Source organism: Aplidium turbinatum, chromosome 1 (genome assembly GCF_918807975.1).
Source record: "Aplidium turbinatum chromosome 1, kaAplTurb1.1, whole genome shotgun sequence".
Taxonomy (NCBI): Eukaryota; Metazoa; Chordata; class Ascidiacea; order Aplousobranchia; family Polyclinidae; genus Aplidium; species Aplidium turbinatum.
In genome coordinates this window covers 20,484,548-20,628,726 of record NC_137472.1, presented here as the reverse complement: position 1 = coordinate 20,628,726, position 144,179 = coordinate 20,484,548, and the positions used below count along the sequence as shown (strand labels likewise).

At 38.6% G+C, this 144,179-nt stretch overlaps 5 protein-coding genes across 6 annotated transcripts; 4 read left to right on the top strand and 1 right to left on the bottom strand.

Moving 5' to 3' along the window:
* Positions 1 to 692: 692 nt before the first annotated feature.
* Positions 693 to 38,127, bottom strand: LOC145778472 (uncharacterized). Of its 2 annotated transcripts, XM_082589956.1 has the most exons (9): positions 37,460 to 38,127; positions 36,106 to 36,158; positions 25,624 to 25,669; positions 23,947 to 24,112; positions 17,383 to 17,450; positions 10,442 to 10,552; positions 8,734 to 8,935; positions 5,128 to 5,273; positions 693 to 3,696 (listed from the first exon to the last, which is right to left on the bottom strand). In XM_082589956.1, the coding sequence occupies exons 1-9, from the start codon at positions 37,961 to 37,963 to the stop codon at positions 3,640 to 3,642; spliced, it is 1,353 nt and encodes a 450-aa protein (XP_082446082.1). In that variant the 5' UTR covers positions 37,964 to 38,127; the 3' UTR covers positions 693 to 3,639. The 2 variants fall into 2 exon arrangements, with proteins under 2 accessions (XP_082446082.1, XP_082446090.1); XM_082589964.1 differs by lacking the exon at positions 693 to 3,696 and having other exon boundaries at positions 5,137 to 5,273; positions 8,679 to 8,935.
* Positions 38,128 to 38,162: 35 nt separating this feature from the next.
* Positions 38,163 to 41,462, top strand: LOC145788203 (uncharacterized). The gene is made up of 2 exons (XM_082599901.1): positions 38,163 to 38,170; positions 39,215 to 41,462. Exons 1-2 carry the CDS (start codon positions 38,163 to 38,165, stop codon positions 41,460 to 41,462), a joined length of 2,256 nt encoding a protein of 751 aa, XP_082456027.1.
* A 10,875-nt stretch (positions 41,463 to 52,337) lies between these two features.
* LOC145788196 (uncharacterized) lies at positions 52,338 to 93,231 on the top strand. Its single transcript, XM_082599890.1, has 5 exons — positions 52,338 to 52,459; positions 55,956 to 56,116; positions 79,307 to 79,434; positions 81,235 to 81,420; positions 93,160 to 93,231. Exons 1-5 carry the CDS (start codon positions 52,374 to 52,376, stop codon positions 93,229 to 93,231), a joined length of 633 nt encoding a protein of 210 aa, XP_082456016.1. The 5' UTR covers positions 52,338 to 52,373.
* A 1,035-nt stretch (positions 93,232 to 94,266) lies between these two features.
* Positions 94,267 to 132,254, top strand: LOC145788187 (uncharacterized). The gene is made up of 15 exons (XM_082599878.1): positions 94,267 to 94,284; positions 94,720 to 94,900; positions 108,409 to 108,607; positions 108,884 to 111,629; positions 112,082 to 112,222; positions 113,191 to 113,379; positions 114,164 to 114,390; positions 114,938 to 115,017; positions 125,401 to 125,560; positions 126,936 to 127,113; positions 127,559 to 127,627; positions 129,196 to 129,331; positions 129,642 to 130,088; positions 130,213 to 130,358; positions 130,824 to 132,254. Exons 1-15 carry the CDS (start codon positions 94,267 to 94,269, stop codon positions 130,920 to 130,922), a joined length of 5,016 nt encoding a protein of 1,671 aa, XP_082456004.1. The 3' UTR covers positions 130,923 to 132,254.
* LOC145769479 (uncharacterized) lies at positions 121,401 to 123,870 on the top strand. Its single transcript, XM_082581128.1, has 2 exons — positions 121,401 to 121,643; positions 121,815 to 123,870. Exons 1-2 carry the CDS (start codon positions 121,438 to 121,440, stop codon positions 122,848 to 122,850), a joined length of 1,242 nt encoding a protein of 413 aa, XP_082437254.1. The 5' UTR covers positions 121,401 to 121,437; the 3' UTR covers positions 122,851 to 123,870.
* Positions 132,255 to 144,179: the final 11,925 nt, after the last annotated feature.

Genomic DNA, 144,179 nt, shown 5'->3' with positions numbered 1-144,179 from the left:
ACTGTTGAAAGTGCAACAACTTTCATGTTTTTATTTTCTTTCTGGCAGTCACCGTTTTCAAAATACAGCAGTTCAAAATCAAAGCGTTGCTCAAGCTAAATTCTGAAAAATGCATCAAAAAAAGCGTGGCAGTTAAAGGGTTTTAAGTACTGTAGGTACAGGAAAGCAGCCCTTCTGCGTATTTTGACATCAATTTCGTCTCTGTACCATGTTCCGTTACCGAGTTAAGGGAAATCCCATATTTTTAGCCTTACACGAGTTTCGACCACGCGGTGCCACATCTAAATGACGTCATAATGGAATAAAAATTACATTTTTCAAACCAGTGTCCAAAATCCCATCATATGCAAACTCAAACGTTTTTAATTTCGAAAGTGTGGAAAAAATGAAACACCCTACCACTCAAGTTGTGGCCGAGTGGTCACTGTTGCAATGCACGTGCACAAGATCAAAAGTTTTCGCAGCAATCTGTTCATTTAAATCAAGGGTCGGCAACCTACGGCCGCGGGCCGGATCCGGCCATGCGAAATCGTCCGGCCCGAGGCATATTAATTAGTTATCACAAGAATACGTACCGCCTTTCTTATTGAGTTTCAAACTCCAGCGTTAGCGCTGTTTGAAAAAATTGTGGTATTGTTACGCCATAAGTACCTCGTACTAGTCTATTGTTATGCCATAAAACAAAGAATCAATATGGTGATGTCCTGTATTTCTGCGATGTTCGCTGGCTAAGTCGAGGAGCTATGCTTGCACGAGTGTATGAGCTGAAAAATGAAATAGCAACTTTCCTTGAAAATAAAACATTAACGCCACAGAATTTCGTAATCCAGAATGGGTATCTAATCTTGCTTTCCTAGTAGATTTAACTTTTTAATTTTAAATTGTCGAATTGTAAATTTATGGACTCAACAGAATAAGTACTTGACATTAAATCAATAAGACACTGTTTGCATAGACTAACTTGCTAAAACATACGATATTCTTGAGAATTTAACAAAATCGAATATTTTCAAAACACTTGCTGTGGTCTAAAGAGATGTAAAATGTAGCCTAGGACCGGCGGTTCTTCATTGTAACTGAACTATGAAGTCTACAGCAGTGTAGGCTAGTGGCCATTCGGGGCTGAGAGTAGATTTGCTCAGAGGTTACGTGGATTTGCAAACATGTAACATGAGTTTAATCATGGCTACCTAGAGATGCGGTCTGATTCGTCACATTTTGATTACTGTACTTATTTACTGATAGAAAATTTCAGTCAGACAGTATCTAAGATTCTTTACATTTTGCTGATTCGCAATGATAGGCTATAAAGGCTAAAATATAACTTTTAGAAAATTTTATTCAAACAGTTACCAAAAATTGGCAAATTCTGGAAAATTCTGCAAAATGTGACAAATCAGGCCTTATCTCCAGGTAGCCATGGTACAATACATTACAACGCCCATGAAAAGCAACGCAGTCACAGCTGTAGTATCAATTGAAATGAAACATCAAACCTGAAAACAATTAGAATTGTTATGTGAGGAATAGGCTACTATCAGAGATGGGCGTGATCTTGATCTTGAAGATCACAAGTGATCTTGAAGATCAAGATCGTGATCTTGATCTTCAAGATCACTTTTTTTTTGGTGATCTTGATCTTGATCTAAGATCACTTTTTTTTGAGTGATCTTGATCTTGAAGAACAATAAGATCAAGATCACTTTAAAATTGAAGTTTACTTACTAGATAGAGTCATTTTTTTAGAACTCGTACTGTACAAAGTAGTTAGTGGCAACTACTAACATTAAGTCACTGTTAATATGATATGTGTCCAACAAAAGACGATTTAAAGTCTCCATCTAATCTGGTCAGTGTTGCCATTTCAAAATTGAAAAAGTTTTCTGTGTTGGTCATAATAAAGAAGTCAACTTCCGTGTACTTTATGTTGACGTATAATAAAAAATGATTTAACTTTGTTCACAATTTCCATGTGTGAATTTTAAAGAAATGTTTTCTTTCTTTGACCCAATTTTAGATATTTCAAAAGTGTAGAATGGCGGTGTTAAAAAATCTGGACTCTAGCCGACTTTGGTCATGTAAAGTGGTTTATTGCAGCAAATCAACCAGACCAAGACTTGTTTACGGTCTGAGTATGGAGCGGTTTGTCTGACCGCAAACCTCTGAACTTTTTTGATAGCAGACAACAGTATCAAGGTTGCCAGATGGGTAAATGGTGCAATAAACATTGACATAATACAGTGAAAGTTAAAACTACTTAGTAACACGAATAAAAACTCCCACATGAACCAAACTAAAATTTGGTAAAAAATGATGCAGTTCAAAGTTTATTTTTATTTGTTTATTATAAATAAAAAGTATAAAACTAATTGCAAATTTTGCGACTTTTTCAGAACTATACTATAATTAACCTCGGCCTTGGGTGTGAAATTGTGATTCTAGGCAAACTACGTCAACAATTGATAGGTCTAATAGCAACAGTCACTAACTTATTACAATTTTTTGGCCAGCGATCGAGTAGTTAAAAGTAAAAGTTAGCAATACCAACTATATACCTTTACCCAGGTTGCTTATAGTAATTATTTTTTGCAACATCATTGATCAAAAACTTCATTATTTTTCAAGTACACAAAAAGTGATCTTGAAAGTGATCTTGATCTTCAAGATCACGATCTTGATCTTCAAGATCACGATCTTGATCTTCAAGATCACATAGTTTGGTGATCTTGATCTTCAAGATCACCTATTCTTGGTGATCTTGATCTTGATCTTCAAGATCCCCAATACTGGTGATCTTGCCCATCTCTGGCTACTATTAGCAAATGCAACATCCCTACAGCTGTAGCAAAACGACGAAGTTTTAAACAAGCAAAGACATGTTCGCGACCTGTAGTCGCTGATATAGAAGTTACGCCTATTTAACAACCTTGCAATGGGACCTGGGATGAGTAGTTTACACGCATCTGGTTCAATGCTTGATAATATTTGCAATATCAAATCCGACCTAACACGATAAGTCGTCATCATCATACGTAGGGTGACCAGATCTACCACAATGCGATGTATCACATCTCTTCTCTACGCTGACCTGGTTTGAGAGTGACTTGGCCAAGTTGTGGTAGATCCTGCTACTTTCGGTAACGGGGACAACACCGAATTAAAACTGGACACACAAACATTCACCTGTGCTTTTCACAAAAGATATGAAGTCTGCAAACAAACTAAAAACCATAACATAAAAATCATGATCGTAGGAGCGGTTTTACGAAATATGGTCTTTACTTTGAACAAACAGTAAAGCAATGAGGACTGACACCTCAAACTCAAACAACTGCGCACATTGTTGTAGAGCTCACGCATTTAAACTAAATCTTATGATAAGTCATGTAGTTAACAAAGTTTTTCGCAAAACATAAGTGCTAATTCGAAATTTGGTCAATGAAGAACAGTAAGTTGACAAGTGCGCGAAATTCAAAATTTTACACAAAGCCTCAATTTAAAAGCGATAAAAATATTTATTAAGTGATTAGAAGATCGACACAACAAGCTGTAAACAGAAACTTTCTCATGATTTGTGGTAAACCAGTTGGTTTCGGTTATCAGCTGTTGCAGTAACATCCCTTGCTGGCTGTTCAATGTTCATGCATCCGCCATGTCGATCACGTGCACATCCTCTTCTAATTTTCTTTTTCTTTCCTACACAAATTGAGTTTTTAATTAGAAACACGATTAAACTTTTAAGATATAGCTATGTGCATTTTGTCTGTACAACCAGAGCAACATGGTTAGCAGAAACATGCTACATTGGTTGCTCAACTCTATATGATAACCACTTGCGAAGGAAAGAAAGGGAGGTATAAAGAGCTAAATTATGAAGGAGCTAAAGGAGGAAGGTATGAAGGCTAAGTGGTGGAAAGTGTTTGAGAGTACGAAGGAAAATCAGTGAAAGTTAGAACAAGAAGGGGACAAGAATAACGTGAAGCTGCCAGAAGTATCAAAGCAAATGTCCATGTATTTAAGTTCCATTGCACAAACGGGTGAAGTATCTGAAGACGAACCAGACACGATCGGTTGCTTGAAAAAAGGCCATTGGAGTTTATATGACACGAAGTTGACTAAAAACAAAATACGAGTCGTACAAAGTGGTGATGAGGCTGGCAATTACAATGGATGAATTAGGCTCCTGATGATGGAAAATTGAAAAGAGAAACGAAGACGGAGAGATTGCATGTGCCAAAAAATCAAACAAAAGATAATGATATTGCGGAAGAGGTTTTAGAAAGAGTACAGAGAAAGATTCTGCACCGGCCATTTTACTATAAGTGGGAGCGCAGCTGGACTAATTATGTGAAAGTACTGAGCATACTACTTCGGAGAAGCAATTATTGTCAAAGCACATTGAAACTCAGCAATGCTTGATATAGTTCGTGAGTAGTAACTCTGTTGTGTGATTCGTTTTTGTGGATACAATGCGTTCAGTTAAAAACGTTATACTTCAGCTTTTAATTTAACGGTCTATGATAATTTCAAAATGTCGATTCGAAGATGATCGCCTACGTGCGGACGTTCTCGAAAAGCCGACAACTCGATGTTGATTATTTCGAAAATTTGTAGGGGGATCATTTAGGTAGGCGGATTCAATACATTTTCAAAATATTACAAATTTTGATAATTAAATAACACTCTTTTAGAAAATAACCGACATTCAATAGTTTTCTATTTGATCATACCCAAGAAACAAGCTCAAGTGTTTCATTAATTAAACTACGTTTTCTGTTATTTTGTTTGTTTTATTTCAGTTCTTTCTACATGATTGAAACAGTTTGTCGGTCCCGCAAAGGGTCTCAACAAATCTTTCAGTAAAAGTGGGCTATGAGCTGCAAAAGGTTGGGAAGCGCTAATCTACGGTATGAAACCGACATTTACCGAATGGCATAAATGCTCTTTAATTACCTGATCAATAATCGAGCTGCTAGAATTACTCACAATACAACCGACGGATAATGTACATTCACTATCCCCACCGAAACGATATATTAAAGAACGAAATGAGGTTTCTAACAACGTCCGCACGGAAACGATCTTGTCCGAAATGGGGTCTCCGCAACGGGATAATCTGTAATTTACCATTGATTGCTTTACAAGCAACATTTCTTTCTTGCGTGATTGCTCTAAAGTTGATCTTTGGACTCTTGACTTTCGAAATTTCGACTTGACAAACCATAATTTGTTTTGAAGGTCGGGTCCTGGGGAAGCCACATCAAGGTCGGGTCCTGGAAGAAAGCAACAAAGCGATTACTCGAGAACTGTTGCTCAGTTCAAATTATGTTAAAACGTTCATTTTATAGTTTTACGGATATCGAAAGAACTTGCTTCGACAAAAAACTTGTCTCCATTTGTTTTTAAATTTTGTGATTTTTCTAACAATTGCTTCGTTTTGACGACTAAGCTTTGCTGAAATATGTGATTGGCTCAATACAGTTCAAAGTCACGTGACTTGGCAATTACCTGAAATAATGTGAAAAAAACAAAAATAAGGTACACGGCATCCTGTCGCAGCCGACCTTTTGCAAGAACATCTCGCCGCAAGGTACATCTCACAGTTGGACTACTTGATGCAAATTCTACTTCATTCTTGCCTTGTGCAGATATTTCATGCAATGTCAAGACTTTTAGTTGACCTTACAAATCCGATTAGCGCTTCCTCATCACAGCTTGTTATACTCAAATCTTGGACATCTGTTGATCTATTTTAGGAAACAGCAACATAGTTATCTTAAAACTTCTCACTCTAATACAGGTAGATTGCTGATGTTCTTAATACAGTATTGTACTATTAATGAAAAGCATTTACTATTGATCAAAAATATATGCCGCCTACGAATCTAAATCGCACAAATGATGAAAAATCATATAGAGTTCGCGCAGGGATGAGTTCGCGTCAAGTCGTCTAGCAGTGAAATGTACCCTGCGATGAGATGTCTTCGCGACAGGTCGGCTGCGTCAGTTGTCTAGAGCAGAGGTCACCAAACTACGGCCCGCGAACTGATTTCATCCGGCCCGCTACGTGCTACCGAAATAACAGCTGCACTACAACTGTTAAAAAAAAGTCACCAAGTTTTTGTAAAGGACTGATGTTGCTGTTGAGCTACACGCAACCTGCTAATAATTCTGTTTTTATCATTAGGTCACCACAAATGGGGACAGCCTAGGCCAAATTTGGAAAGATGTAATGTTTTTTCATGAGCACGATGCCCTGTAGTGTATCACAGCAGGAGATAAATTTTCCAGCAACCTTTCGATTTTCAACACAACTTTGCTATTCCACCGCCGACTTTGTTATTTATTGTGCTCAATTCAAGTCGATGGAGATTCTAAATAGTTGTATATCTTTTCGCAATTTGCATCCGGCCCGCAGCTGTTAATCTCACAGCAATCCGGTCCTCAGAGAAAAAAGTTTGGTGACTCCTGGTCTAGAGCAAGAGTCCCCAAACATCGGGTTGCGAAAAGGTTACCACGGGATGGCGAGAACACACGTCAAAAATGACTGTCATAAGTGCAAGTTTGTGGAAAGAATGTTTTCAGCCTTAAAATAATTGATTACACTGGAAACAATTGCAGTTATGAACTAAATACGTACAAATCAGTATTACCTTTTATTTGCAGTAAAGTAACATATTTAAGGAGGGGCACGGTCACGTAGGTCGCCTCCCTCCAAAATTGGAAAAAAAACTTAAATTTTCTACGTTTTTTCAAAAATTTTTCGCTTCTTTTGCTTGCTCACTTCCATTTATTAACCTATCGGGTGGCATTGAAAACGCATGGTTTCGGTAGTGAACTTAAATAATAGTACTGTACCGGTGAGGTTGTAAGAGCCCCTCAAAAACCAAGATACTAATTGTAGTAACTACCATAACAACTCAATTGACCTATTTTAGGTATGAGGTGAAATTGCCTTGTATGTATAAAAAACATATGAGCTATACAACTGTCTGCAGTTATGGACGCTCTTGGCTTACGACGATTGAGCACTTTACTGCAGGCACCTTGCTATGCATTGCGCAAAGCTCACTGCTCGCAGTTTGGGCACTTTGGCAAGGTTGGCGGTTTTTTGGAGCTTAGGTTCCACAAATGGGAAAACGTCACATGGAGCCTCCAATCCTCCATCCATGTCACATGGAGCCTCCATTCATGGCGGAGATATACATCTCTGCTGACTCCGCTCCGTGGCCATACCCAGTGTACCTACTGCACTGAGGAGGCCGGAAGGCCGAAACGGTGTGCACTGTCTGCAGTTATGAGCTACACAGGTATGCGTATTTGTAATCTGCATATCGCTAAAACAGATGAGGCTTATTAACCAATCAGAAGGCAAGATTTAAATCAGCTGATTGCAGTCATGCAACTTATGCACGTTAGAAAGTAAATTTAATAAACGTTTCTCCGTCGCCAGCCTGGCCTAGAGGGATAGGGCTAGGGATTACTCATTTCGATGGTGTGGGTTTGATTATTACCTTGCCATTATTCTTTTTTCTTCTGTAATTAACCAAGTTTAAAGCAAGAATCAACTCTTTGGCTGAGTGCTAGAAGGCTCACAATGCTGCAGTCAGGTGGTTCATACAGAAAAGTGTCCTATGTTAAAGCGTCTACCGGTCAAAATACCCCATCTGCTGAACGACCTACAGATTATAAATGAGCTACCGGTATACGAAAGGTGAGGGCACCTCAGAGGGATTTTCGATATTTTACTTTAAGCCCACACAATGCTATACAAACCTTCAACAAATAAATTTATTGAAATCCTTCAGTAGTCGTGAAAGAAAATATATTTAATCCGTAGGTTCAATTTTAAATCAAAACTTGTCACTCAAACTTCTAAAGAAATTCAGTTTTAATTTGATGGTATAGTCAAACAAACTTAAAAGGTGTGCAACTATACGTCACAATTTTCTGGGGAGCAATCCTTTCAGACCCCCTGCTAAACCACAGTTATTTCTTTCCTAGACCTCGAATTTTACATTGCCTACTTTAAATTGAAAATCTTGCTTAAAAATTGTGTTTAAACCATGGTTTAAACCGATATAAGAAAATACTTCGATACGTGACCTAGATGTCAAACTTCGTTTTTGCTATTGCCGGTCTGCGAGACAACCTAAACAAACGGTCTAAAAATCTAAAAAAAGACAATGAAAAGAAAAAAAAGGTTGGGGACCGCTGGTCTACAGACAGGTCGGCCGCGACAGAATGTCCTGTCCCCAACAAAAACCTAGATGAATCATTCAAAATGACTATTTTGCACCTTGGAAAGTAAAGCTGTGATCTGAATAAACGGATATTAACATTTACGAAAGAAAAAGAAAATTACCTTGTGCAAGATGATTTTAGCATTCCAGTTGACCATTTTATACCTTTACAATTTCTGACATTCACACTGGATCACTAACTATTCTCATTGGTAGGCTTTACCCCATAAAGTAATTTAAAACAAATCACTTTTTCGATTTCAACTTACGATAAGTAATTTCTTATGACAGAGCGGAAGACCAATCATGACAATTCGACTAATTCTTCACATTTCAAACGTTTTCAAAAAAATGTTAAGAGTTTAAACATTTTAACCAAACACCTTTGGTGGCCAAAGTATGAGGAAATACACAGTCAGTTTAAAAATACAATACCTAAATTTTATAATCAATTTTTCGAAGCAAGCCTGGTTAATCGAATTCCACGTACGTTTCGGAGTTGTCAGCGATGCAACGATGGTAGATTTCTTGGAAGAACCATCAGGATTTTGAAAATATTTTACATCTGTAACCAGAGAGCCGTCTTCTACAACCTCTTGCAAAAGTTTCTTAGCTTCATCAAGATCGAAACCTTCTGGAACTCCGTAGATTTTCGCTTCATAGACCTCCATTTTCCGTTTATCCATCATAAACTGGGAACAGATATAACATCACCTCTTAAATCATATGAAGGAAGTATATTGGAACAACTTTAAATGATTTTTCCAGATTAGCAGTTAACCAAGCATATTTTGCACCGATTACTTTAGCTTAACCACCAGTCTTAGTTACTTCGATGTTGAGGCTTCAAATGTTTCCAATCGTTATATAGTCGAAGTCTTGCAAAAGTAATACAGCAGCGTGGTGGACTGGTGGTGTTAAGGGTATAGGTATATACAGGTTTTTTTTTAAGGTTTGGTTTGGGTGACCGCTAAGTAGTTTTAAGAGACCGCAAATGTTTCATTTAAGTACCAAAAAATAGCCATAACTACATACAATCAACGCAACATAAAATTAATTATTTGACAAGGCACAGCTTAAATGATTGTGACAGCGACCAAACAGCCTGCCCAACACGGCCGCCAAACAAGTTTGCTGCACAATCAAACAAAGTGTGCTTGTTGGCTTCTGCTTGTTATGTTTCCACACGTAAAAACTGATCAGCCGCCGTGGCCGAGTGGTTAGTGGGCAGTGGTGGTTAGTGGTGAGTGGTTAGTGGTGAGTGGTGGTTAGTGGTGAGTGGTGGTTAGTGGTGAGTGGTGGTTAGTGGTGAGTGGTGGTTAGTGGTGAGTGGTGGTGAGAGGTTGAGTGGTGATTAGTGGTGAGAGGTGAGTGGTGAGAGGTTAGTGGTGAGTGGTGGTTAGTGGGTAGTGGTGAGTGGTTTGTGGTGAGTGGGCAGCCGTGGCCGAGTGGTTAGCGCGTTGGGCTCGTAGTCGAGAGCCTGCGTGTTCGACTCCAGCCACCCGCACTTGCTGTTGTTTCTCTGGGCAAGAAACTTAACGATAATTGCCTCTACCTAGTGATCGATTTCGAGTAATGGGTAGTACCAAATTTAAATCATACGTAGAGTAGACAACCGGAAACAGACATTGCCGTCGGCTGCAGCGTGGGTCAGGTGTAGGTCGGAAGGCGTACACCGATGCATAGCGCTCAAGTCCGCTTTCTCGCAATGCAGGATAAAGATAAACAAACAAACAATTATGCGCCATAAATCAGAAATAAACATTGACGAGTATCGAAGGTGCACTTCTTTTGTGAATAACTCTTTGGTTCGGCTGTTAGCTGTACCATCCACTTATTCTTTTTTCCGGACGTGAACTATTGATCGTAGGCTATAGGTATTGGGTATTCGTATTATCGACAAGACATAGCGAGAAACAACCATTACTTTTCTACTGTAGTTGCAAGTCCAAATTTTGGGAAACCGCTGGAGAAATTTGGGGGACCGTTTCGGTCCCCCAAAACACCTTAAAAAAAACACTGGGTATATACTTATAGTTAAAGGCATAGGTAAACCAGTTATCCGAATCCCATCATTCTGAGGTTCACCTTTGAAGCTTTTATTGAGTGCGTCATTCGTTCTTCCCTCAAATTTTCGACAAACTATAGCAAATTTAATCTAAACGTTTTAAATTAATGCCTCAAAATTGAACCCATACCGGGGACTGAGCGAATTTTTCTTCAAGCCTCGTCACCTCACTGGAACGGGCAGCCAACCCTTGTTCTCGCTGTTGACTTATAGGTATGGTTTGACCAGGTGATTCCTTTTTCTGCAGAACAAATACATCAAAGATATTTTGAATTGTTAGACCTTTTTGTCAATCACATGTTGCGAACGACATGCATTAACATAAACATGTCATAATTTTAACTAGCAGTTAGCAATTAGTATCATAGGTCAAGACCATGTTGCACTTAAAAGTTTTTATGTCATTACCTTATGCAAAGGACACTAAATCTAAAAACAGGCTTCAGGGAAGACTGTGTTATGTGCAGGATAGGCTTTAATGGTAGTTTAATTTTTAGTAAGCAGCAAGATTTATTGATGATATAGGAAGTATAACAATGTGTATCACAATAACAACTATTCATTGCAAGCAGGGCCGAGTGAAAACCATCTTTCCTTCCCCTTCCGAAATCCACTTGTGGGCCCCTATGTTAAGTGATGGCTCTTAAAAATAGTACAAAAAAGCGTTAGATTATGGCGGTAAACTTTTTCAATGTAGGAAAAAAGTCACATTCATTATTTCAGCAAAGAGTGAACAAGAGTTTTTAAAAAATAGAAAAAAATTATGACAATACGGTAGAGCAGGGGTCACCAACCTTTTTTGCATGCGGGCCACTTTGGCACTAAGGAGAGCTGTGGCGGGCCGCACTAATAAAATTTTAGGTAGGTTGACTCTTATGCTAGAAATGAACGCGTTTCGTACCCAGTATTCAGCGTTACATGTTGTTACTATTTATCTTAGAATACCGCAGCAACAAAATTAGTCGAACAACGCTACTGCCAGGCCAAGCTCCTTTAACAACACTTTTGACTTCTTTAGCAATGTCTAATAAACGAGGCCACTTGTTTTGCGCACTTGTAGCGAGGCAAACGGTTTCATTAGAATATTCATCGCCAAGCAAGAGTGATGTCACTTCGCTTCGCAAAAGATATCTTGCAATTAACAGCTTCAGTAACCAAAGAAATGTTTGACACATCGCAATACAGGCAACAACAGTGACCTGCTATGCTGCTAATATATCAGCAAAAAATAGGCCCCAATAACGGGGAGAAAGAAACTAGGCACCATGAAACAAACGCTTGTGGAAATCACCGAAAAAAAACGTTTCTATCGTAACTCATGAACGGTGTTCCCTCTAAAAAAGCAATGAGTTGGTTTTTCATCTTTTTGTGAGAGTCTATAAAACCGTATTTCTTGATTATTAGACAACTGTTACTTGCGGTGCTTATCAGCATGGCAAGAATTGTTGATTAACAACATTTTGCAGTACCAAACTAAATATTTTCATAATTCAACCAGAAGTTGTCTTATGAAAATACAACCATAATACAAACAGAAGTTGTCTTTTGAAAATACAACCATAATACAAACAGAAGTTGTCTTATGAAAATACAACCAGAAGTTGTCTTATGAAAATACAACCATAATCCAACCAGAATTAATACAAACAACACCTGTCAGAAGATATTTCATTTTATTGATACAACCAGAAAATGTCTTTTTAAATTTATATATGATAAATTCAAGATGAATGTACGACTAGTCCAATTCATGTCAAGTTATCTTATTGTGTATCGCGATTTCGAATAATAAATTCTCTTCAGCACAACTTTATAACAGGCATAGTAAAATCTTCAGTAGGTCAGTTTAAGAATGCAGCAGTTAAGTTTAGAAAGATATCAACAATAGTGTTTTTCGGTTGCTAAGAAACAAATAAATTTAGTCTGCGAGCAGTAGTGACAATATTATGTAAATTATGAAGGGAATTAGGCTAAGTCATACATTAGTAAAACGGAGTGACAACGCCAGGGAGGGATTCTGGGGAGGCAAGCCATCCTCGCACAAAAGTGACACAAAATTGCCCTATAACGGATCAAATTGATACAGTCACTATCAATTAAATGCAAAAAATAATGAAAAAGGCAATATAACGCAAGAGAACAACTGCACGCCCAGCAAGCTGATGCAAGATGTCACTCTGATGATGCAAGATGTCAAGATGCGTTGTCACTCCGTTTTACTAATGTATGACTTAGCCTAATTCCCTTCATAATTTACATAATATTGTCACTACTGCTCGCAGACTAAATTTATTTGTTTCTTAGCAACCGAAAAACACTATTGTTGATTTCTTTCTAAACTTAACTGCTGCATTCTTAAACTGACCTACTGAAGATTTTACTATGCCTGTTATAAAGTTGTGCTGAAGAGAATTTATTATTCGAAATCGCGATACACAACAAGATAACTTGACATGAATTGGACTAGTCGTACATTCATCTTGAATTTATAATTATTTGGCAGTGCATCCTATGGATCCGTAATTGGGCCTCTCTCTTGCATCAGCTTGCTGGGCGTGCAGTTGTTCTCTTGCGTTATATTGCCTTTTTCATTATTTTTTATATATGATACTTTGTCAATTTATTATAAATTGACTTGGCACACCGGCCTATTTTGCTAACAAAAACTTGCTTAAAGGGAACACTGCTTGTGAAACACAATAACGGTGAAACGCACACTAGTGTTTACATGACACTTACAAACTTAAAATAAGCAACCCTATGCTCACAGACAATTTCGAAATTCGAAAACAGACGTTTTAATCAACCACTGGGACAGTGTGGCTGGACATCGCATTGGAATAACGTTAAGCGACCCTCACTTAGAACTATATAATCTGAATGGTCGGTCGGTGGAATCGTATGCAAAGCGAAAATATGCTTCCCGGAAAGTATTTTTTACCTTCATGCTCATTGACTCCTCAAGAAAAGTATTTTTGGTTATACTTGTACGCTGATACCTTCCGCGGGCCGCAGCGATACAGCGTGTCGGGCCACATGCGGCCCGCCATTTGGTGACCCCTGCGGTAGAGTATATGGGCAAAAGTTGGGAATAGACCGGAGTTTTCAGAAAGCAAAATTTATAAGATAAGTAGACAATGCAACACCTAATGTCCAAAAAAATAAGATTGGACAGAGGGTGTGGGACTGTGGGGGCTTGCCTCCCTAGAAATTTTGACAAATATGATCTTGTTTTGGTCACTTTTTGGCACACTATTGTTGTTGTTTTTTTATCAAAATGCACATTTGCACACATTGTATGTGACCAGTGGCGTACGCAGGATTTTCTCAAGGGGGGGGCCATTGAGAGTAGCGTAGCCAAGAATTTTGAAAAGGGGTGTTTTGACGACCGGCGGGCGAAGCCCGACGGCGTATTCGCTTAAGACGACACCCAACAGCGGGGGGTCTGGGGGGCCTCCCCCAGAAAATTTTGAAAATTACTTTGAATTTGGTGCATTCTGAGAGCATTTTCAACAAAAATGTGGGTATGAATATTCCTGTAAAATGGTGCTGTCAGGTGGCATAGCAAAAGGATAAGATCATGTTTTCTTCGGCATTTTTCGGAAATAAAGCTAAGTCCCTATGTTTTCTTGTTGTTAATTCCTGGCTGAGATGTTTGGTATTGGCAAAACTCGCTCTTTTAATGCAGTTTTGTTTAAAATTAGGCAAGTTTTTTTTAGACTGAAACCATCATTCCCAAGCATAAAGAGACTGAAAGCATCATTCTCAATATGGTGACGTCACACGCGTGCCAAAGTGGGGTTGTAACCCCCAAGGCCCAACCCCCCCCCCTTGGCTATGCCACTGGCCATTGATATCCCAGACGTCTTCATGATATCCCAGTATGGTTTTAGTTTAGACTTTATCCATTTCTCTCTCACTAATCACTATAATAGGCTTACAGAACACTGTGCTACATTGGCATACCTGGGGTGGGGTATGTGGATTGGGCCATGTATTTCGTATTGGCTTAGTCTATAAAACAACATTGTTACAGTAATTGCTTTGACAGAGCAATGCAAAACATATTAAATGCCTTAATCTACGTCGTTAACTACTAAAACATTTTTAAGGGGGGGGGCCATGGCCCAATGGCCCCCCCCCTGCGTACGCCACTGTATGTGACCATAGGTCACTTCGTATGTAACTAAATTCATCAAATTAAAATTGAATTTGGGAAGAAGGTTTGGTTTAAAATTTAAGTTAAACTACTATTTCAAAAAAAAAATACAGAAAGATTTCAATAATTAATATCGAAAATTTGTGTAGCCTAGCATGGTGTAGGCTTTCAGCAGACTAGAACTTCGAAAATCTATCTAAGGTGTCCCCACCTTCACCTGTAGCATTTTTATTGCACATTTCACTTGAGCCTATAGCTCTATTAGCACTGAAATTGGGAACGAAAGCAAGCACCTTCATGTGGTCGTCCCCGCAAGTACCAACTTGGAAAACTTGCTACAACTGTCCTCCGTCTGGGAACCATTTGGGTCATGGCCTCTCTGTAAACTTGCCTTGAGTATCAAGGTGTAACTATTTGTTCACTGGTGTAGGACAGTAGGCTATGGTGCAGACATGTTGCGTTGGGGCTTGGCAGAAAGTGCTGCCTGTTGAATGTGGTGAAATGCAAACGGCAACCCACATAATAGAGGATTGCCGGCTGTACAGACCACCTTATGGTACGAAAGGCCTAGTCTCGACAATGACATCAGGCAGTGGCTCTAACCAACGGGTGCCCTGATATATAGCGACAACACGACACAACACTAAAATTTATCAATTCCATTGTTAATTAACTAGACCAGGGGTCACCAACTGGCGGCCGCGGAAGGTATCAGCGCACAAGTATAACCAAAAATACTTTTCTTGAGGAGTTAAAGAGCATGAAGGCAAAAAATACTTTCCGGGAAGCATATTTTCGCTTTGCATACGATTCCACCGACCGACTAATCATATTGTAGTTCTAGGTAGGGGTCGTTTAAAGTTATTCCAATGCGATGTCCAGCCACACTGTTCCAGTGGTTGCTTTAAACGTCTGTTTTCGAATTTCGAAAATGTCTGTGAGCATAGGGTTGCTTATTTCAAGTTTGTAAACGTCCTATAAACACTAGTGTGCGTTTCACCGTTATTGGGTTTCACAAGCAGTGTTCCTTTATGCAAGTTTTGGTTGGCAAAATAGGTCGGTATGCCAACTCAATTTATAATAAATTGGAATAATATTATATATAAATTTAAAGACTTTTTCTGGTATTATGAAAATATTTAGTTTAGTACTGCAAAATGTTGTTAATCAACAATTCTTGCCATGCTTATAAGCACCGCAAGTGACATTTGTCTAATATAATCAAGGAAGACGGTTTTATAGACTCTCACAAAAAGGATGAAAAACCAACTCATTGCTTTTTTAGAGGGAACACTGCTCATGAGTTACGATAGAAACGTTTTTTCGGTGATTTCCACAAGCGTTTGTTTCATGGTGCCTGGTTTCTTTCTCCCCGTTATTGGAGCCTATTTTTCGCTGATATGTTTGCAGGTCACTATTGTTGCCTGAATGCCTGTGTCAAACATTTCTATGTTTACTGAAACTGTTAATGGCAAGATATCTTTTGTGAAGCGAAGTGACAACATCACTCTTGCTTGACGATGAATATTCTGATGAAACCGCTCGCCTAGCTATTAGTGCGCAAAACAAGTGGCCTCATTTATTAGGCAATGTTAAAGAAGTCAAAAGTGTTGTTAAAGGAGCTTGGTCTGGCAGTAGCGTTGTTCGACTAACTTTGTTGCTGCGGTATTCTAAGATAAATATTAACAATATGTATTATAACGCTGGAAACTGGGTACGAAATGCGTTCTTTTCTAGCATAAGAGTCAACCTACCTAAAATTTTATTAGTGCGGCCCGCCACAGCTCTCCTAAGTGCCAAAGTGGCCCGCACGCAAAAAAGGTTGGTGACCCCTGAACTAGACTATTTGAGTGAACACTGAGCAGTGTTCACTTCGGAATATTAAATTATTTTATTACGGTCTCGCCTGGCGATTAATACGGCCCTGATTACAATTGCAAGTACTGTAAGTTTGCTTGAACTTTTTCTGTCGTTTGAATCTTTTGTGTCAAAGCTAGGCTAGGTGTAACAATTGCGTAGATAGCTTCTTAGATAAAAAATAAAAAAGAAACTCTATTTTAATCCAAACCATGTTGCGTCGCCATGATCCACACCTACACAGAACTGAATCCGTATTGAGATCACATGAAAAGGTTAGACTGCTATAACGGGTTATACCCTAATACTACCCAACTTTTTTCGTCATAAAAATAGAAAGCGTGAAGTCGATATAAGAGCAGTTGAAAGGGGATCATCAGTGGGACTAGATTTGTTAAACTTCATCTCTATGACTACACATGCATATTATGTTGGATTTTTATTGGCCTAAAAGTACCAGCCTTTTCTCAGTAAGTTATATTCAACAAACAGCGCTTACTAGCTTTGATTATCGTAAAAACGCACAAATCGTCTCCGTTGGTGCGTTAGTGTTCTTGCACTGGCAACATTAATAACTTCTCATTTTTTAAAATTTTACGTCTGCTTCAATCGATTGATGAAGCACCTTAACTAAGCCATGGTCTTAACTAACTCATCTACAGTGGACTGAAGAATTGTTGGATATGCTAGAGATGAGAGAGACCATAGACCAACTGGCAAGGGCAAATGGAGTAAGATGGTATGGACATGTGATAAGGAGGGAGGAAGTTTTCTTAGAAAGGCACTAGATCTAAAGGTGGATGGGAAGAGGAAACGCGGTCGTCCAAGAAGAACGTGGAAACAACAAGTGAAGGATGAATTTAAAAAAGTCGGACTGAAGGAGGAAGATGCAAGGGACAGGGTGAAATGGAGAAAAGGGATTAAAACAATTGCTGCGCGGAAACAATCGGCCACCCCTCTAGTGGGGAACAAACCGACGATGGATTATGATGATGACAGTACCAACTATCAACACAGGTCAATGTAGTTCTACAACTCTCACCGTTGTTTCTTACCATTTTTTCGTGGAAAGCTTTCTTCACTTGCATTTGTGCAGAATAGTCAACTAAAAGTTTCTCCACCACTGAAAATTAGGCGATAACAATTAGCCGAAGATTTAATGTTTGCACGTAAATTATAACACAGTGCAAACCCTGCAAAAGTTTGGTTGAAGATTTTCCTCATTATCTGAGATAAAAAAAAAAAAAAAAGGTAAGTAACGTGACTTACAAGCTAAAACAACGTGGGTCAGCTTGAGATGTGAGTAGTTTTTTTTTTCAAAAGCGATTTTGTTGATGAAAAAAATTACTTTAAAAAACATAATTTTTAAATATAATTTGAAAACAATCAAAAAACACGTTTATCTGTGAATTAATTTCTACCAAGCACAAATTTCACAACGGCAATTAGACTAAAGCAAACACGAAAAAAACCCGCAGGCGCTACATACATCATGACTGAAAAGTGAAAATTCCTGCTCACATTCCCACGTGGAAGGGAAATCAGTAGCTGTGGAACAGCATGGAAAGCTTGAACTGAATATGAAGAGGCCGTACTGAGCCAGAAGTTTATTGGTTAACATTCCTTGTAACTGTTATTGAACATTTTATTTCGATCTATTTTTAGCTTATAAGTATAACTAGCATTATTCAACGCTATTTGTAGCTTAAGCTATAAAACAGTAGATGATACATATCAAGAGTAATGATTTGAGATAATTAACTCTCACTGTCCTACAGCGTTGTACGGCTTTTCAGAGCAACTGTGCTCCTTGTTGACAATTGACATGACCTGTATTCTGAAAGTCGTAATGCTACGAAACAACAGAGAATATTTACGTAACGATAAGAATAGGCTTCCGGAATTTTTTTTTGTCAACAAAACCAGATAAACAAAATATAAAGTTGTAAATCCAGTTTTTTGTGAAAACAACGGAAACTACCTGCGTACCACTAGTGGTACGCGTACCACCGGTTGGGAACCCTTGATCTAAAGTTTTTGCGAATTTCGGGCCAGGTTCAACTGAAAACATTGATTTGTTTTTAAGCTATTTTATAAAACAACACCTTTGCTAGAAATTTAAAAGAAGATCTGGCAGCACTTTTGCAAAGCACCCAATTTTCAGAAACAAGATGGCGTTAGATATGCTTTTGATTTCCTTGGCTGAAATAAACTTAATTTATAACAAGCTAAATATCAGTCACGACTTCGCATTTCTGCTTTCATGACAACAGTTTTTTATAATGTTTAGTGTAAATCAATGCTTAAAAACGTAAGTATTGAACAAGGGGTGAAACAATAGACTGTCAAAACTGAAACTGAATAATTTGAATGGGTTGATCATGTTATGTGGTGATACAATTGAATCTTATAACACAACAACTTGAGATGATCATGATAAGTTAACATCATGTAGGACTGGAGGTTGAACGAGGGAATGCAGGTCTGCTACTATTCGGCGAGTCCGATTCAGCGAGTTCCCTTTTCGGCAATTTTTTGAATTTTTTCGATTTATTCTTAGAGATTACTCTGTATCTGTATATCTCACGGCAGCTGCAGTCAGTTTACTTTTACTTGCAGCGGAGATTTAACTGTCCTTTTGTTGTATTTCCAGACGTTTAATATAAAATAAACAATAATAATTGTAGCGATTGCCAACCAAGTGAGAAAACCATTTACCTCTTGTTACTTACTGATTCAGTGTATGAAATCAACGCAATATATAGTAAGAAAGAACGCAAAACAATCAACTGAGGAACGTGGTACAGAACGCTCAATTGATTACACGCGCAGTGCGGTGGTAATCAATTCCAACGTCTGTACCAGAAAACGCTGAACGGTGATTATGTAGTGACGCTGGTTACGAGTTACATATATTCAACGTAAATAAAATGACGACTATAACACCTCCCCCGATAATTTTTATACACAAAGAAAAATATGAACAAGACACCGAATTAAACAATAACTCTCAAAGTCCGAAACGGGCCGGAGGTCTGCGGCGACGGCTCGACCTTCGTGGGTTGTGTGGCCCGAATTCCGGTACAGTCGGTGTGTCGTCCGAATCCGTTCGAGCTGAGGTGGAGACAGCGGAGGAGTCGACTGTTGGTGCAGGAGTTTCTCCTGGCTCCTGGTCCTCCGATGATGCATAGCGAGGTTGCAGTTGGTCCATATGGCGCCTCCACGTCGGACCATGTGGCAGCAGACGTACCAGGAAGATTCGGTTACCCTGTCGCTTAATCACCTCGGCTGGAACCCAACGAGGATCCTGGCTCCGTCGTGGAGTGAATGATAGCGCGTAACAGGGATCTCCCGGTTTGAAATGTCGTTTTGTAACTTCAGAGGAGTTCGTGTTGTGAGGGTTTTGTCGGGGTACCACTTGAGACGGTGTGGGGAGAAGCGTGTCGATCTTGGTTCGAATCTGACGATTGTTGAGTAATTGGCTTGGAGAGTAGCCACTCGGAGTGGGCGTGCGTCGATACTGCTGTAGGAATTCCAAGACGGCTTGTTTCGGGGGCAGGGAAGATTTGCGAAGTGCTTGCTTGCACGTACGTACGAGGCGCTCCGCCGCTCCATTGGTTTCCGGATGGTAAGGGGCACCCGTGATGTGTACCATACCCCTCTCCTTACAGAAAGTTTGAAATTCTGTGGATTTAAAAGTAGTAGCATTATCGGTAACTATAGTATGGGGATAGCCAAAATGAGCAAAATCTTCTTCTAGCAGGTTGATAGTAGCTGTTGAAGATAAGGAAGTAGTAGCATGAATACATGGGTATTTAGAAAAAGCATCAATGCTGAGTAACCAATGGTAACCCATGAATTCTACCGCATGATCTATGTGCAAGCGACTCCACGGTGCTTCTGGAACCGTCCATGATTGGACCTGAGTTTTAGATTGCGGTTGATATTCGCCACAGGTACTGCACTTGTGACAAAGTTCCGCTATGTCTCGATCGATGTTTGGCCAGTAGACGGACGTTTTTGCCAACTGCTTCATTCTCTCAATGCCGAAATGTCCTTCATGAAGCAACTGAAGGACGGAAGGACGAAGTTTGGACGGGATGACCACTCTGGAACCGTAAAGTAGACATCCGTAACAAGTAGAAAGAGAGTCTGCGTACTTACGAAGTCGGGTCTTGTGGAGAAGACTTGGCCGGGTCTTGTGGAGAAGACTTGGCCGGCCATCCTTCATGAATGAAACGCATTACCGTGGAAATGATAGGATCTTTAGAAGATTCTTTGCGCAGTGAGGCGGCATTTGGGGTCTAGACCTGCAAATCCAAAGCATCGATAGCGCAGACGATATCAATGTCATCCGCACTTTCCTCTTCGTCGAAGACTTTATCCCTTCCTGCTGGTAAGCGACTCAAAGCATCAGCGTTTTGATGATCCTTCGTCTTCCTGTACTCAATAGTGTGTGTAAATTGCGACAAAAAGAGTGCCCAACGAGCCAAACGATTTGCTGCCAAAGAAGGTGTCGATTTGGTCGGGCCAAAAAGACTAAGCAATGGTTTATGATCTGTGACCAAAATGAATGATCTACCAAAAAGATATTGATAGAATTTCTTTAGCGCAAAAATTATCGACAAAGCCTCTTTCTGAATTTGACTATAGTTTCTCTGAGAGGCTGTTAATACTTTTGAAACGTTTGCTATAGGCCGTTCTGTGCCATCTGGGTAACGGTGAAACAAAGTAGCACCAATGCCCACACTAGAAGCATCACATGCGATACCTACCGGAAGTGACGCATTGAAATGTGTAAGAACCTCATCAGTAGATAGATGATGCTTCAGCTGAGCAAAAGAGTTTTCCTCTTGTTTTCCCCATCTCCAAGGAATGTCCTTTTTCGTGAGATGGTATAGTGGTTCTGCTACAGTGGAAGCGTTCAACGGTAGAAACTTCGAATAAAATTGTAAGGAACCTAAAAACGAACGAAGAGAAGATACGTCAGTGGGGGCAGACATCTCCAGTACGGCGTTTACCTTGGGACCTTTGGAGATGCCCTGCCTGGACAAAATGTGTCCGAGATACTCTACCTGAGGTTGTGCAAACTTACACTTGTCTTTCCTACACCTCAGGCCTTTTGAGTGAAGTCGATTGAGGAGCCGTCTAAGATTCTGGAGATGCTCCTCAGCAGTATTGCCACTGACAAGAATGTCGTCTAGGTAGACTGCGACCCCTGGAAGGTCGGCTGTAAGGTCGTCCATGATCTTCTGAAAATAACCTGGAGCAGAAGATATGCCAAAAGGTAAAACATTTTGTAAAAGTACGCCACGGTGAGTGCTTAATGCGAGTCGTTTTCGACTGTCAGGACCAAGTCGAATCTGATTGTAGGCATCAGCAAAGTCTATCTTGCTGAAACCATACCCACCACCCAACTTTTGCATTAAGTCTTCTGGTAAGGGTAACGGGTGACGATGGGTCTCCAGGGAAGGGTTCACCGTGACTGAATAATCGCCACAAATGCGTAACTTGGCCTAGTAGAACAGTTAGACAGAAGGAATTTATCGATAGAAATTCCTAAAGACGAGATTGCATCACGACCTAGCAAGTTTAGTCCTTTGACTGTCGTGACTACAAAAGAAATATTATCTGACCTTCCCGTGGAAGGACAAGTTACCTGGGCCGTGAAAGAACCCGTGATTGGTACTAGATGCTTGGTAGCAGATTGGAACTGCGACACTGGTGCTTGCAATTGAGGTGCGCCTACCCGAGTCCAGACGTCGCTGGAAAGGAAATTTCCATTTGTAGCAGTGTCCAGTTCTAAGTGTGTGGTTACCGAATTAATGGAGATCGGTACTTCCAACTTTGAATTTCGAGGTTTTCTGCAAGAACTACGGTAGAAAGCATGTTAATTTCCTCGATACAATTTACCTTAGAAGGTTTAAACTGTCTAGCTTTCTTTCGACAAACACTCTGTAAGTATCCCGTAATATTGCAGAAATGGCAAGTGGCTTTCTTAAACCTACAGTCATTGGTGTTGTGGTTGGAATTACCACAACGATAGCATTCTTTATTTTTAGAAGTAAAAAAAGTACCTGTAAGTTGCCTAGTTTTTGGAGGTTTGCTGATGGTCCTTACTTTCGCAACTGGTGCTGGTGGAGTGCCGTAAACAGTTTCTTTAGCCACCTTGGCTGCCTCTTCGGTTTCTGATGCAACCTCCACCGCACGTTTGAAAGTAAGTTCATCAGCTCTGATTTTGAATAACGCCTTAAGCACAGCCTCGTTACCTATTGAACAAATAAAACGAGTACGTAAAGCTTCGTCCAATGGATTTGAAATGGACGAGAAGTCACAGATGGCAGCTGCCTGGCGTATGCGGATGGCTAGTTCTTGAGCTGTTTCCCCGGGCTTGCGCTCCAGAAACGGAATCGCTCCCTCACGATGAAGCGTTTTGAGTCGAATTGTTGAGCCATGTGATTTGTAATTTCCGTCATGGTGAGATCGTTGACTTCTTTTGGGTTTGTTTCCTGCGCAGCCAAATTTGTTAACATTTTGTAGATTGTAGGTGATTGATTGGTGAGAAAAACCTGGGGCATTTTGTCTTGTGCGACTGAATGTGCTGCTACAAAGGTGTTAAACCTCTTCCAATAGTCTGCCCACAGTTCAGTGGTGGCATCGAACGCTACGAACTTAGGTAAAGATACCTGTTGTTGTATTGTTGTTGGCTGTGATCTCGCAGTTTGGGCTCGTATTTCTCGTAGTTGTTCTTGGTGGCGCCTTTCTTGTTCTTCTTGACGTTCCTGGTGACGTTCTTCTTGTCTGGCAATTTGCTCCTTCGTCTGACGTTCTTGGTTGGCAATTTGTTGTTGCAGGACTTCGATCAGTTTCTCCATGTTTCTAAAATCCTGTAGAAATTCTGTAAAGATCCTGCCGACGACGCCAGTTAAATGTCTGTTGTATTTCCAGACGTTTAATATAAAATAAACAATAATAATTGTAGCGATAGCCAACCAAGTGAGAAAACCATTTACCTCTTGTTACTTATCATACTGATTCAGTGTATAAAATCAACGCAATATATATCAAGAAAGAAGCGCAAAACAATCAACTAAGGAACGTGGTACAGAACGCTTAATTGATTACACGCGCAGTGCGGTAATCAATTCCAACGTCTGTACCAGAAAACGCTAAACGGTGATTATGTAGTGACGCTGGTCACGAGTTACATATATTCAACGTAAATAAAATGACGACTATAACACCTTTCATAGAGGCTCTTCCTTTTATAATGTAATATAAATTGACACCAACAAATGAGGTTACTGTAATTCAGCCACAGAGATTATAATATATATGTAGTATCAAAAAACATTTAAAGCATCATGGAAAAAGTCCTATCATTTGTGACACTGAGATATTGCTGATAATAAGTTAAAACAAGGACACAAGTCGAAATTAAGGACATTTTTTAGAATTATTTTCTTAGACGTAGTTCTTGGACAAATCTTAGAAATATGGATTGATGGTGTGGTAATAATGGTTATTTTTTTCACCAATAAGCAACATTAAAAAAGCTTATTTTTAAAAACTTCTACACTATGTAATACAAGTGCGTTCGCACAAGACTCTTAACTTACATTGCGGGGTTCGAAGTTGCACAACCATAGTAGATTTATCCATTTTGTGTAGATATCGCACATCAGTTACTGAATATTCATCATCAAGCAATTCTTGTAGAAGTCGTTTTGCTTCGGAAAAAGAGAAACTTTCGGGAACTCCATTGAGCGACACTTCTTTACTCATCTGAAAATTATGTTCATCAATCTTGTGGAGCATATTGGCTATCAACAAACAGATAACTAACGGAACAGTTACTTTTTTGAGCTTAGTTTGATAAATTATACAGTAAACCATGTTCGAATAAGTGTTAGTGTATTATAAGTTTAAGATTGAAATGCAAAAAGAAGGTTTACAAAGATGAAAATATCTAAGACTTAGGTCTATCATATGGTTCCCAACTGTGGTCATTTACTATACTCTGGGGTGCCACGAGCTATTTTTCATATTCATGTTTGATCTATCTTCAAATGGTTAGCTAGGATCACTGACTCACTGTTGCTAATAACAATCTTCATGCACGGTTATTTTTGTTACATCATCAAGGGCAATTTTTTGTATGATGCTTCGTGGTCACAAATTCTTAGTGTGGCACCCTATCCCTTATATTGTTGTGGCTACAGACATTGATATCACAAGCCACAACAATATAAGGGACAGGGTGCCGAGTCTGCTACTATTCGGTGAGTTCCTAACCTCTAACCCTATCCCCAAACCCCTAACCCTAAAACGGCCATGATAATTAGGCTACGGTACCCGATAATTTAAAAAAAAAAATTGAAAAAATCCCCCGTTAAGGGATCGGACTCACCGAAACGGGCCATTCCGAGCCTACAAGTTATGCTGATTACTATCGATTGCAGATCAGTAGGTGAATGGTGCTTCCAGGTAAATTTGAAGTGTGGTTTTTATTTGTGTACCATGCCTCAATGCCTGTTCCAGGTTTATGCGTTCATGTTTAGTTCTTTTCACTTATCCTGGTATTTAACTGTATTAAAAATTGTTGCGCTTGTAACGTGACTATTATTACGTTGATTTTTGTAGGTGTTATTATTAATTGTCTTTCCTAAGAGCACGCACAAGTGAACTTGCCTACTTTTCTCCACACTGCATTAGAGCTGAAAGTCAAGCATAGAAGCTATTATGAATACCATTTGAAATTTGTGGTATGAAACGGCTAAGGTTAGTTCCAACAGACTGCTGCATTCGAGGTGAAAGATCGTTGGTCTTTTATGGGGTGCCACAAAATATTTTTCTCTTATGAAGGACGCCGTAAGCCTAAAAAGGTTGGGAACCACTGACTTAAGTTAAAATGAGGTCAACGTAAATTAATCGTTTGTAATATAAATGACAATTGAAAATAAATAACTTATGGTAATTAATACAGACAATATTTTATATCAATTCTGTTATTTAAGATAGCTTCATGTTAAAGTAGAATACAATTTTTTTAATCTTTCAAAATTTTGGATTGCAACTTTCTTCAGGGAAGGGGCGGGTTGAAACCGAATTCACGTTAAATTCCAAATACAATAAACTGTTTAAGACTTATCAGTCATGTACGCATATTGAATTTGCACACCCCTTACGTTTTTCATCATTTGTCATATGGAGTCACATTCATTGGTGTACACTGCACAGGTCTATAACAAGCCACCAGTTTATCACCAATAACATCAACAAACCCAATTACATACCTTTGAATGACCACTTAGTTCCATTGGTGAGGCTATTTCAGTAGGCCTGACGAAAAATTAAAATTGAGTTATTATCCATACAACATGGCTTCACTTCAACAAAAGTTTCCAAGCCACAGCAAGCTTTAAACAGAGGTGTTCAAGTTGTGCACCACTTCAAAAAAACGCTATGCCACTCACTGTGCCATGAATGATAAAAGTACTTTAAAAAGATGCAGAAAAGGAAGGTGACCTAAGGCTCAGGCGGACATAAAAAAAGTTGATTTTATTTTGAATGAGGGGGGGGGGGACAGTGTCACAGAAGGTATATGTGAACAATGAATTTGGATGGTGATGGCTTGGGCTTTATGGAAAGAGAAAATACTTATAAACATCACACAGACAATAATGTAGCAGGAAATATACACTTGAATGTCTGAATAAATGCAAAAGCTCCTCAAGATTGCTTTAATACAATATCACTAAAAGTTCATTTGCCTAAGATTTTTATGATAGAGAATTGAACAAGAGGGTGACAAGATGCTTCTGAGGTTAAATCCCCAAGCCAACACATCACTTAAACAACTTTCAATACTTTGATTGATAAAATGCAGTTGACATCAGTAGCATAGTCAACTAGTTAATAGCCTATTAGTCAACTTTTTTTTGGGAGTTGTAGCGGACACAAAGTGTTGCTGTTCGCTTATACTCAGCTGTTAACATACCAGCAGCGACATCCCGAACAGGGTAGTGGTGGGAATGATCGGAGTACAAAGACTATGGTCCTTCATATTATACTGGTTTATTATGATTCCAAGCGGAAAGGCAGGATACAGTAGGCCTACGGCTTCAACAAAAACTGACATAACTTACAGAAAGCATCATCACCACCAAAACGTTGTTAAATAAAAAAAGGCGATCAGTCCATACCAATACCGAAATTAAGACATTACCTATCTCTGACTGGGCGCAGAATGGTACTTTGACAGTTTATCAAATGACTATTGATCGATAGACGATAGTTTATCAAAACGACAGTTTATCGAACGACTGTTTATCGAAACGTTCGACAGTTTATCGAAACAACTGTTCACCGAACGACAGTTAATCAAAAACGTAACCCCTAACCCTTACCCCTAACCTCTGAGTATTCCATTGCATATGTGCTTTGTCGTTCGATAAACTGTCGTTTTGATAAACAGTCGGTCGATGAACTGTCGTTTCGATACAGTCGATTCGATGAACTGTCGTTTTAATGAATTGTCATTAGATAAACTGTCTTTCGATAAACTGTCGTTCGATAAACTGTCGTTCGATTAACTGTCTTTCGATGAATTGTCGCGTCACGGCCCAGAACAGAGGTGCAGAATAAGGGTCCACGTCTTTTAGGTGCAGACAGGCGCCGGTCAAATGGGTCTGCTACTATTCGGCGAGTCTGATTCGGTGAGTTCCTAACCTCTAACCCCAAACCCTAAAACGGCAATGATAATTAGGCTACGGTACCCAATAATTTAAAAAAAAATTGAAAAAATTCCCTGTTAAGGGATCAGACTCACCGAAACGGGCCATTCCGCGGTCAAATAGGCATGCATTTATGGCGCCCGGTCACTTAGGTGCTATTCCTAGTAAAGTCTGCAGACTATATCAGCTTGGCAAGTAGGGCAATGCTTTTCACACAGAATGTCATAATGAACAGAAAATATATTATGGCTTTAGTGAGGTGAAGCTGCTTAAACTGGCAATGCTTACAAAAGAGCTTGTAAGTGGGTTCTTTGCTGTACTAGTGTACTTGCATAGTCGGGCACTGCACACCAAAATTTTACCACCCGCTTGATTATAGGCTACGGTATGCTTTTTTTACTGATGTTTAGTGTAGGCCTAGCCGCCTAGTTATTATTTGACCCAACTAAAATTGAACTCAGTGTAATCTGTAACTGTAATCTAAATTGCGTTTTTCTTTGTATTCGTCTGGTTGAACGATTGTAATTTACTTGATGGATGATAATGGTCATGTGTTCTTGAATTTTGTACCAGTATAGTGTTGAAAATCGTGGCAGAACACCAGTTTAAAATTTAGGCTTGAAGGTTTTGATTTTAATTTTATGTAGTCATCTATTTAGAATAGAATTTTATGCATGTTGATAATATCGGAGTTTGCTTTGTTTGTTCGTTTTACGTATTTTCAAATTTTCTTTTTTACATGTCCTAGCTGAAGATGCTATTACTATAGCGAAATCGATTATTATTTAATAAATAACACTAAGAGGTTAGATTGTTGTGCAAATGCCAGCATTTGATGAATGCAAAATAGCAGAACTCAGTAATGTTCGGAAACTTAAATAATTTATTGACAACGCTTCGGTAGAGAGTTTGTCTTGTTGAACCATAGGTATACGAAGCCAAGCAAGGGGATCAAGTTTAACATATTCAAGTTTAATAAATTTACAGAAACACAAAACTATGCAACAAATTAAATAGGCTAGCCTATTTAACGTTTTCGACATTACAAGATGTTCTTTTCAGGAATAACATATATATATGCAATTTAACTACATTTAACCAAAATACAATGGTTTATTAAATGTATATTATAAACAGGAAAAAACAAAAACTGCACAGTACTTCTCACTAGCTTAAACTCAACGATACAGGCTCTACGAGAATCAAAGATACGGCAACTGCATCAAAAGGTGTTGAACAGATCACAAGATGTGGTAGAAAGGCAAGGTGCGAAAAAATTATCGATAACGTTTTCGCCCACGCAAACCTGAACACACAACAAATAAATACCAAACATGCGCAGTCGCGCATTAAAACAACAATATATTTTTCTGTTCAATATAACAATTTGTGTGAAAAGCATTGCCAGATAAAGCAGCTCCACTCATTGAAGCTTTGACTAACAACAAATAAGTGCATGCGCATTAACAAAATATTATATTAAAATTAATTTGCGTTCTTCTGGTGACTATTTACTAGGTTACCTCGTGATATTAAAGATGATAACTAGTCAAGGTGGCTAAGTTTTAGCCACCTTGATAAAGTCAGTCGTGCTGACTGACGAAACGTCGGAAATACAAAAGCTAGTTATCATCTTTAACATCACGAGGTAACCTAGTAAATAGTCACCAGAAGAACGCAAATTAATTTTATTACCAAATGCCTGGTGAACAGTCTCTCTCTGTTTTTAAAATAATATATTATTGATTCTGTTCAATAAAACATTTTGCGTGATAAGCATTACCCTACCGGTACCTGCCAAGCTGATATAACCTGCAGACTTTACTAGGAATAGCACCTAAGTGACCGGCGCCACCGTGCTCCGCTCCTACTATCCTGACGCCACAGTGTGTGCGCCTATTTGATCGCGCCTAACTGTCTGCCCAGAATAACGACACCAGTACTAAAAGCCATATTAAAAACTAATCCAATACTAAGCGCTGGTTGGGTCAGCTTAAGAAGGGCCTATTTTGATTACAGGTGTACTGTTAAGACTTAGTTAGAGCATTCTAGACACAATACAATGGTTGGTGCTATGCACTGCATAGTATGCAGGGTAGGGTGGAGTGAAAAAATTTTTTTTTTCAAATCAAAAAATCAGATTTACCAAAAGTGGCGTATGAACTTAAAACCAACTTCTGAGAAGGTTTTGGGTTTGTGCCACCTACACCCAGGTGGCCCATAATTTTTAAAGGTCATCCGAGGGTCAAATTTTATGAAAATCCCATAACTTGGATTCAACCGGTTAAGCTAGAATGTTGGTTCTTGGCTTAAAACGTTCAGAAGGTCCATGTTTATATCTGTTATATAGCAACTTTTGTCTCTATTTCTACTACATAAGCCAGAATTTTCCAAAATAAAGTTTTTGCCTTATTCTCATGAAAAACGTAGCATCCATCATCATGTTCGATTTTCAAATGGAATCTTTAACTATATGTACAATATTGTAATAGCAATGATCAATGATCATCCCTCCCTTTCCTTTGCCATTGCACCATGTGATTTCTATGGAACTACACTGCTCATTGGTGCTTAGTCATCCATGACATTCTGCTAGGTGCACATGGCTCAGTGCAGTTTGCAGTAACCTAGTGTAGGCGTTACATGAAGAGCATTATGTGATCGTAGGTAAACCCGGTTCTTTTTACTTCTCACATGTAGCTCCAGAAGAGGGAACTGGTGTGTCATTAAGGGCACATCATTGCAAAAGGTGTTAAAGGTTGTTGGTTCTGATGGAACAGCTTCAATGGCAGGTATCAAAAGTGGCTGTATAGCATCCCTAGAAGCTTTACTAGGACGTCCATTGCAATGGGTTGTATGCTTGCTGCATTTAAATGAGCTTCCACTAAGGCACATTTTCCAACAACTGGAAGGTCATACAGCAGGTCTGGATTCATTCTCAGGACCTCTGGGTAAAAAGTTACATGGTGCAGTTTCTGAATGGAGCGTGGTAAAGTTCAAGGCTGTTCCTAACCCAAAATTTCCTGTCATCCCGAATGACGTAATTGATGATTTAAGCAGTGACCAATATTATACGTATCGAATAAGCTTCGCTGTCATGTTGGGATGTGTAGATACTAACCCTTGAGCTGTTAGAAGTTGGTGGATTATGTCACTCACGTTGGTTAACACTCGAGTGCCGTATACTGCGTTTTTATGGGGTCTGCTACTATTCGGCGAGTCCGATTCGGCTAATCCGATTCGGCGAGTTCCCTATTCGGCGAGTGCCCTATTCAGCGAGTTTTTAAAATTTTATTTTTGAAAGGGAATTATCGGGTACCCTAGCCTAATTATAATTGCCGTTTTTACATCGTTAAACATTGAAATCGTGCAGAAAGGAATAAAATGTTTGAACTATTAAATTAAAATTCGTTATGTCAGTTCAGTTGAGTTGTTTTTATTTGTGACCATCATATGAAAAACAATACACGTCAACATAGCAAAGGTAGAAGCGAAAAAACGCGAACGTTAAAACGTGCTTGAATTCGTCATGTCAGTTCAGTTGTTTTTATTTTTGATCATGATATCAAAAACAATTCACGTCAACATAGCAAAGGTGTAGAAAAAGGTAGAAGCGACAAAGCGCGAACGTTAAAACGTGCTTGTGACCAAAGTAAGTTATTGAGTTAAAAGAAATTTGGCACGGTCGCAACACCTTCAGAAAAATTTAAAAAATGAAGGGAAAATAAAAAAAGAAAATGTTACAAAAAAAAATCATATTTAGGGGTGTTCAATTTCGATTTTCGATTCGATTTCGATTAAGGTGATATTCGAAATTCGTTTTTCGTATGGGACATATTCGAAATTATAGCCGCCCTTTCGGCTGAACGCGTTGAAAGTAACGCGAGTGGCGCGAACGGCCAGTCCTGCACCAGGGATGCCAGGTTGGCATTTTTAATGCCAAATTTCACAAATTTCTCTCAAGAATGAAGATAGCTAGGTTGTGCAATGGCAGAAAGTGTAGGCTGAGCTTTGTCGCAGTTTTATCCATTTTTTACCGAATCCATAGGCGCCTAAGCCGTGGGGCAGGGCGTAGCCAGACCGCAGAACAAGGGGGGCAATTTTTTTAGAGGGGGGGGGCCGAAAAAATTTAAATGGGCAAAATCATTATAATTGTAGCTGTTGCTTGAGAATGCTGAGATTTTGCCAAGGGGGGGGGGGGGGGCGAGGCCCCCCTGGCTACGGGCCTGAGTGAGGACCAGGCCCCCACACATATTTCTGTGTGGGGGCAGCTTTTTATGCTGTATTGATACATAAATTAATAGATGAACTAGCGATCGGCAGCAGGAAAACACTTTTTCAATGCAAACTGCAACAGTTTTGCGATAATCACTAGAACGAGTTGCGACTTGCGATGCTACAATCCAACACCAGACAACAAAATCTGTCATATTTACATTGATTTAATGTCTGCAGACGTTGAATCAATATAAAAATGACTGATTTTGCTGCCTGGGACATAGCAAAAATCTACCATTTTGTGTCGATTCAATGTCATCAGATGTTGAATGCACCAAAAACATCATAATTTGCTACGTAGACGGAGCGTGCGTTTAGCTTTATGCCCTTGCAAACATACTCGATGTCGCTTTCGAGTCGAAACCTCTGCACTCTGCAGTGAAATGTCGCGGCAGTGAATCACTAGCTGTGAAAATGAACTTGAAGTGTTTGGGAACCCAGCGACCTCGGCTCCAGCGGAGCAATCGTTTTCAAAAGCTGGCCTGACCGTCACGAAGCTGAGATCCCGACTGACCTGTGACCATGTCGATCAGCTTGTGTTCATAAACACCAACATGGGCCTGGAGCTGTAGACGTTATTTTGTGTTCTTTTTTCGCAATTTTTTATCGCTTTTTTTCGTGTTTTCTAGCAAATTTTCATGTCGTTTCTTTCAATAAAATCACATTTTGCAGTGTGGTGAATAGTTGTGATATTCGAAATCGAAATTCGGAAATCGAAAATAAATTGAATTTCGAATATTCAAATAATCGAAATTGAACACCCCTAATCATATTTAATGTCTATAAATTAGTACTTTTGAATAGTTAAAATGATTAGTTTGGATCAACAAATGTGTGGCCTACAGCTTGGATTGAAAGGAAATTATCGGGTACCGTAGCCTAGTTATCCCAACCAGTAGAAATTGCTGTTTTTACATCGTTTTAACATCGCTAAACGTTGAAATCGAGTAGAAAAGAGAACTTTGCTGACTAGGATACGTTGAAACTGGGAAACATTCACAGAAGCCCTTCGATTTGTTCCAAGAACCCATTTAGCCTAACAGTTCATTTGTACATTGATTCAATGTCTGAATACATCATCTTAAAAATGCATAATCTTAAAAATGCAACGTAACGAAGGGCTTCTGTGAATGTTTCTCAGTTTCAACGCAGGCCTTAAAACTCGTGTTTTTTTCCGGCAGCCATCGTGGCCTACCGAGAGCTCCTTCTCGGCGGCCAAATCTGCGTGCTTGGAGGCCAAAATACAATAACGATAGCACAAGTAAATAGCATTAAACTTGTAACAATGCTAAAGTGATCACTTAGGGTTGTTGATGTCTGGGCGACGTCCTGCAATAGCATCGTTGTACCACGCATTAAATGCTTTATCGGGATTGTAATCCGTATTGCGGGACCATCTAACGACCCTAAATTGTTTTAACTGCTCGCAGCTCAGTAAATTGTTTCAACTGCATACCGCCTTTCATAAAACCTGACCATTTATTCCGTTATGATGTCACCATTGAGGGTGTGAAGTCACTAACCCACAGCGTTCTCAACTATGAAGACACGTGTTTTACCCACGGATGTCAACTAACCTAGTTCTCCTTTTTAACAACGATTCAATGTCCGACAACATTGAATCGATATAAAAACGACAATATTGCCAGCCGATGTAAATTATCACTTCGGATCAACACATTGTGAAAATAAACTTTGGGAATTGCAAACAAGACTTACAGCGCTGGTGATCCCAGCTGGATATATTTAATACAACAGTAGTGACTATGATGCGCTGACCTAATTCTGCGTCACTCTTTGATACTACATATTTTCGACATTTAATCCACAATCATTCTATTGCAAAATTAAATAATTGGCTAGAAGAAACCGGCGATCAAACTTGGCCGACGGAGGAGGTAGCACAGGCGGTCATTCAAGCACTACTACTTAGCGGCCATGGCCGCGATGGCCGCCGGCTGCTTTAAGGCTTGCAACATATCCTAGTCATCAAAGTTCTTTTTTTTACACGATTTTAACGTTTAGTGACGTTAAAACGATAGACCACACATTTGGTTAGCCTTCTCATTCTGTTACTGCAATGTAAAAATGAACTGTTAGGCTAACTGGGTTCTTGGAACAAATTTTTGCTGGTAGGGATAACTAGGCTACGGTACCCGATAATTTCCTTTCAATCCAAGCTGTAGGCCACACATTTGTTGATCCAAACTAATCATTTTAACTATTCAAAAGTACTAACTTATAGATATAAACATGATTTTTTTTTTGTAACATTTTCTTTTTTTTATTTTCCCTTCACATCTTAAATTTTTCTGAAGGTGTTGCAACCGTGCCAAATTTCTTTTAACTCAATAACTTACTTCGGTCACAAGCACGTTTTAACGTTCGCGCTTTGTCGCTTTTACCTTAAAAACAACTGAACTGACATGACGAATTCAAGCACGTTTTAGCGTTGGCGTTTTGTCGCTTCTATCTTTGCTATGTTGACGTGTATTGTTTTTGATATGATGGTCAGAAATAAAAACAACTGAACCGACATGACAAATTTTAATTTAATAGTTCAAACATTTTTATTCTTTTCTGCACGTTCAGCGACGTTAAAACGATGTGAAAACAGTTAGGCTACGGTACCCGATAATTCCCTTTCAAAAATAAAATTTCAAAAACTCGCCGAATAAGGCACTCGCCGAAAAAGGCTCTCGCTGAATAGGGAACTCGCCGAATCGGATTAGCCGAATCGGACTCGCCGAAACAGGCCATTCCGGTTTTTATGTGTCTCAAGAAAATGCATCGATAACATTGTGCACTATGGTCAGGGTTGGTTGATTTAAATCATTGATTTAAATCATGATTTAAATCAAACAATAAAAATCAAAAAAATCAATTAAAAAAATCGAATGATTTTTTTATTTGCTAAAATAAAAATAAATACATCAACAAACGTTTCACTGCTTCTCTGTAATACAAAAGTTATATTTAAACACTTAAGGCTATAGGCTATGCATGTTTTGAAAGGCAGCTTAGTTTACTTGGCAGTTCACAAACAATGTTGTTCACTAAACATAGTTTTTGAGTGAGTTTTTTCCGCTTTTGGTCTGGTTCAATTAGAAGTTCGAAATCGATTGGGCACCGCAAAAGCTGGCGAGCTTGTATTTATGTACAAACTTTTCAATGCAAAATAAACTGCGATTGTGTGTCATCTGAACTTTTATTGTTTTAGTATGGTACGTCGGTAACATAATTATATTACACAGTTAAACTTTCTTTGCAAAAAGTCTGGTTGTAGGTTATGCAATCAGTTGAGCAAAAAAGCAAAGTGATGTGCGCTCAAACGTAAGGAAAGATCTTAGTGTAGTGAGATGACAGATTGACAGTCTGAGACGTACCTCAATCTCGATATGCACATTATGATTTAGTATAAAGCAACATATCACACCTACTTAACAATATGTGCAATAGACAGGCTAACCTACAATATGATAATAAAAATGATTAAACACTTGCAAAGCAAAGCCTTTCAATCAATCAAGGGGTTAAAAATAATTCTGCTATCTTACTAAAATGATCTCTTCCCCCAAGTAGACTCGACGCTTTTTTATCTAAAAAAATCAAAAAAATCTGATTTAAATCAAAAAAATCCGATTTAAATCAAAAAAATCCGATTTTTTTGAAAAAATCATGATTTTTTCCAACCCTGACTATGGTGGAGTTTTTACTCAAAGTCTATTTCCCTAGCTGTTTCCAAATCAAGCTCAAGAGCAAGATTACTGATGGACCAATAAATTTCTACAGTATTGTTGATCGTGTGGTAAAGTTCCCAAAGAAAAATGTACGAGATATTGCATTGAAAGTTCTTCAAAGAAATGCATATTTTGCGCACCATGAAAATGTTTTGTTGGCAATGCTGGCCGATGACGATGAAAGCGTTTGCGGGCTTGGGGTTAATAAGGTGCTTAGCATGCGACGAGCAGCAAGACAGTATGTCATTGAAAATGAGGCATTTGATTGTGTTGATGATGGCAGCGACCTTCAAGAATTGGCAACCACTGAAGAGTTTGGTCACAGTTCATACCAAAAAGTCCGAAAGTTTCAAATTCCAAAAATTAATCCAACTGCTAAAGTATAATATATTATAAAATATCTAGTTTGAATCTGAAAGCCATGCATGAGCCACCTGCATTACAACATTTGAAGAATGAAGATATTGAAGATTTTAGACAGAACAAGTTAAAATTCTAGCACCCATGTCACAACCAAGCCAAGGCACATTAAGTTGGTAACCAAAGCTTCATCAGCTGTTGCCGGATTTGAAAGAAGGGACGGTCATACACGTCAGAAAATAAGATTGCAAAAACTCATGAAGAGATTCAATACAAAGCAACAGTTTGCTACATAACCAAATTCTTAATTTAGTGTTTAATTAATAAACAATCAAGCATGCATTTTCATAGGAGTGATGTTTAGAATAAGCTTAAATTGTTGGGAACCAGTATCAGCAAAACAACAGCAATAAGCATGAGCAGTGACATAAGGGTATGCAAAATTGACCTACGACGGTACTACAGAGAACCAGCAGGAGTCAAAATAACAACCTGATCTATTATTTATATATTAGGTTCAACCTTAATAAAACATTGTTTTATTAGATAACATGACAACTCGTTCTTCCACCACTATATGATACTAATTTCTAGTTAGGTCTAATGGCCTATGCTTCCAGGTTCCGATTAGAAACAATATTCAAAATAAAAAAACAAGCCATACCTCAGCTCTATTTTCTTCAAAACTTTTTCAACTTCAACTTTGCAAAATACGACCTGCATAACAGATTTTATATCATATAATAAATACAAGAGAAGACAAGGTTTTATAACATATTTTGTTTCATGAATGCAGGTCACACATAAGTCACATTATCGAATTCAAGTTTTACGCAGTGCTTTCAAACTTTTTGATACTGCTGTTGTACTTTTACAAAGATTTATATACAGTAATAATAGTAGAATAGAGTTGAATGAATAATGAGTTGGATTACAGTAGATAAGTAGAATTAGGTGTTCCCTTGTTTGGAATTAAAAATTTTTTCGCTGCAAACAACATTACATAGCCTACTAGCTGATAAAATTAGCCGCCCCGATAGCTCAATTGGTTAGCGCGTCACTTCTGGAACGAAGAAGCTTCAAGATCAAGCGGCGCTGATTCGACTCTCGGGGTGTGCACTTGAGCAACACACGTTAAGGACTGCTCTCCATTCAGCGGCATCTAATGGATGGAATAGTTCAGCAACAAGACTTCAACAATCGGAAACTTCACTATGTCAATCTCGGTGACCGGGCCTGCGTCAGTGATTCAAAGCCTCTACAAATATGTGAAACTGCCAGGATTAAGCTCTGCAAGAAGCTTTCCCAGTTCGAGGATAAAGATTCAATCAATCAATCATTTCAAAAAGCACAAAATGATAAATTATTACTTAGCCTATAAATTAGATATAAATAACAATATAGACACCAGTACTAAACATATATAGGCTACATTTTATAGCCTACACTTGTCATGAAACATTTGCAACTCCATTGTAGCATGGAAACACAGAAAACGTTTCCTAAAAGAGGGTGGCTAATGCTACTGTAAATCTGTACTCCAGTAGCCTACATGCTTTTGTGATAAGGTTTGGGCATAAAAACTGGTTGCGAATTCCAAACTGAGCATGTTTGTTGAGCATGACAGCAATAGCTCTAGAGTATTGCCTTCTTGAAAGTATTTCCAATAGACAGATTTTAACAAATTTAAATTCACACTGCAAATCTGCACCTAATCAAAAGACACCAACAATAAAGGCTGTAGCTATATTTACACTATATAGTGTAATAATAGCCTCAATAGTGTTGCCAGATAAGGAATTCTGCCCTAATTTGAGAAAAGTTTAAAGCTGTTGAAAACAAATAGGCTACTTGTATTTTGGAAATTTTTTTAGTCCTGGGAAGATCAAAACCCTAATCTTATTCCTAACTCTAACCCTTACCTTAACTCTTCCTAACTTTAATCCTAACTCTGGCAACACCTGATTGTGGAAAAATAGCCACTTCCAACAATAAAAATCATAAAAATAATATGTTACCTTTAAATCTTTAAAATCCTGGGAAACCCTTTCTTTCACAAATTGATTGAAAGCCATTTCAGCTTCTTTCTTAAGAACTGCAAAGTTCTTTGTGTTTTTGATTGACGTCACTTTTACCAACTTGATATCATCAAACTTAAGCTTGGATCCTTGAATCATGATAGTATCAAATTTTTTCCTTAACCTTGCAAGCATATTACCCGATTCCAAATCATCTAGAAGATCTAATCCAGCATTTTTGTTTTGAACCAAAACATCCAACAAAATTGATGACTCTGCAATTGCTGCAATGACTTGTTGTGGCCTAGTTACTATAGTTGATGCAATGTCCCGAAGCACATCAGGATTTTGAGTGGCCAGTTTGTATACAGTGAATGTTAGTCCTGTGGCAACAACTAAACTTCCATCTATTCGCAAATGAAATCCTCCTATTTCTAAGTCCATCGCACCGAACATATCACGCAAACTCCGAAAAATGTTTGCTGCATCACCATCGTTTGCCATACTTTATGACAATAACAAGATACAAAGTTTATCAGTGCATCAAATGTTGTTACAACATAGCTCCAATGAGAGATTCATCTCCAGGTTTCAGTTAGTTACTTGAATAGTGCTGTTTTGTAAAACCCACAACACTGTTTGGTGCAAGTATAGAATTTGCCACCCTGGTCAACATGACGTCACAAAACGGACGCAACTATTAATGGAAGGGTGAAAAAAAGGAAGGTAAAAAGCGGCGGAATGGAGGTGATAAGGCGGAATGGATATGGATTTTTTGACAATTTTACTGTGTTTTTACAATAAAAACATTAAACCAACGTCGAGTGTTGAATATAACTACCTAGAATTCAAACGCAGCCGCTGGGCGACCCTTTTTTCCAATGCATTGTAAAAGCGAATCGATCCTTATTCAGAATAAGCCACCCCCTGTTTGCTGTGATCGGTAAATAGTGCTTCCACTAAACTTGCTGTAGTTTTCTCGTTTCTTCTCGGATTTAACAACTTTGCCATCGTTGGAAAGCACGATCATACATCTACACGAATCAATTAAACAGTAGCACAAAATAAGTACTAACTTTATCTTGTGATAACTTAAACTTTACCAACTTGTAACGATTCTCAGCAACTTAATCTTTGCCATAAAATCATTAAATTTTGACAAATTAAAAGAGTATGTCTTGCTTTATGCACCTGGAAAGTTTCAGGTTTATATCTTATCTACAAAACTTACAATCGTCGTTCAAACGTAGCCGCTCGACGACACTTTTTTCCAATGCATTGTAAAGGCGAATCGATCCTTATTCAGTATACGCCCACCCCCTGTTTGCAGTGATCGGTAAATAGTGCTTCCACTAAACTTGCTGTAGTTTTCTCGTTTCTACTCGGATTTTAACAATTTTGCCATCGTTGGAAAGCACAATCATACATCTACACGAATCAATTAGCTACAAATCCAAAACAAACACCATCTTTTTCTTGTGATAACTTAAACTTCACCAATTTTTACCAATTCTCAGCAATTTAATTTATACAATAAAATTATTAAACTTTTGCAAATTAAAAGAGTATGTCTTGCTTTATGCACATGAAAAGTTTCAGATTTATATCTCATCTACCAAACGAGCAATCGTTGTTCCAACTTAACAGTTCAGCGAAACTTTTTTCCAATGTATTTTTTTTTTTTTTTTTTTTTAATAGATACGAATTTGTGGAGAATTTTATTTTAAAATTCATTTAAAAGCTTTTTAATCGAAGAGACCGAATCCCATGTCATAACATACCAGAAAGCAAAGATACTGTAGTGTGTGAGAAGCACTGGCCCAAAGATTGTGAAAAAGTTATGTGCTACGGTAAATTAAGGCCAGCTTCACATCCATCAGTTTTCAATTGTATTCCAAAAAGTCTTGTTCCTAATAATGTTAGTAAAAAAAGAGTTACTCAGAGGGCTTCAAGTAGTAAAAGAAGCTTTGTTGCTGATGAAATAGACCAGTATCACAAAACAGACACAATTGCTAGTTTTGATGCAGATACACTGACAAAAAAGCTAAACGCTACATCATTTCAATCCGCAGTAATTTCATTTGTTAAGGAAACAAGCATTGTGATACAGTCAACCAATTTCAGTTGTGGAATCCCATTATTTTTTATAACTTTGCACAACAATTTTAAGTTTGATTGTTACCATCTTGGAATTAAATGCTTCATCCCCTCATTAGCCAAAAATAGAATTGTTAAAATGAACAAGTGGTCAGTTATAGAAGAAGCAGTTAATTATCTTTCTAAAGCAGACAAAAGTCATCACAGTCAAGTGCTAGATGATTACAGAGAAGCAATGTCTTCCACATGTTCAGTTGGAAGCAAAGTTTATTCTCCAGCAACATTGATTCAAGCTTTTCAATATTTTACTTGTTCCAGAGCAGCATATGAGCTATTTCGAAAGGATCATCAACTTCCCAGTCTAAAAACTCTTACTAGAATTACATCAAAAGTTAATAACATGGAAGGTTTTAACTTCTTAAAAACTATTTTGGATACATTGCAGAGTCGCCAGAAACAAGTAATTCTTTTGATAGATGAAATATATGTCAAGCCTAGTATGTCTTACCACGGAGGAAAAATTTTTGGGAAAGCTCAAAATAATCCTAAACAACTAGCCACCACTGTTCTAGCAGTTATGATTAAGTGTCTTTTTGGCGGTCCAGAATTCTTATTAAAAATGATACCAGTTCATCGTTTAACAGCAGACTTTCAATATGATCAAATCATCATCATTATCGATAAACTTGAGCAGTGCGGTTCACGTATTGTTGCTATAATCTGTGATGGAAACCAAGTCAATAGGTCTTTTTTCAAACATTTTGAAACAATTTCAAACAAACCTTGGTTGACAAAACACAAAAATATTTTTCTTCTGTTTGATTATGTCCACTTGCTGAAATGCATAAGAAATAATTGGCTTTCTGAAAAGTGTGGTGAAATTGTATACCAAGATGAAGATGATCAACAACAAATTGCTCGCTGGTCTGACTTAAAGCATTTACTTCAGGCAGAAGAATCTTCCATGCTAAAACAGTCAAAGCTTGACTTTGTTGCTGTGCATCCTAAACCTATAGAGCGTCAAAATGTTAAGACATGCTTACGTGTATTTTGTGATGAAACAGTCACTGCATTGCAAACTCACACAGCCCTTGACTCTATTGATACTGTAGGAACGGTTAAGTTCATAAAAATGTTTCTTCAGTTTTGGAAGATTGTCAATGTGAAAGGGTTAGGAGCTAATTTGCGCTTTAAGGATCCAGTCAGAGATGTTGTAAGATCTGCCAATGACATTCAGTTGAAGATTTTAACACAGTTGGCTAATTCAGTTAAATGTATGGGTAGCGCTCAAAGAAAACGTGTACAACAGTTGTCCAGTTTAACAACCTCAGCTTTTCATCATACTTGCTTAGGTCTAGTTGATCTTGCTCAAAGCCTTTTATCAGCTGATCATGAGTTTGTTATTTTCAGTGAGTTTTCAACTGATCCTCTTGAGAAATCATTTGGCAAGCTGAGGCAAGGTTGTGGGGGAACATATTTCATAAACGTTCAGCAGGTCTCCGAAAAACTGTCAATAAGCAAGGCCAAGCTTGCTTTGCAGCAGGGAATTGACATTTCTTCTGTATGTGTACCAGCAGGACATGTTTGCAATCTATGCTCATACAGAATGGTTTTATCAGAAGTGGAAGTGTTTGAGAGATTGCCAAGTATAGAAAAAAATTTATCATTTGATGAATTGCAAGCCATTGTGTATGTAGCTGGATATGTTACAAGGAAAGAGGAAATTTGTAGTGACGACACTTTCTTTTACTATGAAAAATTTGGCTCTTATACCCAGTACTTGAATCGGGGAGGATTAAATGTACCAAACGATGCAACATGTCAGTGGTGTGCTTTTTGCTATGGCTTATTTTTGGTTGTAAAATTAAATGTTTGCCAAAAGTCACTTAGCTCAATTTTTCAGTAGTAGGCAGGCCTCGGGCCCCTTGGTTTTGGGGGCCCCCAATTTTTTTTACATTAATACCGTAGGCGTGAAACTTGTTGTGCCAGTGTGTGCACAGTTGTTATTTTTGAGTAGGCCTAACGATTTCAAATTGTGTAATGATTCACACATCTCAGTAGCCTATAGCGATACAGTTCACTTTCCCATACAAGAGCATAAAAAATGAAAGTCGAATCAAAGGTGATTTTTGTGCCAGTAGCTATGTCAATTTTCTACTGATGATATTCAGTTAAAATAAAAGCAAAACATGTAAAACGTTGCACATAGCCGCAGTGCTGTGTCAAAGAGGGGGGGGGGGGCGGGCCCACCGTCTCAGGGGGCCCACAAGTAATAGACTTTTGCGTGTCAGTGTCAACATGTTTTTTAGCTGCTAAAGTTTATTGCGTGTACTTCCATTGAGAAAATAATTTAGGTCCGGTACCAATGAGATGCTGGGCCTGGACCCTTATACCAAAATATCTCTAAAATTACCACATTATCTTGAAGAAAAGTTAAAATAGGCTGCGACAACATTAGTAAAATCATTTGTATTTGAAACAAAACAGGTTGGTTGCAATTGAATACTTGAAATCTAGAAGGGCCCAATTACCGCAAAGGTGTGTTTAAGATAAATGTGAAATGTGATGTAGTTATTTTGTGATGGAATTTCAGGGGACCCACAGGTAATAGACATTTGCGTTTCAGTAACAATGTGTTTTTAACTGCTGTGTGTAGTTTACTGCGTGTAGCCTACTTGTTCATTGAGAAGGTAATTTAGGTCAGGTACCAATGAGATGCTGGGCCCTTATACCAAAACATCTCTAAAAACACTATATTATCTTGGAGAAAAGTTAAAATACGACAACATTAGTTAAATCATCTGAATTTGAAATAATTGCAATAAAACAAGTTGGTTGTAATTGAATACTTGAAATCAAGAAGGGCCCAATTCCCACAAAGGTGTGTTTAAGATAAATGTGTTTTAATTATTGTGGTTGTTTATTTTTTCGTATTTTGTGGTGGAACTTTGTAATTGGCAACTGTTGAACTGAAACCGCTTTATACACTGGTAGGGTCACCATACTTTGTGTGCTACTGTTAAAAGTTAAACCACGAAGTAAACAGCTCATTTTAAAATGATTGTCATAAACGGGCAAATTATAAGACATTTGCATAACTTAATTGCAATGCTTTGTCCAAATTTGGCAAAAGCATAGATTGAAACCTTTCTTTAGCATGAGGTGAAAGCGTTCATGTTTTGTAGGTTAGCTTCTCTTTAGCATAAACTTTAAGAGTCAGGTACGATTATTTTGGAGTCTGCCAATAACTAAACAAGACATATGAAATACTTTTTGTAATATTATATTTATACTGGACTAGCTGAAAGTTTGTTTGATGTATTGGCATCCCTTTTAACAATAAAATGTTTGTTCTACATCTACCGGTATAATTTCTAAGGTAAAAGTCTTTTTTGAAGTGTCATAAGCTGCATTAAGGCTGTTGCACTTTTAGCTTAACATTTTGGTATTACAGGGTGTTTTGTTTTCTTAAGCTTAACTTCAAAGTGAATGTTACTGGCTTACAACTGGTAGTCTAGTTCTAGAATGGTGTAACCTTGCTATGTACCAAGATTTCACTCAGCATTTCATAAAGAAGATGTCTTGTTTGAACTAGCAACATTCTTGCTTTGAACATTTCAGATAAACAAAACTCTCAAAGAGGAATTCTTTGAAATGGCTTGTCATGGAGGTTTGTCAGACAGAACCAAGCAAACTTTGCTTTGCCATTATTGCAATTGGAGTACATTTGTTTACTATGATTACCAATGGTGCAGACATGCTGCAAAAGTTTTGCAGATGTTCCAAACAAGGGAATGTTTTTCTCCAAGCTCTTTGCATAGCTTTTTTTTTCAAAAGTTATGTGGAGCCAAATGTTAAGCCTTGAATGTACCAGAAACCATGAAGCATTTAATGCTATCTTTACCCATGTCTTTAATTGCTGTGGTAAGAACCAGATAAAGTGATCAGCAGGCCACAAGCTGAAGAGCGACCACCAAAAGTAAGGCAAACAATTCAAAAACTGGCCTCAAACGTCAGCAAGTAATAAGTGGACATTAAGCAGTGTAATAATCAATTCACCTGCCTTTAGCTGTAGGTCATAAAAATGTTTGTCGTATTTGTAGCCTATTCCATTTGTACAGTCATATTTTGTTTACTGCTAAAAAATTGTAAACAGTAAACAAAATAGCATTTCTCATAGATTAATTAGCATTTACAATCCTGTAATTATAAATATCCTTGACTTTACAGAGGTAGCTATCAGCAAGTGTAACCAGCATACATTTAGATACCAGTATAATATAATAAGTATTTCATGACAGTTGCCAGTGTTTTGTTTGTGATTTCAAATCGTTGCTGCTTTGTTTCATTTCTTTCATTCCAAGCAAAGATGAAGCTATAACTTCATAGACCTGTGTTTACTATTAGTTATATTTCTGCTGTGTTCTGTACACTGCTGGGTTGATGGTTGTTCATGAAGTTATAAAAGTAGTTAGCCGGTATTGTGCAGTAAGCATTACGACATTTCATTAAGCACCAGTAACCTATGAAGGCTTTCTGAGTACTGCAAAGTTGTCAGTGAGTAATGAAGCTGTTAGACCTTACCTAACCTATTAACTAGTGTTACACTGTAAATATTGGTCCGTTTTGTTAAAGATCATAGTAATTTTCTTATGTATGCTGTGATGCCCTTTGAAGTAGTTGCAACATGTGATGAAGTTATTAAACTTCATCTACATAAGTCAGCACTCATACATCATTTCAATAACAATGTTGTTTAGCATGACCAATGGTGTTTGCATAAGAAAAAAATAATTACATGTAGAAAAGTTAATTCAACAGTTAGATTACAGCAACTGCTGTTCATAATTGTGCTTCTTAAATTCAGCAATCATAATGTTTCATGATTACTGTTCGTTGGAAAATCTCGTATACAATTCTATGAAGCTGACAATTAATTGTAAGCTACTAATCGAAGTATTAGTCTTGTTTGTGTTTTCTTTTTTGATTGTAACCGATTTGTTTAATTGTTGATTAGTTTCATAACTCAAATTATTCTTTATGCCAACCGTCCATCATATGTAAAAAAGTCAATACTTCCATAGATTTCAAGGAACCATGAATAAACTCTGCTAGTTCAAATCCAAGTGTATATTTTGCTAGTGTTTCCAGTATGAAATGGGCCCAATTTCCAATCTGTTAGAGAGATTTTTTATCCAATAATTTTTGTAACAAGTATAAGAGTGTTAATACTGTTAGAAAGTTGTAGGTAAATTGGCGAAATTAATATTTATGAAGTTATAGTTTTGCTTGAACTATTTGTTAGCCCATATTTCATCATTCGCAGAGACTACACTGGCATTGCGTCGAAAGCGATTGCCAATAGGGGCCCCTAAACTTAGCTGTGCCTCGGGCCCCCATGAGCTTTAATCAGGCCCTGTATCTGATAACTCACTTTCTTTTTGTTCAAAGTTATTTTTTAACGAGTTAAATTCGGGATCTACCCTATCACGAAGTTCTGCCAAGATTGCAGAGTTAAAGATTTTAGTCAAAAGAGCATGGAAATGCCGTAATTCCTCTTCTAAATTAGAGAACTTAGATCTAAAAATTAACAGTTCCTGCTTATCACTCAAAGAACCTAGGGCTACAGAAAGTTCCCCAATTTGAGTCAAAATATCCCGTCTAAGATGCCGGGCCTCTCGAACTGACTTAGCCTCATCGTTACTGGGTCCCTCCCCAGAATGGCCTGCCCGACCGCAAAGAACGTCATCAGGCTTAAACTCAGTCGAGTCTACGGCGGTCGAGTCCTTGTCGCCACCGAGTGTAGACATATTAAATGTTGGGGCTAAATTAACAATTAAAAAAAAGAAATGAAGTTACACAAACACACAAAATTATTAGGCTACAGTAGTTATAAAAAACTTAACTGCCAAGACCGTAAAAATACAAAAAAGAATTTAAATGCACGATACCGTAGCTGTACGGGTATGAAGTCCTAAAGTCCACAAAACTTGCTTGGATTCTTCCACTTGAATCTACAAGCACAGATGGATTGTCTTTTAATCTTCTTTCTTGCCAATGAATGTCAAAGTTATTTTTCTTCTGTACCAAACTGAGAAGAATTGTCTTTACTTTTCTTTGCTTCTGTAAGAGTGTAGACTACCAACCAACAAATCTTCTTTTATTATTTCTTGTACTTCTAAGTAGTTCTTCTGCACTAGCTGACAACAAACACGTCGTTTATTTTTATGCCTTCAAGTGCTTCTTGGCCTACCAGCTAACAAATCGTTTTTTATTTTTCTTGCTTTAATTTCTTTTTGACCTACCAACTGACAAGAACTCGTCTTTTATTTTTTATGGTCACAGCGGTAAACCATAATCTCTTCGTGGGAAAATTGTAACATAAGATTCCCAAATCCGTTCGTCTGCATGTAGGTGACCGAAAAATAAACACTCTTTCGAAACGTCTTTTCAAAAGTGTATTCCTGTAAAATTAGCCCGCGGCTATCGAAATCGAGATGCAACGCCTTGCACCTCTAAAAACTGTCACTACGATACAGATTACTTGGATAAAAGACGGAGAATTTGTCCAGCTAGCAAGCACCAAATAAACCAGTTAAATGTGCGACCGACTTCCAACACACAACTTCAAACAGGTTTAAACAGGTTTGACACAGTCTTACGGACGATGGTGCAATTTTGGCTCATGTTTTAGGAATTTCCATGACGTAATATTCAGTAGACCCGAACGGTTTCTACATGACGTTTGACCAGGCGAACAACCGTCTGGAACAAGTAGCTAATCGTCATGTCAAATGGACTGTTAATTCTCTACTTCAAATAAAAAAAAGCTATTCAAGAAGGAAAGTATTCGTTTGATGAAGTTGTTAACTTGAGTTCCGGAAGTACAAAAAACTACTCCTTTAAAGGCACAACATTGGACCAGTTCAAAGCTCGACGTAGAGACTAGCCTACCCTTCTTTTGATCGTAATCAGTTTATTCAAGCTTTGGTTGAGAACATTGGAAGCAGGATGGTGGACACCAACAATGAAAATTCTGTGAAGAGCTTGGAAATTATTGTACCAGAGTTATGGCCTGCTGCAGTCGAAGTTCCGTGGCAAGAAGGGGAGCAGAGGTTACGAAAAATAGAGGAGAGATTTCATGTCATCACTCCTATTTTCGATTGTATGTTGACAATCCTTGTCATATACCAGATACGATAAAGTTGCTCAAGAACGTATAGTACTAAACATGATTGCTATAAGTTCTGCTGAGTGCTGAAGCCGAACGTGGATTTTCACAAATGAACTTGGTCATTACACAGCTACGATCACGGCTGACCATATCACTTGTTTCAGCATTGTTGTTCATCAGCATCAATGGACCACCTCCTCATTTATGGAATGGCACTGCGGCAACTCAGAAGTGGTTGCAGACTCATCGGTCGGCTGTGGAGGTTCAAGTTAAGCATTCTATGCTGCCCACATTAAATGAACTCAGATCTCCGCAAAAACTGTTTGCTGGCTAAAATCAAGGACTGTCGTGGTGCTTTAAACTTAGCCCATAAAACCAAAGACCTGGCAGACAGGCTGTTTGTTTTGTGTAATCTTGTTTGCACCAACTTGGAATATGCTTTTGCTGTAATTGGAGTTTTTTAAACTGTTCGTTAATAACTAAATGAGATTTTAGTGTAACTGTCACATTGGCAGCTTATTGGTTCTTATATAGCAAATCTGCAACCGCAATCGCTCATTTCAAGAATTGCATTTCCTTACTTTCCTATTGCAGTCAATGTTTTTGCAAGTGTGCTTAGGATTGGCTCATACAAATAAGTTTACAATTGAGTTAAGAGATTGAAATTAGCTCATGCAAATCGAGTTTCAAGTGTAGGCCTACTCAGTAAAAAAAAGCAAAGGAGATTGCAGTGTAGCAACCAAGCCAAATTTCAAACTTATAATTTTATATCGGATTCAACCACGCTTTCACATTTTGTTGCTTCTACCTTTTTCTGTACTTCAAGCTATGTTTTAGCATGGGTTGTTTTTCGACATGATGTTCAGAAGTAAAAACATACTGAACAGTGTTTCCTTTTAAAAAAGGTAAACATTGTTGGCTAACCTACACCGATTACTTATAGGCTACATACTTTGTCTATAACAACACAGCCAAGTGTTAGAGCCCCCCCCAAAAAAATTTTAGGAATGCACCCCTGTTTCTGAATGAATCAATTTGATAACTCGTCGATTGTCTATTCAGCTCTGGATAATTTTTGACCATTTCAGGAACTAAGCCGGTCTTGGAAATTCGTGCTAGTTCTTTATACTTTACCGAATTGGAATTCAGGCTACTTTCAGACCGTTTAGTCAGTTTAGAGATAACTCTGTCTATGAACTGATTGTAAAGTATTTTATAATGTAGTTGAGTGTCTGCAGTAGCTGCCATCGAGCCTCTACCCAATCTTTCTGGGACTCTTCTTTGCCGTGGTGCTTGCAAAGGCGTGGTCAAATTAGCAGCAAATTTTTCCGGAAGTGAAACTGCATTTTTGCAATTGTTCTCAAACTCCAAATCAGGATATTTCTCTCGAGTGATTTTCAGGGTCTGAAACAGCTCTTCACAAGAGTCAATGTCAAGCTTTTCTCCTTACAACTTGATACTACACAGAAGATTAGTACAATGAGTCCCCCTCATAAGCATCAGGCTACTACAGTGTCGTGGCCAGTGGCCTGTTCCAACTCGTCCTTACTACCTTCAATGAAGGTCCTTCATTGTCTAGCGTCAAATCCAAGACAATTTTGAATTGTGATCAAACATCAATAAAAGAAAAACAATAGCAATTCCAGATGCTTTCAGACAACTAAATCGAAGTAGCCTACAACTTCATAGCAAATATTTTTTTTTAAATTATTGGGGGATGCTGCCAAAATATTGGGGGGGAATCCAGATTTCTTCATATTAGTCTATAACTTAAATTTTCCCTATCCCTCAAGCTTTTCGAGAAATTTTTTTTTTTCTTGTCAGATTTTGTGAAATTCGCCGTTTAAATTTCGATCACAACTTAAATAAATTAAATTTTTAAAAAAGTAAAAAAGATTAGAAATTCATAAAATCTGGTAACCTTAAAAAATCTAGCAACGCTGAAGTCGGACTCGGTCACTTATAAACGGAAGAGTAGGAGTCGTAACCTGCGTTTTTGCCCGACTTCACAGTGCTGCACACAACTAAAGAAATTGATAACTTTTTACTAAATGTCCCTTAGATTTATTATTATTTATTTGCTTCAGATTAATATACCCATACTTACTACCAAACATGCCTTACTATTAAGGCTAGTCAAAGTCATTAAAGTTATATTTTTTGGTGATACAGAAAATTGTGGAACTGGTAACAGTGAAAGAACTACGTTGTTATGAGCTCTATTCAGAAAGTTATAAAGTCATAAAAAGTCATATTTTTTGTTCTAGGTCATAAAATTTTAGTTTTTACTTTAAAATGCAAAGATTGAATCCTAGTAGCCTAACTTCCTAGACGTAGTTCAAGCAGCTCCCGTAGACATTGGAATTTAATGATTTGTGGATTTATTAAGTGTCCTGATAAGACACAGCCGCGTGCTCTGGAGCGGTGGCAAACCGACGTTGCGCAGGCGCTCTCAAAGTAGATGACGTTTTTTGTTCGTAAACAAACGTTTGTGCTCCAAATACGCGAACAAAACTTACAAACACGAAGATTTTTTTATGTCAAAAACAATTGAATCTTTTTTCTTTGTGCAATTATTTTAGAGAAAATTTGACAAGTTGCAAAGAATTTTGCTCAAATTAAGATCTTTGTGTTTCAAAATCGTCGCACAAAGCTTTCCAAACAAAATATTTATACACAAACAGCTTACGAATGAGGAATATTTGTGTTCGTAAGAAGAGCATAGTGTGTGGCCCCAGTCCCAGATATTTCTCCAGGATTGTATTCATTGTATTGAATGCCAGCCTACTTCAACATCTGTGGCATGATCATTTTTCTGTTTGAAATCAATGCTTTGTTCAAACATATATTTTGCAGACGCAAACATTGTACGCTACATGAAATTAAACTTGAATGCTTATTGAATAGATGCATGAGATTTCAATTTTTGTAGTGATTTTAAAGTGAAATAAGTGTTTTATTTGTTGTTCGAATATGTTATTGTTCCAAATGGATGTAGCCTAAAAGCTTAATGCGAGTTGTTGATCACGGTGATGAGCATAGATGTGATGCTTAAAAATAAAGTCAAAATATTTTTCGATTTTTTAGTTCATACAAAATTGCCCTACTTATGAATTATTGATTTATTTGCACTATTAGAATTATTCTGTACAGTAGATTAACTTATATTATTGATCGATTGTTGGAATCTTTATCCTTGGACTGAGAAAGCTTTTTTGAGAGCTTAATCCTGGCAGTTTCCCATCCTTGTGGAGCAGTGTTTCTCAATCCCTAGTTCGTGGACTCAAATGTACTTGCTCATTCCCTTCAGCGACAACAATTGAATCGCCAATATGCTTTTCTTAAGTGATTTTTCCAGCCATGTAGGCTAAATTAGGCTGAACTGGCCTACTTTCTGGATAAAATGTTTCTTTAGATTTTTTGAAACGCCCTGCAGCATTTCAATGGAAGGTAAAATTGTAGATTCGTTTGGAAGCGTTTTTAAAGTTAACTTCGCCTATAGAAAAGAAGAGTTGGATTTTCACGCTGTTCGTGGAATCAAGTTTTCAGATCGAATCTTTATGCTTAAAGCCATATTTTCAACTCTAGCTTTGATTAAAAGTATCAAGTATCGTAGCTAACTTCAAGCGTAAAACAGCATCAAACGCATGTAGCCTAATAATTCTTGATTTTGATAAACTTATGAAATAACTTCAAGAATAAGGTTCTCGCTGAGATTTGCAGAGCGTGTAGTAAAGAAACAACCCCTGTTGTTAAATTCACAAGTCTTGATAAGATTAATTTATTTTTTGTAACTCATATGTATGCCTAGGTTACAGTACTATATTTCAGCCCGCAAGTAGTTATGTTGGTGCAAATACAGTCCGCGGCCGAAAGGATGAAAACCGCTGTTCTGGAGGCTTTGAGCGGCTGACGCAGGCAGGCTGAGTTGCCGAGATTGACAGAGTGAAGTTTCCGATTGTTGAATTGTTGTTGCTGGGGAACTATTCCATCCATAAGGTTGCCGTTGAATGGAGAGCAGCCCTTATAATGCGTTGCTCAAGCCCACACCTCGAGAGTCGAACCAGCGCCGCTTGAATTTGAAGCTTTTTCGTTCACGAAGTCACGCACTAACCAATTGAGCTGTCGTGGCGGACGTCGTTTATGAAAGCGACAAACCCGAGCAATTTGTGTTTCTGAATTAAGAACATTACATTTTTTTCAGGCACGTTATAAGTTACCTAAGGAGCATGTAACCAAGTGCTTCCCTGGATCCGCTGCTGCGTTGGAGTAACGTGGGCTTCTGCAGATTAATGTTAGTTTTAAGATGACGCACTCAACCACGAAAATAAATGATTAACTTATTCGTCTACATGTTTGCATTTGAAAGCGCTAGAAAGAAATACAGTTCAAAAAAAGTAACCAGTTTTTTAAATGTTTAACTAAAAAAAATGCTTCAAATCAAGGTTTATGAGCAAGTGTATTGATCTTACATCAACGTGGCTTTGATTTGATCACAATCCTCCAGCAAAATCAAAATTCGAGAAAAAAAGGAATAAGTTATAGCTCACTTGCACAAATCATCTAGGTTGCTTTTCCAGTAGCCTACTCCAAGGTAGCTTTTTTCGTTAAAATGTAATGAAAAAGATAGGTGTTTGATGACAGCTTAGAAACAAGTTGAGAAATAATTTTTCAGATAAAAACGTAGCCTACTTGATTTTTATAAATCTGGTCCAGATCTTTACCAGAACCAGTACGGATCTGACCAGACCTTTACCAGATTTGGACCAGAACGATTCATTTTAGGGTTAGAGTTAGGGTTAGGTTAAGGTGAGTTAACTAACCCTAACCCTAAAATGAATCGTTCTGTCGACCTAACGTCCTGTCGACCAAATGTCTGTCGACCAATGATTGTCCTGTCGACCAACTGACCGGGTACCAGGAAAAACGATGCATGAGAAACATAGCAGAGGCCTAGAAAAATGTACAAACTACAATAGGCTACGAGAACGTTCTGAGGAAAGCTTGAGTAGCCTACTATAGATTTGTCCTGCAGGCCGAACATTGGGTGCTGCTGCTGTAGAATATGACTGTGGACATCGCTCTGATACTTACTAGGTCACTAATAGATGGACCATTCAAATAGCTTTCTAATTTACCAATTAACGAAAGCAAATTTTTCTTAATTTTGCTGCCCAACAGCAAGTTTTAAACGGAGATCCGATTAATTGATGCTTCAAGGGTTTTTGACGCTAATTTCGAAAATGTCGTAATTTTTTTTTTTCCAGCACATGAAGTTATTGAGACATTTGGATGTTTGTTGTTTAAATTTGCAAATGCGACGCAATTTGACCTAAGCAATAATGACAACTTTGACCTCAAGCTTGCACATTGCGAATTTCACAATGCATTGTGATTATCAGTTGCATTTTAGGAATTTCAGTGTTACAATTAGTATCACTGGAGTAGACCGATCACTTTTTGAAAATGAAAACAAAGAAAGAGAAAGACCGCCATAAAATCAAAGATAAGGGAATTATGTCCAATGTCTACTGGTAGACTATTAGACTTGTGATTTCACATGTCCATTATATTACTCTACTTGTCAACCATTCCTTACAGCTTAAGGTGCAGCCGTATGTTTGTATCCCACAAGTTATCACCATGCTGAGACGTCATCAGAATGAGAAAAAAGACTTATACAGACTGTCCGTTGTGCCAGAAGATGAATTACCGCCTGTACGCCGCAGGTAGGCTATTGCATATGATTTAAATTGATTTTCAATTTTCTAGGTCTATATATTTTATGGACCAGCGTTTTTTTTAATTTTCTTTCCTGGGTACAAATTGCTTTTTAAATCTTTGAAGATTATTTGTCAGCTGCGTGGCGGCGTGGTGAGAGCGTCTACGCCACGCTCGAGAGAGCATCGGTTTGACACCGCTCCAAGACAAGCGGCTACGTCTTGTAAAGGAACTTATTAATAATACACAAAAGTAATTGAGAGCAGCTGGTTCTATGACTACATGCCTTTGCTGCTGCCAGCAGCTCAGGGTTACCAGATTGGCCTTTTTAAGGCCAAATTTCTCGAATTTGGCTTTTTTTAAAGCCGTTTGGCCTTAGAAATTATACATTTGGCTTTTTTCTAGATTTGGCCTTAAATTTGGCCTTTTTTAAATTTAATCTTCAAAATGCATAATAATCAATATTTCTCATATATCGTAACTTTACCAGATGAAAACCATATTCACCATTGTTCAATACATGTTCTATACTTGTTAAATACTTGTAATGTGACGCCGAGTCAGACTGCGCTCCCCTCTAAGCCAGCCAAGATGTCACCACTGTAGCGGATTAAAACTCATCTGCTACAGTCCTTTTATTATATATACCGTATATACTTGCTACTTTCAGAATTATTTTTGCTATAATTTATTAAAATCCGCTACAAGTCATAAGATATCGATAAATATGAATGTTATAGACATTATTTTGGAATTATAATGTTAACGCTCAAAAGTAGGTGGCCTACACAGAAATGTAACGACTAACGTGTTCACTTTTCAGTTCAATTTATTTTGTTTTGTTGGCGAAAAAGAAAGAAAAAAACAAAAATATACAAAAACACAATAAACACAAACAATTCGCACAACAAGGATGGCAGCGAAAGACCAAAAGGTCACTAAAGTCAGCTGCAATTTTGATCGATCGGTAGTCCAACACAACCGCTGGCTTGCCAGCAGACCATGCTTTCAGAAGTTCAGTTGTTGAGCAATACAAGTGATTCGTGGTTGCGCAATTGAGTGCGTTTCAAATTACCATTATTGTGATGCTTTGTGATGTTATAAATAAATTTGTGATGAGCAAATATATTATTGATCATAGACTTGTTACAAAAGAATCTCTTTTTAATAATTACTGTAGTAATGTTCACTTAAATGATACATACATCATTCATTCATTTATTTTTAGTCATTAACGCGTCAGGGACGAAAAAGATACTAACTAAGTATAGTAACTACAATAGTCGATATAGGCCTACCAGGACGTTAATGAACGGGAAATGGTGGCAAAACCTTGAAAGGTTTAAAACGTGCCTGAATAGTAAATCATGTAGTAGCCTGTATGTCTGTAGTTAGCACGGCCAAAAAACCCAAAAAACAAACAGAAGCACACATGTAGCAATAAATGATAGCCTAATGAAAAGTGTTGTGGTTCGCATTTGCCAGTTCCAATATTGATGTGGATGAGCAGTCATCATAATAAAAATAGGATGGAGAAAGAAAACCGGACATAAAAGAAACCCATCCTTAGGCAAAAGCCCGTTTCGATGCGGCCCAGGAGAGCAAAGTGTTGAGCTCTTCCCATGGTCAAACTGCACATCACGCAGTAGCCTACGACGATTGAGGAATTTAGACGACATGAACATAAATTATTCAATTATGACGATATGAATTTAGCTTTATTCACTGACGACATTTTAATATTGATTGCCTTCATATTTGACCTTCTTATGAAAAGTGTTCAGCTCTGTTCGACACTACTGTAAGACTCTTTCCTGTTGGACCATTCCTTTCATACCTTGCTAAGGTATTGCCTTTGTAGCGGACGTCGAGTGGCCTGAACATCCGCCTATACCTAGCTGTAGCTGCTACAGCAACATCCCGGGTAGCCTGCTAGCGTGTAGTGGGGATGATCTTGAGAACAATACCTTGCTTCTTTTGCGAGTAGGAGTTTATTACCAAGAAATGAATGAACTTCCACGTCGGAACGTTGTAGCCAAATAATGCCTTGAATTCAAATAGAACGAGCTAAACTAATTCAGAACATAAAAAACTACACTACAACCATAATTAAACTAACGCCGTGACTTCAGAGAAAGGTATCCGTGACAAACTGACTGAGAAAATAAGGCACCACACAACTGGCCGACAGAAACCATACTGGAAACTCACAAACTGACTGTGTTTAACGCTGAACGATTGATTTAAAGGGGCTTATTGCTTCAAGCAATGCAGCATGCAGGGCCGTAGCCAGACCCCAGAGCAAGGGGGTCCAACTGTTTTTAGGGAGGGCCGAAAAAATTTAAATGGTCAAAATCATTATAATTGTGGCTGTTGCTCGTGAATGTTGGGATTTTGCCAGAGGAGGCGAAATTTTTTTCAGGGGGGCGAGGCCCCCTGGCCCCCGGCTGGCTACGGGCCTGGCAACATGTGTCAAATGCGCAACACCTACAACAACGTAGGAGAAAACTACGTATGTAAAACCAACCCTGATAAGTGGTGAAAATTCCGAGAAAACGCCTTAATTTTCAGTCAGCGTTTCAAATTCCTACCAAGCACAAATTTCACAACGGCAATTAGACTGTCTAAAGAAAACATGAAAAAAGACCGCAGACGCTAGGCCTACACCTCCTAAGAAAATTTTCCACCGGATTTTTCTTGTATTATTTTGACATTAAGACCTTTTCACAGTCTGACAACCCTGATTACAATGCTTATTTTATCTTGTTTAAGTTTGGCTTATTTTTGGCCTTTTTTCTACCTATTTGGCCTCAATTTGGCCTTTTTTCTTGTTGAGTTTGGCCTTTTTTTCAAACTTTAGTCTGGCAACCCTGCAGCAGCTGCCTATTGTGTTGTTTGTGTGAGTCACAGTGTGCCGGCACTGCATGTTGTGGCAACTGTCACACATTAAAAAACATCATTTAAAAAATCTTTGGGAACCCTCAAAGCTATTATTTGAAAACGTTGTAAATAACAACAGTCAGGTTTGGTAACTAGTAGGCTATACAGTTTGACAGACAAAGAATTTTTTTATCAAATTGAGAGATTGTTCAAGTTACAATAAATGGCCTACAAATTTCTATCGAAATTTATAAAGAGTTAGCCATTGATAAATGGGTTGAAACATACCTTAACAAAATTTTCCAAAACGTTCCGTCCTTGTTTTGTCACACAATGCTTCATTTTATCACATTTATTGAGGGGGTAGTCCCATATCTGGTGTGTGATTTAACCTTTCACATTTGACGTTAAAAAGTGACGGACATTTATTTGCCCTACGTAACCTAACCAACTCTTGTGTTAATCTTCTTCTTCACATAAGACAGATATATTCGAAGGTACAGTACTTTACTCATCAGCAGATTTCATATCAATGTAAAGATGTTATGATATAGGGTTTAAAATGTCCGGCTTAGATCTTACAAAAACATCTCAGAATAAGAAGTTTGGTATTATTGAAAACAGGCAGATTGAAATTACGTCATCCACTGCGTTAGATCGGCTGAGAAGTACGACATCAGATACAATGACTTCTTTGGCGTTGTCGTCACAGCTATCAGATGGAGATAAAAGAATGACTAAAGACTATCAAAGAAATACAGTTCATGATGATGCTGTTGCTGCTGGTGAGTCTGGATCTATTCTTTGAGCAATTATGTTCAAGTATTAACTATTAAGAAATTTGGTCCTTACATTACAACCTAAGATAATATCATTTAGTCCTTAGATTAGATTACTTTGAAGAAAAATATCTTACAATTTTGCCTAACCAGATTTTAATTTTGTCAAACCACGTCTCAAGTCGTCTCATGGTTAGGCTCTCTACGTACTGTGATGGCAAATTAAAAAATAGAGCAGGCACTATACTACAGTTTCAAACAAAGAGTTTTTCATACTTTTATGCGCACTCCTCTTTTTGTTTTGGTGAGTTTGTAATGAGACTTCAAAAATTATCAAACTAATTTTTTATGATCAAGTCATTTTTAAATTGACAATCCTGTTTATTTTTGCATATGTCTTATAATGCATGTTGGTGTTGCATACTACATGATAGCCTACAAGTAAATTGGTTGAATTGTTTTCGTTGCTTCATGCGAATCTGAAATAAATGCCTAACAATAAGCTACACATCAGTAAAAAAAATTAACAGGTAAGGTAGGCTATTAGACCCGTTTATGATGCAGCAGGCTCTGGAACGCCCCAAGCGCAGATGGCCATCTGTCAGCCCCCTTCAGCACCAGAGAACTTGCGTCTGCCATCAAACAAGTTAAAAGCGGGAAAGCACAAGAGCCCGATAACATCCCTCCAGAATTCTTGAGACACTGTGGCTCCAAATGTCTGGCATGGTTGAAAAGGTTTTATTCTGCTTGCCTGACCCTCCAGGCCATACCTAAAATCTGGCGAAAAGAAACTGTAGTGGCAGTAGACTACCTAAACCAAACAAGCCAGCTGATGATCCTAAGAGCTATTGCCCAATATCATTACTCTGCGTCCCATACAAGATCCTGGAACGGCTTCTGCTAACTAGACTCGAGCCAGTTGTTGATCCCCAGCTACCAAAAGAACAAGCTGGATTTCGGCACGGACGCTGTACGACTCATCAAGCAGTCAAGCTGACCGAGGATATTGAGGAAAGTTTCGAGAAGGGCAACAAAGCAGGAGTAATCTTGGTGGACCTCACTGCTGCCTATGACACTGTGTGGCACCAAGGGCTAACCCTAAAGCTCCTCCGCATGATCCCAGACAAAAAGGTAGTGCGATTTCTCGCAAATATTCTTGCAAATTGGACCTTTTTGCTTAAGACAAGTGACGGGCAGTGCAGTCGGCCCCGCCGCTTGAAAACCGGCGTTCCGCAAGGATCATGCTTATTACCCCTACTATTTAACATCTACATTAGTGACATGCCAGAGACTACGTCACGCCAGTACGGCTATGCTGATGATCTGGCACTACTCAATTCTGACAAGTCCTGGCATGTGGTAGAGGAAGCACTTACAGATGATATGGCCCAAATCGCAGACTACCTGAAGCTGTGGATGCTGAAACTGAGCCTGGCAAAGACCACCGTCACACCTTTGCAACATGGAATCTGCGCGCCAATTGTCGGTCTCTCTCAACGGAAACCCACTCCCACACAACCCGTGTTCCACCTACCTAGGAGTGAAGCTCGACCGACAATTAACCTACAAACACCATGCTGAAGCCCTCCATGCTAAACTATCAGCACGCAACACTTGCTGAGATGCCTAGCTGGAACATCCTGGGGTGCTAGTACATCCACACTCCGTACAAGTGCTCTTGCACTTGTTTACAGCACCTCCGAATATGCTTCCCCCACTTGGTGTCGCAGCGTACACACTTCCAAAATTGACACTGCCCTCAACACCACCATGAGAATAATCACCGGTTGCCTGCTTCCAACTCCCACTGACTTTCTGCCGGTAATATCAGGCATCGCCCCAGGTAGACTTCGTAGGGAAAACCACGTACGTAGTCTGGTCCTACAAGCTATGTCAAGGGATGACCACCTCCTCAACCAGATTGTTCTAAACTCGCACTCCCAAAAGCCCCAGCGCTTGAAATCTCGACGCCCGTTCTCTCGACATGCTGCAGCTATCTGCAAATCGAACTTCCACATTTCCGAAGTTTGGAACCGTGAATGGAGAGAAGTTGCGAGACCAACCCAATTCACAGTCCTTCCCAATACCAACACCCCACCTGGAGCAGAACTACCCCGGAAGGATGAGTGAAGCTCAATCGCCTGCGGACTGGAGTGGGCCGTTTTAGCAGCAACATATTCCACTGGGGCCTTGCCGATTCACCATCTTGTGCGTGTGGCTCAGATTTTCAAACTGCTCACCACATTATCTATCAATGTTCTGTATACCGATCACAAGATAGACATGTGGACCTAACAACGCTCGATGAATACACAATCCATTGGCTGCTGCGCCTGGATGTAACAACGTGATCTGTGGCGGCCTCAAACGCAAGAAGAAGACCAGTTTAAAAAACAAAATTTTTCAATTTTTTTAGGTTCTTGCGTTGTTTCCCATGATTTTGACCATGACAAACCCGAAAAAAATGACAAACATTTTGCTCTCAGACGATAAGATACCCTGCCTCAAGAGGTCTAAACATCTCCTTTTTCCAAAATTACCCATTTTTGACCTGTTAAGCCATGATTCTGACGGCGAAGGTCTTTATTTCAACTGAAAACACTTTCATCCAATGCGTTACTGACAGCACACAAGTGAAAATCAACTTTTGGATATTTGGCATTCTTTTGAGAAGTGTGAGGGAAATAAGAAGATTAAGAAGCATCATTTAGCGCCACTAGTGGTGAAAAGGTATTTTGCTTATATCAGGCAACCTATGCACATCTTTTGCTATTTCTCAATAGGTCTAGTCTGAGAGAAATACAACTCAGATTATTTTGACGATGAGGTCAAAGTGACGTCATAAAATTTATGATGATGTCATTCTGAAATTTGAAACTTGCTATGATGATCTGATAAATGGTAAGAGATTAGCTCGTTACTCTGCTAGAAAAGACAGATAGAGATTCGACTGATAACCGTCGTAATGACAATGTTACAGAATGCAAGCCATCAACTAGTTCAGAAACAAATCTATTTGCATTCCCAAAAGCAAGTAGCTTATCTCTAATGAAAAAGTTTGCACCAAAGCTGATCATCTTTCGATGTCAGACAATCAAACCACTGCCAGAGTCGCTGCTGTATTGAAGGCTGGTGTTACAAACCTTGACGAATTTTAAATCCCAATATTGACCACAAGAAGAAAGAGAATCAATTTAAGGTAACACTCCAGTCAAACATACATAAACCAATTCCGTAGGAATGAGCACGAACACTTTGTGTTCTTCACTCGGTGCAAAACTCTTAGAAGATATATTGGGTTGAACGCCAGGTCAGGTTTCAGAAACTTTGGCAGTATCAGTCTCTGAGACACTAAAATATGAAGGAAAACTCCAGGGTGTGCCAAATCTAAGAGATTTTTCTGGTGCATTCCAAGTAAAAGCATCGCCACAAAATAAACCAAATGTGATGAAGTATTTATGATAGAATCAAGGAAAAACGAAATGTAAATTTGAGTGATTAGAATAGCCAAATTCAAATCAAACAAAGGAGCTTTAAAAGGCATGTTATGCCTTAATTTGAATTACTCTGATCAACCAAATTGTATTTCGTTTTTCTTTTTCCTTTTAGGCTACCATAAATAATCATTCTTTATTACAAAAATACATGGAAAATCAGCAGAGCCCTATTGGCATATGCATTTCGCTCTAAGTATAGAGCATCATTAGTGCCTAAAAAGCAAACATAAGAAAGCATTACCTAAAAACTGTCACTAAACAAATAAATAAATGACTCTGCAGTAGCCTGAGATACTGGCCAAGACTAACTGCCAAGACTTAATGGAAATCAATATATGTACTACCATAGGCTAAATACTTTACCCATGCTTTACCACATTCGGTTTATTTTATTCTGACGATAGCCCTTGAAGAGAGTCGGACGAAAAGCTGAAGCTTCGAGCTTTGACCAACCTTCCAGGTAGGCTACTTACTTGCTATTTGTAAGTTCTGTACCACCAATCAACTTTTCAAAAGCATCACATGAGTTGCTCAGTGCTCAGCGTATGGGATCTATGAACAAGCAGCTAGGAATTTTTTCTAAAGAACACTTTTTGATGAATTTTCACCCAGTAGAATCGGTGGCGGTCGATTGGTCGACAGACATTTGGTCGACAGTCATTTGGTCGACAGACATTTGGTCGACAGGACGTTTGGTCGACAGACATTTGGTCGACAGACATTTGGTCGACAGGACATTTGGTCGACAAGACATTTGGTCGACAAGACATTTGGTCGACAAGACATTTGGTCGACAAGACATTTGGTCGACAAGACATTTGGTCGACAAGACATTTGGTCGACAGACATTTGGTCGACAAGACATTTGGTCCACAGGACATTTGGGCTAGAGTTAGGGTTAGGTTAGGGTTAGCTTAGGGTTAGTTAACCTTAACCGTAAAATGAATCGTTTTGTCGACCAAATGTCCTGTCGACCAAATGTCTTGTCGACCAAATGTCTGTCGACCAAACGTCCTGTCGACCAAATGTCTGTCGACCAAACGTCCTGTCGACCAAATGTCTGTCGACCAAATGTCTGTCGACCAAACGTCCTGTCAACCAAATGTCTGTCGACCAAACATTCTGTCGACCAAATGTCTGTCGACCAAATGTCTGTCGGCCAAATGACTGTCGACCAAATGTCTGTCGACCAATTGACCGAGTACCGTAGAATCATGGTTATTTCTGCCAGGTACCCGGTCATTTGGTCGACAGGACGTTTGGTCGACAGACATTTGGTCGACAGGACGTTTGGTCGACAGGACGTTAGGTCGACAGAACGATTTATTTTTGGGTTAGGGTTAGTTAACTAACCATAACCCTAATCTAACCCTGACTCTAACCCTAACCCTAACCCAAAAATGAATCGTTCTGTCGACCTAACGTCCTGTCGACCAAACGTCCTGTCGACCAAACGTCCTGTCGACCAAACGTCCTGTCGACCAAATGTCTGTCGACCAAACGACCGTGCACCTTTCTGCCACATCCTTATCTGCTCTTGGGGATGAGGGCTTCTGCAAAACGTCACGCAGAAGAGACAGTGTTTCTCTTCTTTTTTCACAGAGCCATAAACTTCGCCAGATTCAACTTTCATTAACTCTTGGCATTCTGTTTTTATTTTCTGATCATTTGCTTGCAAGTTCTTTACATCATGGATTTTCAGAACTTTTTACTCTACCAAAAAAAATATCCCACACTGCACCAACGGTTATCTCCAGTCCATGGTGGAGTCAAGCCACCTACAACAATTTTCAATCCAGGTCTTTCTCCAAACATTTAGCAGCAGCACCTTTATGAATTTCGCTGTTGCTAGCATAAGTATTAAGTATCACCTACCTATGCAACTATATTTTCTTTAGGTCCCATACGCTGAGCAACTCGAGTAATGCTTTTGCTTGGGATACACCAGAAAAATCTTTGAGATGATTTGGCATACCCAAGAGTTTTAATTCGTCATGTTCTGGTGTACCAAACACCGATAGGCTACTGTCAAAGTGTCTGAAGCCGACCTAGCTGCAAACCCAGCATATTTTTCAAGAGTTTGCCACTCAATGAAGAACACACGGTTTTGGTACTTGCTCTCGAATTAAATTGATTCTCCTTATTCCTGTGGTCGATATTGAGATTTAAAATTCGTCAAGGCTTGCACCACCACTGCCACCAGCCTTCAATACAGGAGCCGCTAAGGCACTGGATTGATTGTAGTTATGAAACAACCTGAGTGGATAGTGGCTCCGGCCCGGAGGTGTGCTTTCCAACTGTCTGTATGGCTGTGGTCAAGTTCATGACCTTGGTTTAGATAAATGTAATTTTATGTTTCATCGTGGTATTGTAGTAATGCAAGAATTCACAATTACATATGTTGGCAGTAACATTGGTCTTAAATGTACATATAAGATTGAAAATGGGTTCAATGAAGTCAATAAAAATCTTCAATATCTTAAGAATAACACTGCATCAGGTGGATAGAAAACACAGCCAAATTTGGAATCTTCCCCAATTGTTTACTCTTAAATGAACCCCTTTAAAGACCGTAGGCTAAGCATTGGCATAAAGTAATTTCTTTAAGAGTGCCTGCTGGTTATCGCTTTACTTCTTGATAAGAGTGGTGTACCAACAACCAGGGCCGTTGAGAGAATATTTTGGGCCTAGTATCAAGGGGACTCTCAAGTCCCAAGTTCAGACCCTTCTAAAAATACGCACCATACCCAACAAATACGGGGTGGTTTCTTTAAGTAGCCTACCCGGGCCCCTTGAAATGGTTACAGCTCTTAAAATTATCCCGGATCCAAAAATACCATCTGAACCACCCTGCCAATGCTACTGCCAACAACTGCTTGGTTAAAACATTGATTAAGATATATATCAACAAAGGCTGGAAGCTCCGCTTCCGGCCGAGTTGACATTTTCTGGCCGGAACATCTTACCTCCAGCCAAAATGTTGCCTCCGGTGCATCACTATTTGATTGTTTGACATCGAAAGATAATCATCTGTGGTGCAAATGTTTCTATTGGCAATAATTGCTTTTGGGAATGCTAGTACAATTGTTTCTGAACTAGATGATGGCCTGCACTTTGTAACATAGTCATCTCGACGGTTATCAGTCAAATCTCTATCTTCCCTCGCGAAAAATTCAACGGCCTCATCTTCAATCATTATTACCACGCACCAAGTTACAGGGCAGACAAGTTTAAAGCAGTAACATTGTGTAGCATTGCATACCATTGTGTTTAGGATTTGTATTTTTGTAATGTTCAGCTGTAATTTATTTTCTGAGCTTTATTTTTGTGCAGGAAATTTTGTCTGTTTTGAAAAAAGGTAGTACCGATATTACAGCAACAGTTTTTCTTTCAGAGTGAGTGTAAGAATTAGTTCTTTCTTATTTGCGCAGTTCAATTGTTTTCACTCATGCAATTTGACAGGGTTAAGAAGTAACAATACCGCAATGCAGCCTACAAATTTTTCTGTCTTGTTTTATTTCCTGCCCTTCAATAGATCATTGTAGCGCAAGTTTTAAATTTCAGAATGACGTCATCAAGGATTTTATGACGTCACTTTGACGTCATCTTCAAAATAAATCTGAGGTCTGTTTCTCTCAGACTAGACCAGGGCTTCCCGATTCATTTATCACCCCACAGCCCATGGGATTGATGAAGCCAATCTCGCACCCCTGTTTTGAAGCGGAGTGGTTCTGAGAAAATAAAAAATACGTACGAAAACAATGCAGAAAAGCAGCTCACCGGCCTTTATATGGCTAACGAATAGGAAAAAGGGCAGCCTTCAACAACGAAATCACACAAAATGCAAAAGCGAATAAATGAAGAAAAAACACAAACTGAGAAAATAATGGCGTTAATTAAGATCTTTGACTTTTCTCCTGCCTCTAATGCTAATGGCCAATCAGCCCAACTTCGCTCACTCAAATCGACAGAAAAACCAATCCAGTTGCTAGTCATGCCAATATCAGTTCTGTTTTTAGCCTGACTAGTAGCTGTCTCTAGCTGACACTTTCCTTTTCGTAAGTCAATCCACAGTCTACAACGTGAAAAAACTTCGTTCACCCTTAAAACGCGTTCTTTCCCATTCCCAATGTGTAAGATAAGAAATTGCCAACAATGAGCAAACAATTGCCAACAATGAGGAATAATTGCAAACAATAAGCAAATTTCTGACACAATATTATCACAATTAAAGTAATTTGCGTTCTTCTGGTGACTATTTAATAGGTTACCTCCTGATGTTAAAGATGATAACTAGCTTTTTGTATTTCCGACTGTATTCAGTTTAACCTCTAGGTATCTTGTTGCGTGTTTTAACTCTGACTCTTGCTGCTTTACTTTATTCATTTTATCAGTATGTTTTTGTGTTATGTCATTGTTGCTGAACAGGTTGTTTTAACCTGTCTTAGCCACCTTGATAAAGTCAGTCGTGCTGACTGACAAAACGTCGGAAATACAAAAAGCTAGTTATCATCTTTAACATCAGGAGGTAACCTAGTAAATAGTCACCAGAAGAACGCAAATTACTTTAATTATCAAATGCCTGGTGAACAGTCTCATTCTGTTTTTATTATCACAATATCACATTATCTCGCCACCAATCACGTGACGTTCGGACCACAGCCTTTTTGGTATTAGCAACTTGTCGGGTGGTATTTTCTTGTTCTTATGCATTGCGCTGTATAGGCCAACATAGAATGCTCTGAGAGATAATCACCACCTCCCTCGTTAAACAAAATCCATCTCTATATTCGGTATAGCTCTTCTTCCTCGGTGGATTCTCGCACCCCCAGAACAGCTATTCGCACCCCCAATCGGGAAGCCCTGGACTAGACCCATTGAGAAATTTCAAAAGATGTGTAATTGTGTATAGATTGACTGATTAAGAAAAATACCTTGGTGCTAAATGCTGCTTCTTAATCTTCTTAATCCCCTCACACCTCAAAATGATGCAAAGTATCTAAAAGTTGATTTTCGTTTGTGAGCTATCAGTAACGCATTGGATGAAATGAAAGTGTTTTCAGCTGAAATAAGGACTTCCGCCGTCACTATCACGGCTTAACAGAACGAAAATGGGTGATTTTGGAAAAAATGGAAATGCTTAGGCTTCTTGAGGCAGAGTATCCCATTATCTGAGAGCAAAAAAGATGTCATGTTCAAATCATGGGAAACAATGCGAAAAGCTAAAAATTTGAAAATTTTTGATTTTTAAACAGATCTAGTCGGAAGCTATGCAGTTTGCAAAACACGGGTCAAAACCTTTTTCAAGTAATCGCTTATTTGTAAACCACACTGAATGTTTGTAAAACCATAATCTATGGTAAAACTAAAAACTGAGTCAACTAACCAGGGGCTCTATCCACTTTTAGAATTCGGGGGGGTGATTTTCGGACAGTGGGCTAAAATCGTCATAGTCATTTCAACTTCTGGGGGGCTGCGCCCCCCAGACCCCCCATTGCAGCATCAGCTTCTTCCTGATCGAAGCACAGGGTTTCCAAGTCGTTTCACAAAGTATGTTTCGGAAGGGGCATTTTTGGGTAAGCAAACTGGTAGTCACTTAACAAGAAATATTTCTGGCACTGCAAATGAAAACTCGAACCAATCATAAACTACGTTTTCCGTGACGTGAAAAAGGGCGAAAAGAAGATGATACAAAGCAAATCAAGTGCTGGATTTTCTATCAGCTGTTTGGTTGTTTATTTATTTATTTGTTTTTCATATTTTTACCCTGCATTGCGAGAAAGCGGACTTGAGCGCTATGCATCGGTGTACGCCTTCTGACGTACACCTGACCCACGCTGCAGCCGACGGCAATGTCTGTTTCCGGTTGTCTACTCTACTCATGAGTTATGACTTAAATTTGGTACTATCCATTACTCGAAATCGATCACTGAGTAGAGGCAATTATACTCATAGTGAAGTTTCTTCCCCAGAGAAACAACAGCAAGTGCGTGGGGGTGGAGTCGAACATGCAGGCTCTCGACTGCGAGCCCAACGCGCTAACCACTCGGCCACTGCTACCGACTAAGTTGGTAGCTGGTTGGCTTTTTAGGGGTTAGGGTTAGAAAGTAGTCATTTCATTGACGTGGGTTCGATTCTCACAACTGCTATTGCTCTTTTTTCTTCTGTAATTACCAAATAAAGTTCAAAACAAAGATTAACTCTCTGGCTAAGTGCGAGAAAGGTCACAATTGGACAGTAGCCTCTTATAACATGTTCTGATTGGTTGGCGGCGTCATTCTAGTCATTTGCAGTGGCAGAATTTTTTCTTGTTAAAGTGGCTACCAAGCAAACTAAGTTAAAACACAGTGTAAACGCCTGGCTCGTAGTTCAGGGTTGCCAAACCAAAAAATCATATTGAAATAAAATATATATTCATATTGATAAAAAATTCAAAATGTGCTAACAGCGAAAATATATTTTTCAAAATTTGATCAATAAAATATCACAAAACCTTTTCAAAGCCAAATGAGTGGGGGGTGACTTTGCATTGATCACTCCTCCACTCCAATTAGTGGGGGGGTGATCACCCCCCGCACCCCCCCTTGGATAGAGCCCATGCAACTAACTAGAAGTCGAGGAAGGTTTAAAATGGGTAAGAGACCACTGCTTCATTTGCATTGGTTTTAAACTTTTGAACCTTCAGCTTTTATTTGCCTTGGTGACGTCATGTTGCTGATACGAGTGAAAGCTTGCACTCATGCGTGACTGTTCACGTGGTTTCGCTTGGTCACGCTCGAAAGATGTAGAGAGAGTTTGAGGTTTTTACAACAAAAGCAAATCTGACGATTTAAATCACTCTAGTAGTCTAGAAAGTTAGACCAATAGACTGTTACTGGTGTGCAATACCTCCAAACTGAGGCTGTACATTGCACAAGTAGGTTTGCACTAACAACGTATGTTAAAAGATCTGAGTGAAGACTGTGAGCGATAAGAATTTCAAATGAACATATCACCAAGACAATGAAAGCTGGTAGTTTTAACAAACCTACGACGAAATCAGATTGTTTGAAAGCTTTGCTTGATGTCTGACGTTAATATATATTTGATAGACGGCAAAGTAAGACAGCTAAGTCAGTTGTTAGCGCTGCGTCAACAACCTTTTGTGCAACATTAAGAAGTGTAGCCTACGTAACAGGGTGTTTATGAAAGATAAATCTGGAAAGTTTATTGGTGGTACGTAGGCTACCAAATTGTAACTCCTCTCCATGTACTTACAATCCATATAATAGCCCAGGACTAGATTTTCTAGTAGCCTACACGATGAACCCTAGAAGGCTATGAAGACAGTTAGACCTTTTGCAGTGCGATAGGGTAGCCTATTGTGAAAAGCTTAGAAAGCTACACTATTCCAATCAACAGTTTGATGTTTTGACAGCGTATATTTCTCGCGCGATAACTCTAATGCATAGGCTATGTAATGTACCGCACATAAGTGATGATTGGCAGCGCCTAGTGGATTTGTAAGTAGCCTTCAGTTGCTTGAAGAAGAGCAGCTTGCCGTAATGTAAGAAAATAAATAGGTTATGTTTGGCAAAAAAATACTTTACAGTCTGTCATTTTTGGCCTATTTTTACAAATTACAACCGACGAAATAAAAGTTTAGGTTTGGTGGCTGTGCATTTTTAAGATAGTGTTTTCCAAACAGTGATTTGTCGATGCATATTTCAAACCTTTCGGTTTTGTCATCTTTTCCTTTTGTGGGTGCACAGTTCGTGTATTTTCTACATGTTCGCCTCAGCAATAAAAAATAAACTGAATTGAATTTTACATTGGTTGATTAGCTACATTACTTGAGCACTGCTTATCGAATTCGATCCATTATTACGTCAAATAAGTTTCCTTCTTTTTAGCGAACCAGCTTAATCTGTATCTCATTTCCTAAAGATTCTGACGTAATAATGGATCGCCACCAATTTACTTTCCAACCAGGGACGTAAGTAACCACGGGCTTGGGAGAGCAATCGCCTCCCAAAATTTTATCTTGACCCCCCCAAATAAGTAGGTTTTTTATACTGTTACAACATTTTACTGACATTGTATTAGCCTACATGTTGAGGGAGAATTTAAGATAAAATGAACTGTAAAAAATACAGTTTCAAAGAAGCAACCACACTGATAGAAGGTCTGGGGGCTTAACTCCCAACAATTTTTGCAATTTTTTTACTTTAATTTATGGTCCCGTAATGGTTTTTTGTTCAAAACGCACCTTTGTATTCGACCAAATTTAGGCTATCTAATTGAGCTTCTATCGTTTTATTCTTGACTACAAAGGAATTTCAATAATTTGTTTTTTACGATTTTCTTATAGTCTTGAAATTATAGTTTAGGCTTTCCGCAAAATTTTGCAAATTGTTCGATGTGCCTTCACCTTCCCGTATCGCTACAGTAGTATTGTAGGGTTTCGCGTGTGTGAAGCCCCTTAGTGTAGGGTTTTGCCTAACTTACTGTCGTAATTTGTTTATAAAATAAAAAGGATAATTCAAAAGGATATTGAGAGACTCTAAGTCTCTAATTAAAAGGATAATTTAGAAGGATAATTTAGGCTTCTGGCTGTCTAGTCTAGGGGTATGACTTCCTACAAAAAGTAAACCAATCGAATAGAATCATACATTTTATTATTTATCAATGTTACAAGTTTTAGTATTTGGGGAGTTGAGAAAATATCTAACTAATTTAATTTATTGAGACGGGTGTCGGATGAGTGACATTCTCCCGGCGTGCATTTAACCTTCTTGTTCTAAAATTCAGTCCGTTCGTTTTGCCAGTCTAATTTCGAATGCTTGTCATTTTCAATTCCCCGCTTACTTCATAATATACCGGTAGAGCCTTTTCATCAATAACAGCTATCGTAAGAATCAAGGGAAAAGCTATACCGGTTTCATAGTTATGTCGCTTTAGAAATACAGATGTGTTGAGCTAGATTCTGTGTGAGTGGCGTTTGTTAACAGGAAGCTTGACTTATGTTCTATGAGAACGTTAGGTTTTGAATTTGCAGCATTGAAATGCATTTTGCAATACTGATAATTTTCGGTTAAATGTTAAAATATAAATTTGTTAGTTAAAAACATGGTACATGTTACACACTTCCCTCCTTACGGCAAAATAACAGATAAATAATATTACAATACCTCGGTTATACATGTTGCAACAATATATAGGTGTGTGGTTATAAGATATGTTTTTTACAAAGAAAATTGACAATTGTAGGCTAACAATTGCTAGGGGAAGACACATGACCCCCCTCCTTTCGTGGGATAAGGAGATTGGACGCACACATAATTTAACAAGTAGTCGATAACGTGATTGCAGGGATAACAGTCGTTTATCATGAGAGATAAGGCGATGTCTTAAGTTCCCTGGGAGCCATTTTGGCTTAGTAGGCTACGATATACAATAATTGCAGGACTGTAATAGGCTACAGTAATTGCGGTTACAGGGGTAACAGTCGTTTATCATAAGAGATAAGGCGATGTCTTAAGTTCCCTGGGAGCCATTTTGGCTTAGTATGATATACACAGATTGCACTTGCAAGATAAAATACACAAATATGGTAGGTTAGGCTATATAGGCAGGTGAGTGTCCTTGATTGTTCATGCCCCGCGTCCGGGGAGATAGGCTTGACACTCATAGAAGCAACCATAATAATAATAGAATAGCGGTGTGCTACGCGTGCGCGAAGGTTGTACTAGCTAGACAAAGATGGCGTTTGTGAGAGTAATGTCTTTGAGGACCAGTTATGCTATACAGTTCAAGCATGTTGAGTTCGAGACTATGACAAGCAGTGCTGATGAGCAGTTCAGTCTATGTCTGTTGACAAATGATGAGCACGACATGGGAGTGGCCAGCTTGTAAGGTCGCAAGCTGTAAAGCAGACGTTTTGGGCAGCTGGATGCTGGATAGACAGTGCAACTGTGGTGCACGTCGGTGTGTCGCAAGCAGCAGTGCTTCTTGTGTGAAGAAGGCTTGAGTGCGTAACAATGCAACTACGCGTGGTGTCGCAATGTAGCAGTGGACATGAGATTGACCATGTTGAAAGGTAACGATGAAGCTTCGGTGCATGTTGGCGGCTATGAGGTTAGCCGAGTTGACGTCGTCTGCGCAGAGCTTCTTTAAGTAAAGGCATCTCACGTGGAAGTAAGTTGATGAGAGTCACCGTGTGGTGGCGATAGAGAACTCTGTCGTGTCATCCGTCGTAGTGCTGTAGTCTCTCAAGGTCTCTCGAGGTCTCTCGCATCTCATCTAACAACAACCATGTGGTGAGGTGGCGCATCTGCAAAATTCGATACAGAGTAGCATCCGCAAGATACATAATTGCGGTGTGATAAGTAAAGTACGTACACAATAACACAATAACAAAATATAGCATAAAATTGTTGAAACCACTAGGCGACATGATTTAATCATGGCGGCAGATGCCAGCTTATGGGGTTCTAGAAGCTGTTCAAGTGTGAGAACAGGCAGGAAAAATCGGTAGACTGTAAGTATGTACAATGTGATATAATAAAGGGGATGCAATGTCAGTGAATGAGCGAAGTCGTTGAGGACGAATAGCTTAGTTAACGTAGGCTAGGTGAAATGGTGAGCACCTAAAATTGTAATTAAAATGCAGTGAAAAACAGGTGATGATGCGATATCAGTGAATGAACAATGTCAGTGAGACATGGCGTAGCTTAAAGTACGATATGTAAAAGCGGTAAATAATAACATAGGATAAATGGGAATACTACGTAACATGACAGTGTCATGGCGTAGGCTAAGCTTACGGCTAATAGGGTGTATGTAACAGGAAACAGTAATGGTTCAATAGAACATACCGAGATAAAATCGCTAGGCATAAAACGTCTAGCATGTTTTGTAATGGTTAATCAACGTTTGAACGACGTGGGATGAATGTTGCTGTTTAATCGATTTCAGAACGTGGCAGCGCTCCTGCCTTATCAAGAAACAAAAGAAATTACATGGCCAAATGCCAACCAAGCTTTTACACACAAAGTTCCATATTCAGGGTAAATAACTGTGCATATACTGCAATTCCAAACAAAAGAAAACAGCGGCTAAAACATAGCTAAACAAAGTTTCTCAAATCATGTTAGCTCCTAATAATTATAAAAAAATGGGGGGAACGATAACAACCTTATGTGTCCAGGCGGCTTCGCATGATTTCCCCTATCCTTTGCCCCAGGGAGTTGCACGAACTGATAGCTTCAGCTGAGAACGTATAAGGGTACCAAAGTGTCTCCTAGCCGGAGTAAAAAGACGCACAAAAATTACGATGGTTGCTTGGGAGCGAAACCACAACGCTTTGCAGAGCGGTGCCTGCACGTCTGTATAAAATAAGATTGGGACGGGGTGTCCTGCAATCTGCGATGCCGAGTAAGGCAAAATAAAAGGAATATTAAAATGAGCTAAAAATTTAAGTTACATTTGACACTGTGAATTTTAAACAAAAAATTACATGGTTATGTTTCCCTGAAAAGGCAACTTGTTGGTAATTACTAATCAGTGAATCTAATTATTCTAATGTGAACGTTTAAAAATATTAAAAGTAGCAAATGGCGGTTTAACATGTAAATAAATTGTTGACATCGGCGTCTAAATGGGCTGTCTGCCGCTGAACAATTCGCTTTATTACTTTCCAGGAGCAAACAACAAAAATCAGTTACGTTTGACAAGCAATAAATGCCGGCGTTGCGCTTAAGAGTACAGTAGGCTACACAAAATTTATTGTCGAACTAACGTGTGAAATGTTATCAAGTAACATGTTTTTAAAAGGTATTTATGATAAAAATTGTAGCATAGGGTACTTACCAGATTTTTTATAGCTAGTTTGTAGAATATTTCTAAACTTACTTGTCTGAGTGTCACCAATGTGGTAGGCTAACATTTATATTACATATGTCAAATTAAAGGTTTAATAAGTTAATTATATTAAGACTGTCTGACTACCTGATAAATATTCTGTCTAATTTGGCTACACTAAAAATTTTTTCACAAACTAGAAATTTTTTACTTTGTTTGGACGAGCCCCCAGTGTAGGGTTTCGCGTGTGTGAAGCCCCTTAGTGTAGGGTTTTGCCTAACTTACTGTCGTAATTTGTTTATAAAATAAAAAGGATAATTCAAAAGGATATTGAGAGACTCTAAGTCTCTAATTAAAAGGATAATTTAGAAGGATAATTTAGGCTTCTGGCTGTCTAGTCTAGGGGTATGACTTCCTACAAAAAGTAAACCAATCGAATAGAATCATACATTTTATTATTTATCAATGTTACAAGTTTTAGTATTTGGGGAGTTGAGAAAATATCTAACTAATTTAATTTATTGAGACGGGTGTCGGATGAGTGACATTCTCCCGGCGTGCATTTAACCTTCTTGTTCTAAAATTCAGTCCGTTCGTTTTGCCAGTCTAATTTCGAATGCTTGTCATTTTCAATTCCCCGCTTACTTCATAATATACCGGTAGAGCCTTTTCATCAATAACAGCTATCGTAAGAATCAAGGGAAAAGCTATACCGGTTTCATAGTTATGTCGCTTTAGAAATACAGATGTGTTGAGCTAGATTCTGTGTGAGTGGCGTTTGTTAACAGGAAGCTTGACTTATGTTCTATGAGAACGTTAGGTTTTGAATTTGCAGCATTGAAATGCATTTTGCAATACTGATAATTTTCGGTTAAATGTTAAAATATAAATTTGTTAGTTAAAAACATGGTACATGTTACAGTATAATGGATAGAGAGGGGACACAATCGTGTGCCAAGAATCGAGAAAAAACACTCTCAAATTTTCTTTCGTTTTTGTAAAAAATCTCGCTTGCTCACTAGACAGCACCTGGTCGTAGCCTAATGAACGGGAAAATGTGGCAAAACCTTGAAAAGTTTGTTTAATTAAGACGTACTTCATGTGGCAGGCTACGGGTAGGCCTACATGTCTGTAGCTAGCAGAAAAGCCAATAAATGCAACACAACAGAAAGCGGAAAAATACGACACAATCATCGAGTCAACTGCTATTTTTGGCGTCAAGTGTGTTGCCATGACATAGCCTCGCGTTCTTGAGCGGTGTCAAACCGACGATCTTTCGAACATCGTGCGGACTGACTTGGTCTCTCACTCATCCCCTTATTGACTTTAATTTGTGTTTGATTCCTCTTGCATTCTGTGTAGCGAAGTGACGCTGTGCAACAACAATCTATGTTGCTTGCCAAATTAATTCAGAACAGAACGGCTTTGAAGTATTAAAACATAGCAAAAAAAATCAAAATAAAAACGACTAGACTTGAATGAATAAAATATTTTTCAGGACCACTCACAAAAACAACATTCAGCAACTGATTTGATAAAGATGTCACTGCGTTAATGAAGGCTTTTCATTAATTTGCCGCGGGCACTCTATGAGCCAACGATCAGACAAAAGGACAGTATAGTGGAAACATGCCAAGGATTAGCCAGACAAAGAAGCTAATGTTCAAACCTGTTAGTGCAAAAAGATGCTTGTATTGTGAATTTTGCAGCCCCAGTAAGCGTTAAATAAAATGTAGGAGAAAGGAGGCTTTGTAAATGTTTTGTTCAGGGGTAGTTTTCTTCTACCACGCTTGTGGATAAATCACAATCACTTAAAAATGCAGTTGGATTGATAGTATTACCATAATGTTGCAAAAGTTCAATTTTAGATAAGCACAAGTAGCTTCAGTCATGCCAATAACCTTTCACTACTGTAATTGCAACAGGCGTAATCGTGACCTTTGCAGAAAAACTATATAGCCTATAATTGATAAACTGCCACTAGCTTTACTGTAGACTAGAGTAGTAGCCTAGTAGGTTACGTTTTTGCAGCGCTACTTGTGATGTCACAACTCACAGGAGTCAGAGTTGCATCAACCGTTGCAGAAAGATCACAAATCGTCAGACAATTGAAGTGATGAATGCATTGATGAGTTAGTTTATAATATCGTAAGCGTCCTTCAAGTGTACCTCCTACACAGTAATTTATACCCAATCATTCACAAAAGAGAACAAATATTCTCTACGTTGACCGCAGCCTGCATAGTGCATATGCCACGACGCTGGAAAGGACGCCGGATAGACAGTGTTCGGAAGCAAGTAGCTGTAGTTTGGGTAACACTCTAAACTAAATGACATGTTACAGTACAATAAAAGCAGCTGGCTCGGTGACTGTGGGATAAGGCTACAGTCTTTGCTGGTTCCAGCTATCTGCTCAATTTTTATAAGTTACATTAGGCCTACAGTAGGCTACGTTTTCGCGATTGGTGCAAAGTAAAATGATTGATGTTATCACATCAACGTGAAAGACTGAGAAGAAGAAAGAGGAAGTTGACATTCCACAACTAAACAAACTGCAGTCAGACCTCATTAATTAGTTTGGATCCGGAAGGACCTGAATCCCCGTCATGCGACACAAAACTTCCTGAAACGGATTTATTTCTGATGAATACTACTACCCTTTTTCGGAAACCTAGCTGTGGTAAATCAATTGCTTGAAATCCGACAAACAGGGGCGCCGGAACGATTTTTGACTGGGGGGGGGGGGGCAAGATTACCAAAAAAGGGCACTTTTGTTTACTAAAAGGCCAATTTTTTTTCAAGTTTTAAGATAAGATATAGCGATAACAGCTCACTATGTATTGAGTAATGATAGCCTACAAGTGTCCGGTATACAAAGAAGGGCATCATGCTATGTTATAATGATGTAACCTACGGTCAAGCCTTAAAGCAGCCTGCGGCCATGGCCGCTAAGTAGTGCTTGAATGACAGCCGGTGCTACCTCCTCAATCGGCCAAGTTTGGCCGCCGGTCTTTTCTAACCAATTATTTAATTTTGCAATAGAATGATTGTGGATTAACTGTCGAAAACATGTAGTATCAAAGAGTGACGCAAAATTAGGTCAGCGCGTCATAATCGCCACTGTTGCATTGTGCGGGAATATTTGTTATTGATGGAATATATCCATCTGCAATCACCAGCGCTGTAAGTCTTGTTTGTAATTCCCGACGCTTATTTTAACAAAGTCTTAATCCGAAGTGCTAATTTACGTCGGCTGACAATATTGTCGTTTTTATGTCGATTCGATGTTGTCGGACATTGAATCGTTGTTAAAAAGAAGAACTAGATTAGTTGACATCCGAGGGGAAAATATTTTTTGATTATATTATGCAAAAATTATGCTTCTTTTAGTAATGTCCTTTACATCATTGAAATACTTATTTTATTACCTTGCCATCATGGTCAACACATGTTGAACGTTGTTTTTCGTTGCTAAAAAAATTTTAGGGTAGTGGCGAACCTTTAAAATTAGCCACATTGGAGACACTCCAGTGGCGTAGCTAGGGAATGTGCCGCCCGAGGCGGATTCAGATTTTTCCGTCCCTTCAAGAAAAAGCATGTGAAAATGAAATGCGTTTTTTTATCAGATTATAATCAAAATCAAAAATCGTAGTCTGAAAGTGCCGCCCCCAGACGTGCCGCCCGGGGCGGTCCGCCCCCTCGCCCCGCCCTAGCTAAGCCACTGAGGCACTCGTGCGAGTGTCGTTAGATGGTCCCGCAGTACCGGATTACAATCCCGATAAAGCAGTTATTGCGTGGTGCAATGATTGTATTGTAGGACGTCGCCCAGGCCCAGACTTCAACAACGCTAATGTGATCATTTTAGCATTGTTGCAAGTTTAATTCTATATACTTGTGCTATCGTTATTTTGTATTTTGGCCTCCAAGCACGCAGATTTGGCCGCCGAGAAGGAGCTCCCGGTAGGCCACGATGGCTGCCGAAAAAAAACGAGTTTTAAGGCCTGTACTGTGTTGCAAAATTTTGTGCCGTAAATATTATTTTGAGACAAAAATGAAAGATTATAATTAGGCTAAAAGCGAATAGCAGAAATTGTTATATTGCAAAATGTGCAGTAGTTTACATGACATTAAAAGGGCACCATTGCCCCCCCTGCCCCTCCATCTGCAGAAAAATTGAGGGCAGGGGGGCATCCGCCCCCCTGCCCCCCGCTTCCGGCGCCCCTGCCGATAAACCCGATTATTAGGAGTGAAGCGAAAATAAGTCACGCTTGTCTTAAGTATACTGTAGTACGCCTACAGTATGGTGGCTCGTTTTTGAACTTTTTTTTAATTCTCTCGGGGTAGTAGGGAAATGGTGCCAATGAGTGAGAAAACAATCATGACAAAATTTGAGATTCGTAGCAAATTGTCTTCAGCCTCCTCATGGGGCTCAAAAATCGAAAAATGGGGTCAAAAACGCAATTTTTTTCAAAAATGTTTTTAGTTTGGGTGGTTACAATATTGTTTAGATATATCTAAATAACCTAAAAAAAAAATTGAAGTCATTTGAACTATTCCTTCAGCTTCCTCACAGCTTTTGAAAATTTTCATTTTGTTGAAAATTTCGCATTTTTATTTGTGGTTACATAACTATAAACTTCGTCAGTGACGTAAATTCAAATAAAATACGTCACTTTTTCCTACCAATTAACCCAATTTCATTAAAAAATGACGCAACAGCTCAGGGCAGGTCTATAAAGAGAAATACAATGACGTTTTATAGCTGGCAAAATGTCTAACGCAATTATGTATTATGTAACCACCCACAAAAATGCGAAATTTTCATCAAAATGGAAATTTTCAGAAGCTGTGAGGAAGCTGAAGGAATAGTTCAAATGACTCCAATTTTTTTTCTTAGGCTAATTAGGTATATCTAAACAATATTGTAAGTTTGTAACTACCCAAACTAAAAATATTTTTGAAAAAAAATGCGTTTTTGACCCCATTTTTCGATTTTTGGGCCCCATGAGGAGGCTGAAGACAATTTTTTTACAAATCTCAAATTTTGTCATGAGCGTTTTCTCACTCATTGGCACCATTTCCCCACTACCTCGAGAGAATTTAAAAAAAAAGTTCAAAAACGAGCCACCCTAGCCTACAGTAGTTATAGTTGACGACGAAACAGTAACCAATTTATCGACGATGATGAGATAGAAAATCCACTGTGCCACAGTTGATTCCGAAATTTTTAGGTGTGCCGTAGTCTAAAAAAGTTTGGAAACCGCTGAAAATTTATTAGCTTTCACATAACCCCAGAATTGCGTAACGTGTTTATTTGGCCCTGACGATGACTAACCTGCTTCAAGTCATTTCTGTAATTTCAAGAGTTGTGTTATAATGAAACGTAATTGTTCAAGAGACTGTTAGTTCATCTTAAGACACTTGACTTCGGTATCGTGTCCAAGTGTGTAGTCAAGGTCTGGACACATTATTTGTTTGCTATGTCTTGTGCCAATGCTGATGTTTTATCCTAATTCTGAAATAGCGGTTCTGCACATACACAAACACACAGGGCGTTGAAAGGATAAGTTGGGCCCGGTACCAATGAGATCCTCGGACCCCAATTCAAAAGATTTCTAAAAAAAAAACGCATCACATCCAAAGAATACGCGGTGGTTTCTCAAGGTCCCGGGCCCTTTGGAAAGGTAACAGGCTCCTAAAATCGTTCCGGGCCCGGGTTTAAAAGCACTCCCTGGACCCCCCTGTCAACACTACTGCCAACACAAACTCATAATTAAAGTTCTACGTGAAAGTTGTTATACAGTACTTTAGTCATATAGGTTAGTGGCTATCAACGTTTACTGATTTTTGTTGAAAGTGTTGGCTTTTATTAATTATGTGATAAAAGTTTCGCAATTGTGTCAACAATACAGTGTATCGCTGTACTTGCAATAGTGAGGTTTGCTATTAATTTGAGAATTGCAGTAAATGGATACAGACGCTCTCGTTCAGATGTATTAACAAACGGTTAATGGCATTGAGTCAGTGAAAATTTATTGACTTCGTGTTGGTGGAATGCTATGACTAATTGACTACCATAGTGTGCTACAGCCTGTCGAGGAAGTTCATTGCTCATAGACTCATGGGAATCATTAATTAATTGAAACTCAAGATTAGGCGGAACAATGCTGGTAACCATGGATTTGAATATATTACATTCAGCAGTAGCACCAGTAGCACACAGGTAATAATCTAAAGTTTAAGCAAACAGAAATACAGCACAAACGATGATAAAACTATGTTGCGAGTGACTATGGTATCTCATTAATACAATATCACATTTCCTTTAGCCACGACAGGCTTTATCAGGCTAGAAGACTAAGCAAGCCAAGATCAATCTTGTTTCAATCTCAGTCGCAAACGCTTAGAACCTATGACGTATGTTTGGTCACAGATTGGAGGTTAAAAAACTATCTTTATACTGTAGTTTATAAGTTTGTTAGTTCAAAAATGAAGTTAAACCGTCTTTCGTGCAGTAGGAAGTTTTAATTTAAAGGTTGTGCCAGCGAAGCAGAGGTGACCCTGATGTCTGTGTGAATGAGGCAATAGCAAAGACCAAAACTGAAGTGGATTTCCACCAACTTAAACAATTTGATTAAAATATTGTCTCTGGACGTTTGTTCAACGTAAATAATACATTTTGCGTAAGACATGTTTGTGCGAATGGTTTGGGTGTGTTGTTGACCGCAAGAATTTAAAACTTGCTACAAACTCATGTCTGATGTTTCTGTCTGTTCCTTTTGAACTGTACCGGGATGACCATGTGTAAAAGTAATTAAATCAAACAAAAGTAAAATTATATTTCTAACTTTTTTTCTCGTTAGCCGTGCTGCTTGACGTCAATGTTCAACGCTTTTAAACTAAACTGATGATTTTTTATTTTTTGTAGTTTATATTGTAACTGAACCTTGGTACAGTGAAACTCGATAACTGCAGATCTTCATTTGTTTGCACAGCAAGGCCTAAATGGATGCGATTAGTTCTTTGTCATCTACTCTTTAGAATCTTTGCAATTCGAAGCTGTTGTTTCTGGTCATCTGTTGCTCATAGTTTCTGCGGACATTCAACGTTCTTTTTGCATCAATACAAATTAACAAATTGTCACGATCATGATGATGATGAACAAATTGTCAATGATAGTGACTGGTCGTTGACGCCCTTAGACGGACTGCTGTCTTTTGAGTGCTTGTAGCTGTTCATCTAGAAAATCGGCACTTCTGCTCTAGTTGCTAATGAATTTTATGACTTGATCCAATTTAAAAACAAAAGATCTTTTTGAATAACAATATTTGATAGAACGGGTTTTAATTTTTTGTCTATTGACAAAGACAGCATATAATTTCTCACTGTTTAACAAAGTTTAAGTTGAAACAGGGTCCAAATGTTAGACGAATTTGACAAGGGAAACATACCATGACGACCTATGAGACAAGTTATCTGAAAGTTATAGTAGTTGAGTAGGACACGTTCATACGTTTAGCTCATCTTTTTTCAACTAATTGTTTAAAGTATTTTCACATGGTTGCACTGCATTGTATAACTGTGTGATAATGCAGTAGGCTACGTGGGTAGTCCTACAATAACTTGAATGATCAACAGTCGGTCTACTGTATCATGATACGTTCTTCTGGTGTAAACTATAAACTATTACTAGACGTGTAAGGTGATTACTGTAAGGTGATTACTAGAGTAACACTATGTTTCCTCTTTACAGCGTAAACTTGCAGGCTAATTGCCATTTTTGGTATTTGGTGAAAGTTTGTTAGACATATTCCTCTCTAAACCACCATGGTTGTACATTGTTCGTCTGTGTAACCAGACCGTAGCGGGATCAACCGACATCTCACGGACATGATGAACAACTCTTCGTCGGTGCAAAGCTCTGCTCCCAGAAGGAACCAAATGGATCGTCGCCACAGTGAAGTCCATCCTCCTCCTCCTCTACATGTATGTAGACTGACAAAGCGTCGGAAATAAAGATGGCTATTATTTTCGACATCTTGTGAAGTAGTTTGCTGTATACTGTATAGTCACCACACAAAAGCAAGGAGTTTCGTAATGAGTGAAAACGTATTTGGCTTGCTGCAATGCACTTGCATAGAATGAAATGCCTGAGTTATAGTCAATTTCTTTGGTACCCGTGTTAGATTGTTTCGCACAGACATATAGAAATGAGGGTAGCGCCATTCGCTATTTATTAGTGTGGCTTGTAGGAACAAACCACATCTTTAATTGCACCATCTACTGAGTTCGCTCCGAGAATTGTGAAATTCAAAGCCCCTTGACATTTAGACTGGAAAATAAGGTTCGCACGATAAACAGTGGAACTCTGGCCAACCAAGAGCCGAAATGGTTTCCAAAGCTCTCATCTTATGAAATATTTTAGGTCGTTACAGTCAGGCGCGAGTTTAACTGATGAAGGGCCCGGGGCACTTTTAGATCGGAGGCCCCGTGAAAAAATTTTGCAAGGTAACTTGAAAGTCACCCACACCGTTGCTAATGCCTTCGCGCCAAGCTCAGTCGCCACCTTGTGACTAAAAATTAACCTTGAAAGAAAAGGCATTTTGCAGAAGCTTCAAAGGCTGTGAGAAAATAATAATAACAACAAAAATCACATTTCCCCGCATTAGGGGGCCTTCAAAAGGGGGGCCCGGGGCAACTACACCCTCTGCCCCCCTACATCCGGGCCTGGTTACACTGAATACTAAAAGGTTTGGGTGTTCAATAGACAATAATCGTTTCTAGCAACTGTGACTTTAAATTATTGTTCCTCGATCTTTGTTTTCCTAGCGGCCTCATTTTACTTTCTTAAAATGATGGTGGACCTCATCAAGTTTTAAATCAAGAAAATCTTTATCAACGACGGCATAAAAGTTACTTGTGTGTAACATTTAGATGTGCACAGTGTTTCATTGACGAGGGGTTATTTCTAGGTAGTTTTATGATATCTTTCACAAATCACAATGAATCTGATGTAGTTTGCAACGGTTAAGAAGTTCTTGCTCTGAACAAGTTTCACAGTACTCTAAAGTAGTTTCACCGGTTAATTTTCATGTTCTCATTTATTTGTGTTTTACTAGATACTAAACAAACCACCGTTACGGTGGCGAAAGCTTCATTTATAGATTAGGCGTGTCTAAATTCTGAAACCTGATTGTTTTCACTTGTTAGGCTGCGTTTAATCGTTCGTTTGCATCCTAAGTAAAAGATGCTTGCCTAACTTTTATTTCTCAATAACATCAAGAAACCAGGACAGTATTTAAAAGATATCAGCGTCTAAATACTCATTTCAAAGTTAGATAATTTTTTTTATCTTGCCGTTAACATGTTATGCTTGGACAAACGGCAGGAGTGCTCTCTCGCAACGTCGCGTAAGTTCTTTTTGGTCGTTTGTCAAATGACAAATTTTGTGTGAAATGATTTAGAAGTGTAAAACAAAGAAAAGACAAGCAATTTGAAAGAAAAATTGACCACCATAATTTGTTAGTCAACGAATTTAAAAGATGTTGCGTGGACCCCTGAAAACTTAGTCACGGATCTTCAGAGGTGTGCTCACCCCAGTTTGATACCCACTGTAGCCTACTGCTTTACATCATTGAATCGCGATTGTAATGAACTAGCTGCTTTTCTCCAAAATAATCTAAAGATATCAGTCAAAATGAGTATCAGGTAAACGACAGATGTTATGATGCTGTCACACAATAACCTGAATCGATGATTATTCTTCAAACTTGCATTTATCTTCAGGCCAGAGCTTATAGCGAGAAGAGTCCTAATGCGCCACTAAGCGGATACTCTACACTGCGAGGCACAGCGCGTGATGGCTCAATGTCTCCAATGGAGGCTGACAAAAAACGCTCTGCATTTTTGCACTACCTTGAACACAAGTATCCACAACATGCGGACGTCATTTCCGGCACCCCACAGAACAACGTGAGTTTACATATTGAACACTTTATTCTGTTTGCCAACCACATCATCTTTGGGTGTCCCATCTATTCCCCTCGCAATGGAATAACAGGCCTCCGCACACTTGACGATCTGACGAAAAGTTGGCTCCAAGTCCTTCCAGCCAGCCAAGTCCTTCCAGCCAAGTCCGGTCCAGCCATTCGGCTGACCACAAACTTTCTGCTTCATACGAACGACGACGACGACGACGACTGCCTCTTGCATGAAAAATTTCCAAGATTCTCGGTCTTTTGCTGTGTGTATGAGGTGTATGTTGGTGTTGATTTTATCGGTTTGTTGGTTTAAGTAGGTTGATCTTTGTCTGCCTTGGGCACGTGTTTCTTCAATTTTGCCTGTGAGAGAGATGTTGCAATTTTTCCTTTTCGCATCACATGTCCTAGAAATTGAAGTTATTTTTCTTTGATTTTTTTTTTCAGTAGATTCTTGATTTAAGACACTTTGGTTAGTTTTGATGGCAGTCCAGGAAATCCTCTGCACTTCGGAATGCCCATATTTTAAACCTACGTAGCCGCAAATTTACAACTACATTGCTAAATTGATTTTTGAATGGCATGGCTAAACATATTCGCCGAATCAATAGGGTGATACCGGCTAGATGGTGCAGCGTAAAGCACTCGCTTTCCAATCATGCCATCCTGTTCGCCTCCCAGTTTAAGCTGGTTGTTGAAAAGTACCGCTCACCCCTACCTTGGGTGTAATACATTGTGTTGGCGTAGTTGCTGAAGTAAAGGCGATCGAGAGCAAGGCACTGGCCACCCTACTCTTGTTAGTGCCCAAGACTTGGTATAATGAAAACCTTATCTTCTTACTTATCGATGCTTGGATTCAAGTATGGGACTCACCTTTGCCACCTTTTCATCATTATAAAATTTTATTTAGTGTTTTGTAAGATTATTTTAATGCGTAAAGTGTTCCCTGTATCAGAGAAGATCGAAAAACATTGCAGTGGTTAACTACAGAAACAAAATTAATGCTTATCCGTTATCCAGCATAAGCAGACATAAACACGTCACAATACATGCAAAAGACAAAATCATGACATTAGAAATAACTAGAAATGCAAACCAGCAATATATTATTAAAATGTTCAGAGTTAAAATAGCTCTTCTATTAATTTTTCGTACAGTCTACTACAACAACCCTATTTATGCCTAGTGGAGCACTTTGTTAATTTTAGTTGCTCGTATGCGATATAGGCCTACAACAAAGCTAATTAAATCTAAACAAGTTTGTAAACATCCATATGAAATAAGTATAGTAAAGAACACCAGGTTCACGGCATAAAGGTTTACGACAGCAACCTTCCACAGCAAAATCCGGATCTTAGATAATCCGGATCTTAGATCTCTTTGACTGACGAACTTGTAACAAAATGTGATGTGACAGTGATACACATTGTCGAAACGCTACAACTCGTGCAGCAAAGCATTGGAAATGCAAACGCAACCGCAAGATTATTAAGGAAAACTATTAGGGTTTATATTTTTTTCTGGAGAATTGCCATCTTTACAACTGGTCAGGCTTAACCGCCTGCGAACTGGCGTCGGCCGCTTTCGTTCGGACATGCACAAGTGGGGCCTGGCTCCTTCATCAGAATGCGAGTGTGGTGCCACGGAACAGACCGCAGACCATGTCATCCACCACTGCCTAACCCACCGGCCTCCACACGGTGCGCATGGTCTGAGGGTCCTGGACGACGAGACTGCTGAGTGGCTGAAGATTTCCTGCCCTCCAATCTGGCCTGGAAAGATCGCTCATACGCCATCATCATTATCATCTTTAGAACTAGATTTCAAGCTTCTAAAAACAATTTAGTAGGCTGCAGTGAAGAACACTGGAGCCGCGGTATAAAGATTTCTACAGGCTCAAATGAATCTCAAGTGACCAGAGAACTAAACTTTTTGTTTTGAGTTTGTTGTACGAATGACGAGTTCGTCTGTCAATGCGGTTTGTCTGAGACCCGGATTTTGCTTTGGAAGGTTGCTGTGGTAAACCTTTATGCCGTGAACCTGGTGCTCTTTACTGTACTTATTTCATATGGACGCATGCTCACCACTCCGCGATTTTTCCCGATGTTTAAGACTGAATATAAAGGGCTTTATACCCGTTGTTTCTTTTTTTCATTACACAACAAGAAAAAAACAGATGACAAACACAAAGAGGAAAGACATTGGTTTTATAAAAATGTGTCATACTTTAGCGACATACGCCTCGGTTCAACAATGTAAATATATAACTGTTCGTATGGTGGCGCCAGCGCTCACATATACGAACGCTGTTTTGTAGCACTGTTTCGTGTTTATGTCTGCGTATTGAAGTTACAGAGTTGCTTGTTCGAATACAACTGTAGGAGGAAACATTTACAGCATGTTAGTTTACGTCGATGAGAAGCAGTAAAAAAGCTGAACTACCAAGCGAGATCTGATATACGATTGGAAACAAATTGATGCCATCTAAGTTTTAAACATTTTTTTCGAACACACAGTTTGGAAAAGCTGACACGTGAAAAACAACAAACAACAATTACATGACAAAATTATAGCTTGCTATTGGACCAGAGTGCATTGAAATTGTTTTCTTGTTTGTCATACTGTATTTGAAGATTACCACTATTGTTCTCACCACTGTTGTTCTTTACCTCGTGATTGCAAAGTCAGTTTTAGCCTGACCATGGCTTCCTAAAGATACATCTCCAGGTGGCCATGGCCTGACTATGCACCAAATAATGCTTTGTGTTTATGAACTTGTTTTAAGTTTTATTTCGACGAAGAAGAGCATGAAGCCGGGGAAGATCCATAACAGTTTCAGAATTTTTGCACAGCGGCGAAACTAAACACATCTTTCACTTTTTGTATATATCATTTGCGACTTCTCACAAAGCAAATTATTTTATTTGTCCACGTTAGCGTCTACGTAGTTTTATGAAGACATCTTTCAAATGAACAATGTTATGTCATAAAATTTGTATGTAAACCCGTCTATGCAGCTGAGTTTTAAGAGTCCTTGTACAACATTCAAAAGGGGCGAAGGTTTGACATCTATCGAGGGCACACAGTTATGTGATTGGCTCAACAACAAGCTACAACATGGACACGGAAATTGGCTTCCTTGTCTTCCTGTCTTGATCTAACTTTGCAACCAAGCCGGGCGTATGCCTGAACACGACAAAAAATGACTCATTTGAATATAAGTTCTTGTGTTCATTCCAAATTTATTTGAAAAACACTAACGGAAGTGTGAGTTGGCATTTGGTATTGCAAAACATTGACAACGTGAACTATGACTTTGTTCCGGGATGTATGGTGTCTTTTCGCACACAACTGTGATGTCACTGTCCAGTTGCTTTTTCACGCTCTGTTGAACTCACGAAGGAATACTTACGTTTTCGTGGGAAACATCTAAACATATTCAATCCCAGGTCAAGGCGATTGGTTTTTCGGTTCAAACACATGACATTGTGCAGCAACAATGCTTTTTTTTTTGTACTGTAATAACCTTTTGTTTTGTTGATAACATCATTCAACTTCTAGTCCCTAACCACCCAAACAACAATAATAATATTTTCATCATCTTATTTTTAGTTCTTATGTTTGATACACTTTTTGGGATGGTTGATAGTTTAGTTTTAATTTTGAAATGAAGTGAAAACTTACATGGTCATCTATTTTTATTTTTGTTAAAGAAAGTTTACTTTATGTTTTTCAAGAATACCATGATAACAAAATAAATATTATTGTTTAGTTCTTATTGTTGTGCTGAAAAGTCATCAGTTTTTGTATCATAAAATTTTCATAACAAAGCACGATTTTTGCTGGAACACATGTTAAAGAAAACATATTAGGTGATGCCGATTACTTTGTTGATTGCTTTTATAAACAATATTTGCCTCATTTTATGTTGAACACAAGAACTAGTAAGAAAATAATAATCTTAAGCTGCTGGTTGATGATTTCATGACAGTTTTGTAAACGTGATCTTGTTGTGTGTGGAAGTACAAATGCACTGGGCTGTCCAGTTTTCTGACATGTTGACACTTTCTATATCCGTGAATCATTCACATGCTGTTTAGAGCTGAGCAGATTAATTCATGCAGTTTATCATTGAAATTAAATCCGTTGTTTACATTCTGATGCATATATAAAATAACCTGAAAAAACGACATTAGATAATTATGGGTTTCATCGATGATAAAACTTGTTAATAATGACACTTACTTACTTCAGAGCCTGGCTTAGAAGCGAGTCGTATCTCAGACCTTTAGAAGATCTTTAAAGCAACCTGTAGTTTGTATACACTTTGCCAAGTGCAACTTTTTACTGCAAAAAACTAAAGGGTTGATAGTGCAATTAAAGAATAGGCGCTGATGTCTCTAATCCTCTGTTCTGGTTCTTTGCTGTTATTGAAGATAAAAAGTTATATAAGGATCCTTTATTTGGGATGCAACGCAACCGAACAATTATACATAATAAGTAAAGAAAATCAGTCAAGTCCACCTGACTGATTTTGTTTACTTATTTGATAGTTCAGTAAGGCTGTTCCAAGTAAATTTTATTTGGGGAAGGAAAACCAAGGCAAAATAATTTTGCGTCTAAACAAAACTTTGTTGCGTTACAATACGTTTTGCACCCGCATTTAAACCCATCAAGAAATGATCTGTTCAGTGTTTACAACTTCACACCCAAACGCGGTCGATCGCTTCTTTCGTCAAGATGCAAGGTTGCTGTCTACGTCACAGCACAATTTGCTGTTGGCTATCTTTGTGCGCGCCGAACCGTGACGTTCGCGAAAAAAGATCGCAATCGTTAAATCATAATTCGCTATCTTTCGTCGCGACCTTTGCTGGTTTAGTCTAGAGAGGTCAGATCACTCAAGTTCAGCGATATGGTTTCGTATACAAACGATCAAAAATCTGAAAGTTCTAAGCTACCACATTTGTCTGATGGTAAACTGTTTCAGTTGAGAGAAGTGAGCAATAGTGAGTTGGTTTAGTTTGTATCTTTCGTGCGTGTGAACTGCGCGGCAATGAAGGGAACATTGAATGTTTGTAGTAAGAGACTACAGGCCGTTGTTCAATATGGATGAAGTTTAGTAAATGTACAAGTTCGTTGATCAATTTATCACAATGGCATCGGTGGCATCCAAATAGGGATAACACCCTGCGCTGGTGTCTGTTGTTGACATATGTCATTGGTAGTCAGGCAGGGAAAGCTGGTTATTCAAATTAGGTGATTGTTGGAAAGTTACTAAAACTATCCCTGAAGCTTATCCGGAGTAGTGTTACATTCAACTTTCATTTCACTTCTTGTTCTCACCATTAGCCAGCGCTCGTATATCTTTTCTTGTGTTACAAATTGAGCGGTCGGAGTCTCATGTGGTAGTCAAAAGCAAGGCAAGTGCAAGTGTATCCATATTTAGCTAAAAACTTTTAAAGCTATCAACAAACATTACCGAACAGTGGCAGCTACCAAACGTCAATAGACCCTGAAGCAGTAACCGTTCTTTGAACAGATAATTCACGACGGAAATGTTTTCCAATGACAATGGAATCCTGTTGTGTGAGGTTTTGAACGGCCACCACTATGGTATTAAGTTATGACGTAATAACCTTTTCAAACGCAGTGTGGGTCCATCGAAGGTCGCTTAGGGCTACCTTTAGTTTAAAGTCCTAACTATTTCTATCCAAGTCGTAATTTACTCTTGTTTTCTCAGATACATTTAGTAGCCTACCACTATTTGAGGGCATTAAGCTGCCATGATTATAAGTTTTTTGCTTTGTAAATATCAATGTCAAAACGATGTTATTTCTATTAAAGTATTTCTACTTTTTTCTATATCTATCAAAGTGTGTAATTAATCTTGCCATTGCAATTGTCATTGATACTTTACATTTGAAAAAAATGCTGTACTGTCAAACTAAATGTTTGAAATCTTGGCGGAGTTTCCTGTGACTTTTGAAAACTTTCCATTAAAAAGTCTCAAATGATCAAAGGTTGGTTGCAGGTGTTCAATTTAATTTACCTATTTGCTGGAGATAAACATGACGATTTTTTAAATTTTGATGTGTTTTTGGTTTCAGTTTCATAATTATTCAGCTGAGAAAAGTATAAGTTGTCGCTTTATAAAAATATATTTATTACATTCTCACCACGTGACCATTTGAACAATGCGGCAACTTGCGATCCGCATGGTATTCATGCTCATATTCACTGCTGTATTGTGTATCTACAAGGCTAAAGAATGGAACACGCCACAAGGCTAACCTCTTTGCCAATGCCAACAGTATGTTTCAAGAAATCGTAGCTTTAATTCATTTTTCCTGTAAGCAGGCATGTATCAAAAGATGTTTGCAGCTTCGTATTTCACTGTGGTGACCAACAAAACCTGAGAATATCTTGCGAAATTTTCTAGGCAAGTTAGATGCTATAGCAGAGAGTTTTAGTCCACAGGAAAATCAAAAAGTAACATCACTAAACGTCTAGCGTAAGATGAAGCGATTTTGTCGGTTGAGTAAACTGGGTTTTCATAAAAACATGTTTGGACAAACATTCCACAAATCGAGTGAAGACCATTGACTCATTCCGTCCTCCAGTAAGACAACATCTTCGTTACTTTGACGTAACAGACCTCCAAAAAGTGGCTTTAATTTTTAAAATAGTGAAGGAAATTTGAAGGCATATTAACCGTATTAACTCACAGTCCGTGTTGTTTCTAACGCAACACGTCATTTTCTGTCAGCTCTACTAAAGAGACGCCACACAACTCACTCAAAATTGAAAACGTCGTTTACAAGAAGTGCCAACAAGCAGTGGCGCCGCCAGACCTTCAACATTGGGGGGGCAAAATATTGACAGTGCAAGACAGTAGCATAGTCCAAAATTTTGAAAGGGGGGGTGTTGACAGCCGGCGGGCGAAGCCCGATGGCGTGTTCGCCGAAGGCGACACTTAGCGGCGGGGGGTCTGGGGGGCCTCCCCCAGAAATTTTTGAAAAATTACTTTCCGTTTGGTGCATTCTGAGAGCATTTTCAACAAAATTGTGGGTATGAATATTTCTGTAAAATGGTGCTGTCCAGTGGCATAGCAAAAGGATCTTCGGCATTTTTCGGAAATAAAGCTAAGTCTCTATGTTTTCTTGTTGCTAATTCAAGACTGAGATATTTGAATGTTTGGTATTGGCAAAACTCGCTCTTTTAATACAGTTTGGTTTAAAATTAGGCAAACTTTGTTTTAGAGACATAGATTGATTGCTTTTTTTTTGCGAGATTATTACAGTTTTTTTATTTATCAATTTTCTCTTTGGTTGATTCAAAAAACGATCTTATTCCGGTAAGTCACTAACTTTTATGCTCTGAAGTCAACCCAAAGTTTAGAAAACGTAACGTCTTAGAGATCATACATCTTGATGAGTGTCAAACAAAAAGCTTTGAGACAATGAAGTTACTTTAGGTTATTTCTGATATATTCAAGTTTTGTATAACGAATAGCTGTTTAGATGTTAATCTAGATCGAACAAGCGATCTCAGCAGTTGCAGATGGCTTGCATCCTTGCACAGTTTGACGACAAATTACATCATAGGCTAAAACTTTTCTTGTAAACAATGTATTAACATCCGTAAATTCAATTTGAAGGGTTGAAACCCCCGAACCCCCTCCCTTGGCTACGCCACTGGTGCAAGACAATGGTATATTATTTAATTTCTCTTGTTTTCGACCAGGGCTGGAAAAAATGTTTAGCTTCCCGGGAATCTATTTTTTAGAGAAAAACCGCGGCTTACAATCACGATAATGAGAACCTTATATTTTACTGATCTACGGAGCTGACGTAAACCTTAAAAGTTATGTCGACATATTCTTGATGCCCCCCTTATCGATAATTGTTCTTTGTAGTACCGCTTTGAAGGTGAATTACGACTATGAACAAAAGAATAAATTTTAAACTTCATATTTGTATTGAAAATACATGACGTAATGTCTTCCAACCTTATCACATTTTTTTCATTACGTAATATTTACCACCACCAAACCACTTTTGACGATCGAATTTGTTAATTTATTATTCGGTAAAATGTTTAGATGATGTTACGTCATTACGCCGATTTGAGATATAATTTCATTCATGACGTCGTATGGATGAAAAACTTTTACAAGTTTTATACTCTGCTGAGATTAAAGAAGAAACATAAATGATAAATATTGGAGAAATTGAGTCTCCTTTACAACTTAAGAATCGAACAACTCAAAACTGCTGAAACAAAACGTTTTGTTTAAGTGAAAGAATCACTGCAAGCAACCAATGCTAAAATGCGCGCTGAAGAAGTCATGGGAGTGTGATGTATCAAAAATTTAACAGGTTGTTATTTTTCTACATCAATGTGACGTTAGTTAAAACTTTAAAAAGTCTATATCTTTGCTTCTGTAGAAAATCTTTTTATCTACTGTACAATTTAGTCATCAAGGTTTTCCATACTTTCTTTTAAGAGAGAGCTTTTACCTCCCCCCTCCCCCCCCCCCCTTGCAACTTGAGTTGACTTACTTGAGGTTGGGATCCAAATATTAAAAAAATAATATTAATATGTATTAATAAAAAAAAAAGATAATGCCCAAAACATTGGGGGGGCAGCTGCCCCGCCTGCCCCCCCCCTGCCGGCGCCACTGCCAACAAGCCACCACAAACTTTTCCAATACACTAATTTGGACAAGAAATAGTCATAGCCCACTTACACAAACGCTGACGAAATAGAATGCGGGCATTGTTTGATCCCGGATTGTAGCAGCAGTGAGGAACTTCACGAATACACAGACTGTTTGCTGAAGACCTATTTCACAACACGAATTTATTCAATTGAACGTTTATCGTTTTTCCAGTATAATTTCCATCATCAGTTTGCCAACCGTGATTTGTAAGTTCAGGGAATGGAAAATTGGTATGGGTAATTCTCTGATAACATGTTACTGAGTTGATGTAACATCTGATTACATCACAGCGATGTTTTCCATTTATGAGTAGGCATGTACTTGAGTTAGATTCTGACCATTACAATGTGGCTTCTTCCATATGGTAAAGTCTACAACTTAACTAAGCAATGCAAACAATAACTCTGATGATCTGACCTCAATAAATAGATAACTGACATAGATATCACTAATCTCTAAGCTTCATTTGATGCAGCTTTATAGGTGTCAATGTCGTTTTTGAACAAATATCGCTCCTACAAGACGTCCAGTTGTTTTTGCACTTTTCTTTTATTAGAATGTCTTGTAAAGGAATAACACACATTGTTATAAGATTGTAGTCTTATCCGAACATCCATATTCGACGATGACATATTTTTCTTTGTTAAGGTTTGATAGCATCTTGTGTTTGGGAATGTTTTTATGGAGTTTTGTGATGATTAGGTGATAATACATGATGTGCAACTGCACAAGTAGTGATATTGTATTGGAAGTTCTTATTTTCCGCTACCGCAGAACCTGCAGTATTATTTAACCCAGGAATGTTTTTGCTGCCGAGTAATTAACAACAATTTTGAAAGTACTTTGCTGTATTGTTTATGGAAGTAGTGAAAATGAATTCAAATTATAAATACTGTACAAAATATGTTCGATATATTACGATATTTCATTATTTTGTCAATTTTTCGACAATAAAACATTAAAACTTCCTGAGCAAATGTTCTATAGTCATTTTCAATGTGTTGTCATTGAACTTCTCTGGTTGCTCTAATTTGCGTCCATTTGAAGTTAATTGGATGGTTCATAAATGTAAATCAATGTTCACACAATACATGAATTTTGTATGTGGCTTCTGCTATGTCGGGATAAATGATCAGTTCGTTGTATATATATTGGCTAACTCAAGTCAGTAGGCTATGTGGAAAGAAATAAACAAAAAACTCTTGTGGAGTTGAATTCTCGAAAAAAGTTTGTGGTCTTACAATTACTACGTTATTTTTATATTGTTTTTTTGCTCCAGCATTCCAATACTGGTCATTATTCCGTTTTACTTCTCTAATTATTTTAAATAAGGTAATCATCATTGCAGTTTTAACCTGGTTGATAACGAAAAGGCAACCGTAACCGGCATAATTGCAAAGGACCTCAGACCACCTCAGTGATAACTTCAACTTTAACAATAATTTTGACCACCGGCCGCCGCTTGTCCTTGGCTGTCCCGACGCCATGTTCGATCGGTGTTTCAAAGTGGATCATTTGTCAACAAACTGTCTCCTTTGAAGAGGTAGACCGTGATGCATCGCGTGTGTTCTCCAATAGCGTCGTTAATCCATCTCCACCGTTATGATTAACTTTCTTATTGTCGTGTTGTGCTAAAAATGTGTTTGTTCTACCACTTGTTCCACGTTTTTTTGCGTCATCTTGATTGTCACGTCATTGTCAAAGTTTGAAGATAGTCATTGTCAAAGCGACACCGAGTGGACATTATTGTGTGGAGGAAATGCACATGTCGACGGTTAAACCTACATCACTGGACCACTTTTCAATTTGCAGTTGTCTAGAAATATTTTGAAATAATTTTTTATTTAAACGCTCGTATTCTATATCTGAATGTTCGCTATGTCTTTAAAAAAACATGGCACAAGGCTACTGATTTGGCTTTTAATGTGCTTTCTGCATTGTGAGAGTTGTTTCCGTTTCATCTCCCTTTCGTATTGACAACTAAACGGAATTGCTTTTCTAATTTCGTGATTTAGAGTTAAAAGAAAATACAGTAGATCTGTTTCGAACAGATATGCAAAGCTAGTACTTTTCCATTTGATAACTCTCCATTATATTAACTTACTTTATGTGTTGCAACACATCGGATGAACTTGATCGTTGGGCAACTTCCACTTCCGAGTTCCGACGTCGGTGAATAACGCAAGTGGCACCTTTTCGAGTGGTGTGGAATGTTCTACAACGTCAGTTAGCATCGGAATGTGTTCATAATTTTATTCCCACATTATAGTAGCCAGGTGCAACTATCATTGATGACGTTGTGATGTGGTCAACACTCAGCAAGGTGTTGCCACTTGAAAAGGCATGAATGAGTCATTGTTGTGTTGTGTTATCAACTCAATTGGCTTCTTTTACGGCGTTTTCCTGTTTTAGGAGCAAAACTTTAGACAAAAATAAGATGAACGCATAAGCTTTAAATAACGGTTCAACATTTGCCTCTACACTGCTTCTTTCCTGGCCCCTGGGATATTTTTCTATTTAGTAGCTGTATTGAGCTACACAGTTTGATGCTGTTGGAGTTTGTGTGAGAAATGTGATGTAAACTTGTATATGCTCTCCATTTACTTATGAAGTGTCGAGCTATGAACTTGCTTTACTACTCCAATAGCATTAGGACCCCTAAGGGGATTATTGACATCTACATTGAGTACAATTGGTTTACAATGTCGAAATCACACCTACGTGGACTTGCAAGATGAATTGACTTGGTTGCAAAGTTTCTATTTTGGTGTCAAAAGGAAAACTTAAGTAAAGCGAAGCTGTCAAGGTATTTACGTAACGTAACCGCAAAGAAACCACAGCGATTTATCACTTTCTAAAATACAGGGTAACCCAAAAAAACGGGCCCCAACTCTAAGTAGGCCCCGTTTCTTAGTGTTTCGTCCGAATGAAATGAAACTTTGGTTGTAACTAGTTTATCAAAACACTAGGGTCTTTGGCCTTTTTTTCTCCGTTTTACAGCATGTGTTCTAGATGGCCTCCATGTACCTCCATGCATTTCTTGAGGCGCAGCACGAAGTTGTCCATGACGTTCTTACAGACTGACTTGGGAATGGCTCTCATGTCCTCCCTGATGGCTTCCTTGAGTTCCGTGATGGTTCTGGGTTTCCCTGCGTACACTCTGTCTTTAAGATAGTCCCAAAGGAAAAAATCTGGGGGCTTAGGTCCGGGCTATGGGGTGCCCACTCAAAATCAGTCTTGAGACTGATCACTCGGCCTCCGAAGTTCTCTTTCAGCCAATCTCGGGACAGGTTTGAGGTGTGAGAACTTACCCCGTCTTGCTGGAACCAGAACTTGCTCATGAGCGACGGGTAGAAGGTCTGGAGCTCACTCGTGAAGGTTTTGAAGACCTCCACATACCGCTCCTTGGTGACTGTCACTGCTGCGCCAGATTCTTCGATGAAGATTGGTCCGATGATGCCTCTGGCCGAGATTGCAGCCCACACCGTGCACTTAGGAGAGTGCAGGGGCTTGGTGGCTACTTCAGTGGGTCTGGAAGACCCCCAGAAGACATTTGTCTTGGAGTTCGCCTTTCCGTCAAGATGGAAGTGGGCTTCATCTGAGGTCCAAAGGAGGTTAAGGAAACCTGGTGTCCCCTCGATCTTCTCGAGCATCTTGACTGCCATAGCGCTCCTCTGCTTCTTATCTGAGGCTGTAAGGGTCTGCATCGTCTGTATTCTGTATGGGTAAGCCCTGATATCGTTCACCAGCACTTTCCTGCAAGTCTCACGAGACATACCGAGAGACTGACTTCGTTTACGCACAGAGCGTTTCGGACTCTGCTGGAGAAACTCCCTCACACTTTTGACCAGCTCGGCAGTCCGCTTCTTGGGACGTCCCGAGTGGCCTGGACGGTTCTCACTGGCAGCGTTGAGGTTCTCCACGGTCCCATGCTTCTCGAAGTGGTCCACCCAGTTCTGAATTCTGCTTTTGGATAGAGCCTTTTCACATTCGAACTGATGCATGAAACTGTGCTGGGTTTTCTTAAACGAGCTTGTCTTGTAGTAAAATTTAACACAGTGTATTCTTTGTCCCAGCTCCCACTGGAGTCTTGGTGTACTCACGGTCGTTGATTCTGCCATGTCCTATAAAATAAGGGCAATCGGTGAATAAATAAAGGAGATATGACATAAAGTGTACGCGGGCCCGTTTTTTTGGGTCACTCTGTAGCTCCAACGACCTGAGAGATAAGTAGTAGGAAACAAATCGCTGAAACTGAAGATATAATGGTGCGCTTGTGGACAGGTTGATTTCAAATTTGATTGAAATTCATTGAGCTTTTGTGCTGAGTTAACTAAAACGCGCTTTGCCGTTATGCTGCAATATTTGAATCTGATTTGATTGGTTCTACCTCTCAATTAAATGCAGGAAAACACTTCTGCACAGGAGTAAAAAAGATTAAAAATGCCTGATTTGGAATTTTGTGAAGAATTGACTTCGGGCATGCTAAAATTATTCTAATTGCAACCGCACCCTTTGAAAGAAGTAGGTTGGCAGTTAGCACTATCGCTTATCACGCTGCTTTTGTTGCAGTCATCTCTGTTGACGAAGATTCGAACTCGAGCAAGTTACGCGGCTGACAACTTATACGGTTGTGCGTCATCATCGAACGACAGTGAGGTCATAAGGTACGGAAGCCTATCACGCGGAGGAAGATTACGATCGAGTCTTCCAATCATACGAAACAGAAGTAGAAGTCGTGAAGGTCCTCTCGGTAAGTTTAGTTTTCATAATTGTACAAAGCCTTGTTCGTCAACTCGACTCAACTGGTCGTCAATGTCTTCAAACCTAGTTGTGACAATAGACAACAGAACTTGGGTTGGTTGGTTTAGGTCAGGGTTTGGAAAAGTTGTGAGTGGATTTGGGGTACAGTATATTCTAACTACAGAAACCCGAACTAAACCTTCATTATGAAAATAGTCATCACAAACAAACAACTCCCAATATTTTTGCAAGGGTTTTTATTCGTGAAGGGTTGCACCCAATCATTTACATTTACTCGCGCTAGACATTGCCGAGCAGGCCATGGAAAGCATAGCCTATACTTGTGAATGTGTGTTTAAAGTTTCTAGACAAATGTCGAAGTTGCATGCAACAGCTGTAAGAAATGTGCTTTAGAGTAGGGTTGATTGTTCTCGTGGCTGCAGGCCTGAATTTAAACTGGGCATGAGATGACGACTTGCCAGACCAACAGCCGCCCTGACAAGAAGAGCGTTGATGGCGATGATCTCTACTTTCTAGAATGCAGTCTCGTGGTGTGTTGTATGTTAAAATCGTTTAGCGAATTGGAAACAAAATCTGGTAACTAACACCGCCGCGAGCAAAAGCACTGAGTTGTGTATCGTGGCGATAAAATGCAAATTACGAATAACATACAAGGTTTCTTTGTGTTTACTTTGCATGTAAAGAATTAGATCAAATTAGATTATAACAATTACACGGAAACCTTGATCTTGCAGTCCTGCTTGCAGTTAGCAGTTGTTCCAATTGCGGTTGAGTTGGCATGGAGTGCCCAATCGATCTTGTAAACTAAAGTCTTGTAGTGCGTTTTTTAACTTTTACTTTTGAATTTAAGTAGACTACAATTCGGTTGGCGAACTGGCATTTTGTGAAAATAAGGTAGATGGATTTAGTAATTCTGTAAAAAAAATCAGCATGAAAGCTTGAGGTTAACTCTTTTGATTAGCTTGAGGTTAAACTATCTGTTAAAATACGTTTGAAAAGAAAAGTTTTCTTATGACAATGTTGCGCAAACACCCTGAATGCATATAAAATTTATTTAAAGCATGTAAACTGACTAAGAAGAGGGTTCGAAGAGGGAGACTCGAGGTAACTGTCTCATCTACCCATGTAAATTCACTCCTGTCTGTCACTTAGGACTCTTAAAAGTAGGGCTATAACAGCGTGGGTACTAAGTTATTGCTTCCATAATGAAAACATTGGACATATGAAGTCAGGTTTATGTGTCTTCTGTTGTAGTTTTTTTTTTAACTGTATGAGTGTATGTGAAGATTGAAGAAGATATTGCTGCTGTGCATTTGTTTTTAGATTTTGTTGGTTTGAGTTGACTGCTACCTTACGTGAAAAATCAACTTCATTTCAAGCTTTATCAAGCTATTAGAGTTGATAATATCGGTTTCTACATAGCATGGTGATCGTAAACTCAAACGTTGCAATGTGGAAAACTTAAAGTGAATATTTTTGGTTTTGTCCATAGCCACATTCCATTCCTTCGAGTTTATTTTCATAAGAAAGCGATTGGTAATTGATTCTTTGATCACAACCTCTCACTTACAACACTGTTTTTTCAATGACAGTTATACAGGCTTGCACCTGCTCGTTATCCTCAACTCTTTTTATGGCCCAGCGATACTTTGGTGTCCATTCTTTGTAAATGTTTTCATTTGATCAGAAAACGTTAAATTGACAAAAAATGTTTGCAATCCTAGAATTATAAGATTACGATGTGCGTTTGAAGAATGCAAAGTTTTTTACTTTTTTCCGAGAGACTTCAATAGTGGTTGCATTGAGCAACAAACTAACTCAATGAAAATGGCATGCAAATTCGATCTTTTTATGTGAGTTCACAAACAATTTTCTTCGAGTTCAAATTCAGAAATTTATATTTTCGAGTTCTTGTCGTGTGAATCGGGTTTGCAGAAAAAACATCTATTGTATTGCACAACGACGTGTTTACAAAAATGAAACTTTTACGTTTGTTTGAAGTTCTGCTGCAGAAGGTTATATTTACATTCCGTAATTCTTTGAAAGATACAGATCACCACATTGGTTTCATTTTCAGTTGTTAATATCATTCATTTAAGCTCAATCTTCGTTCTTTGTTGCGATTGCTGTGATGACATGAATTGATTGTTCGCAGTAGCAGATACTAAAAGACGGAAAATGTCAATTGTGAAACCAAATCGCGTCCTTTCAGTCTTCAGAGCTTGCATCTACAAAAGATTGGACATGTCGACACACTGGCAACCAATAGGACTGCATCGTCACCATACAATCTTTTTAAAAATGTTTGCAAATGAGAAACATGGTGTGGTTAAGTAGATATATAAAATTGTCGCAAACAGCAGTTATGGTTTAACTTTCTGTAAATCATTGGATTGCTTGATATCGCATAATCCAGGACTGGGAGGACGTTTCCTCAAATATTCCTGCGTTGCGCGGTCATGAAAACTTTGTTGAAATAGTGACTGGTCGTTGTTTTCACAGGCTGTTCCTTTTGCTGCTTTGTGAGAAACTGAAATATATATAAAAATGTGTCAGTTAAGTCTTGTGCCATACTTTAAAGTTTAAAGATTTATTGCTTCTTTGATTATAGTTTTTTCGTTTTCTGCGTGTAAACTTCCTGGCGGATTGGAGCTGGTAAGGTTAGTTGTGTTACATACTAACAACAAAGAGTTTCCTTAACTTACCCCATTAATACCCAATGTTTCCGTGTGGGAACAAGATTTTGACAGAGATTTTTGGCAGGAAAAGAAAACATAATTAAATATTTCTTGATACATGTCAGTAGAGTAAGGGTGGAACTATAACATAATTGTATTTAAATTGTTGTGCGTTGTTTATTCAACCCAGTGTAACGGTTGAAGTTCAGGGAAAATTTGACTGTTGGGGGTCGTCTTACATTTTGTCTGTTCTTTGAAACACCGAAAATGGAAATAATACGTTTGAGTTGTAATCTTGTTTGCTACCTTTTTGGGTACTTGCACCAATTTTCATGTTTGTGCAAAAATTACAAAATATGGTAGTATTTTTTAATTTATTTATCGTGTTTTCATGCGAGAACATTGGGAACTCGTGATTATACTATATCGTGACCTTAAAGCAACAAATGCATCTTATACTAGGTTTGTGTCGTAATGGTGGATTTGCTTCGGATCCAGGTCATTCCGTTATAGGTTGTGTGAGTAAGCAGTGCCAGTGATTATTCTTTGCTAGAGTATGAACTTTGAAGTATTTTTGTTGATAATATTTAAAGACGAAACTTTATTTCAAATCTAAGGAGAAAGCAACTTTTAGATGATACACTGAGCATGTCAAAACAATTTCTGACAGCTCTAGAAGCAGTTGATGTATTTGATGACATGAGTGACAAAGAGGATTGCGAATTGGTGATTTTACCACCAGGCAAAAATAGTGACGTTACAGATAACGAAGAGATTTGCTAGAAATTCATGTCATACAAAAGGTTGGAGGTTGTAGGAGAAATTAAAGCATTCCATCCGAGCCTCGAAGACGAGCAAGATCGCTCCGAACCCAGCAACACAGGAAAACAAAAAAGAAGGAAAGTTGCCGAAATACTATGTATAGAAAAGAGTAAGTTGTCACAGGCAGTACCTGAAGGCAATGCTCAAGTGTTACAGGAAACCTGTGATGGTGGAAAACTGCAATAAATGCATGGGAGGAGTCGATTTCCCTGATCGATTTCTTAGTGACAACCGATCTCGACTACAAAGTAAAAAGTAGTGGTGTATTTTCTCTAATTTTTAAACATCTCCATAGTTGTAGCTTGACGCTTGCAGAAGGAGATTGACGAAAATAGGAACCACTTGCAATCAGAAGAGATGTCGTTCGAACATTATTTGCCTAACTTTAAGATGAAACACTTTCATCTGGGCCAAGTAGAATGTACTTGGTTTGTTGCAATTTTATTATATTGTAAAATATAAGCATCAAAACCTATACCATTGGCATGGTAACACAATGAACACCAGTGACTTTGATTACTTTTTTACATATCGCAGCGCATAGTGCATAAAAACAAGGGTTTTCTCTTGACCTTGACTTCCCAATGTTCCCAAATGAGAACACACCTATTTAACAAAAACAAACTAGAAATTTGAAAAAAATAATATTACAAAATGTTGAGTCTCAGTAACTAATTCAAGAATATCAAACAGATACTGTATATAAATTTCTACGTGCATTTTAGTTTGGGTAAATTGGGGTTAAAATGGTCACATCACATTTGTGGCAATGATTTCCAATGTTCTTGTTGAGATTTGTAAAACACGTACATCGTACAATAATAAACGTAACATTGCTGTTTTTGAATCTTCCGTATCCATGCCAAATACCACCAGCCTACCACTGCGTGGGAATTCATTGCACTTGAAAATAAGCGTCACTTTGTATTTCACGCTGCTGTCACTGTCAACCAGATACTCTCTATTTCTGCAACGTTGGCCAATGATAAGCTGATGCAAAAGCAATCGCATCAGCAAAACTAACTTTCGTTTTACTATGGACTCCCGCTGTGGCAAATGCTTCTACTCCAGATCTCAACACCACATGCTTGTGCGCGTTGGTCGCCTACGTTGTCATGACAATAGTTGTATAGTTTTTCGCGAGTTTGGTAATTACGTAGTATCGTTGTAAACCGAATATACTTTGACGTGAAATGCAAAAGCCATCTTGAATGATTCGATTGGATGGATTTGCAGCAGAATGGAATGTGAGGTAAACTGTTTAGCAAAGCACGCCAAGTTTAGCTTCATTGAGGAACTTTGATAAACGATTAAACAGTGTCATTGCGCATTCGGCCAGCTGAACAGTTTGCTCTCATATTTGGTTAGACAGCATGCTCCATTGTTTCTCGTTCTTTGTTGATTGGAATTTAATAATTTTACCCAGTGAGAAAAACTAGTTTCCAAGACGCGACGAAATACTCAGAGTTGGTTGAGCGATAGCATGCACTGGTCATGCGCAAAAGTTGCGAAGAAATCATAAACAACCTCATATTGCGGGTTCAGCACTCACTTTTGGCCAGTCCCGTTTTTATAAATATTATCGCTTTTCGGATCAGACTGAATCGGCTCCAAGATAAAAAACAAACAAACAAAGTATTGTAGCGGAAAACGGCTTGTAAAGGAGGAAACACACTGACCGAGTGATTTTTGTACAGTTTGCTCCAGAGGAGGTTATCATCTAATAAAATCTTGCAAACCCTTGCTTTTCAAGTCTTGACTTCGCATATTTTTTTCTTCTCAACTGAGCCAAGAACCTATCATCTTATATCTCTCCTTTATGTTCCCTTTCCCTTCACAATCCTTGAACACTTCATCTACACCAGGGCTGTGGAGTCGGGTGAAAATTGTACGACTCCGACTTCTCGGTTTATAACTGGCAGACACCGGCTTCAGTGTTGCCAGATTTTGGTAGGTTGCCAGATTTTTTTTTAATTTTTGTTCTTTTTTATTCGTTTTTAAATTTAATTTCACTTTATACTGTAAGTTGTGATCGAAATTAAAATGGCGACTCATAAAAACTAACAAGAACAAACGCTTCTACTTTCTAGTGACGCTGTAGAGCTCAATACGGAGAACAAGAGAAAATATTTAGAAAAAAGTTTGCTAACAAAATTTTTATTTTTTTTCATTTTGTATCAAGCTGGAGTCGGCCTTTTTTAACGACCCTGACTCCACAGCCCTGATCTACGCCCGTGTTGACTTTATTACTGCACAGGTTAACACACAACTTGGTAGCAGGAACGTTGGACCTATTTTTTAAGACAAAGATTGGACAGCTGATTCCAAAAATACATCCAGATTTATATGTAGGCCTACTGTAATTTTCAAGATGACATAAACCTTCGTAACTCTTGTCCATATACATTATACAATGTCATGTGTATGAAACAAGCTCAGAGTTATTTTATATTGGAACTAAATATATGTTTTACTCAGTAAAACTGGCTAAATTTGCAGTACTGAAACTCAGTGTTTGTTGAAAAAATATAATGCACCACCAGCTTTAGAAATTGCAGCTGCAATGTTGCAACTGAGCGAAGTTGGTACTAGAAGCCGTGTGTTGGAAATACACAGCACAAAAGTCTGTATGACAAAACTAAAACCGATTCTCTTCTTTATATTTTTTTCTTTGAATGCAAAGATTTGAAAACCAATGTAACCTACGTGTTCTGACGACTTGTTTCGACAACACAATACCCAGACATGTTCGGGTAAGATTAGATGGCTTTCATTGTCTTCAGGCAGTTCAGGGTTTTAACTTCAAGGTTTTTGTTAATAAAACCTAAACCAGAATTGAACTATTTCTTTGTGTTGAGCGATTCTCACGATTAATTAACCAGACAAGAGTGGTAGATCAAACATTGTTGCTTTTGCGTAGTCTAATGTTTTAGTGATGTGTTGTTAACGCCTTTGCTCAAGCAAATTTTGCACATAAGTACAGGTTTCGAGCGATGGAATGTATGACGTCACAAATCTTTTATGTTCCAACAAACAAACGGAAGAAAACACGGAATTTCAGGTGTAAATGTCATTGGTGTCATTTGTGATGAAATTTCAGTGTCTAGTGCTGGTCCGCAACACATAAGGCAAAGAAAGAACATATATTCAACATTTAAACTTATTTAACCCGATGTCAAAGTTTTAGACTACATTTTTAGTTATACATAGTATCGTACTCACTGCGCAGGAGGAATGGCGTACGCCTTGGTCCCTTAAACGTTAGCTAAACAACCCTCGTTATTGAAACGGTATTTCTACGTAGCTATAACGGACACTTCTACGAAAGAGCCTTTTTTCGTTAGTTGAAGGGTCGAGGGGCTCTGCCTTTTACAGTCTTAAGAAAATGGGGGCGACCTAGGGCAGACGCCAGGGTAGGTATTTGTTCGTTGTGTTGTTCTTATTTCGATGCGTAGGGTAGATGGTTGAGTCGGAATAAAGCTTTTATCAAAGTTATTTCGGTAAGATGAAGGTTAGAGTCAAAAATCAAAGACGAAACGAAACAGTTAGAAATTTCGAGATATTTTTTCTACTTTGATCTTTGCAGACAACTCACATGAGGTGCTGGGGTCTGAACGATCAGTGTGTTTAGTATTACAGTAGTAGCATAGGTAACAAGAGGCAACAAGCCAAACAAAAAAGTGGAACTGTCTTTGATTGTATTTGGCAAAAAATGCCATATTTTCATCTAAATGTGGAATGCCACCCTTTTATCCACGTTCTTGATATGAATGTGTTGCGTGAAAAACGTTTGCTGCTTTACAAGGTGTTTCCTGGTGGTCTTATTCAACGAGATGAAGAATTGCAGCGTTAGTTATGCTGCTGTTTGTGTTAGGTCCTGAAAAACATTCAACTCAAGTTGATAGTGTGTACTGTGTAGCAAAAGATGAGCTCTTGAGTCCAACCGCAGATGCAGTAGTGCAATATGACCTCGTTGAATGTTATGCTGCCTCAGGCGTTCCGCCGTAATTATTGCAAAACATTAAAATCAGTTTGAAAAACGTGCAGCATGAGATCTGCCCTTTTGGAAAAGCGAAAACTCAAGAAAGAAAACATGAATTCAAACTACTTCGGACTGGTAAACTCAAGTGCTTATTTTTAACTAATCACACTTGGAAGGCGCCCTGAAAAATCCTACAAATATATTACCGCATCTCGTCGTTTATTTGACGTTCTTACACCTGTGATTATTACTGCTCTTGACTTCTCGTCATGGGAAGTTCTTGTCAATCACGTAGTTTCACAGGAATCTAGCAGTTTTTGTTATTTGAGATAAATCGTCATCGTCAATCCGATGACGTAATGAACGTTTTCACTGCGTGTTGATGACCAGTGATTTCGTACTGTTAAGCCACGAAGTAATTAACACATAGCAGTGCTTGAATTTTGTGTGAGGGTGAATCATTTAGCCTACGTAGTCAAAGAAATTTTGATAAGTCAGAAAATTAACGTCTTGGAGAAATTAGCAATGTCAGCAAACCGTCAACTTGATAAACGCCAACGCTTCTGTGTTGTTTTGATAAAATCAGATACCCATATCTGACAAGCATGCAGTGTTCCCAGGTAGCACAACCTGTATACGGAAGATAGATCTCCTTCCAAGGCTCCAAAGAGCCCTGTTCGGTGTCTAAGAGAGCCATTGAATCAATACGAAAACGCATAAAAAGTAATGCATTTATAAAAAAACTTTTTTTTTTCAAGTTTCAATTGTAGCATCTGATCTGAAATTACCCTACCTCTCTTCAATGACTACATAAAACACATACTGTAAACTGCTTGCAAGAGGCATAGCGAAATAGCTTCTACGTCTTTGCTTTGTTTAGTTTGTTTAGCGATAGAGATGGAAGCGGTGACATCAAACGCAAATCCTTGGAGAACAAGCAGGGCAGCGTAACGGCTGTCATAGCTTATTGTTCCGCTTCATAACAACTTGTTTGAAATTTGTTGAGCGCTTCAACAGCATTTTCTCCAACAATTGGATTCCCAGGACTTATTTATCCGATTTACCATAAAGCGGTGTTGCCATATGAGGAGTTTGTCTTTTAATTTGTTGAAGTTTCAATTCGCTCTGAGGATGCGCATTGTCATAGTGCGCGAAACGTCAGCGAAGCAAAAAATCAACCTGTTTGTTTTTGCTATTACTTTCAATTTCATCAGATGAACTTTGCAACTAGTGCTAGAAACGATGATTGTCCTGATGAAAACCCAAGCTTTTCAGTATTCAATAGATGTATTTTGTTAAAAGTTTTTTTAACGGTTGACATGGGCCACTTAGCATGTCTAGTAAGTTGTTGCAACAGAACTACGAAGGCTAACCGAACCAAGTTTGTCTGACTCTGAAAATTAAGTTAATGTTGAGGATAATCGATATTAGTAATTATTTAGTCTTGGGCCCTTGGCCCAATATTGGTGTGATTGACAAAGTTAATGAGAATAGTTTTAACTCGCACGCAGTGACGGGCAGCCACAGAAAAGCGGTAAATTTGATTAACTGCCAAATATAATTCCACTTTCGAGCAGGCAGTTGATTTTCTTTCTGGGTTATTTTGTTTTGCTAAGTTAGTGAAATAATAAGTAGTAATCTCACTCGAGAATCGGTTAAGAAATTCTTTGTAGTTCAAAGTTTAGCTTCTGACTCTGCCGGAATCTGGCAATTAAATGACTCACTTTAGCAATTGCATATGATTGAATTGTCTATGAGGAATGATACTGAAGCGAGATGGCATCCTATTTTATTTGATTAAAATATCTTTGTAGTTGTGAAGCTGATTTGGTTGGGTCTGGCTGTAGCTACGTTGAGCAACCGTACCCTTTGAACTCGGCTGCCTCAAGCAAAAGTTTGCATTGTAGTGTGTGACTTAATGAGAAAGACATTCGAGTTGCTTCATGGGTTTTGTGACCGATTTTGACGTTTTCTTGGTAACTTTTTGCAAGAAATGAATGTTACACCATCAAACCCAAAATGCAGTTTGTGTGCTTTTGCAATTTGCTGAGTGACAGGCGCTCTAAATTTGTAGTACTTCAGTAGCGCTTGAGTGAACAAAGTGATACTTTGTGTTAACCAAAAACAGGAAGTTCTTTCCACTCACCCATGTTGACCCCAAGTTACAAATCAACCATTGCGACATCTATTCAATGCTGGTTACCGTGGTAATTTCGTTCCGCGGGATATCTGTTTGATTTGAGGCGCCATCGCACTTAATGCGAATATTGTGAGGTTCGGATATTTATTACCAGACTCCGTGTCTGGTTAACTTAAGAGCCTCATTGACAGTTCACGAAACTTGGCATTGATATGGAAGTTCAACGGCTTGCGATGTGCGCCCGGAGCTTTGTCGTCTGTTTAGCTTAAACTAAAAAATAAGTCAGGCGTAAATTTCGCCTTGAAGAAGGTAATACGTGAATAAAATTGAATCTATTTTTTGTGCCGCTGTTTAGAGAGCATCAGTCGGCTGTTACCTGGGTGACGACTGAGAGGAAAGTTATGGTCAGAAAGTTCAATAAACGTGGATGTGAAAAACCCGTCAAAATCACCACGTCTGCTCAGCTTAGTCGACGAAAGTATTTTACCTCTTTTTTGAGAATGAAAAAATCTATCGTGCAGTTAGAACGTTAGATACTCTGTTTTACAGAATAAAATACGAACTACTGCGTTAAATAAACATGTTTGAACACAGATGTAAATTAAAAATATCGTCATTGTTCAAAATAGGTTTGTTGACGTTATTTAAAGATTTTTTCTATCTAAATTTGGTGTCAAATGTTGCTGACCTCCTACATGTGCGGTAATTGAATCCTTGCTTTATGTCTTTTGATGAACTTCAAAAGTTAGAAAGGTCACAGGTAGCAGAGCAAGCTAAACCGAACAGTTTTTTGAAAAATGACTGTTTGTGTTTTCCAAAAGATTTCATTCGTTACGTCCGGCGTTGTGGTGTAATGATTCACTGGCATAGGTCCTTCATAACGGCGTAACACCGTCATGTGTTTGAAATGCGAACATTAGTTTCAATTTACGGTAAATTTTGTGACACTTGCCGCGGCTTCCCACTCACGTTCCGCATGGCTGCTTGGTGACGCTTCTGCTTTATGATGCACTTATTACCGTTCCCTGCAGCAGCAGTTAAAGCTGAAGTTGTAAACTGGTTCAATATCTGTCGTGATTATATTGAGCGTTAGATTCGATTTGAACCGAGGTCTGTGCCTTAATTTCATGGAGTTCAAATACAGAATAAAGGAGTTTGTTACATGCTTCAGTGCTTGTAGGCTGTAGCATCACCATTAAGATTGCTCGAGTATAGTTTTCGTAACGAGAGCATAGTAATTTAATAACAACACGTTGATATATTGTTTGATACACTAAATCAGTGGTTCCCAACCGGGGAGGAATTCCTCCCTAGGGAGGAATTTCATGAGTTCAGGGGAGGAATTTCAGTTTTTGCCGTTCGTGTGCAAGAGCTACATTTAATAAGTTAATAGCTGTTTATTTGCTAATAAATTTCATACAAATAATGCCCTAAAAGTGTTTCCAAAAAGCGCTATAATCCATTATTTTAGTGTAATTTTGCAAAAATTTTCCGGGGGAGCATGCCCCCGGGCCCCCCTAGAATACGCGTGCCTTCGGCACGCTCTAACCTCCCACCAGTTTTATTGCTTCCCTTGCTCAACCGACCAGGGTACGCCACTGCACATGAGGTAGCGATGTCTTTAATCAAACACTTTGTTGTTCTCTTCGATCCATCAAATATTTGGCCCCCCCAAAAAAACATTTCTGGCTACGCCACTGGCCAACACGCCACTAAAAAACCTTCACATACCTTGGGTTCCGCTTGCGCAGAATGAGGATGATCGACACGATGGTTTTGATAAGCCAAACCAAAAACTGGCATATCTGGTAATTTTTATAGACCGCCGGCTGTGCGGTCCCTGATCCCGTTTTTACTTCCGATCGGAATGAGGAAAGAGTCTTAGAACCCTAACATAATGGTGTCTATTACAATCTGGGGGAATTCTAGAGAAACCATTTTAGTTAAAATTCTAGGGTTTCTAAAATTTAGGACTCCCTTTTTTGTTTTTAGTAATATGGGGAGGAATGAATAGTTCCAAAATAGGCAAAGGGAGGAACGCAACAAAAAAGGTTGGGAACCACTGCACTAAATGAAATAAATAGATTTTTAATCATTCATAAGTCTAACCAAAAGATTTGTTTGTTGAACTAATTTTTCTTCATTTCAAAGTATTTATTCGTTCACATTCGTTTATTTATCAAAGACGCGGGTATAGCTGATGTGGTTAATGAGATAATGAGTGTCAAGTTGCCAGTTACAGGTTGAGTAAGTCATGACGTCATTATTGTTGTGGTGATTGGCAACGGTTAAAATGCGAATTTGTAACTTTGACAGTAGCTGATTGTTCTCACAGTGAGATTTGAAAAGCTGAAATTATAAACTCTTTTAACAATGATCGTCATACATGGACCAAGTCAGGCCAAGGTTCTTCAAGCACGAGGCGTATACTATACACAGTCGAGCATGCCGCAAACTAGTAATGTTCGCGAGCTACAACATCTGCTAATTTATCAATAAGCAAAAAGTTAAAATCAACAGCATAGATCGGATTTTTAAAGGGTATACAAAAACGTTTTTTAAATAGATATACTGTACTATGAATACGTTTTGAAGTAGGGTTGTTTTCAAATTTAGTTTTTACACAAGCTGCAGTGCATAAGTTTAAAGCCGATTTTAAATAATAAATTATTTTTTTTTAGTCAAGCTGATACTGCAATTGGCTTGTTTCAGCTTGTTTACACAGAAACATGTGTTGGTTTTGATATTGTGTTGACGTCATGGTTTATTGCTGGAAACAAGGTTTTGGCAAATAAGCTCAAAGCAAATGCCGCCTTGTAACTGAACCTTTTTTGGCACCTGGCAGATAGCACACAACGATAAACTAAAATACTAAAGGATTTGGTGCATAAACTAAAGGATTGATAGCTGCACTATCGATCTAGTCATAGTGTTTATCGATTTGAGATTGTTTAACAAACAAGCAATGACATAACTATGTTAATTAAGAAATTAAATTGCTAGGTATTTTTTAAATTAATTGAATAAAATGTGGTTTTGTTTTTGTCATTGTTCGAAAACAAAACAGTGGATAGTTTTTGTAACGAGAATGTTTTCTTGGCCTTTTCTAAGCAAAAACATTTCAAATATTTATTGAAACCAAACGAAATTTCGTCTTGTATCGTTGCCCACTTAAATAAGGTTATATCCTTCCTAGTGCGACGTTAATTAATGCTTTTAATGATTAAAGTTTACTAGCACCCCATCTCTCATATGGCAAGAAGTATTTTGATTTTGGAAATGACTTTGGTATATTAGGTTCACTAATATAGTTTGGCATATTTAGTGGTTTAAAGTTTAAACAACCAGTAGAGGAAATAAACAAAACATCGCGAAAACGTGCCAAATGGAGCAGTCTATTGGTTGTGTTCAACGCAGCATATGATTTGTATTTCAATAATAATTCAACGTGGAGTTATTCGAAACGTTTAGATTTGGTTGAAATCGAATGCAACAAGTATTGTATCTCCACTACTTAACGAAACGAAACTGCTTTTCCGTCGAAATAAAACGAATGTGAACCAAGCCAAAAAGTTTTTGATCGAACTGATTCGAAATATTTATAAATATTTTTGAAAAATATTTTTGAAATTCAATTTGAAATAACCCTTCTGGATGGCTTACTTCAAACGGAATGAATTGAGAATCATCATGCTTCACAAGGAACTTGCAAACAGTGTTGCATTTAAAGTTTCTGTAGCAACGCAGAGTGAATTGTGATATTACAACACAATTGTATTGTCATTACAGGTTAAATTTATGTTTTATACAACCTCTGCTTACGCCTGAAATTCAGTATGGTTGCTGTGTTAACGTACTTTGACAACCCTGTGTAGGAGTTATATACTTGGAGTATAGTGGAGAACAGAAAGCCGCTCTCTTGCCAAACGAACTGACCAGTCTAGATACAATCCGAGCCTTGTTCGTTCACTCCTTCCCCGGTTTGCTAACCATGCCCATGTTGGAGCCGCAGCGCCACGCTCTCTTGTTGAAGAATAAGAAGAATGGAAATTTTGAAGAGATAGAGAACGTGAGGTAATAGCTTGATAGACCTGATGTTTGTGTTTACTGTTTTTGATCCACTTTGGTTCATGCTTTACTTTGGACAAATTGTGAGTATTTATCAGCTGTAACTATAACTAACCTGCGAATCTGAATGTAGTTGTACAACTGCAGACAGTGGCACACCGTTTTGACTTATATACTAATGCTCTTTATTGCCCCATTAGTGTTGTTAAAGTAGTAGCTGTTATATTGAATTTCATCGATTTGATCAGGAATTACCACAATTATCACTTCATTGCTTTTCAGTCGAATCAAAGATCGTTCAGTCATCCGTGCCCGCCCTACAGGCATTCCTACTCCCGGTAGTAAGAAACTTGTGAATCTACCAAAACCAAAAATATCTGCTCAAAACAATCGAACTTTTGAGAACAAGCCACAACATCAATCAGCGGAGAACGTATCTGTGGCCGAGCGAAATCAAAAGAACCTTTCCCAACATAAGAGCAGCTTGAAAGCTCCGGTTAAATCTCTCATCCGTCAATATCAGTCGGCACCAAGCTTGATTAAGCAAGCTGTAGTTGGTGGCAATGGAACAGATGCAAAGGCGAATAGTCGGTTGCCACAGAAATCTCTAAATGGTCCATCTAAAAATGCTAAAAATAAAGCAGCTCCTGACCCCCCACCTCGTGCTGCAAAGCCAACCTTGTCTCCTAAGCCGAGTGTAGATGCCATGCAATCAAACACTGGAAGCCTTCGGTCTGGACACGGGCTTGGTGGGGGTAGTGTTTCTCAAAAAGGTTTTTCTTATGTTCGAACTGATTCGCCTAAAGGAAGGTATGGCAGCGAAGATGGTGTTGTTGACTTATCATCAAATTCCAACACGATACAAGCACTAAATGGCTTAAAACCGAAAGGATTGACACCACCTGCCTCTACTTCACCAGTTAATGATATGATCAACTCATCAAACTCAACTTCATTGCCGTCTCCTGATTCGGGAAATGTACAGCCAAGCATTCTACAACCCCGCCCGAAAACCCTGGCCACTCAGCCGCGACAATATGCGGGAAGCCCAATGGCGTCACAAACCAAATTTTCACCAGTAGCTGGACAAAGTTCGCCATCATCCAGATCAATTGCTTCCAAAGGACTCCAACCTCGATCGTACAGCATTAAACAGAACAGCCCAAAATCTGTGACGCAGCAAAATGAATTGCTCTTTCGAACGACTTCCACTAATCGAGAGCAACCTGATAACAGCAACTTGTCCACATACACAAAATCACCAGAAAGAAAAACGCATGCTCATGATTCAGGGGCATCTACTAGGTTTTGTAAACCCAAAGCTACTCCGAAAAGCCATCAACCTAAACCCTTTGCAATACCTGTTGTTCCTGTAGCTTCCATTTCACAGCCTTGCACATCCACCTCGTTTCACGAAGAAGACATTGACTCTTCAAATTCTGTCATGCATGAGTCGAATGGAATTGCTGAAGACAACGGATTGAGTGGGCCTGGATGTCACGAGTCGTCAGAAAATGAAAAGAATCATCAGAATGGAAATAAAAAAGGATTGTTTGGACTCAGAAGACTTGTGTCCAACAAATCTAGCACTAAATCAAGTCAAAATTCTTCTAAAGAAAAAGTGACCAGTGACAAACAACCACAGTCAGCACAATCACCACAAGCTACACGGCCACACGATGCTAGTTTGTTGTATAGTTCATCCATTTCTGCCACGCCTTTGAAGTCGACCTCGCCAAACCCATCGGAATCCCGTTTACGAATACCAGCCCACAAAATTCCTGGAAAGCTTGCCCCCAAACCATCTCCTATTACTTCACGTAAGGCTTCTATCCCTAAAACAGAGCGGCTGCATTCTTTATTGGTTCATAAAACAGAAAATGATGAAACGGAACATAAGGAATCAGCCATGGAAGAAGCTCCTCCAGTTTCTCTTTTTAGCTCTCCTTCCTCCGATGACGACAAAGATCCCGGAAGCGAACAGAATTCGTCATCTTCTGCGAATATTCCTGGTTTGACAGGAGTCTTGAAGAACTCCAACCTGGTAAAAAGCACGTCTGCATCTTCGATTTTGACCGACTCCGGGGCAAGCAACTTGTCTGCTACTTCTTCACTGAGAACAAAAAAAGTTTCTTTCCAAGATGATGTCACAGTGTGTGACGCGAATGGCATCAGTACTTTCAGTAATGGGTTACGCCATTCCGACTTAGGTTCTGGTTCTCTCTACACAGGCTGTGAACCTCAGCGTGTTTACGACCAGTCCTTGTCACTAGATGACAATGAAGCTGATTCATATCAGGGGGACAAGAACGAAATAAAGTGGTGGAAAAACGGAAACTTGAGCAAAAGCATGGTAGGAAAAGGTGCAGGAAACTTTAGTGATCGATATAGGCCAGCAACGCCTAAAATGAATGATCAAGACGTCCTTATGCCGAACTACATGCCGGCATACTCGTATCAACAAGGGCCACAAAATGGCTACTCGCCTCGTGTCAGTCATCAGTCCGCTGTGGCTGCAGCCATACAAAGTATCAGTGGAAACCCAGCGGCTGCATCCGCTGCATATGACAAAAGTTCGATGGTAGCGAATCGTAATCAGCTTCCGCAAGATTTCGAACAATTTTCTGTATCCTGCGCTTCTTCTGTTCCTTTTGCCACGCGGCAGCATCACACAGGACATGACAAAGAAGAGTGGTACCCGCTGCAGCGTCGATCATCCGCAGACGCCAGCTTGAAAGATGGAGCGGAATCTACAATTGCATCTTCTAACCATGCATTAAAGGACGTTGCGTCTGCTATCAGCAAGCCTGAAAGCGGCAAAAATGGAAAGGAAAATGAAGTTTCTTACTTTCAAACTCAAGAAGCTCCATCTTCTCACATTCCAAACAGCGACTACGATGCACCGCCGTATTATGAATGCTGTGAACCGCCTTCATCTGCTGCTCTCTTGCCATCATCTGACAGCGACCACATCCACCATGCGGATCCCAACAGTTTGCATTCAAATCAACAAGGTGTCGCTGAAGAGGTAACCTAATCTTCAAATAGTTTGAAGTTTCATTTTTAGTATCACAATGTGGTCTTATAATGTGGTCAATGTGGTCTTATATCACAACGTATCACAATGTGGTCTTATATTTTTGAAACGAACTACTACAGAAAAAGTATCTAAAATAATACGATATTTATTTATTTAGCAGTCATCATCGAGTCATTCTTAAGTTCATCTAAACAAGGGTTACGTATTTATTGTTCGTTTGATCACATGGTCTGAAAGAAAGAATGCTCAAATGATACAATTCAACGCTGTCCACTGTTGCAGTTACGCAAACGAATGAATTCAATACGTGCTCATACGATTGTCGAAAAACACAGTCCCCAGCAAAGACAGCTTGTTGTCACTATTTTATTATGTGATCATCGCCTCACTGTATAACTTATGTCAACAGATGTAATTCTAACGAATTTGTTTGTTCACAGACTCCATTGCCCAAATCGAACAACTCTACAAACGCTTCCTCCAACCCCAACACATCCTTAAAACCGTCAGGAAGCAAAATGACAGTAATGGAGCGCCAACTTGCCGACTTGACAGGCATGGTCGAATCTATCATCACAAGCGTAAGTTGTTGTTTGTCCTTCTCTTTTTATTTAACATTTTATCGTTATTTCTCAGCAACAAATTGTAGAAAAGAATAGACAAGTGTTTCGCCCATGAGGCTGGGCTCATCAGTATCGCACCACTGCTTTATTGAACTGTTACCGTTGTGGAAAGAAAACAACCAAACCAGCAAACGCCAAGAAATCAATGACCAGCGAAAGCAACGGACGACAACTTGTGGCATGAAGCAGTGGTGCGATATTGATGAGCCCATTCTCATGAGCGGAACATTTGCCTTAGTTAAATTAGTGCACGGTTTTACGTCTTTTGTTCCCCGTATTGCGAGGGTTGGACGTCAGTAAATTTCGATCGGGCTTGATGGCGGCTTTCCACGTACTCTTATTTTGTACATTGACCGCCACAAGGTTCTCCTTTCGAAAGTCTTATTGTTAATCAGTTTCAACGTTATGGTTAGCGAAACGTAATTGGTCTCAGTTCTAGTGAGTACTCAGCCTTGTGCTGACTGCCAGGTAGATCGCCCCTTCCACATAATTTTATCGTTTTGTTGCACTTTTTTTTGTATATTCGTTATTCGTATACGGAAAATTTTTCAATGGTAAAACATGGTTGAATTGTGAAGTGTTCATTCATTGATTGGCACCATAGTTCGTGCATCGTTGTTTTGCCGCAATCGGCGTGGCAGTGCAATGCTATAATCTTGTTCTTCAGAACGACAGAGTGCAGTCGCATAACACTGGTCAATTAGTATATTTATTAGGATATGTTGATTTCTAAAATTATGATATGCGCTTGTTTCTTTTTTCAATTTGGTCTTGATGCTTTTATACCTCTGACTAGGAAAAGTGTTCTATTTTCGTGTTATTTTATATACAGTATAAGATGAATGTACTTGTTACTTCTGACATTGAATGTGCGATTTTTCCCATTGATTAAGAATAGTAGAAAAAAATTATGGCTATTCCAATAGAACGACAATACGACATCGCCATCACCCATCAGTATTCATCAATCTCAACCGGCGACAGGAAAGAATGCTTATTCATTACATCCTGGTCACCAAGACATGAGTCAACCAGACATGAGGCAACAGCTGTTGAAACTCCGCGAAAGTGCCCACGAACTTAAAGAACAACTCCAAGCATTAAAAAAACAGCAGGTAGGCCTATATTCCTTTATCCGTCGATATGACTGTTCATCATCATCAGCCAGTCATGCCACTGCTGGCAGATGGCCTCCACATAATATGTTTCCACACCATTCTGCCTTTCGCTGTTCTCGTCCAGGTGATGCCAATCCTTTCTTTATTGTTATCCCGGACATCTTCTTTGCGGTCTCCCTGTAGTTCTTTTTGCATATCTTGGTGTCCATTCTGTAGTTATTTTGGCCCATCTGTTGTCTTTCATTCTTGCTACATGTCCGCCCATTGCAACTTCAGATTTGTTGCTGTTTCAATGACATCTGATATGTGTTTTGTTTCTGATAACTTCATTTCTAATCTTGGTCTTTTCTATTATGTTTTTTATTATTTTTTTCCGTGTTCCTTTGCGCTGCTGCCGGTTTTCTTGTTTGATGTTTTGTGAGTGACCACGTTTCTACTCCAAATGTTAATGTTGGCAATTTTACTCTGTCCATGATTTTTCGTTTTAAGCTAATGAGAATGTTCTTTTCTTTTTGACGATATGACTGGCTGTTACCATTGTGCAAATCAAGAAAACTGTATTCGGTGAAATCGATTTTTAATATTGTAATCAAACCTACATAATAAAACACCCAGATATTAATCAATTTTAGTATCGTATAAACTTAAACTCATACATAAACTAACAACATTAAACGTTAATGCTGAGACGACAGATGCGTGAGGCAGTTCAAAACTAACTGTCAGTTTTAAACTGCAGTATTTCTTGGTTAAGATTTTTGTAACCAAATGTTTGTTTCAGCGCTTCAACATGGAGCATATGAATGATGTTGTCAACGAGAAGACGCGGGACTTGACGCAATTCATTGCGTCTACCGCTGGCGCGCAGCACCGTCCACTGCGCATGCGCCGTATTCAGCTGGACCAAGAGCGCCACTCGTACGGGATGAAAGCCACACGCACAGAGAAGCAACTGTCTGACGTGGAAGCAGCTGTGGAGGAACTGAGAAATGAAGTTGTGGAGAGAAGGTGAAATCTTTCACTTGTTTTTGCATTATTTCAATGTCTGATGATAACAATAATGAAGGTGAAGCTTTTGATTTGGCTTGAGGCACGGTATCGACCTCAGCTAGAAAAAATGTCTCTTTCAACATTGATTCAATATCTTCAGACGTCAAATCAACTAAAAAGGACGACTTTTGTTAGATAGATTGTTACATTTCTACTTTTCAAGTGATTGTCTCTTTCGTGGAACGTTGGTCGAAGAGTGTCGTAGCCACGAGATCGTGCGCTGTTGGGCGTGAACTGATGTTTGTATCAAGAAATTCAACGCTTTTGCAAACCGCTGGAAGTGATATCGATAAGAAAAAAAGGCTTTGAACGTTTTCTTTTGCAGTGGACACTTCACAAACACTTTCTTTTATTGAAAGTAGGCTAAATGAGACGATTTTTCTAAGATATAATTTGGCTACTCTGTATTCTGTCTTTGATTCAAAGGTCTTGTTATGGTGCAGGTGGTGTAGTTTTTTTGGCATTGCTTTACTCCAAGATATCACTTTTGTTTTTATCGTTGCAGATGTCGCGTAAACGCTCGTGAGGTGGAAGCTTTGGTGTTGCAACTCAGCCAAGCAGGTCGAACAGTCGCTCAACTTAAAGGTTGGTTTGCATTTGTGGCTGTTGGTGCGTTTTATTGTTCTTTCACAATAACTTAGTCTTGTTCTTGATGGCAAGCATGTTTGTCATTAGTTCTCATCGAGGTATTCAAGCATTGTTCATTAAGTATCCAACATGGCAACACTACAGTATATGGGAGTGATCGTCTTTTCGTACATGGAAGTTAACTTTGCTTCAACAAAAGAAAGTTTTCAACTTGAGTTTAGTTAATAATTGCCAAATCACTAGCAGCCAACAAACTCTGAGATTGTTGACGTTTCGTTGGAATTCCCCTTTCAATGCGTCACGTCCGGTTTTGCGAATGTGCCAGTAAAATCTACCTATTTTGCACATTTCCTTCATCAATGGTCATTCAATTGTGGAAATTTGCTTGAAAATTTAACAGACAGTGATAAAAATATGCACTGGATTATGTTGCATTCAGTGACAATTTACCAAACATTACACTCACAGAACTTATCACACGTAGATGATAATCGATGGATTGTGACAATGTAAAACAATATATACATTTGTAATTTATCAAGATAGTGATGTATTTACGAATACTCGGAAATTGGAGTTACTGTCTGGAATTTCCAACATTCTTTCTAAACGGTAGTTTCACAGAAATCGTTAAACTCTTCTGCTAATCTCAATGCTTGATGTGGTTTCCTCTTCAATTGCAGAATGTTTTTATTAAAGTATCGAAATACCTCAGTGCCTGTTGTAGACAAGCACTTCAAAGCCGCCATGGTGGCATGGCCACTAGTGCTTTGGAATGCGAATTAATTTTCAGTTTGAGATTGATATTCCTTTTTGTCGTCTCATCTCTCTCGACGCCGATAGGTTGGTTTGTTCCTTCTGAAAGTGACATTGGTCGCGTGTATTGATTGTAGGCTCGTTCGTTGATAGTGAGCTGCTGTTAAATAGCTCATACTTTGCTGCACCATTGGAAGTCGCACAGATATGACAAGGTCTTGCATTTTGTGCTCGAGACCCACTTTTAGCCTGCTCAAAAGAAACCGCTCTCATTTATGTTGCCAAACCCCTTAGCTCATTGCAGTAGGCTATGCTTGGGGGTTCAGTCATGGGCTATTTGAATGCCGTTGTTTGAAACCATGAAAGTCTGAAACCGAACAAATTATTTTGTTAGCTTTATTTTTTACTTCATATCTTATTGCTACTGACAATTTGAAAATTTAACAATTTTTTAAGGTTATAATTTCGACAAACAAATTACAATCTTAACAACATTCCTCATTCTATTTTTACAAAATTTTCATTGAGCCTTGCAAAAATTTCATTCACCCGAGAGTGAACGATTCACCAGCTTAATAAACACTTATTTACGATTACATTTGCAAAACGGATGACTCACAAGCTTCGTGGTATATCCACTAAGATTAGCTGTAGGCTATCATGGATCATATTTTATATTTATAGAAATCTGGTCGTGCGTGACTTGTGGAAAGTAAAATTTACTGGCGCGCTATAACTCTAGAACGTGTAATTTAGTTCAACCCCGATATGTGGCCTTCAACTAACACAGTGGTTCCCAACCTTTTTTTAGTCACGAGACCCCTTTCAATAAGTTTTCAATCCTGCGGACCCCTGTCTAAAAATTGTTCAAGAATTTAATCAGAAAGTTTTTAATGCATAACCTACTACTGAGGGATATTTATTGTAACATCCGATATACACAGAATCGGATCTAAAAAACAAAAATAGAGAGGCACCAGATTTTCAACGACTTAATAATTCTTATAGTATAGCCTACTGTTAAAAACAAGCGATTTCTATGTCGCTGGTGGTAGGTCAATGAAATATGACCAAGCGAGCGTTTTTTTTTTTGCTAATTGGGTAAAATGAAATGTTTTTTTCTCCGTTTTGGGATCTGGGCCTGCTTCTGGGTACGCCTGATAGCTGCTGAAATTTTAATAAAATAAAGTGTCTTAAACTAAATCTACCACCACACTTGAACGTCCAAGGAAAGGTCTGCAGCATATGAAGCCACAAAAACGATTGGAAGCGATAATGATAGTCTGTCAATTATGATGAGAGTCTGTTGTGAATCATTTTTTATTTATTTTTTTCTTCTTTCGTCGCGCAATCAATAGAGATTTAAAGTAGCCTACATGCAGCCTATGCCAAGACAATGACGAACCCCTTTACACTATCTCACCGACAGGTCCGTGAACTCAGGTTAGGAACCTGTGAACTAACACGTGGCTATTGTTTTGTTTTAAGGTTTATCAAGTAGATTTTTCTTGTCATTAGTCTTCTTTGCGGTCAGCAGATTAGACTTATCTTTTTCAAATTTTGTATCAACCTTTTTTGCACTCCTGTAAACAACTGAGCTTGGCAATGGGCTCTCGTGTCTGATGTTGCGTATGTCATTACTGCGCATCACCTGCTAAAACTTTTCAACAGTATATTTAGTTATGACAATAGCTCGGTAACTTTGTTATTTGACGACATACTCTCACACCCAGCTAGCAAACCAGACCTTTTTACATTGATGCAACGTCTACGTTTGTAAGTACATCGCTTTATGAGAGCAGTCTGCTAGCTGGGACAATGGCGTAAATGATATTTCAGCACAAACAGTGACCGATCAAATTGCCATCGGAAAGCATTTGCTAAGAACATCTTCACTATTTGTAAAGTGCGCAGGGTATGCAAATGGTTCTGCACGTTACCATCATTTGACGTTAAACTTTGTTGTTACAACGTTGTTAGATATGCTTTGTGTTATAACTATGTTAAACAAACAGCGTTAACTTTTAAATTTCAATTGCTGCTTTTAAGTACCAAGTACCATGGTTGAAATGCTTGTAAGTTCGTACAGAACAGAAAGAGAAGTTGACGTGATTTGTTTCGTGTGACCAAATTGATATATAGAATGTAATAGATGGAAGCTGAGAGAGATTTCAAATGGTCTCTGTTTGGCATGTACTTCACTGGTAAAAACTTTTTTTCAGTTAATTATATATTTCTTCGAAGGGAAACGATTGGATGTTTTAATTTATTTTCAATATTCAGTTATAAATCTTTCTGGCTATATTAAAAGAACGCACATCGGTCTAGCACGACTTTGAATCAAGCATCACGAAGCTTGTTTTGTACTAAACCTTTTCTAAGTCATTCAAAACAATTATTTGAAGGGAATTAATAAGATTGGCTAATTATAATCAAATCAGTAAACTTGCAGACAAACGAAGAAAACTAAACTTTGTTTTGGAAATTTGAAAGAAATATTGAAATCAAACTTAGAATTTTCACCTATCGTCTTTTGTAAGGGCAATGATCGAGGTTCGAGATAGGTATATAATGTTTTTTTGCGATTCAGCGAACACAGTAGCTACAGATTATGTTTGCTAGTAAAGCAAGGTCATGATAGCTCTCTTCAGCAAGCAGGCTTTCGTGAAAGCACAACCCACAACAAGTCGAAAGCAAAACAATTCTAAACATAAACACAGCAGAATCTTTTTCATACTACGGTGACTACAGCCCTGCTACAGCCCCACTTGATTTTGCAACTAATGCACAAATTACTGTAATGGTATCGTCGGAGCAGATTTGTTGCTTGTGAATTGGAGTAAAACTTCGGCAAAATCAAACTCAGACCTTTCCGCAACTAGGGCGTCTCAGACTGTGGCCTATCACTCATTCTTTTTTAACAGAGAAATTATGTAACTTTGTTGACGATATTTAACGGATATCTGTCTAAGTGTGTTAATTTATTTATGTCATTTGGTAAAGTGAAATGAGTCCCGATGTCGGCGATATTTTAGATATGAACTTACAATTCAAAGTTAAGATTTACATTGAAGATTAAAATTGATAGGGCAATCTCAAAACCGTGTTTTCATATTGCTTGTGTGTTGCCTCTGAAAGCTTTAAATTCTTTTTTTAAAACCGTTACGAAATTGTCTGTACTTAATCTTCTCCATTCCTCAGTAGTCATTGTTTAGTCAAAATATGGTAAAGTATTTTCATTTGTCAATATCGTGTGGTTCAAATATTACGCAAAGTATAAAAATAACAATTTATTACGTCACCGGTAGACACTGCAATGACACAATTTTTGCATGCCATAAAAAGTTCGGAGGTCGCGGCTCTGTTTAATTTAGTCCTGCCTGGCACCGAATTAGGCTTGCAGTGCAAATCAGTTGTTTGATGTATGCACATTGTTATTTGGCTGTTTAAACAACACGGTTTGTTTGTCAAGCCCTTCAAACTAGCGTCGTGGCCACAATACTGAAGCGTTGCAAGCCCACTGAGATTGTTTAAATTGTCGTTGGTATTGAGATTGGAAACGTGGTGAATTAAAAAAGGAGGATATACTTAGCGAAACAAATCTTTTAAATACTGACTAACGAATTAAATTTGTACATAGCTGCAAATCACCAAGCACTTGAGTTTTATATCAAGGTTGATTATTCTATGATTCGGAATAAGGTTACTAAGCTGCATGTTTACGTTGCAAGACATGATTCAGTTTTAATCGCTTTATGTTCAAAATCATATAAATTCCTCAGTGATCCGCCTCCAGTTGGTTTGTTGCAAGCAGCTTAATGCTAACAAAAAAGATTAGGCTACATCTAAAAACAGCAGGAGTTTTGTGCTCATAGAATTAAGCGAGTTCTAGTTTTCTTTTAGAATTTATTGATGTGGAATAAATAACAAAGCGATGGAGTTTTATCCAGAGTTGCTTAACGTTTTAGTGCATTTGTAATTGTATTGATTTAAATAATTAAAAAAATCTACCGTGAACCACTGGGACAGACAAGCTACTTAATGAAGTAGAACGCTCAGCTACCTTCATATAATGAACCGATTTTTGGAAAATTAGTGCTTTCAGTTATTGAGCTTATGATTACTCTCACGCAGTGGTGATCTCGTTTGATCGATTTGAATTAACAAGTTCTGGTTTTAACTTCGGATAGCTTCCTTTTGGCATCCTATTGTTCAGAGCTTTGTTGTAGTAAGATAGTTTTATTTTTACATATTAGTTAAGATTTAAGCAAATGTTCAAGTTTACATACATAACGTAAAAAAGATTGTAGTCCATAGCTTGCAGTGGAAAGAATGGTGGAAGATCGCTGAAGCTTCTGCCGTGCAGTAGTTTTTGTTTAGTTTCATTTTCTCGATATTCTATGACGTGGTGGATGAAATATAAACTTTAATCACGAATAGAAACTTAAATTTCACTTTTTTATTGGTTACAGCTAATAGAACGTCATGTTGGGATGAACTTGTTCATTACTTTAGAACGAGCCACTCGATCAGCTCAGAAATTTGACCTTTAAATATTCGGTTTCGATCCTTGTTGTTTAGGGCGAGTGAATAATAACACTAACAATAATGTGTATTTTTGTATAACGCTGCATCCATCGCATACGCATGTTGCCCTCAACGCTTCCAAAGGCATCGGTTAATGCAACATTTTTCTGAGAAGTGACCGCCGAACAGTTGCCTCTATGTTCCCGAACAGGTCATTGATAGAGCAACAGTTTGTAGCTGGATTAATGTCTGGCTCTGAACCGTTGTCATTTGGGTGTCTGCAACGTGATTTGACGTTGCATCAGTGCGCGCTGCTTATCATCTGCTACTGGGCAACCCACGCATTGCGTTTGCGTTATTTCGTCGAGCGCAGCAAACCTGTGACGTCGCAAAGACTTCTGCTGACTATATATAATGACAGTGTTGCACTGAATACATTTCAGTAAGCAAGTGCACGCTCAGTCAACTGCAGATGCTCTCTGTCGTTTTGCCTGAGGGGTGTTATAGGCTGTTGTGTCAGTAATGGGTTGGGCCGAAAATTGATTCTCTGTAGTAAACACTAAACAAGCGTTGATTGTGAAAAGAAAAAGTAATGGCAGAGTTTTTTGTTTTCAATATGTGTTTTTTCTTTCTTGATGACTTGTATTGACGTTACTAAAGGCAATTTGACGATGCGAAAGCTGGTGTACTCAGTGCAGTAAGTTATAACTTTGCTTATGTTGATGCGAAATTCAATGCAAGTACAAAGCAGAAAGAAAATAAATTTGTTAGTATGAAGGCATTTTTGTGCAAAGAGTACTGTATAAAAAGTTGATTTGGGCTTACAGCTTTGGTAGATGAATGTGTTTCCTCACTGTTGGAACAGTTGGATGTTAGCTGGCAACTTCACCTATTTGCCCTTGCATCCCTTAAAAACATTATTTTGTCAGTAATTCCTCCAAGTCGATCACCAACAGCTTCTGCAACGGTGATTGAAGTTAACACAAGGAGAAACTGTTTTCATAGTTTATCTGCTACTGTGGTTCCTTTAGCTTTGGCAAAAAACAGGCGATGAATATAAGTTTTTATTGGTTATTTTTGCTACGCAGCTTTGTTTTTTAAGTTATTACAAAAACCTTATTGTGCAAGTTGGTCATGAAATCGCAGCGCAAAATTTCACCAACCTTCTTACAAAGATTACGAAGTACACCAAAACGCATCAGACATCGTTTCAAGAATTCGAAATCGGAAGATACTTCAGATGTTCCTGATGTAAAATCGCCAAAAATAACTTTCATGAAAGAAACTAACAACATTCTAAAGAAAAATACGGAACATGAACAGCATTCCTTCAACTGCAAGTAAGTTCACTATTTTGTATTTTGCAGTTCTGGTTTCATACATTCACACGTTTTAATTGGATCTATCTTTTTTCTTTCTTTTTTTCGTTGCTTAACTCTAATGTAGAGGCACAGTTATTTTTGTATCATTGTATTTTAAAAAATGATCATTGATCATCAATATTGTTGCAGGTACTTGGGAAAGCGAGCTGTTTACACGTTGAAGCCTGAAGATTGTTATAAGTTTGCACTTGACTTAGCAGACTCACTCTCAGATTCTTCGAATAAAGTCACTTTGGGCCTGCAACCAAAATATTTGGAATTAACGTATCAGCCTGCGTCTCCATCTGCTAAACAGAAATTAAAGCTATCCCAACAAGCCAGTCTGTCCATGTTCCGACTAAACACCGCCTCTAGATCGAATAGTAGACCAACAAGTGCTTACATCGAAACCCCAACTACCGTGTTTGACACGTCATGCAGACCGATTTCCACTGATGACAGTATACTATCCTCATCGTTTGGAGCTAATGAATCTAATAATAATTGCTCTAACTATGGAAGCTCTCTTTCTCCACGTGGTAACTTTCTTGAAGTGAATGGCCACAGAGAACGAAGCCGCACGTTCAGTGGGCTACCTGATAATAGCCAGTCTCCTCTTCCTTCTCTTCCTGATCCTGAAAAGATTCTGCTCCACGAGATTGCTTATTGCGTAACAATCCCTGAACGACCACGTATATTTTTACTGACATCTAAAGGTAGAGAAGGTTTAATCTGCAGAGTTTTCATGTTTGGAAACAAGGAGAAATCTCAGGCTATGAAACTGGCACTGGCCAATCAATTCAAAAATTCGTACTTGGAATGGCAAGCTAAAATCAACCGACGAAATCGACGTTTATCATCAATAGATGATAAGTCTGATCGCTCACTAATGTCCTCAACTAAGACCTCACAGACTCCTGTGTATTCTGTCTTCGGATCTTCGGATCCATGCCGCCAGACACAAAACAAAAATTCTCCTTCAGAAGAAGCTTTTTCCAAAGAAGAAGATCTGTCAAGTAGTGACGATGAAATTTTTTCTGCAACGGAAAAGGCTGCTATCCATCGTGAATTTACAAGAAGAGCCTCTTGTTTGGCCAATCCCGAAAAACTCATTGTTTCAGATGTAATTTCATTTTGCCTAGAAGATGACTGGACTGACAAATCTTCAGAGTCTGATTCTACCTGATGTTGATTCGCTAACTGAGTTATCCTGATGCTGCTTCGTTTTAATTTGTGCTCACATGTTAACGTCATTGCTTGTGCTTATCACCGATATCGTGGATGGTTTAATCATTTTGTTAGTTTTAGTCTCTGGCTTTAAATTTTACCCCATTACGTATGGGCTACCAAATGTGGGATTTGATTAGTCACCATGGAGATTGCTTGATTTATCAAAAATCATATACAGTACAATGTTGTATTGTGGTGTCACGATACTTTCTTAGTTTTTACCATAGGCATATTATTTTTATACTGTACTTTTCTTTACTCCGACATACATTTACCAGATTAACGTACTGTAGTATCTATTCTAACAGGTAAAGAGTTGCATTTCATTAAACTAGCAAAGTGTCATTTTCTAAAAAAAAGCGAAAAAATAAAAATTCAACCAAATACAAACAAAAACTGTGAAATAGATTGATTGATTTCGTAACTTGTCCTTGCAATTACACAGCGCTATTATTGTCACGGTGTTTCTTGTGTGCTAACTCAAAGTGTAATAAAAATTCAGAGTTATTTCGATCAAATCTTTTTTGCCAGGAAAATTTAATGGTGAAATTGTGTTTATGTGCAAGACGTATTGATTAATTTACCAAAATCTATGTTTGTTATTTATTTCTTTGTTGAAATTTTAGAGTGACATTAACAGCTAACTATTGGCTATGTTGTGTCGAGAAGTGCTGAGTTACAGGGTGATTTTCAAGGAAGAGTTGTAGAACTGTCAAGCAAACAATCGCAAGTTGCCGATTAATTTGTTCCTGTCCACCAGGATAGTGACTAAATTTATTTTAGGATTAAAATAAAAATATAAATTTAGAAATTATTCTTCCGATGACAGAAGTTAGATTGGTTTTGGTTCTGCCATTAGTTGCCATATAGTTAGGCGAGTGATAACTCCAACAAGCATAATAATCTGGAGCGTGGACGTGAAAGCTATATCCACTACACCTCGCACGTGTGGATTGGGATGTGCTAAGCATAGAGGATCTCAATCATATCTTTATGAAATTCCACAGCAAATGCTGTAGTTTTTATTGCTCGAGATTACTGAAGCAAAAGCAGTTTGTATGGTTTCCACATGTTTTTGAGATTCAATGCAATCGCGCAAAGATGTCAAACAAAGTGACGAAACCAACTCCGATTGTATAGCCACACAATTTTCTGAGAGTCCAGTGTTGTTGCTGTAATTGCACTACTATTAACAACCAAATCAAATATACTTTTTTAAGATATGTTGCTCAGCAGATAAAACGTAGCAGTTCTGTTGTAATTCATGCAGCTACTTTTTAAGATACTTTTACCATAGTAGAGTGACGATAAATTCATTAATAAGCAACAGTGTGGAAAACCATCTGAACATTAATAATGACATCACATGTTTATATGTTTTGAAGCAAAGCAAGGGAAGATTGGTCTGATATGGACGAACCTTCTCATCAAATATTAATGTTAATACTTCTCTGTAATATCACGTTACTTTTTGCCAAAGAAATTGCTTTGCAGCGACTTGACTCACCGCGCAGTGATGTTCTGTTGTCCGAATCGTCACATATTGACGACGCTTTTTTTTGCCGAAGTATGCACCGTCGCCGCGGCACAGCAAAACACAATCGAGTATGACGTCATCACATACTTGTTTATTTTGAAGTGATATTTTTAACTTGTGAAATTTCATGTTGATAGTCGAAACTAAATCACCTGAGACCTTGCAGCCCAATCGTTTGAAAATAAATGAAAACGATGCTTTATCGTGATCAATAAATGCACTTAGGTATACACGACAAATCCATAGGCCAAGTTGTGTATGCTTGTATTAGATGTGCAACCAGCATGGTTCGCTCGTAGGAAGGGAAAAGATTTTAAATTGAAAAAAAGTTCATAAATCATGAATGAATCGTGCTGGATGGTTTGCTCTGATGACGCGAAGAACTTGTCAAGGAGTTGCCTTATCTTGTTGGGAATTTTTGCGTGAGCAACGTTAAGGCCTCCTGGCTACACTGCACTTTATTTTGATTGATGCCAATGGAATCGCCTGCAAGGGTTATTGTCAAATAATATTTTTTAAGTAATTGATATCTAATTTTTGTACAATTTCTAGTCGCCCACATTTAATTAAGAATCGTACATATTTTAAATCAGCTGTAGGATTTCAGGTTTCACAATTTTTAACAAAAATGATTCGAAAATGTAAAAACTTTGAAAAATATAGCATAGAAGCCCAGTTGTAACAAATCAAATGTTACTTTTTATCTGGAAATTTTTGGTCCATATTGGTCACTAAAATCTTCTATGTGGCTCATCCGCGGCTAGCAAATTGACGTCCATGCTGGTGATTGACCAGACAGCAGGGAAATTGGAAATATATTGCTTTACTACACACATCACATCATTCGTCAACATACTTGTCCGAAAATTATTTAAAAAATATATTCATAAATTGAGAGGCATCGACCGAGCTGAGATATTGTGATGCTGCGACATCAGCATTGTAAGAAGTCCTCGCATTTTGTCTTAGGTTCCTTTCCTGGCTTGTGCGAGGAACTACGGACCGTGGGAGCGGCTGAGACGGAAGTTATCTACGCTGAAGAGAAGTTTACTGAAGCGGAACCAAGCCGACTTGACGAGCAGCTGAAGAGGTGCCGACAACTCACTACCATCCTGTACACGCTGAAGAAGTGAGTGCTGTGAAAGACGAATTCAGTCAACTTCAAGATTTGATACGATTAGTCAAATTTAAATGAAAACATAAAACTAGGTAACACAAACGGATTTAACGCTATTTAAAAAAACGAAAAACTGATGGAATGATAAAGCTGTGGTCCATCTTGTTGTGGCCCACCACAAACATAAAACTGAGTAACGCCTATGGGTTCAACATACTTTTGTTTTCTATTGTTGTTCAAGCGAAGAAAAATATAGTTTTTAGTGAGTGCGTTGTCAAATTAAAAATTGTACGTCTAATTGTCATTTTCTTTTATATGCTTGTTGCACGTGTAAATTAGTTTATACTTAGAAGACACAACGTTGTATTAAAAACGTTTGTAAGTTTATTTTATTTATGCTATGTCCGTATTTTTGCCGTGTGAACAAAAATAAAAAAATAACGAAACCCATTGACGTTGTTCAGTTTTACATGTCTGTGGTACAAAAAAACATCTAAAAAGATAAGTTTAAATCCGCTTATGTGGCTTTTTTTAGATTACTGCATTACAAGATGTGAACTCTATCAAATCATTAAATTTATATAGATTTTAAATAGATTTTATTTAGAAATTTATTCATTATAAAACAGAACACGATCTAATTACGTTGGCTCAGCGCACGAACTTGGCAACTCTGTGAAACGCCTTGAGGCGCGTTTATTCATCACGTTTCATATGTTAGTTGTTCACTATGCTGCTAAAGATGCTGTTGTGTAGCCTCCAGCTGTTTGTGTGCCATTGTTCCTAAGTGCATCTCTACTATGCATATGCTTTTCACTCCCAAATCATGAACAAAGTCAACGATATTTTACGTCTTTTACGTAGTGTTTTTTTTTCATAATAGAAAAACTTTACTTCAAAAGTTCAATTACGTAAATGAATCGTCGCACGACGAATACCATGTTAATTTAAGTGTGTTGTCTTTTTAGTCGTTTGTTTGTCAATCATCGGGATAACAAACTCACCCACAATTTATTTCTGTGTCAGTTTATTGAAAGTGACCAGCACTCAGACTGAGAACACGTCATGGAGACATATGAAAATTTTATGCAACGTTTGCGCACATTTGGATGCGTCGCTGTTGTTCATTGGCTGGTTGTTGTGTTTATTATAACGCTTATCACAGATGGCACGACATCGTGACTTTAAGCTGCATCGTTATGACGAGGGTTGTTGGAATTTTTTGCTTGTGATTTATATCTTTTGAAAAATTCTTGTCTGCTTCTCACTTTACTTTTTATCTTTGATTTCTTTAAAAGTTAAAAAAAATTGAAATGTTTACTATTTTACGGCTCATAATCTTTCCAGACATTGTTGCTTGTTTGTCGTTGACACGTTTCTTGTGCAGACTCGCAACTCTACAAGAAGCCAGAAGCAAAACCCCCACATCGTTTAGTCAGATCCGTCCAAGCACGCCGAGTCAGAGAAGAAGAGCATGGGAAGATCCCAACATCGGAAAGAGGAAAGTTTTAGAAGACGTAAGGAAGATCAGAGTGGATCACTTGAGAAGGATGGAGAGTATTCAGGTTTGTGACGTCAGCATTACATATCCTGCACTTGATGTTGGATCAACGTATTACTTGTTGTGACGTGAAATTATGCGATAGAAGTATTTTTAACTTTTGAATATGTGGAAATCCAGTCTATAAGTTGCAAATGAACTCGTCAAATTTTAGACACTAGAAATTTTTGTTAGTATTTTTATTTGTATGACGTGGTATGAATGCAGCAACTTAATTTTGTTGTTCGAAATACGTGTATTATCACATGTTGATGCGTTGTTGACAGACTTTTAAACAACAAAATATGTTAACTTTGGTAAGACATGTTTAGAACTGTCTGTTATTTTATTTTGGACAATCAAGCACGTTAGAAACTTGCCTGCTTGGAAATTAGACAATAACTCACCAAATTCGATTGATCATCATTCTTAACCACACTTGATTTAACGTCGTAATTGATCAAAAACAGGATGCTGAAGTTAGTTGGCGGAGAAGACGAAAATTCATTCTTGAACATGATTCTAAAAAACTAGAGAAGGTGAAGAATATTCATCGTGGAATTACATTCGTAATAATGCTTCATAATATCGCTGCTGACAGATGTCTTGGCATGAAAGCGTCAAATGATAATTTTGCTGATAATAAAGTTAGTTGTCATCAAGCATTCTTGATAATCCACCACTAACACCTTACTCTGCATGATGAGCATTATATCCGGTAATCTGCATGGCTAGTTGCCTTCTCTTAGCACTCATTTCATTTTAGCATTCCTGATGCTTTAAAGCGGGTGCCGCTTGTACCAATCTCAGCTTGCAGCGTAATCGCTCTCGCTCTTCGCGTAATCGCTCTTCATGCATCGTCATTGATGACGTATGTGATTGCTATTGCTCTAATGCCGATAAGCCAACACTTTATCAATAGTTTAGATGATTTCGTGTTTGGAGTTAGTTGCAAAGCACTTGAAGAGGACCAATCCACCAACCTTGTGTGCTCTACTCAATTCTATAGTAACATACGCGTTGCAAGCCTCGCCAATGGTTTATTTTCCTTGTCGTCCATTTTCGTTCTGTTTGAAGGGCGACGACGATACTCGCCGTGTTTGGCATCAAACACCACCTCCGTAGACCAGGAAGTTTTAGAGTTTTCTATTTCGTTAACTCTGAGGTCGAAATTAATTTTGTTAACTGTAGGACGTGAGTTTAACTTTCCACCAACCATGAACAGCTATTGTTTTAAATGCAACTGATGAAATTGACCTCTGAATACTTCTGAGTTAAGTACCGTTTCCTTTGTGTCATTTCAACCTCTCATATTCAGATGAAGTTAGTCAAAGGATGAATCGTGGCAGAGTCATTCACATCTCTGGACCTTTATCCTTCTCTTCCTTTTCTTGCTTGTCGTCCTTGATAAAATTGAAATCTGTGAAACAAGTGAATGCGATCGAAATTTCAGTGACTTAACTGGAGCTTGCCGGTAGAAGTTTATAGTTATGTTTAAGTGTCCAATTTGTTAATTATTCGCAAACTTTACGGTATTGTTAGAATGGTAGTTCTGATTGAAAGATAGATGGCGCTGAGTCACGGTATTGATACAACGTTTTCTTCAAGCTTGTCTCTCTTTGTTGTTTCCACTTATTGCAGATGGACGACAGCATGACTTATGCACTCTTTATTGACCATTGCGGGCTGCATGACTGTATTTTTTGTCAATAAAATTACATTTCTTTGTATTTTGCTGATTTATTGCCGACAGACTAACTCTTTATTTATTGTTGTTTATTAGGCGTGTTTTTTTTGTGGCACAAATAACTGAAATTAACATTTCCCATTGCGTGTTCCTTGTTCCATCTGATTTCCTGATGGTACAATATTCTTAACAGTAATTCCTTGTATGGTTTACCGGTAAAAGTGAATTAGCAATTGAACAAAACAGAACATCAAGAAGTTTACTCCTTTAGTTGTAGTGATACTGGCAGAGTTGGGAGCAATTATTCTTTAGTATTTTTTTGTAAATGTTACTTCAAACAACTTCTAAAGTTGGCAGATTGTGTAAATTCCCCTGAATGGTCATCTTACGGCACTGTGTCAATGAGTTTTATTCCACCAGGCATTGGAGATGGCGGAAAAGGCTTTGAACCGCACGAACTACATTTCTCAGGTTGAGAAGAGAAGACGAGATCACCTCGTTGAATTGTATAACAACCGTGCTACGATGGAGAGAACACACGAAAGCAACTTGACAAGTAAGTTCACTGTCATTTGTTTGATTTCCATAGCAAACATCGGCTTCTATACTGACATCACAAAATCGTAATAATGAGCGCACTATATTAAAATTTACGGCAATTTTTTTGAGAAAAAGTCCAACCCTGCTAACTCAGATAGCGGTGAAATTGCCCAATGTTTTTAGTAAAATAAATTTTTATTTTGTTGATTTACACCACTGTGTTTCTTTCTGCTACTGTTTCACCTGCTGGTCTGCAACGGAATTTTTAGATATGCTGATATTTAGTAATACGTTTACGTTTATCTGTTTCCACTTTTTTTGTGCAGCATCAGAGTCGAGCTCTATCGAGTCTCTTCCACCACCACCTCCTCCGCAAGGTCATCCAGAACATAGTTATGCACTCAATTTGCCACCACATGGATATCAAAAGAGTGTGCATCCTAGTGGAATGCTTCCTCCTGAGATCAAACTCGCTAAGTCGGCAGGAGGATACAGAGGCATTCAACCAGAAGTTGGGTACATGGCTCCTACAAATCGTTCTCATGATTTTGGAAAAAATCCTTACGGAAACACAGGTTCTCTTCCACGGTATTCCAGCCATAACCGTGGTTACGGGATCCCTGTGGCATCCGGCAAACAAAATCCTGGGTATCCCATGACAGGAGAAAACTTTTATCCAGGTAGACAAACGCCTATTCATCTCATGGAGAGATCACGTTCTGTCACTCCGCAGCATTGGAGGAATGGTCCCATGGCAATCGGCCAGTTTACAGGTACTTTTAAGATACACATCTCATAGTGTTATTCTTGTGACACACAACCCACTTTGTGATGCCAGTGCGCATAATTAATGCAAACCGCTCTTTTCTGTGATCTTGACTTAACTCTGTGTTATAGATGATGTATTGGACGGAAGAGAAATGAGTGAAGAAGAACGCGGACGTTTATTGGAACAACAACAAATGAAAAACATGGAAAAGAATCAGAGATTAAAAGAACAGTACACGAAACTCCAACAAATGCAAAGACAACAAAGAATGGTGGTGAAAAATTTGCTGATGATTTTTTTCTAATTAAAAAAAGTGTCAAGTTTTGATAGTGTCATGAGTAAAAAGGCGTGATTTAACTTTTACAACCACAGTACAGCTTGTGAGATAGCGACCATTTTCTCAGAGCTTAGATAAATTTGTTATTTCTGTCAGTCATTTTGTGGTTCATTTTGTCAGTCATATTTCTATGAATTGTATAATTATGTCGCTTATTCGATTATATAGCCTATAATACTTCAACCTTTTTGACTTCGTTCCCATTTTCAGTGATTGTAATGTTTTTGAAAAACAGGTCTCTATCTGCAATATATATTTTTAGTGCTTTGTGATATTCATGAGACAAAGATAATGTTGCCAACCTCACATTTTAGTTTTTACAAAATTATCGGTATTCTGGTGCACAACGACGTACTATTATAGCGCAATGATACAAATTTAAAATATTTTACTTTCACTCAGGCGTTGAATAAATCTACTCCGGAGTCGAACAGACGCATGCATCCTGGTACCTACCAAGCCATGGCTGTTGCACCTTCCGCAAAGTCGTCTGACGTATGATCGGTGTCTTTGAATCGTTGTCATGGCCCAACGTCTTCGGTGGTTTTCCGTTAGTCTGGTCAGTGTCAAGGTTTCAATTGGTTTCGCAGAACTTATTTGCACAGAAGTTGCGGCGGAGAGAAGGAATGAAGATAAAAACGAAGTAACATCGGAGAGATTCTGAAATGAATTATTACTAAGCGACGATCGAATGTTTATTTGCCATTTTGTTGCATAGGGGCCTTGCAGTATCTAAAGTTGTTTTTTTTTTGTTTTTTTTTACTCCTAGTAGACGGCACTGAATTAAAAGTCAATGAAGAATCTGGTATCGTTTGTTTCTTAATTATCGTTTGCCATCGCTAACTTTAATCTTGCAAATATGCACTGTATGTTTCCACTCGCTTCCATGTTTAATTATTTTTGTTAATATATTTTCTATATTGATAGAATCGTTACTTTGCAATATTTTCATTAATTAATTCAATGACGTGTGTTATGAGCGAGTTCTCATTGACAATAAATGAAATTATTTGCTGTCGAATTCGTGTTGCTCCCGTGAGATATTTATCACCTCCGCAAATGTATTTCGTATATGGAATGGAGGTTAATGCGCAATCTGAAAAAATGTTTAATATTTTGACTCTGCTGACGCAACACTTTTTGATGTTGGCTATTTCGAATATCAACATCTGTGTTACCGATACGACATGGAGATCTGTAGCCTATAGGCTGCACGGGCCTTTGTGCAAGCTGGGAATTTGGCTGAAGGCCGGTCTTCTATGCTTGGTATCATTAAGAATTGCAAGCATAAGTTGTTGGCCTGAGCAGTAGTTGATAAATATTGTGTTTGTATCAGAGTTGGATCAATTACACAGTTTTCAGTTCAATTACATCATCAACATTTTTAATTACATTACGATTACATTGTTATGAGATTTTCAAATTACAATTATTTCCAAAGCAATAAATGACACGTTTCAATTAGAAGATTTAATGTTTCAATGATTTTTGACAAGTTGATTTTATCAAAGACAAGTAGAATTGCATTTGATAAAGATTCGCTTGCAATGTGGAAATTCATTTTGAATCCCAACAAGCGGCTCAATCAGAGTAGGTCTAGTGATATCACACATATAACCTACGAAATGTAGCCTAGTTGTAATTTGGACAATTTTTGTTTTAAATATAATTACAATTACACAAAAACAAACAGTCTCGATTGTAGTTACAATTACAGTCAAATGTATAATTGATTAGCCTACATTCAATTGATCCTTCTCTAATTTGTGTACATTTTCAATGCTTTTTTAAACTAATTTTATGCTACATTAGCATGCAAATATTAAACCAGATGAGGCACTTTTGCTGGAAATTCGTAGAGCATCTTGTAGCGAGGAAGGATTTGTCATTTTTTAAAGTGATTGCTGTGAGTGACCACAGTTTGGTTGCTCATAACTATCATTCAAAAGAGATATAAAGGGCATGTAGCCGAGAGTTTGAATAAAAATTACACCAGCCTTCAGTCAATAGGCTACTGTGGTTTCGCAGACCTGTGTATACGTTTAAGGTTAATGTGCTATGTAACAACTTTGCATCAAGATATTGCGCGACATGAAGAACGTCGACTAAGTCAAAAGCGAACATCCTACACGCATCTTTGTTGTGGTATTGTGATGAGATGGAATTATTTTTTCCTCAAGATCCGCTGTAGGCTACTAGATCACTGGTTGCAGGCGCAAATCTAAGAGTTTTTTTCGGGGGGAGCCAGAAAATTTGAAAATCAATTAAAAAGAAAGAAAAAGCTAAACAGATATGAACAATGATACTACGACATATACGATATGCTAGAAAATAGACATTAAAACAACCATTTTCATCAATTGTGATGCCGAGGGACTAATATCAGCTGTTTAGAAGCATATCAAACCATTTGATGCGGAAACATACAATTTTTCACAAAATTTCGGGGGGGCCCCCCCCCATAAATCCGCGCTTGACTGGTTGGCTATAACAAATTTTGTTACCGTAGTCTAGATCAGTGGTTTTCAACCTTTTTGGTGGAACAGAACCCAATGAAACATTCCAAAAGCTCGAGGAACCCCTGTTCAATAATTTAATTGCCTTATGCAAAAAACATCGTTTGATTAATTAAATTAAAATACTCATATGCAGATTTATTTATGTAGCCTACAATAAAAATACAAACTGTAAAAAATTACATTTGTTCTCATAAAAAATTCAATGAGAAACTTGAGCCTGGTGTTTCTTGCACAAATCTTTAATATTGGGTTGTGTGTTTGACAGACACACGCGAAGTTCATCATCTTCCACATACAGCAATGTGCTCACCTCTTGTGCTTAAAGGTAATCGCACCACAAGAAAACAACGAAAATCGCAGCGAATGTGTTAAAGTGTAGCAAATTTATTAATAGTGGCAAACCTAATCAATATTTGATTATATTTAAACAATATGCATATAATAATAACATAGACTCTCAGATATGAATGTAAACTTGCGGAGCCCCCAGCAGGGGCGGCGCCAGCCAAAAATGAGTGGGGTGGACAAAAATATTTTGAGGTAATATGAACAAAAGAATAGAATGGGGCCAAACGCTCCCATACATTTCCTCTGCGGTCCATAGAATTGCCAACTACGATCTTTATGTTAGCAAGCTTGTCGTTATTTTATGTCATGGAGCTGCTGCAATAATAGGCGGCCTCATAAAAATTTATTGGGTGGCCCCTTAAACAGAATTTTAAAAGACCTGGCTATTACCGGTACCTAATAATACCCATTGCCATAGGTTAAGAACAGAGATGTAGCCTACGTATACGCCGCAAGTATGCGGCGTAGACTTTTTGTTTACGCTAACGCTTGCGGCCACATTTTTTTGGATAGTTTGCGCTTGAGGCTACGCCGTAAAGTTTTTGCGGTTTTTTAGCGCATAGCGTCAACGCATAGGCTACTTTTTAATGTATTTTTTTCGCTACAACACGCCAATACCTTCCAGCGCTGCAGTTGAAAGAACGTTTTCAATGGGCAAAGACATATTGGAACCAAAACACGTCAATATTTTTTGTATGCGCGTACATTAGGGGAGGGTGGGGTAAGATGAGCACCTTTTTGCTTAAGTCGCTTTTACAAAAAAGCGGTTTGTTTTGGAAAATTTTAATAGGGTGAACTTAAAGCACTAGTGAATCAGCTACATTTTAGATTGAGTTTTATCACCTTGCAATTTTTATATATTTTTATATTGATACTTATTCGCGTGTTGCTCAACTTACCCCGGCATAAATTGTTTGGGGTAAATTGAGCAATGACCTGGGGTAAGTTGAGCAATTCGATTAAGTTGAAGCATTCCCCTGTCAGTTTGTGTGCATAATTGCGAGGCATTATGCTTCATAATACAACACTGTTTTTTTATCCAATACGAACCTAAAAAGACACAAATTCAACAGTTCAAACATTAAATAAGCTAAGGCTATTTCTTTTGTGGTAAGTTGAGCAACTGCTCCAACATACAGTACTTCAACTAGCATTGCACACTTTACCCCATCCTGATTTTTGTGACAAAATTACAAATATTTAAAAAACTACAAGACTAACCAACCTGAACGTTTTATTGAATATCGTCACACTTTATGCTTACCAATACAAAAAAAACAGATTTGATTTACATAGTGTAGCAATAAAGTTATTCAGTTTTTGGCAAAAAAATACAAATTTTGAATTTTCGACATAAGCAATATAATCTGATATAATTGCGTGCCATTGTAAAATGCAATTCTCAGTGGACATAACAAATACATTGAATGAAGTGGCATTATGAGTGATACATCCAGAATAAAAATAAAAAAATTCCGCCGACTCGTTTTTCCATAAACAGAGGTTGCTCATCTTACCCCATTGCACACTTTACCCCAGTCTCCCCCTGGTTAAGAATCACTGCACTAAAGTTTTATTTTGCGCTCGCAGGTCAGTTGAAAAGCTTTCACCATTTTTGAGGACCAGTGTTGTCGGCAATGTCTCGCTTACTGCTGATCTGCACCAGATGTTCAAGTCTTTGTAATGATGGCAGGTCGTAGATAATAGTTTATTGTCTTATTTTGCTGTGGATACGTTCACAAGATGCCACAGTCATGGGCAAAGTAGCAACAGTAGCAATAATTTGAAACAAATCGCTGTACAAATGATTTAAGATTGTTTTGTCCACACAATTTCAAAAGTGAAGACAGACACAACCACACGGTCCACTTTGGTGCTTTTCAATTTCTAGTTTCCATTTGTGACAATTAGCTGACCCCATAAAAGAAGATCCTATTGCTGCCCAACCTGATTTTCATGAAAATTATAGAATTTGACTAAATATTCAACTTTAGGCAAATTTGATGGAGACATGTGCGTGTAATAAAATGCAGCTGCATTTGACATTAATTCACATGTTTGATCCGAGTAGCCTAACGCTTTTTAAGTTCATTCAGCATTCTGTCAAAGGATAAAGAAAAATCTCGTCTTAACTATTCTGTAATGGATTCAGATTCACTCCACGGAAGACTGTTGCAACCTATCAATAATATCTGACCATCTCGGAAATGGCTTGGTGGGTAGCGGCATCGCTTAGCCGGCGTAGTGGTTTCACTGGTAATTTGATTTCTATCCGCAAACAGCGATGTGTTGAAAACCAATTTGGTAAAATCTTCCTCTGAACGCAGTGAGTCAAATGCTCTTGTCAAGTCGTTGATAGCAGCAACCCCAGTGGTGAGATCCATTTCTTCACTTTTTAAATAATCTGAAGCCTGTTTACTTAACGAAAAGCATTTATGAAGAATTAGACTAGCAGTAACAAATTCAGTTTGCTTGATGCGGAACAAACATCCAGTAGATACACCATTACCTTCGTTTGACATTTGTTGGAACATTGACAGCAGTGCTGGATATAGGCTACATTAATAACAACATCCAGATCATCTGAACGTGCAGACCAATGAGACCATCTAGTAGCCTATCAGATAACGAGTGCAATGCAATTTTTCCAGACGTGATTCCATCCTTTTTAAAATGCTCTTTATACAAAAAAATGTATCTTGGGAGAACAGTCCATAAAGTTGTAGATGTTACCAATTGTTTTGACTGTCGCTACGTTTTCAACACTGTGCCCAAGCGCAAGATTTAGTCGGTGTGCAAAACAATGAAAATATACCGACGGTTTGGCACCCGCTGCAATTAGGTGTTGCTGTGCACCTTCATCCTTGCCTGACATGTTGGTGGCCCCATCAAATCCTTTGCCTATTAGGTCTTACAAAGCTTGTGTCTCAGCTGTGATAAAAGCCATCACCTCAAAATGATAAAATTAGACTACAATCAATCAATACAATAGAGCGATAACCATGAAGATTCTTTATTTCTTCGTATGTTAATGTTGCAACAGTAATTCATAAGTAAGAAGTTGAAATTAATTTATGACGCAGTCACTAGGCCCCCCCTAACCCCCTGCATACACCCCCCAAGTTTTCTCATCGGATCTCGACGAATTACAAAATTGACCATAAATAGAAGTGGGGTGGACATGTCCACCCCAGTCCCCCCCGTGGCGCCGCTACTGGCCCCCAGACTTACTGGCGGAACCTGAGGATTCCGCGGAACACTGGTTGAAAATCACTGGTCTACATACTCCCACCTTTGGAATAACAGGTATAGCCTACATAGGTACAGCTTTTGAAATTCAGCACTGCCAGAGCCGTTGAGTAGGTAATCGGCCCTGTTGCTAATGAGAAGCTCTGGCTTCTTAAATAACCACGTCTAAACAACTCAGGAAGAAGAAAAGCACGAAATGCAAGTAAAGTTATAGACAAAGTATTGTTTTCTCCAGAAAGCTGGAGTTGTGTTAAACGATGGATGTGACGCACGGTTTTTTTGGAAAGCTTCCGCGCTTAAATTTGAAACCATTTTTAATGACAACCCCCAACATAAGAATTTTAATATTTTTTTTTTAAGAAATTTCGTATAGCATTCATGGCAATAATCGGGGAAGGTAGCCTACAGTAGCCTGTATACAATTTAATGGTGTGAGACAGTATCGTAGCCAGAAATTCGGAAAGGGGGGGTTTTGGCGACCGGCGAGCGAACCGACCGACGGTGTGTTGGCGTAAGACGACACCCAGCGACGGGGGGCCTCCCCCAGAAAAATTTTGAAAAATTACTTTAAATTTGGTGCATTCTGAGAGCATTTTCAACAAAAATGTGGGTATGAATATTCCTGTAAAATGGTGCTGTCATGTGGCATAGCAAAAGGTTAAGATCATGTTTTCTTCGGCATTTTTCGGAAATAAAGCTAAGTCTCTATGTTTTATTGTTGCTAATTCCTGGCTGAGATGTTTGAATGTTTGGTATTGGCAAAATTCGCTCTTTTAATGCAGTTTTGTTTAAAATTAGGCAATTTTTTTTAGACTGAAAGCATCATTCTCAAGCATAAAGAGACTGAAAGCATCATTCTCAATATCGTGACGTCACACGCGTGCCAAAGAGGGGGGTTGTAACCCCCAAAACCCCCCTTGGCTACGCCACTGATGTGAGATGTCGAATAAGCATTGCCTACGAGACAAGGAAAGAATTGCATGCTCTCGTCAAAAAACTTCTCAAATTTGGACAAAAACCAATAGTTATTTTGGAAGTGGCAAAATGAAATCGTATCGATTAGAAAAATTACACAAAATATGTAGGCATGTGTGAAATTTTCGTTTAGCACATTAATTTTGAATACCAAAATCTGATTAATTTGTGCTACACATGCAAGACAAGTATACGGACTTCGTGTTTTGACCATCATACAACTGTATCATGTTGACTTGGGCAATGAAATGGACATGGTTTGTATAGCAGAGGTGGTCACAGCGGTAAACCATAATCTCTTCGTGGGAAAATTGTAACGTAAGATTCCCAAATCCGTTCGTCTGCATGCAATGACCCAAAAATAAACACACTTTCGAAACGTCTATTCAAAAGTGTATTCCAGTAAAATTAGCCCGAGGCTATCGAAATGACTGGTGCAACGCCGTACACCTAAAAACTGTCACTACAATACAAATTACTTGGATAAAAGACGGAACCTTTGTCCAGCTAGCAAGCACTAAGCCAACAGTTAAATGTGCGGCCAACTTTCAAACAATCATTTTACGAATGACCAGAATAGATATCAATATCTCAAATTCACGTAGAAAGTAACTGTGACGCAATAAATGAAAGACAATTATGAAGTCATTCCAACAGGTGTTCAAGCTGATGTAATATTTCCTGTTTAAACAGGCCCAAACAAGTCCAAACAGGTCTTATGAACGATGGTGCAATTTTGGCACATGCTTTAGGAATTTCCATGACGTAATATTCAGTAGACTTGAACGGTTTTATATGACGTTTGATTTGTACAGAGATTGGCCGTAACATAGCGGCCCCTAGTTATGACAGTCTAACATGGCATAACTAAAAAAGAATTGAAGGACAATCGTGAGCCAATGAATAAAACACACGATACACAAATTTTTTGAATCACTCACGTTTAAGTTAATACGCAAATACAAAGGGCATGCAAAGAATGAACAGCAATAAGAATAAACACGACGATACATGAAATTGGTACCATAGGTACACGCTAAATGACGCTATATACAATGGTTGCGCTAATAACCGACTGTTCCGGGCTCAGACAAGGGTCGGCCACCGCAGACAAAACCAGGCTCAAACCCTAACACTTAGGTGTTCTTTACGGGGGCGAGGCACGAAATATCCCTCAACACGTAGTCTACTTTCACTTTCCCCGTACTCTCATCATAGTTGCAGACGGCAACTTTGGCTCTACGAACCACAGGCTTCCCTTTCCTAATTTGTGGAACTACCTCATGCACCCTCCCAAGTTGATACTTCCCACGTTTACCAATGTCTTGGAGAGAACCTACCACTACAAGTTGACCAGGCTCCAAATTCTCGGCCATTTTTAGCCATTTTTTCCGGCCCTGAAGACCTGGCAAGTAAAAATCGATCCATTTATTCCAAAACTGCTGAGAAAGTGACAAATTGAACCGATAATCCCTTCTTAATTGGTCACGATCATGTGGTTGCCCAACAGCACAGTATGGGTCTAAGTATGGGGTCAAAAGTGAGGCAGGGGTGATGACAGTAAAATCCCTAGGGTCGTCACTCAAAGGTACCAAAGGGCGTTCGTTCACGATCCGAACGGCACTGCCTGTGTACGTAAGCAGTTCAATAAAATTGGGCTTACGAATTGAAGAGTCCAAAATGTGAAAAAAGTATTTGGTCACATCAGCCATGAAACCAAATCTTTCAAGCCGAAATCTAGCCAAGACATCTGCCAGAGGGTTTAACAAGTCGGACAAGTCAGGGCAAGAAGACATTACATCATTTACACAAGTTCCTCGAAATTCAGACTTGCCATCGTAAACAATGCGCTTTTTTAATTGTGACGTCACAAAGTATGGTAAATACCATTCAAATCCCTTGACATTTCCTGCTTCACCCGCGCGCTCAATATAGCCATTAGATTTAAGATCTTTCATGGTGTCAGTAAGGAAATCACGAAGTTCAGGTTGTTTTAAAGCTTTCTTTCTTAAAGCAGCAGCTCTATCTGACGCCAACACAAAATTGTTAGGTAGATCAATATCTTCCTTCAACGGAACAGGTATCTCAAATCGACCATCTTTCAACTCAATATTCGGTTCGACAAGTTCTCTAGCCAAATTATCATTGCGAGACAATTCACAGGTTTCATTTTGCAAAGTTAAATCCTGAATGACTTTATTCAGGTCTGCTATTTCCATATCGCGAGACTCAATTTTACGCTGAAAGCCAGAGATGACATCCGACTCTGAAGACGTCTGCACTCTGCACACTTTAGCAACGCTTTCAACTAAGGGTGACTTACCACCACAAGCCAACCAACCGAGAGGAGTGAGCAAAGCATGCGGTTCACTACGATTGTCACCAACACGCTCTTCTTTTGCACACATCAAATAAGCGTTGTCGTTGCCAATCAGTACATCTACAGTACTACAATCATTCAAATGAAACATATTCACGTCATGAAAATGACGGAAACCACTTAAATCTTGTTTATGGGGTAAAGTTTTAACATCGTCAGCCCAAGCTGGGTTAACCACCGAGGTTATATCACAAAACAGTTCATCAGTCTCTAACGACTGGATGTTGAGTTTAACAAGGTCAGCACAAGTAGGTTTCTGACCAGCCAGAGTATCCATTTTAAACGACGCTTTATCATACGGTTTAAGACCAAGTTCGCACACCAAGTCACTCGAAACAAAGGTCAACTGCGAACCAGGATCATGCTGACAATACACCAACTTCGATTTGCCCGTCATTGGATTCAAAACACGAGCAGCAGTAACGCGGTTAAAGGCTGCTTTAACATTTCCAATCTTAACATTACGCACAGGAACTCTAGCACCAGCATCATCTTTACCGACCGAATCCAGAGAATCACGTGACGTCACATAAAAATCATGCAGAAGAAAATAGTGTTTCCTATCGTTGGTAGGTCCACACTTACGACAGTTATTTGCATGATTACAGTCTCTAACCATATGCTGGCGCAAACAATTCAAGCATTTGCCAGCTTTCACAATGACATCTCTCCGATCTTTAGGTGTCAAGCGCAAAAATTCTTTACAATTAGACAAAAAATGATATTCCACTTGACCACGTGATGAACAACAAAAACATGCCGGTATGTCACTACGTCTGGCCACACCGCCGCGCGGTGCGCCAACAGCAGTCGAGTACTGCGAACTCCCTGAAATCACATTATCATGGGGTTTTACCGACGTCTGCCTAACCGGACATGAAGGCAATTTTCCTTTGCCAAACTTTTTAAATTGCTGCGACTCACCAGAATCGCCCATTAGCATAATGCTAAAATCAGTCGACTTACGCGTTTCCTCCCGTACTACAAATTCAAACAAACTCTGAAAAGTAGGCTCATCAGTGCCACCATACTGATCACCTAAAAAGTCAAGATAACGCTGCTTAGCGTCAAACGGGAGTCGCTTAGCCAAATCCAAAACAAAACGTCCTTCCAATTTGTCACGCTGACCATAAGCTTGCGCGTAAAGCAGACACTGCGACAATTCATCTTTAAACTCTTTCAGATCACTGGAAGAGGTCGAATTCAATTTGCTACCATAGCGATACTTTCTAATTTCTGGTTCGGCAAAAAGACCTCCACGAACTCCAAAACGCTGGGACAAGCGAGCTAACGACATTTCTATTCTGTCTTCCTCTGACAAGCCAGGAGTGTCGGAAACCAAATTAGCAATCGTTTGCGCAGCTGTTCTAACACAAGCTGCTTGTAACAAAGTCAAACGAGTTCCCTTAAAGGGCGAAGCTGCCATCAAGGCCATAACACGATTTTTAAAGAAAATAAATGGCATATTATTACCATCGTAACCAATCAAGGCCGCCTTATCGAAGAACGTCCTACTATTTTGGTATTCAAAAAAGCAATCCTGCTGTTGAGAACTCGATTTAGCGGGAGAAGACAAGCTATATCCCTTAAGGGGCTGAGTGGGCTCAGTCCCATGCACAGCCCGATCACGATCCTCAAACACGTTAAAATCAGGAGACACGATACGCCTCTCACAACCACCCAAATTACGTGTAGCTGGGCGATCAACAACTAGCGGCGCAGAAAACTTTGAAGGGGGCAAAGCATTACTGCTAATGGCGGCCCCGTGACCTGTACGCTCTGGGGGAAGAGTTCGGCTAAAATTCGCAGGCCTTGGCACTAGGTCCTTCGGAAGACCCTTAGCCGCGGCCCCGAGACCTCCTGAAACAGCTGGAAAACGTGTGGATCGCACTGGTCCACTTACAGATTGAACAGGCGTCTGGAAAAGGTTAGGTAAATTAAACTGCGATTGATGTTCACTTCTGGAATGCCTAGAAGAGCCCTTCCTAGAGCTACGCCGGGAGCCCAACTCAGAACGATATTCAGCTAAAACTGCCTCTTTACGTTGTTCGGCCCTCAACTGAGCGTCTTTGAATGCGAACTCAGCAGCTCTAGCTTCGGCTTCGGCCTCAACTCTTGCGGCAGCCTCTGCTCGTGCGGCCTCAGCAGCTCTCGCGTCGGCCTCAGCTCTCGCGGCAGCCTCTGCTCGTGCGGCCTCAGCTCGTATGGCCTCTGCTCTTGCGATGGCCTCAGCAGCTCTTGCTTCGGCCTCAGCTTGGATCTGGAGCTCCTCTCGTCTTAACTGTAGGTTAATTTGTGCAACTATCCGTGACGAGCTCTCAGACATCCTAGTGCTTACATTTGAGGCGCTATCCTCAGGATGTATGTCAGCATCCAACCTATCTGAGAACTCACTTTCTTTTTGTTCGAAGTTATTTTTTAACGAGTTAAATTCGGGATCTACCCTATCACGAAGTTCTGCCAAGATTGCAGAGTTAACAATTTTACTCAAAAGAGCATGGAAATGCCTTAATTCCTCTTCTAAAGTAGATAAGTTAGATCGAAAAATTAACAGTTCCTGCTTATCACTCAAAGAACCTAGGGCTACAGAAAGTTCCCCAATTTGAGTCAAAATATCCCGTCTAAGATGCCGGGCCTCTCGAACTGACTTAGCCTCATCGTTAATGGGTCCCTCCCCAGAATGGCCTGCCCGACCGCAAAGAACATCATCAGGCTTAAACTCAGTCGAGTCTACGGCGGTCGAGTCCTTGTCACCACCGAGTGTAGACATATTAAATGTTAGGGCTAAATTTAACAATTAAAAAATTAAGTTACACAAACACACAAATTACAGTAGTTATAAAAAACTTAACTGCCAAGACCGTAAAAATACAAAAAAGAATTTAAATGCACGATACCGTAGCTGTACGAGTATGTGAAGTCCAAACGTCCACAAAACTTGCTTGGATTCTTCCACTTGAATCTTCAAGCACAGATGGATTGCCTTTAATCTTCTTTCTTGCCAATGAATGTCAAAGTTATTTTTTCTTCTGTACCAAACTGAGAAGAAATGTCTTTACTTTTTAGCTTAAAGTTCTTCAGTTGCCTACCGAGAAGAAATGTCTTTAATTTTCTTTGCTTCTTTAGACTACCAACCAACAAGATCTTCTTTTATTATTTCTTTGCTTTTGTAGCCTACCAACCAACAACTTCGTCTTTTATTTTTTTATGCTGCCTGTGCTTCCGTACAAACACTAGCCAGAGAATCGTCTTTTATTTTTTTGCTTTAATTTCTTGGCCCACCAGCTAACAAGAACTCGTCTTTTATTTTTTATGGTCACAGCGGTAAACCATAATCTCTTCGTGGGAAAATTGTAACGTAAGATTCCCAAATCCGTTCGTCTGCATGCAATGACCCAAAAATAAACACACTTTCGAAACGTCTATTCAAAAGTGTATTCCAGTAAAATTAGCCCGAGGCTATCGAAATGACTGGTGCAACGCCGTACACCTAAAAACTGTCACTACAATACAAATTACTTGGATAAAAGACGGAACCTTTGTCCAGCTAGCAAGCACTAAGCCAACAGTTAAATGTGCGGCCAACTTTCAAACAATCATTTTACGAATGACCAGAATAGATATCAATATCTCAAATTCACGTAGAAAGTAACTGTGACGCAATAAATGAAAGACAATTATGAAGTCATTCCAACAGGTGTTCAAGCTGATGTAATATTTCCTGTTTAAACAGGCCCAAACAAGTCCAAACAGGTCTTATGAACGATGGTGCAATTTTGGCACATGCTTTAGGAATTTCCATGACGTAATATTCAGTAGACTTGAACGGTTTTATATGACGTTTGATTTGTACAGAGATTGGCCGTAACAAGAGGTGATCGGTCTCCAGCAACTATTGAACAAAAAATTTGAACCACAAAAGTATTTCATTGTCGGTGTCGAGCCACATGGTTTGTGCATGCGGATGCGATGGTGGTCGTCGAGTGATGAAAAGTCGCTTTGATTTAATAAATGATTGGAAACCAACTTGCAGTGTGTGCGGATGTGTTGCTTTGTCAGAAAACATCAAATATTGATCTTTACATTCATTAACGTTGGATCGTTGGTATACGAACATTAATGCAACGTTTTTTTGCAATTAGGTTAAACATACTGAACTGAGTAAACTGTCGCCAAATAAACTCTTCTGATAGAAGCGCTGCCATGCAAACAGAATACCGTCTTGATACTGTTTTGAATATCACCCTGAATGAAATCAAACCAATACTTGGTGGTTTACAACTTTTT

What these genes read in the sequence shown, in the direction of transcription:
- LOC145778472 (XM_082589956.1), bottom strand. Translation starts at nt 37,963, where the DNA reads ATGGCAAACGATGGTGATGCAGCAAACATTTTTCGGAGTTTGCGTGAT. An exon ending in AGGATTTTAAAGATTTAAAG is followed by an intron (nt 36,159 to 37,459) that starts GTAACATATTAT and finishes TCTGTTATGCAG; the next exon opens with GTCGTATTTTGCAAAGTTGA. An exon ending in AACTAAGTGGTCATTCAAAG is followed by an intron (nt 24,113 to 25,623) that starts GTATGTAATTGG and finishes CATAATTTTCAG; the next exon opens with ATGAGTAAAGAAGTGTCGCT.
- LOC145788196 (XM_082599890.1), top strand. Translation starts at nt 52,374, where the DNA reads ATGCTGAGACGTCATCAGAATGAGAAAAAAGACTTATACAGACTGTCC. An exon ending in TGATGATGCTGTTGCTGCTG is followed by an intron (nt 56,117 to 79,306) that starts GTGAGTCTGGAT and finishes CTGTGTAACCAG; the next exon opens with ACCGTAGCGGGATCAACCGA. An exon ending in ATCCTCCTCCTCCTCTACAT is followed by an intron (nt 79,435 to 81,234) that starts GTATGTAGACTG and finishes ATTTATCTTCAG; the next exon opens with GCCAGAGCTTATAGCGAGAA.
- LOC145788187 (XM_082599878.1), top strand. An exon ending in AAGTCGTGAAGGTCCTCTCG is followed by an intron (nt 94,901 to 108,408) that starts GTAAGTTTAGTT and finishes AACCCTGTGTAG; the next exon opens with GAGTTATATACTTGGAGTAT. An exon ending in ATTCTAAAAAACTAGAGAAG is followed by an intron (nt 127,628 to 129,195) that starts GTGAAGAATATT and finishes TTATTCCACCAG; the next exon opens with GCATTGGAGATGGCGGAAAA.
- LOC145769479 (XM_082581128.1), top strand. Translation starts at nt 121,438, where the DNA reads ATGAAATCGCAGCGCAAAATTTCACCAACCTTCTTACAAAGATTACGA. An exon ending in CAGCATTCCTTCAACTGCAA is followed by an intron (nt 121,644 to 121,814) that starts GTAAGTTCACTA and finishes ATATTGTTGCAG; the next exon opens with GTACTTGGGAAAGCGAGCTG.